We start from the raw sequence: 144,179 nt of genomic DNA on the forward strand, positions 1-144,179 counted from the left end.
AAACATCTGCATTTTGACCAAAGGAACCAAGCGTAATCAGAAGGATGACATGTGTAATGACGCCCTCTGAGATATGGATGGTAAACACTTGACACCATGTTGATAAGGATGAAAATGTGTTGAGCGATAATAAGCTGAGAAAATACAAGTTTGAATAGAGCAAACAAATACAGACACAGATTTTAAGCTTATAGACACTGCCTAATTAATTTTGACAAAATAAAAAGAAAAATAAATGCATAAAGTAGTAAAATAAAATCTGGTCCTTATGCATATTCTCATAGAGGTTTTAGCCAGTTTTAAGGCATATTGTTTGGAGGGCTGTTCAATTATAACTTTCAGCCATGTATGCCTGGGTTCCCTCATAGCCCATCTTTTTTTTTTTTTGGCCAGTCCTGGGGCTTGAACTCAAGGCCTGAGCACTGTCCTTGGCTTCTTCTTCTTCTTTTTTTTTTTTTGTTCAAGGCTAGCACTCTACCATTTGAGTCACAGAGCCACTTCTGGCTTTTTCTATATTTGTAGTGCTGAGGAATTGAACCCAGGGCGTCATGTATATGAAGTGAGCACTTTACCACTAGGCCATATTCCCAGGCCCCATAGCCCATCTTTTAACTGTCTCTACAACTTCTTTGTTAGACTTTTTTTTAAAGAATTAAATATGCAATTGGATAATTCATTTAATTGAATAAGTGACTCACTTATTCTTTAGGAAGTGCACAAGTACTTTAAATACATGTCCACATAGATCATAATTCCTGTAGTACTTACAATGATGTCTATAACTATTTACTTTTGAGATCTTGAGTAAAGTTATGTCTTAGGAGAAGGCTGTTATAGTGGAAAAATCAGGATAAAGTCATATTATTTTTAAACCCATAATATTTTTTCCAGAAGTTAGTGAAATACACTTGTGAAGTATATCCACAGAATAAAAAATATTCAGTCATTTATATATTATAAAACTTCAAACAATTTAATTTTTACATATGCTTTATAAGTAGGAATATGAGAGGCAGTTGAATTAGTACATAAAGTTTTTATTTAAACTTTTCCCCTTTCAAGCAAGCTTCATTTACACATTCTAATACTGTACAAAATTTACATTTTCTGTGACTTACTGTTCACTTTCTAGTAGTTCGTGTCTTTCTGAAATACAGAAAGCTTTAGTTATAGTTCTCATAAATACTTTATTTCAACTAGAAATAAAAAAGAAAATAAGGAACGTTTCAAGGGAAGCAAATATTTTTGCATAAACTGTGACTTTGGAAGAAACAGTGACAGATGACAATAAAATGTTTTCTTCATGGTATCAGCTGAGATTTTCCCACAAAATCCTGCAACTTTTCTTTCTATATATTCATAAGTTTTCAAAGAAAAAGAAATTAAAGTTGATTGCACTGGATACATATATATATATATGTTCATATACATATATATTTACAACGGATCCTTTGGATCTGAACATACAAATAAACACAAAAACAATGAAGATTGCACTTTATTGTAGAAACGGCACTGGACTCCAGGATTCCTTTCCATCTTGACATCCTTTATGATGTTGAAGGCTCATAACCAAGGCATTATTTAATATGTGGCTTCCTCTTATTGTGGTCTTGAACATGACATTTGTTGAAGCATCAACTGCTTTGGGTGATTACAAGCATTTTAGGCTTTTGCATACTCCTAAGAGTTGTTGGTCAAGCTCTGAAGAGCCAGAAAGTCAAATTCATGTTCCTGCCAGTTCTGCTCTTCTGATTGGCCACACCAAAACTATGTCATGCTGTCCTAACCTTCTGCTCCTAAATTCCTCATGCTCCTTGAAGACATGTAGCAATTGCTCATTTAACTAATTTCAGGCTTTTCTGGTGATATTGAATCAAATGGGATGATCTGGGAAATAACAAAGGTTAAGTCCATGTCTAGAGCTAGCCAATGGTCAGGAAGAGGAGAAATGATTTGTTAGGTGCTTTACAACTTTGCAAAGTTATATAGTTTTAGGAACAGAGTGGCATCTGGGATTGTACTTAAAAGTAATTATTTTTTTCTTTGCTAAAATCTTGAAAGTAATCTTTCCATTTTCATTATGGTTAAGTTTGGGCTGGGTATGCACCAGATTTTCTGAAATATTCCAACTGAGTTGGTCAGTCCTGTCTTTTAAGGCAGAGAAGTATCATCAGTACTTAAATGCTGCAAAAAAAAAAAAAATGAGAAAACCTAAGTTCCTGTGAACCGAGGAATGTATTGCGTTTGAATTTTTCAGACATAACTGAGGACGCAAAAGTTAGGATTCAGGCTTGCTTAGAATTATCTATAGGGCAAAAAGCAATTGCTACAAGACTTAGCAATTTATTCTTCTCTGACCCATGAGATGCTGTAAACACAGAAGGTATATCAAATAAGATTATATCGAAACAAAAAAAATCTTTAATATGACTTTCAACAATTAATATATTGTCTTTAGTGTTTGTGAGGAAGCCAAAGGTGAAGAATACAGAATTTAAGTGGCAATTGCTGGAATGCAGTATATTTTGGTGGGTCAAAATTTGAATCATTCCTATACACAGTATCCCCCAAACTTCAACATCAATCACATGCAGGTAGACTACAATGCACAATACTGATCTTAAGTCTCTCTGGGGTTAGTCTTCTGTATTTTGTCTTCCTCCTTTTGAAAGTGAAGATCCATCTGGATGAGGAGTTTCTGTAAAGCTGGGACAAGGTAAAACCCATCAGAAGCGAGGAGTCTGTCACCACAGGAAGTTGGTGTGATCTGAGTTACAGACACCGTATCTCCTCAAGGACAGGTCTCTTTCTTTTTGTAGTTATTTGTAAGTCATCAGAAACCAAAGGTAAGTTTTGGCAGTTGTACCATGAAAATGCACGGTTCCTCTAGAACAGCAACATCACCTGTCACTGCTTCCCAGGCCGTGATACTGTTCATTCCAGGGGTTCCTTGTGTTATTTGTTGTAGGGTACACAGGCAGGTAGGATAACTGTTGCACAGGCAGGACCTGCCAAGGGTTCGGCTACATCTCCTTCAAGTTCTGTCCAGCTTCCTTTCTCGGGACAGTAGCATATTGTTGATGACTTATAGGCTCCCTGTAACAGCAGAGCAGAGTAATAAGAAAGGATGTTCCGGGAAGGTCACTGGCAATGTGATTTATCACACTTTCTTTGGAAAGTAAAGATCTATTCTCTGTTCTTGCTAAAAAATAAAAAAATAAAAGTTCCAGATGAAGGCAGTGGTCTTTAAACTGACTTAATCCAAGGGAAATTTTGAAATTGACATATCGAAATCTTTTTGTTTGATGACTTCCAATAACAAATAAATAATTAGAACATCCTAGATGCTCAAAAGATAGTTTAAAATAATTGACCCAAACTGGAAGTTATCCATCTAAAAGAAACAAAGACAAATTTAAATAGATGGATTTTAGATTATTCTCCCAGTTCTTTTGTTGTTGTTACTGTGGAAAACCAGAGCTAGAACTGTAAACAAGTTTAAAGTGGAATGGGAATAAAGGCTTTCCAACTTCATCACATATTGATTTATTTATTTTCAAGAGGTCACATGAGAAATAAACAATGATTTTAATTTTGTTTCTTTTGTCAACTTGAGGGGCTAGTGCTTGTATAAAATTTTCTTTCTCCAAACAAAACAGCTTAAAAAAATCAAAGACAGCAAATACATCACCCAACCAACCCACAAATCATTTAATAGCTAACAATTTTCATGGTGAACATGAGCAAATAGTTACATACATCAATTTATACTTGTTTCTATATAGTTAACTCCCCAAATCTCCCTTAAACCTTATGCCTGTCTTATTTAATGAAAAATAAATCTAATATCATTTAAAATATATTTTTCACTACTTTAAGTAGTTGTTACACAGTAGTTGCCACTTGACAAAAGTGGTTTATGAGAACAATGCATCTTGAGTGATGCTACCCCTTCCAACATTCCCACCCATTCTTCTCAACCCCCCCTTTCCCTAACTTCTCTTAATTTTATAGGATAAAAATTAAATTTTGATTGCATTCTCCCTTTCTCTTCATTTGTCTACCCCCTCCCCTTGACCACATCCCACCCCTTTCAAAACTAATATAATCCAAACTCCAAATAGATAATGTAAAATTAACCCAGATAAATAAGAAACCTGGTCTTTTTTTATAGATTATTAGACCTTCTATGTCTCCTCATGTGATGTAATTTGAACTACAAAATCATTTCCTCAAAAAGACATTGGCCAAAAAGACAAGGATAAAAGAAGAGAAGAAAAAAGAAGTGGATGAGAAGAAAGTGAAATTGTATAAAGTTTAGACAGAGTTAATTCCTATTTCTAATTGGAGATGAGCAACTATTGTCCACGATAGCATAGGAAATCATTAGCCAATTCCAATATAGGCTATTCCATATGGTATCTGACCGTGTTTTTGTCAAGTTAATGGCTTGGAAATAAAAGGGCACAGGTAATGTTCTAGATTGCAAGAGATCTATAGGACATAATCAAACAGGAGTGAGTCTAATATCCTTATGGGAATGTGCATTAGTGCATGTTGATCTGAAAATGACCTCTTTTTTTCTCTAAGAGAGAAAATTTGAATATGAAATGGAAATAAGAGAATTACTGTTATTTTTGGTGGGTGTGAAGAAATGAGTATCTATTTACGGAAGTGAATTTTTAAAAATACTGTGAAATTTAGAATGATATAATATGAAGTCTGAAAACTGCTTTCAATTGCTTCAGCCAGTGTGTGTGTGTGTGTGTGTGTGTGTGTGTGTGTGTGTGAACTGTGTTACCTACACTTTAAAAAATTCTACAGATCTATAATTCTCTAGAGGAAAAAAGATACTGGAGATATGAAATATAGTCCTCTACTAAAAACCAAAAGAAATACAAGAAAAAAGATAAAGAGATACCTAAAATGGGAAAAGAGGCTATATCAAATGAGAGTTTTAAGTTATTTCTGTGCAACTGGCAACATTACACAGACAAAATTTTTAAGAACAAAGTAAGTATGACAAAATGTTGGTGGATGTTGATGCTGGAGATTGGGCAAATGAGGGCTCATTGTAATCTCATTTTTCTGTATGTATGTACATGTGTGGATGACACCACATTTGGGAGCAAATAAACAGAAAAGGCAAATGCACACACAAAGGAGGAGACTGAGATAAACACGGACACATACCATACTCCAGCTGTAGCCTCCCACGAGGTAAATGCTGTCATCAAGCACGGCACAGCCAGGACCACTTCGACCCTCCAAAATGGGAGTTTGAAGGATATTCCACTGGTCACCTTTTGGGTCATAACATTCCACAAGCATGACATCAAGGTGTGAGAAGCCTAGTGACAGAGCAAAATGGACCCATGAAAAGCAGAGCTCCCAGAGACCACACCTGTTAGCCATGGAGAAGACTGTTGTTTTTGACATAGTTCCATGGTCACTGGTGAGACTGGGAGACACATCAGAAAGACATGAAGAAACCACACACAGTACTCTGGGCATTTGGATTCATTAAAGCAAGAATAGTGCCTGAGCAGATGTCACTAGGAAAGGCCGATTATTTGGAGGCAGAGCTTATTTTAAACCTGGTTTAGAAAAGGCTTATTTTTTAATGGTTTAAGATAACAATAGTGAACACTTTTTTTTTTTTTTTTTTTGCCAGTCCTGGGCTTAGACTTAGGGCCTGAGCACTGTCCCTGGCTTCTTTTTGCTCAAGGCTAGCACTCTGCCACTTGAGCCACAGCGCCACTTCTGGCCGTTTTCTATATATGTGGTGCTGGGGAATCGAACTCAGGGCTTCATGTATGCGAGGCAAGCACTCTTGCCACTAGGCCATATTACCAGCCCCAGTGAACACATTTTTTAAGAGTGCTTTATGTTGTTTTGTTTTCCAAAGACTTGTAGGAAATAGCTGGTACTACTGTTATCACTTTATAGGTGAGGAAACAGAAAGTCAGTGACTGGAGTAAATCACACGCAGGTTAAGTAGATGAACTGAGTTTTGAACCCAGGTGAACAGGGTTTAGTGTTTACACTCATACAGACTAATGCATACTGCTTTTCTTAAATGAATACTTAAAAATCTCAAAGTATTTCAGTTAAAACTTATTATTCAACATCTTTTAAACTGTTAAAAATCAGACTATGTTTATAAACAACACTGATAATGTCAATGGATTCCAATATGTCCTAAGGACCAAAGTTTAGAGCAGGGGACTAAGTACACTTCTACCAAGGGACCTCCTCTCCTCTCCTCTCCTCTCCTCTCCTCTCCTCTCCTCTCCTCTCCTCTCCTCTCCTCTCCTCTCCTCTCCTCTCCTCTCCTCTCCTCTCCTCTCCTCTCCTTTCCTCTCCTCTCCTCTCCTCCCCTCCTCTCCTTCATTCTTTCTCCTCTCCCTTCCCTCTTTCCCTCCCTCCCCTCCTTTCACTCTTTCTTTCCCTTTCTCTTTCCTTTTCTTCCATCCTTCCCTCTTTCTCCTCTCCCTTCTCTCTCTCCCTCCTTCCCTCTCGCTCACACTGATTCTTTCTTCCCTCTTCTTTCTTTCCCTTACTCTTTTCCTTTCTTCCATCCTTCCCTCTGTCTCCTCTCCCCTCCCTCTCTCCCTCCCTCCCTTCTTCCCTCTCTTCTCCTCGACTCCTTCTCTTCTCCTCTCCATTAAAAAAAATTGAGCTGGATCTTTCTATATAGCTCAGGTTATCTCAAACTCTACACCCTCCTACTTCAGCCTTCTGTGTGCTGGGATTAGAGGCATGTGCCACCCTCCACTTGTGATAAAGTGGTTAGTGCAATAAGCAAATTGCTGAGAACAATACTCAGGCTTGTGGATTTTTCTAGACCCCTGCCTTTAAGGTAGGGGGTAAAATAGTTCTAGTGGGAACCTCATTGTCACTAAACAAACAAAATAACTTTTTTCTTTAGTTAAATGTGTGCTTTGAATATTTGCATGTCTTTCAGACATGAGATGATGATGATGATGATGATGATTATTATTATTATTTTTGCCAGTCCTGGGCCTTGGACTTAGGGCCTGAGCACTGTCCCTGGCTTCTCTTTGCTCAAGGCTAGCACTCTGCCACTTGAGCCACAGCGCCACTTCTGGCCATTCTCTGTATATGTGGTGTTGAGGAATCAAACCCAGGGCTTATGTATATGAGTCAAGCACTCTTGCCACTAGGCCATATTCTCAGCCCCGACATGAGATTATTTTAAGTAACCTACCAGTTTTTCAGTTTTTCACATAAGAAAACTGAGGCCTCAAATAGGTAAAAAACATTTTATTTCTCAATATCACAGCTAACACAGCTTTCTTACGAAATTCAACACTATACTGCCCATAAAATTGTAAATATGCACATTAAGTAGAAACAATTGCAGCTATATACATATGTTGTATAATATATAGAGAAATAAAGGAGTCAAAATATGGTTCTGAAAATGCTGTTGTCTAAATTTTGTGTACAGTATTATAAAAGCAGTTGTATATGAGAATCATAGGTGGCTGGATATTCAGCACTTAGAAGAAATAATTCTAATTTAGATACAAAATTCTGCTAACTATTTAAGAAAAGTGCATGGTGTCTTTGTGCAGTTGTGAGTAAAAATCTTTATGATTATTGCAAAGACAATTTTCCAGAAAAAAATTCATTACTACAACTTTGATGATAAGGAATAATTTATTTCACTAGATTCATTGTGACAGCAAATTGTTTGTGCTTTTCCGTTATTAATGCTTCCTTTTTTTGTTTTCTGTAGACATCATTATTCATTTCTTTAGTGTGTATGGTAACCTAAAAATAATCCTCTCTGCAGAAGAGGCAGAATCAACGCTTGCTTAAGGGTACTGCTAATTTACACAGAGTAGATTATATTTGGTCAACATGTTTTTTACTTGGTTAACTATGATTATCTAACGAGAAAGCCCCTCAGCAAGAAACATGAGATGCAAATGTTATTGTGATTAGAAGAAGAAAAAGACCTTTTAAATGGTTTCCTCCAATTGCATACAAGCGATCATTCATTACAGCCAAAGTGTGGATGGCACGTTTCGTGTTCATATCTTGTTTTCGAGCCCAGACATCCATAACAGGGTCATAGCAATATAGCCATGGGACATATTCTCCATTGTGTACACCCCCTGTGAATGATACACATGCACAAGTCAAGCAAGAGCCTCAGAACTCAACTTGGTAACAGAAAGTGGAGGAGTGACTTGCCTGAAATGTATATCTTCCCATTGTGCACTGCTCCTGCGTGAGCTGCCAGGGGCTGAGGCAAAGAGGACACATAGCGCCATTCATTTGTGTCCAAGTTGTAACACTCCACGCTGGACAAGTAGCCCGTTTCATTCCGTCCACCGATAACGTATAAATGCTTGTCCAACCGACATGCATAGAAACTGGCTCTTCTACAATGAAAACAATCACCCGCAGTAAATCATAAAAGGAGCTGTGAAATAGTACTTTTGAAATAGGATAAGGACTACTTAGGCTGGGGAAGGAGGAACATCCTGCTTTAGAAAGTGCCCCAAACCTTTCAGCTTCACACACCTTTCTTTCAAACCCAAGACACTACTTAGTGGTCCTCTCCATTGCCCCCATTCTGGTGAATATTTTTTTTTTTTTTTTTTTTTTTTTTTTTTTTTTTTGGCCAGTCGTGGGCCTTGGACTCAGGGCCTGAGCACTGTCCCTGGCTTCTTCCCGCTCAAGGCTAGCACTCTGCCACTTGAGCCACAGCGCCGCTTCTGGCCGTTTTCTGTATATGTGGTGCTGGGGAATCGAACCTAGGGCCTCGTGTATCCGAGGCAGGCACTCTTGCCACTAGGCTATATCCCCAGCCCCCTGGTGAATATTTTTGATGTGAGGGTAATAGTAGAGGATAAATTTACCAACTACTTGTTTCAGCTGTCTTGTTCTTGCTTTTTATTCACTGTTAAAATGTTCCTTAATGTTTGGATATTTGCTACCTTGTAAGGCTATCACAGCTCAGTAAGACACAGTGAAAAATGAGGTAGATAATGTAGCAATAATAAATTATCTTGACATTCACTTTCTTTATGGTCCTTCAAGGGTCATTGTTCCCAATTTATAAGAGAACTACATCATCAAAATTTTTCTTCAATTATCATTTTTTCTCCCCCCCCCATGGTAGTATTGCAAGTAGAATAACTTTTGTGAACTTCATATGATGCTTAAATTCTGCTCTTCTATAACCAATTACAGAAATTGTATCTGTCACTTGTGGTATTGATTTTTGGCATTGATATTTTTGAAGTTTTTTTTAAAGACAGTGACTGATCCTGAGGTAGATCATAATTTTGGAACAAAGTGTTGAGGACCTGAATTTAGAATTTTAGTAGAAGAAATAATAAGGAATAGTGCAAAAACTATGCTAAAGAAAGAAGATGTGAGGCTTGTAAATAATAAGGTGTGCGGAGTGAGGGAGAATAAAGATTAAAGCAGACTGAAATATGTGGAGTTATAATGACTGGCTGAAAGTTGGAGCAAGTCTTCAACATTTTGCTTCTGTTTTCCATTGATGCTAGTGGAAAAACATATTTCATGAGGATCGCATGTGGTTCAATATTAGATAAGTACAATGATAAGTATCAAGCTTTTCAAGGACACAATATATGTCAGAGGAATTAAATAGTGTCTGTAAAAATCAATGCCAAGTTTCTTGTGAAGTGTTAATTTTGAGGTGAAGAGTACCGAAAGTTTCTATCAGGTAAGTCTGTACTTTTGACTAGGTTGTGTTTACCAAGTGCTAAAACATGTGGAGGCAGTAGATAGCATCCTGATTAACTGATTTCTGGAGTGAGGTGACCTGGCTACATGATTTAATAGGCGTGTAGCCTCCCATATGTCACTTCACCTCTTTCAGCCTCAGATTGCTCATCAGTAACGTGAGGATAGTAATGCTACATTGCCCACAGGATATTTGTGAACATGTGCAAGGGCTTGTCATTGTGTCCAGCATTTGGTCCATTCTCAAGAGCTGTCAGTTGAGATTACCTGGATAAAATTGGCTATTGCAACCTAAACTCTTCTGAACAAAGAATGACTATTTGATATTAAGAATATTTTTCTATATATATCAAGATACCTTGAGGATGATATCCATGTTTCATGAACTAAACGGGAAATATATTTCTTTATACCCTTAGCCTATAAAGCAAGCTAATGCTAGACTTTAGGAATCTTGTATTTTAGCTCTGTCTCATCACCTGAGATATAGGATTTTCCTCTTAGAGTGTTGGGTCCACCAAGTTTCAGATGAGAGATGCTCAACTTGCAATACTTAACTAGTGATCAGGTTCTGTAATGTTTGTTTAGATAATTTAGTATTCTGCAAGTATGGTATTTGTTGTAAATGTTCGTTGTGATGATTTGGGCATGAAGTGCACCCCCCCTCACCCCACCACTGGCCTCCTGTTTGGTACCCAGCTCATTGTATTCTTGATAGGTGATTAGATTATGAGGGCTGTAACTTCAATAGATGAATTTGTTGATGAATTCTAGGTAATGGGCAGTTAAGAGGTAGGGTCTAGTTGGAAGAAGTGTAACTTGGAGCATGCTTTTGACAAACATATGTCATGTCTGGACTCTTCCTCATCTTTCTCTCCTTTCTGGTTGACATAAGGTGAGAAGTTTTCCTTTCTCATATCCTTCTACCCTAAGCTCAGGAACATAGGTTCAACTGATCATGAGCCAAAATAAATCCTTCTACCCTCAATTTAGTTATCTTAGGTATTTTGTTATAGTGATGGAAAAAGAAAACCAGTGAAATGTTCAGGTTTTTTTGATAGTCTTAGAATTGTCCTAATAACTATCCATGGCAGTTGTAGAGTAATATTTTGTCTATCTTTGTTTTTCTTTCTATATTTTATTCATGATTCTGGAAAAAAGTGTGTGCTACAGGTTATTTGGAAGGTTAGCAATGAAGACAAATAGGAAGATAAAAAGGGAAAATGAGTCACATTTCAGAAAGTAAGCATCAGTAGCCTTGGTCCATGTCTTCTGAAAGGTTTATGAAACTCTGAAATAATAATAAAATCATATAGATATGCTTTTGTATATGTTCATTTTGGGGGTGATGTCTCACAGATACTTACCACACTATAAAAGGGTTTCTGGTCTTTAAAAGAACTGGGATTTTTTGATATAGGGTAATAAAATCTCATCTAAATATGAAATTAAGTATAAAGACAGCAAAATGAGAGATGTACAGATAAATCACTGACATCTTCTATTTCTCTACCCAGATTTCCTTGAATATAATATATTGAAATTATTGAAATATTATTTAAAAGGTTTGTAACATTTTATTTTGAGAGGGTAAAGAATGAGTTATATGCATAAAACCCTGTCTTTTAACACCTATTTCATGTAGAGTAAAACAGGATAGATCAGTATAATTGTTCCATATGATTCTATAGGTTTTTGGGGTCTCTGAAAGAATAAATGAACTGATTTCACTAATGGATCTTCTGCAAATAATTAAGACTATGGCTTGTTAGATGGAGAAGGTGAGTATGAAGCATTAATTTAGAAGATGCCAATTAGTCGTGGCCAAGTATGAAAACTGAGTTTAGATTGGAAATATTATGAGAAAGATCTCTTTTGGTAGTGTGAACTCTTTTGATCTAGTCTAATTCTGATTTGCTCACTTTTCTGATCTGTTTCTTCTTCCCTGTTTCAGTGAGTCAGTCTGTCAGATAATGGTTCTCTTTCTTAGCCAGTGTTAAGTGATGATCCAGTGTACTCCTGGCTTTATCCACACAGTGTCACTGTTAGGATCTGAATGAGAAAGAATCAGTAGGTTTCACTTCCTGATGGAAAGTGCATCTGTATGCAGAAATTCTAGTAATGAAGACTTTGACTTATTCCATTGCATACCCAAAGTAAGAGTTCCTGACATACATTCTAGGAAAGGCAGGTTGATAATGGTCTGTCAGCAGCTGTGAACATGTGATCGAGGTTAAATTCTACCATATCTAGTCCCTTTGGGGAGTGTTCCTTCTCTTCCTCCCCAGATGAGGGATATTCTTGGGCTAGCCTACTTTATTTTCATTGGAAAATTTAATTCCAGATTACTAAAGATTCCTCAGTGTGATTACACTGTAGTTCAAATTGTTCACTTCTTCCTCCCTCTCTCCTTGCCCTTACTGTTGGAAGCAATATTCAGAATTTCTGAGATAAGTTAGATATGGAGACTAACAAATAGCTTTTACAGATATACTGTAAATCCTGATTCATTTACAGATCTTTACAGATCCTTTCTGACAATGAAGATGGCCAGTTTTGATCCTAAAGCAGATGACTTACTATTACCTTAGCCCTGTTTAAGCAGCTAATTTCACCAATAGGTTAAAAAATTACAGATTTTTAAAAACAGAATACTTATTATATCTTCCATGTGGTTTTGTAAGACAGAAGCATAATATTTAAATCTGGAAACATTTATGATATATTAACTCCTAGTCTTTCACTTACTCTGTAAAACACAGACTTTGTTGTTACTCTCCAAATTGTTATTTAGGTTCCCCCCCCATCTTGTTCTAGCTAGGATGTTAAAAAAAACCCTCCATAAAATAATACTTAGAGCATCTATTTTATGGAAACATTAGCATTATGAGAGCATGTCTAATGATCCAAGTTTTCCATTTGGCCTGTTCCTACTGCAGATTCAAATCCTAAATCTAAGGGAAAAAAAAACCCATATCAGCATTACACTTAAAGTTATATTTTCATTCGGTCATTTGCCAGTAAATTCTGAGCTTGTAGATAGGTGTCCAGTTGTGAGCTGGTTCAGTTAGCTAAGCCTAGAGGCTGTGTGCCCATTCACCGTGAACAGGAAGGTTACTCAGCAGTTTTATTATACCTCTTTGGAGCTCTAATTAGGTAAGCTCTCCTGGAAATCTGTCCAGCCAGTTCTGTGTCCATCAGTTCCCCTGGAGGTACCTTACAATGTCTTTCTGTTCCTTCAGTTAATGGAAGAGGTAGGTGGAGGACTTCTGGTTTGATGCGTGATCTACGTATTGTAAAATTAATTAACTGTTTCAGCAAACATTTCTGATCTGAAGAGCATCTCATCTATTTTAGGCCTTTGCTTCGTCTAGTATCACTACCAATTAAGCCACTGATGGTCCTTGCTGTTTTGAATGGATGCCTGGCAGTGACAGAAGCATTTCAGTTGAAGTTATGGATTGCTGCTGACTGGGTCAACCAAACCCATAGGAGAGATGGAGCTAAAGATTGACGGGGCATGTGTGAGAGCTGCCGTTTCCCACTCCGTTCTGTAAGGAGCTCTTTATTTGGTCTATCGAGTTGATTGTTCTAAATCTAAAAAAAAAAAAAATCAAAAAAACTTCTTTTACTAGGGACCTGACATGATATACCATAATGACTTGGAAAGAAACGTTCAACAGTCCATCCTGTCAACGGTGGCTGCCGGGCGTCGACAGACCATGGCAGGTCTTTTCGTCAGGTCAATGAGCTGCTAAAAATTGGCTAAGTTGGACCCTGCCATGATAGGCCATCGTGCCTCAGAGGAAGTCATTATAGACTATCAAGTAAACAATACACATTTAAAAAAATTACTAATTAGGTTTTGCAGCAATACTTCCCATCCTTAGGGGCTCTACAGTGAGATAATTGACCGCGACGTGAGTTATGCCTCCCTAGCCCAAGGCGTGAAGGTTAATTATCGTAGTGCTCGGCCCCCAGCAAAAGAGACCGTGGTGATGACATGACATTTCAAACATGGATTGATAGAGTTTCTCTAAATATAACTTTTTTGAATGGTGTTGATTAAGAACAAAGGGATGCAGTGACAATAGCACTTCCAGGAAGAGAGAAACAGTAACCCCTGAAGAGAGAAACAAGGTACTCTGGAGAAAGTTGTCAGGAAGCTCTGGTTCATGAAGTTTGTCAAGATGTTTGTTAATTGATTAGGATTATTTCTTGAGGTACGTTGCAAGTAGGCATCCCCCAAATTGTCTGTGATCCTTCATGTGTCATTTCTCATCCTCTGTAATCTCTTCAAAGAGTGGTAGTATATGTTTGCATGGAATAGATATTGAGTTTCTTTAGAACACAGATTTATACTGTCTAGATGTAGGGACTTTGCAATATATGGTACTTTCTGAAAATTCAGTTTAACTTGGAAATTGATAAGTAAGTAGATCTTCTTATAATCTACTTGAATGTGAAAAGAGATCTTAAGGAGATTGGGTATGAAGGATAGGAAATAAACAGAATACTGCTGAATTGCTTCTTAACTTATTGGAGAAGAGGAAATAGCTTGCAGTTAATTGTCACTATAATTTTGGAGAGTTTTCTCAAGAGTCTGTATACTATTTTAAAAGAACCAAGTATTCAAAATCTCCCATGTACATATAAAAGCATAATATCATTACTTCATAACAGGCAGGAAAGACAAAATATATATGTATGTAAATATACTAGCCATCTTAGCATTTCTTAGCTAGGAGTATTCAGAGGAGTAAACATGGCAAAAAAAAAAAAAAAGCAGATGACACTTAAAAAAAACACTATTGTGTTTAAATCTAATAAATGATCTGTTCTTAAAGACACTTGGTAAGTCAAATGTATATGATTTGCATTAATGAAATTTAAAATGTACGATTGAAATACTAAGTTTAAATATGTTTATACATCAAATATTTGAACGTGAAGCTTTAATATTGTACATTAAACTTGACATTAAATAATTCAAAGTTTAAAGAAATTTCTTCATTTAAATGCATTTCATTGTGAAAATTTTGTTTTTTTATTTTGACTTTTGGGATTTTAAAAACTGCTCAGAAGCTTGATACCTCTGGTCATAAGGGAAATAAAAATCAAAGAGCACTGACATTTCATTCTCACTCAAATAAGAATGGCCCCATCATCAAGAATACAGACAACTGGTAGGAATAGAGGGAGAGGGGAACACTATTATAATGTTGGTGGGAATGTAAAATATTGCAACCACTATGGAAGATAGCTTGGAGATTCTTCAGAAAACTAAATATAGAACCACTCTATAATCCAGTAGTACCAAGCATGGGCATTTATCCAAAGAGTGTAAGTCAGGATTCAATAAAGTCAGTTGCAAAACTATGTTAGTTGCTGTACTATTCATCATAGCCAGGTTATGGAAACAATTCAGATGCCTATAATGGATGAGTGAATCAAGAAAATGTGGCATATATATTTATATATATGTATATGTGTGTACGTATATACATATATACACACAATTTCACTTATATGTCAGGATAAATATGTCATTTGCAGGGAAATGGATGAATTTCAAGAAAATTATGTTAATGGAAGTAAGTCAGGCTTAGAAAGACAAAGGATACATGTTTTCTCTCATACATAAAAGATCTACACTATAAACATCTGTGAAAAGATATACAGTCATATTCAGATATACATAAACAAATTGACCAGAGTATTGTGCATGGAAGGGAAAAGTCAATGGTGTAGCTCTTACGAAAAACAAACTTACAATTTGACAAAATGAATACTAGGAAGCTTGAATGTGTGTTGGAGGCGAGACAAGAGAGGGAAGAAAATCGAGAGAGGAAGGCTGGGAAAAACCATCGTATATCCAATGTATGTAAGTGAAACTGAAATCAGGACACTTAAGAGCTTGGAGGGGCAGTTAGAAGAGATGAGGAAGAATGATGGAAGGGATGATATTATGATATACTGTACTCATAAACTGACATGTAGAATTGAAACTCTTAGGTATAACTACTTAAAGATGGGAAAACAATTGCTAAGAAGAGTTGTAAAATAAGTAAAAACCTACAGCTGAGTTCACAATATACCAATCAATCAATGTAACAGAAGAAGATAAGACAGATTTTTTTTCTATGTAGGTTAACTTATTCAATAATTTTTCTCTATTGCGTTAGCAAGGCAGGTAATCTATATTGGCCATGCCAAGTTTCTTATTTTGCCTCAGATGTCTTTGCTTGACTCTGTGTAGCACTTTTAATCATGGATCATCAGGTACCCATGATTCCATAGTGCAACCCCAAATATTCAGACACTACAAACAAACACTTACCTTTCTTGCATGGGTGGAAGTTGAATCCAGCTATTAAAGCGGGGATCATATCGGCTGACAAAATTTGTACTGTGCTTTCCTGTAAAAATACATTAAAGACACTTAAAACCTGATTTTTTTGTTGATTTTCACATTTATCTATTTTGAAACTAAGGTCTCACTCTTTTCAGATCTAGTGAACAGATGAATCATGGAGAAAAATTAAGAAAGAGTGAGAACTATAGGTCAGAGGAATGAATGCAACCCCTCAACTGTTGTCCTTCTCTTTCCTTTTGTTTGTTGAATGAGTTAGGATAAAAATCAACTATATTGAAAGGAAGTTTTCTTAATTAACTTGTTTTTGTCATGACATTAATGTCATCTTTTGGTCAGTTTGGGTATTTTTATGTTTTAAAAACAAGAAGCTATTGTCTATAAACTATCAGTTCTAGAGATGCTTTGTATGATATCTCTGGTTAAAGTCCTTTTTTTTTTTTTAAAGGACTCGATCTATGTACCTATCTATGTATCTTTGTGCCAGTCCTGGAGCTTGAAGTCAAGGCCTGGGTGCTGTCCCTGAGCTTTTTTCTCAAGACAAATACTCTATCACAGCTCCACTTCTGGCCTTTTTTTTTTCTGTCTTAAGAAAATTGGAGATATGTGTCTCATAGATTTTCTTGCCTAGGCTGGTTTGGAACCAGAATCCTTGGGTCTCAGTCTCCTAAGTAGTTAGGGTCACAGGTGTGAACCACCAGTGCCTAGATTACTTATTTACTTTTGAGAGAAGTAAAGTTCACAGAAAACTGAGAAGAAAGTGAAAATATTTCCTGTATGCCTCTGTCCTGAATCCTGACTGGTTCAGCACCCCCATTATTTGATCCATAAAGAACTCTGCTGTGGCAGGCTTTTATTCCGCATGGAAATGATCCTAATCGCTATGATCGGTTTTGCACCATGTATGTCCTGGATGTTCTGTGTGCATGAAGCACAGGTGCTCTGCTGTCTGTATGTTGCTGAGAAGAGCACGAGTCTTCCGAGCTGCTTACCCAGCTTATCCTCTTTGTTGAGCCTAAGAAGCACATTAATGCCTCCAAGGCATTAATCTTATTTTGCATACATATTGACATTAAAGCAAGAAATGGAAGCAAAGGAGGGTATTACATTTTCTGTGTAGTTCCAGAGATGGCAATCATCTTAAGCACCTGGGGCCTTAACTTTAAAAGGCTGCCTTTGGTTGTATACTAGTAACCAAGCATGGTGTGTGTGTGTGTGTGTGTGTGTGTGTGTGTGTGTGTGTGTTGGACTTCACACAGGAATTAACAGATAGAGGTGTGGGAGTACACATATATGTGTACATACGCATTTGCACTTATGTATATGCAAATGTGTGCACACTCAAGCAGGAATGCACATATAACCCAATCATTCATTGCAAAAATGTATATGAGTACCTACTCTGTGACTTCCGTGTTTTAGAGTCCGGGAAAATAGTAAGGTAAGAGAAAGTTATGGTTTCTGTTGGTGTGAATAAATAAGCCTTCCTCTATGATCCTCGGTCCTGGAGCTAGAACTCAGGGCCTGTGTTCTGTCTCTAAGCTTTTGTACTCAAGGTCCATGCTCTAACCATTTGAGCCACAGCTCCTCTTCCAAATTTTTATTTTTTTATTTTTTGGTGGTTATCTGGGGATAAGAGTTTCAAGGGTTTCCCTGCCTATGATGGCTTCAGACCTCAACCTTTGGATCTCAGACTCCTGGTTAGCTAGGATTACAGGTATGAGCCATCAGTACCCAGCTAATAAAATTTAAATCAAGATGAATATTATACCGAACAATAAAGCCAGGATAGACAGAGGAAAGGCCAGTTAAAGAAGATGGTCACCTGCTTCCACCATGCTTATAGATGTAAACTATAAGCACTGAAAGCCTTGCAGGCAGTGGGTAGACAAGCATAACATCAGTGGGTTGGTGATGAGTGCAGAAGCTGCAAGAATGTTGGGGGAATGGGAGGAAATCAGGAAGGTCTAGGTCCAGAACACAGTGTTTCCTATCAACCAGTGTAGAATTTTGTACTTTTGCTTTAAGAATGAACAGCAGAAAGCCAATGAAGATTCTGGGCAAGTGAAGAATCTAATCCAATTTATCAGCCTGGCTGCTGTATGAGGTGAAAGAGAGTGTATAAAAGGACTTCAGTGCAAGCAGGAAGACTGCAGGAAGCCATTGCAATGTTCAAGGAAAGAGATGAGGACAGTTGGAATGAAGTGTGGGCAGTGACTTATGGTCAGGTCTGAAATCTATCATATCAGTATACACAAATACAACTACTAGAGGGATTAGATAATGGTATAAGAACAAGTGAGATATTAAGGATGGCAGTCAGCTTTTATAGCCTAATAATTGGAAGGCAGATCATAAAATTTACTGGATTGAGTAAAACCAAATAGAAGAAGGCTAGGAGAAATTTTGAGCTCTGCTTGATATTTAAGCTTGATAGACCTATAGGATATTGAGCAAACAAGAGGAACTGAGGGATAGACTAGACTGGTGCAGAAGTAGTAACAGGAGAAAAATGGGATATATGGTGGTAGAGTGAATCTGAATTTTCCCCTAAAGACTCATATATTGAAGACTTAGTCACCAGATGGTGGCACTATTGAGAGGTGATTGTTTCATAATGAGTTCAGAGCTGAGTGTTCTATTAAGAGTTGGGGAATTGCTGGGCACTGGTGGTTTATGTCTGTAATCCTTGCTACTCCTAGCTACTCAGGAGGCTGAGATCAGAGGATTGCTGTTTCAAGGCAGCTGGGTCAGGAAAGTCTTTGAGACTCTTATCTCCAATAATCTACTCTGAAAAGCTGGAAGTAGTGCTGTGGCTGAAGTGGTAGAGAGAAAAGCTTTGAGAAAAAGAATCTCAGAGACAGCAACCAGACCTTAAGTTCAAGTCCCAGGACTACACACACACACACACACACACACACACACACACACACACACACACACACACAAGTTGGGGGATAGTTGGAGGAAGTGGGTCACTGGGGCCACACCATTGAAGGGTATATCTCTGTCCCATTTCCCTTCTTCACTGTCTTTCTTGTCTACCATGAAGTAAACAGTTTTACTCCAATGTTTTCTTCCATTCATGATGTTCTGCCTCACTGTAGGCCTAAAATTAACAGTCATGCAAGTGAGGACCTACACCTCAGAAGCAATGAGCCAAAATGTAACTTTGCTCATGAAAACTGATTGTCACAGGTATTCTGTCAGAGAGATGGAATCTGACTGATAGAGCTAGCAAGAGAAAGAAGTGAATCCATTTGAAGATAGCAAGATGAAGAATTTGTCTTCTCATTGTGTTTAGTCTTATTACACTAAGAAGCATGGCCATTGACAGTGGGGATTTAGGAGGAGGAAGTATGTGAGGAGAGAGAAATGTTAAATAGTTGTCTTGGCACAGCCAGCTGTAATAACCATAGAAACATAGCGGTGCTGGCTAATAGCTGGTGTGACCATGTGGTTTTCTTCTCTGTATTTAGTTGTTTGCAAGCAAGGGAGATGTGAAAGAGAGTTGAGTTTAACCAGGACTGATAATACTAGGCATGTAGAACAGAAGTAAACATAAAGAGATACACAAAGATGTCAGGTGTATTCACTAGAGTGATGGCAAGGATTTCAGCACAGTTGAGGGGCAACTATGAATGCAAGGGAGTGATAGATAGTGAAGAAATAACATGGGAGAGTGAAGAAGGCAGCATTACTAGGAAAATTGGGTAATACTCCATGAAGGGGCAGGGCAGCATGGGGAGTAATCTGAAGATACCCTGTAAAAGCACCTGAGGCTTTAGGAATAGCAATTGAGGAGAATGGAGAAGAGCTGCCTGCCTCCAGTACTGTAAAGTACAGAGGGGGGAAATAAGCAACCCAAATGTGCAGAAAAAGAGTGGCCAGGTAATAATATTCACAGAAGATATTCTGGTTTTGAGTAGAAAGGAAGCTGAAAAGAAATGGTTCCATGAAGAGATAAACGATTGTTGGGATTTTGGTAATATCAGATGAGGAATTTCTGTCATGTTGGAAAGCTGATGACTGGGCTGGCAGTTAAGCTGAGTGTCACCTGATGATGTAAACAGAGATGTGAGAGCCAAGAGGTATGGATGATCCAGACATTCGAATTTCCAAGAAGGATACAACTCAAGAAAGGATTATGTCTAGACAGGGTTTGTGTTTACAAGTGAGTTTTGGTGGAACTTGTGATAATGTTCCTATAAGAAAAAATACTCTTGGCTGGGGATATGGCCTAGTGGCAAGAGTGCCTGCCTCATATACATGAGGCCCTGGGTTCGATTCCCCAGCACCACATATACAGAAAATGGCCAGAAGTGGCGCTGTGGCTCAAGTGGCAGAATGCTAGCCTTGAGCAAAAAGAAGCCAGGGACAGTGCTCAGGCCCTGAGTCCAAGCCCCAGGACTGGCCAAAAAAAAAAAAAGAAAAATACTCTTAATACCCAACTTCCAAAGTTAATTCCCCAATGCATCTGAAGATTATTAATGTCTATGAAAATGTAGAACCTATCTACTCCACCCTGTATAAGAATGTTTCTCTCTATAAAATTTGGCTTAGAATTTCCATTTGAAAGAAAATATCCACAGTGAAGCAGAGAATGCCTTCATATGCTGAGCAGTATTGGGAGAAGCTAGCAACGTTCATTTCTGGTTATTATTTTAGCGGCTAAGACTTGGATAAAGTACTCAGCAGGACCTAGCTTGACATTAATGTGAGATGACAGACTTTCCAAACGGGAGACTAGTGTAAAAGAGGGAAAGAGATGGAGGCCTGGGAAGATGAAAGTAAGAAAGATGATTTTCTAGTGGTATGGAAGGAAGACCAGAGGGGGAAATGTCTTTACTACTTAGTGTATTTCCTGACTACAAATCTTGGTCTGATAATCAAGATCATCAGTGAGTTAAATTATATTTGTGTTCAATGAATTTGTGTTGCAACTTATAATGTTGCATTTCATTCAAAGTCGAATAGTAAGCAGCTGCAGGTTTTATTTTTAAGCTTAAATCTAGGGATCAGATTTTATGAGTTGCTGATTAAGACAAGACTTAGACTGGGGATGTGGTTCATTGGCAGAGTCTTGCCTATCATAAGCCAAACACAAAGTGTGGTCCCCAGAACTGTGAATAAGCAGATAGATAAATAAATAAGGAAACTGCAGGGTGCAGTGGCATACTCCTTTAAATGTAGTACTCAAGAAGCTGAGGTGGGAGGACTGAGAGAGAAGGGGATAGAATGATGTAGGGGGTGACTCAAATCAAGATGCATTGTATTCATGAACTGATTTGTTGAATGAGTAACTCCTTTGTATAACTACTTAATGATAGTAAAATATATATTTTAAAAAATCACTATGAGTTGTGGTACTGAGACCATGATGTTAACCGAGGCCTTTTCCATCTCTGGGTGTAAAGAGAGAACTCTGTAGTCTGAAATAGGACTACCCTACATTTTTCTCATCGTGTTTTAGTTTTAATCTGTTTCTCCAAAAGAATGTTGAGCAAATTCTTAGCTTAGATAAGTCCAAAGTCACTGTTTATGTACAAACACTCTGTACAACTCTAAGGAAGGAAAAGTTAAATAGAAAAAGGGATAGGGAGAGGTTTACAGTAGATTGCCTTACAAAGGTAAGCTAGGGAAGGGTTGTTAAATATCATTCCCACTCCTATTCCAAATCTGTTTCTCACAGGACAAAGGGTCTCCTTTCCATACTGGAATATGAGATGTAACAAAACTGTTAGTCTTGAGAAAGAATCTCTCCCTCTTTCTTAAAAGAAATGTTTTTGGTGGGCGGTCTGGGTTGTTTTCCTTTAAGACTTTCTAGAATGAACAGATGTTGCTGTTTTTATCCATAATTTGCCTTGATGCAGATGCTGAAAGAGAGCATTCACAATAAAATAGATGCAGTATATGTAATTTCAGCTGGATGTTCTGAGGTTTTAGAGTAAAAATGTGTACCTGCAAGCTGTTTTATGGTTTCTCAGTCATAATGATTTCTGTTACACAGAAGGCTACAACCGCATCTTGGCCTTCTTGTGCACACTTGCCACAAATAACTTGATAATTTTGCGTATTCTGCAAGGCATAATGCCTTGTGTTTGGCGAAGGAAGTGACAGTCAAAAGGTTTAATTTTTCTTTGTGTACATTTATAAAGCAATCATAGCAATGAGGAAGGTGATGGATACACCTATGGAAGAAGCACTTACAAAAGGTACAATGACTGGCATGGACTTTAGTCATATGGTTAGCAAAATAGCATCACCTAGAGCTGTGGATGGCATGACTGGGATAATGCTTCCTTATTACAATTGCACTATTGTGTTGACAAAATGGGAGGGAAGTGGTGAGGAGGGTGAGGGGATTCTTAACAGCTGCAGCTGATCACCTTCCTCTGGGAAGTTTGTTCTGATGCTTGTGGCTTTCCTTGGGGGATGGGGAAGGGGAGGGGCCTGGGGATCCCTGTGAAGCCAAATTCCCAGAGAGGCAGGGAATGAATGCTCACAATGTAAGTCCTCAGTGGGTTCCACCATTGACTCTCCCTTTCATTGTCAGCCCAACTTCCTAACTACTCCATCTGTCTTTGTTGCACAGAAACCTATTTTCAACAGTAATTACAAAATCACAGTGTCCTTTAGTACAGCATACTTTTTTCAGTGCTTACATGGTTTGAATGAGTGTCCATAAAGGACCATGTACTGAAGGCTTGGTTCCCAGGGTGATGCTATAGGGAGGTAGTGAAATCTTTAAGATATGGATTATTTGGGGGAAGTTCATAGTTTGTTGAGGTGATGGCCACAGAAGGGACTGTGGGACTCCTTGCTTGCTTCTCCATCCCCAATCATAATATCACAATTAGCACAATACTCTGACTTGCCCTTCTGTTGTGATGCAATGCAATGACCTCACCAGAACTAAAATAATGCATGTTCATGCTTTTTTCTTCCAAAAATGCTAATCAAAATGAACCCCAAGATATGGAAACAAGAGGTTTTCCTTTGTTGTTGTTGTTGTTTTTAAACAGCCAAGATATGGAAACAAGAGGTTTTCCTTTGTTGTTGTTGTTGTTTTTAAACAGACTGTGCGAAGTTATTTTTTTTCCTTTATTCCCCCCCCCCTTTGATTTGTCCCCTGTTATCACTGTATTTGATTTGGTACCCTGTGTCTTGTATAGATGTTTATCTGATTTGGGGATTGGAAAGGGAACAACAAAATGGTGAGACAAAGGATAAAGGGTGAACCAACGCAACAGTGATACTCACAAGACAATATATATGTAGGAAATGAACGTTACAAGTTGGAGGGGATTGGAGGGGAGGGAAAGTGGGAGAAAAACAAGGCAGTGGGTAACAATGTTTAACAAAAATGTATTCATTACCTTACATATGTAATTGTAGCCCCTCTGTACATCACCTTGATAATAAAATTAAATTAACAAAGAAGAAACCCACTAAACGCTGCTTGAAAATGGGGGTCAGGTATGAGAGAGGTTAAAAGAGGTAGTGATCTTGCTCAAGGTACATTGTACACATCTATTGAAATATCACACTGAAAGCCCCATATACACCTGATATATACTAAAAATTATTAATAATTTAAAAAACTGTGAGCTAAATACATATTTTCTCATTAAAATTAGTTGCCTCAAGTATCTCATGATGGTCACACGAAGCTGATTAATAGAAGCTTGCTTAATAGTTACCATTTGGATTCCATTGGTCCTCTCCACCCAACACGAACAAGAAGTTTTCTACTTCTACAACGCAGTGGTGGGCACTGTTGTATGGCATAACTGGAATTGAAGGGGAGAAAAAGATGCATAAAATTTCCATCTTAGCACTTGATACCTCAGCACACCAGCTATTTGCTTCACCGAGGTGTATAAAATGTGAAACTCAATCAGCAGAAGAAGACGGCAAAGGCAGTAGAGTGGCTACCCCCAAATCCTCTGGTCCCCATCCACTGTTCAGCCGTGTGTTCCCAGCAGTTTCAATCCCAACCTCTTCTGATTCGTTTTACATAATGTTATTCCACAAATTAGTCAAGAACAACCTGCCATGCTGCTTTCCATTCTTAAGTTCTCCTCACCTGCCTGATGATAGGAATGACATTCTAAAACAGCTACTGACACTCCCAAACGACCAAGGCTGGAAGTAGCTGAAAGAAATAACTCTTGAATATACTTGGAGCCATTAACAGGCTCTGCCCAACTTGGTTTGCTGGCAATCTTTCCACAAACTGACTCAGAGTGGTTCGTAGCTTTCTATTCCACAGCAATGAGCAAGCTGAATTTCCATACAGTTTTAAGTTTTTAAATTAAGGTCCTGCTGATTTAATGCCTTCTCAAGATGTATATGCTTAATTTCCGTGCCATTAGCAGCACCATCACATATTTTCTATCTGCATAGGAGCTCTTCTGTCACAAAGATGAAAGCTGTCAGGAACACCACAAAAACTGATTCTCCGTGTTTCTTGCAGTGTCCTTGCCCAAATGTGGTGGTGGCTGTGTGGAGGGGACATGACTTGGAAACCCACTAAAGGCAGTTTTCTCTGTATTTACTGTCGTTTGCATCTCCTTTGGGGAGTGACAATGTACAGCGTGGACACGACTGTCACATTTGGTGCAGTGCAGTGCCAGTCATCTCTGCCATTTTAATCTCCTAGAGTGAATGTAAATGTACACATGCAGTGTTAGTGATCATGCTACATGCAGAGGTGTGGGCCACCCAGGGACACCAGTAGGAGAAATGATGTCCTTGTTGAGCTCATCATATGGGCACCTTAAATCTAGGTGAGGACAAATGGGGAGGTGATGTGCATGTTCAGGCGGGGAACTTATTGCTTGACACGGATCAACAGAGCACTTAAGAAACCAGTGCAGTGGGAAATCAATATGAGTCCCGGCCAACTCTTATTCTGTGCTCTTTTGCCAATGCAGAGAAAGGAGGTGGGGAGGACAGCTCATGCCCAACTTATTTGTGGTGATATATATCACTCATTTCAATTTCATTCTTATTATCTTTTATTTTTCTCAGAAATCACTTATACTAGCTACGATATGTACATAAAAAGTACTAAGAAACTGGCATGACAGAGATTGATAACTCAGAGTATTTCTAAAATAGCAAATCAGATCATTTAGTTTTTGTATCATAAGTCTATGAGTTCTGATTAATTAATTAACGTTAAGTAAGAATTTTCCTCTTTTTCTGAAATTATGGTTTGCAGAGTCCATTAATTAGATCAACACATTTCAGGAATGTCCATAGTCCTCAGTTTATCTTTTTCGAAAATGCTTTTGGCTGCTTAAATTCTGAGGGCTTCATTATTCAGAGTTTATTACATAACTAAGGCTGAATATGTCTTGAAGTTTTTAAAAAAATAATTTGTTATTTTATGAATTATAATGCTGTTTCCAAACCACCAAAAACAAAAGTAGCTGGACAGTGGTGGCTGAAACCTGTTGTCCTAGCTACTCAAGCGGAAGAGGTTTGAGGACTGCAGTTCAAAGCTAGCCCAGGAAGAAAAGCTGGTGAAACTATCTCCAATTAGCCATTAAAAATCTGGAAATGGAGTGATGCCTCAAATGGTAGAGCACCAGTCTTGAGGAACAGTGGGACCTAAGGAACAGTGCCCAGACTCTGAGTTCAAGCCTAGTACCAACACACACACACACACACACACACACACACACACACACACACAGAAATAAAAAACTAGGTATCTTCATGTTACTTTATCAATAGCCTGCTTATGGTAGTTTATCAACCAGTGAAAATGTGTGTACAGTATTAATTTTTCCCTGTGAGAGTTAATTTCATGAGATGTATTGCAAGAATAGGGACTAGCAACCACAATCCACTTGTGCTTATTTTATACACTTGGTCAGTTTAATGCATAAATACCTGAAAATAATTTAAAATTGCGATTTTGTTCTCTTTCACCACAAGCTAACCAGCTACATAATCAAACACAGTTTCTGAAAATATAACAACATTTGTGTTTTGTTCTTGCTTTTCATTTGCTCCCACCCAGGCAAACAGAAATTAAATGAAGGAAATAATACATGATTTATTTTTAAGCCTCTTTCTCATTTGATTACCCCTATTGTTATGCTTTATGCAAACAAATGAAATGATTGCACTAAGTTACTTATTGAACTCCTCAAAATAAGAGAAAAACAAGTCTTTGAAGTCCTAATATAAAGGACTTCAAGTTATAGTTGGTCATTTATTTGCATATTTTTACTTTCATTTAGAAATATTGTATGCTGTATTTCCTGGTTGAATATTTCCATATTCTCATTCCTGAATTGTGTTTTCTGAGTTATTGCTATGAATATTTGTGTAAAGTACAATAAAACCTCTGTGCAATTATTTTGAATGTAACACAGGCCCTAATTTATTACAGGAGAAAAATAACACTGTATTCCAACAGTTTGATTTTTTTGTAAAAGCAGTCATTTCTCTGACTTCTGATTAAACCTAAAGGAAAGCAAAATGAATAGTGCAGTGAGCAGCAGCCAACAATCTGTTTAAAACAGCATTGGTTCCTGTACTTATTGATTCCCTTTTAAATAACACCGAACACACCCTGCTTCTTTGCAGGCTTCTTGGGAGCTGGACCCCTGCCTTGGCCTCACATGCAGGTGGGGAAGGAGGGTCGTACTACGCAGTCACATACAGCCCACTGTGAGTTTTTAGCGTGTCAGTCAGTGAGTTAGAGGGAAAGGGGAAAGAGAAGCTAATCAGGATGAAATGAGATTAAAGGCTGTCTAATTTTACAGCAACTGTGATCCATCAGCCACTGTGAAAGTGACAGTGGAAATGAATGATGGAGACAGACAGGTGGGGCTGTACATTTCACTGATTTATCCTCAAATGCACTGGGCCTTATTTTATTGAGTGAACATGACCGCATTTATCATGTCTGTCATCTAAAGCCACTTCCCTCCATTTAAAAAGGTCACTTTACTCAGAGAGAGTCGGAGAGAGGCACTTTCAAATCAGATAATAACACATGTTTATAAGGCTCTTTGTGAGAATTCTCAACTTTATTACCCAAACTAGTAGTGCTAGAAGGAAAGGGGGAAAATGCCAGAAAATTTAAAAAGAGAAAGGTTTGGTCATCTCAGGGAACCCTTTCAATAAATCTCTAAATTAGAATCAGTTTGTTTCAATCCTGCATCTGAGTACTTTAAATTCGAATTAAAAAATTAGACATAATATTTTTAATTAAGAAAGCAGGAAGTTGGAGAAGGTCAGTCAGAGTGTCTCCTCTGCAGAATGACTAATTATCACAGACAAAATACATGGTAGCAATTGTGAGGGGCAGAATCTCTTGTACAATTGACTTCTATTGTTTTCTCATAATTTTAAGGTCATATAAATATCAGTCTACAATGACTTTTTCCCTGCCCTCTACCAGTACAGTAAAATGTCTGACAAAGCCGGGCACTGGTGACTCATACACACACCTGTAATCCTACCTACTCAGGAGGCTGAGACCTGAGGATTATGGCTCAAAGCCAGCCTGAGCAGGAAAGTCCATGAGAGATTTTTGTCTCCAATTAACTACCAAAAAAGCCATAAGTGGAGTTGTCACTGTAGTGGTAGAGCACTAGCCTTGAGTGAAAAAGCTCAGGCCCTATGTTCAAGCCCCAGGACCAGTGCATGGCATGCACACACACACACACACACACACACACACACACACACACACACACACACACACACACATCTAGGATAATCCTAGCAGAAGGTCACAATAGCTCAATAGCTACGTACATATGAACACATGAGATGATGCTAAGGGTAATGAACTCTAAGTTATGGAAAGAAGTGCTTTATCGTTGTTGTTATTTTGAACATACCATGTGAAAGTATGCCTTTTTTTTGTGTCTTTCTTCCCCATGATTTTACCCCTGATGTCACTGTTATTGATTTCAGTACCCTGGGTATTGTATATATGCTTATCAAAACTAGGGAAGGGAAGGGGAACATCAAAATGTAGAGACAAATGGTAAAAGGTGAACCAATGCAACAACAATACTTAGAAGACAATATGCTGTAAACCAATTGTACAACCTAGAGTGGGTGGGAGGAAGGAAGGTGGGAGAAAATTAAGGGAGGAGGTAACAAGTTTGATAAGAAACGCACTTACTGCCTTACATATGAAACATCACTTTGACAATAAATAAATTAACAAAAAAAGAAAGCAATTTCACCTACATATGGCAATAGGATTTACATGATACAATACGGATGTTCTGTTTGATTATTTCAAATGTCCTACATATGAAAAATGGTACAAAACATCTTAAGATCACTTTATTGTTGTGAGATACTGTATTATAATAAAACAAATGTTTGAGGCACATAAATTATAATTTCAATCTAGCACCCTTATTACTTGACTTCAAGTGTTTAAAAGTAACAATAGTACAAATTTTAAAAAGTACAAATAAAATCCAGGTAAACTGAGGGGATGAATGAGGTTTGAAAAGATGGAAGAGAATGATGCAAGTGGTAACACTAAACAAGATGCATTGTACATACATTGAGCTAAAACTCCCTTGTACAACTATTTAAAAATAATAAAAAGAATAATAAAATGAATAAAAGCAATTAGTACAAAATACCTTGCAAGGTTATACATACATTGTTCTTTGTGCATGTAAAATGGAGAATTCAAAATCCTCAGAAAATTATGTGCTGCTTTTTCACAATAATAGCCACCACTTAACAAAAATTTGCCACGTGCCACATAGATGTAAATTAAATGTACAATTTCATTTCCATATTAACTGGTGTAATATCTCTGAACATATAACACCACCTGTGTCATCTTCTAGAAGATATTCATTTGCCTCCATTTAAGTAATTGAAAATGAAGCTGATGGAATAATTTATGACATTACACTATATGAGAAGATGCGTGGTAAAGTTACTGATGCTATGCCTACCTATATACCTATATTTACTTACATCTTTCATTTAATACAAAGAACTATAAAGTAGGAATTACATATCCATTTTAATTCTGGAAGAAATACTGAGGCCTTGAGAATGTAAGTTACCTGATGAAGGTCAGAGTCACCTAATGAATACTAGAGATGGAATCCAAACAGGAGACTCTCTGGCCCCGCCCCACGCTCCTATCCATTTCACTCTACTGATTTTCAATAGGTATGCTCATCCAACCAGCAAGTAATTACTGAGTACCTCAGTGTTCGGTGATGGTGTTCTTGAAATTTCTATATAATTTTATACCGAATCATATTTTAAGTGTGGCTATTAGTTCAATATCGAAAGGAATCCTTATTTTAAAAAAAACAAGTGGATCTTCCTGTAAAATTCTTTCTTTGAATATGGACATTCAAATAGTTGTTTTACTTAAAATAGGATGTGTTGGTTGATGGAGTCAGAAAGACACTGAACAAATCAGTTATGTATAAGAGTCCATTAGGAGTTTACTGTTGTTATTTTTTTAAACCTAGAGTGCCTATTCAAACTTGCAAGTAGATTCTTGAGGTCATGGGCATGGAGGGCCCTTTTCTTTATCTAGAACTTTCAGGGTGCTTATTTATATTTCAGATGACCTTATTCTATGGCAGACTTATACTATTTGCTCCTCCCACATTTCATGTCCCCAAAATACAAATTTCTTCCAGCAGAAAATGTAGAAATCTTTCACAAAACCTACAAATTTTCATGAACAGCCAATAAGAACTTGCATGGAGCTATGCAGAGTTAAAAGTGCAAATTAACTTGTTTCTGAGTGCATCATCTAATTTAAATGTAGCAGATATGAAGACCTTGTTGTCCTTTTGACCTTTAACACATAAATTTGCAAACCTGTCCATTTTTTGGAAAAAAATGTAAGTATATACCATGGTAAATGCACACATTTTTAGTATTATTTTTGTCTTGCAAGGTTTCATGAGATGAATAATCTTCCTTCTTATCCCTAAATCCTAACCTGTCAGTTTCTTATGTCACTGTGTTTCTTCCAGAAAGATGACATACGTGGGCAGTCACTTTAACACAAATGGCAAACACATACTGTAGATACACCATTTAGTACAGTACACAAACAATGCATCCATTTATTTCTGAAAATTCAAACATTTGTTCTTTGCCTACCCCATGCCAGGCAGGGGCTACAACTGCTGGAAAGATCTGTGAACCTGGGAGACACCTATTCAGGGTATGCACCTGATACACATGTACAGAAACAAGCAGGCCCTTCCATTTCAAATGACCAGTGCAACAAAGACAGATAAATGGGGCTCTCGATGAGAGAGTAACAACAGTGTTGAGGAATACCTTTTAGAGCTTTCAAAAAGGGAAAGGGCTGAGGTGAGGGAGGGAGCCAGGGCGGGAAGCAGATGTAGGAATAACAAGTACCAAAGACTGAGGAATTGGCAGGGAGGGTCATCAGACTGTAAGAAACCAGGAATAGAGAGATCCATGGGGATGTTTAGGATGGAAAGAATAGGCAGAGTGTCATGGTGTAGGGATGAGTGGTCAGAGGGTCACACTTAGACTCTCTTTCATTGCATTATTTTAAGTGGTATCACAGTGTTTCACTTTATTCTGTGTCTTTATGGATGGCAATTTATATGTTCAATAAACATTTGTTAAAGACACATGCAGACACATTTTCTGGTTGATAAAAATGTATTGGCGGGAGGGGCAGAAGGAGAGAAGAGAGAACATAAACAGATAATGATGAGGAGTACACCCAGGTGATGAAAAGAGAAACAATACAGGACATGATGAAAAGTGTAAGGGCTGGTTATTGCTACAGAAATCAGGGGTCAAGGAGTGTCTTTCTAGGGAATGATATTTAAAGTAGAATTTGAAAGGTGCAAGAATATATCTGTTTAGATATAGCGATAAAAGACTCATGTAGAGATACAGAAATGAGGATGAATTAGTCATGTCTGAGGAATAGACTATGTGGGGAACATCAAGAATCAAGGCCTATCAGGCAAGGGATGAAATCAAAGGGCATCAAAGGTTGGCACATGGATCTTTGTGATGCAGGGGGAGTTGTGTAGATAGTATACAAATTTGTATTCTATATATGATAGGAAGGCATTGGAGGAGCCTAGGAAACAGGATGATATGATCTGATGGATGTTTAAAAAACAAACAAATATCACCCTTGTCTACTGCCGGTGCTGAAGGAATAAATGAGAGAAACCTCTCAGGTCTAGCTGAGAGTAGATGGAGGTTTTCATCAGGAGAGAGCATTCTGGGCTGGAAGAGAGGCACATTCTGACAATGACTGCAATTGCTATAGTGCTATAGTGAGGGTCATGAGTCTTCACAGATAAACCACATACCCATGGGAGTTCATCTATGAGAACAATTCTTCCAAGTGAAAACTCCCAAGCCCAGGAGTGAATGTATTCTAAATGTTGATTAACCTTGTGACATTTTACCCCATTTCTCCATTTATATATTTACCAAGATGGTAGATGAACAATTGGTATCTCTTCAAAATTTAAACCTGTGTTTGTTTACTTTTATGAAAAGATTTTCTTTTCATAATTTAAAATTCATTTATATTCTATACATTTTATGTTGTATTGTGATTGCTTAATGTAATTTATTTTATATATTACCACATGATTTCTTCTGTTTTAAAGAGTTTTTTCCTAGAGAGTTATCTAAACAGGAAAATAAATGATATTTTTGAAGCACAGTCCTGCTAGAATATATATTTGTGAAATATTTATTCATTGGAGCAAATTCAAATAGCAATTACATGCTGCTGAAAACAAATAGAACCTGAGAGATACTTTCACTTTAATAATATTGAATGAATATTTCTTGCCATGAGATCCTGGAGGGATTTTTTAAAAATACAATTTCTTTAGTTTTATAGTAAACACAATTGAAAAACATAAATGTTTAAAATTGTACTAGTTTAAACCTGCCATTCAATCTTTCTGCAAACATCTAGCAAGTCTGCCAGTGAATTCCTGGAGACGGAATGCACATAGTCAAACACCTTACACATTGGGTACTTGATAGATACTATTAAAAAGGCTTTGCTACTCCTTTCTATCCTATTTTAGATGTACTGTATCTGAAAAGTAGAAATCATTGAAAACATTTTGTATACTTGGGGACGGATGGTTTGCTAATTATTATGAACAGTTGAGAAAAATGAAACTCTCTAAGAGATTACTGTGGTCTTAATCTAGGAATGAATTCATGGATACTCTGAATTGACACAAAGTTAGAAATAGTTTTTTTCTTCACCCTTAATTTTTCTGTTCAAATGAATCTGTACTAGAGACAATTTTTTGAGAGAGGTCATGGTGCTTGAACTCTGGGTTTGGGTGCTGTCCCTGAGCTCTTCAGCTCAAGGCCAGTGCTCTACCACTTGAGCCACTGTGTCACTTCTGGTTTTCTGGTGGTTAATTGGAAATAAGAGACTCACAGACTTTCCTGCATGGGCTGGTTTTGAACCACAATCCTTAGATCTCAGCCTCCTGAGTAGCTAGGATTGAAAGACTATGGAATGTATTTCTTAGGGAGGTATAAAGATGTGCTGGACCCATTTATGCTAAAAGCCCTGGAAAAACTGGGATTCCAGGGAACATTCCTGAATATAATCAAGGCAGTTTATGACAAACCAACAGCAAGCATAACTCTAAATGGTGAAAAAATAAAGCCATTCCCTTTAAAATCAGGAACAAGGCAGGGATGTCCACTCTCTCCCCTGCTCTTCAACATAGTACTAGAATTCCTAGCCAGAGCAATCAGGCAAGAAGAAAATATAAAGGGGATCCAAGTAGGTAAAGATGAAGTTAAACTCTCTCTCTTCGCAGATGACATGATCCTATACCTAAAGAATCCCATAGACTCTACCCCCAAACTACTAGAGCTGATCCAAAACTTTGGCAAAGTTGCAGGATATAAAATAAACCCTCAAAAATCAATGCCCTTTCTGTATGCTAACGACCCGAAGACCGAGGCTGATATCAGGAAAGCAACCCCCTTTGCAATAGCCTCCAAAAACATAAAATACCTAGGAATAACCTTAACCAAAGAAGTGAAAGACCTCTTTGAGAAGAACTTTAAAACCTTGAAAAACGAAATTAAGTCAGAACTAAGGAAACGGAAAAACCTCCCATGCTCCTGGATTGGGAGGATTAATATAATCAAAATGGCAATATTGCCAAAGGCTATCTACAAATTCAATGCAATACCCATTAATATCCCAACACCATTCTTTGATGAAATAGAGGAAGCAATCCAGAAATTCATATGGAATAATAAAAGACCTAGAATAGCAAAAACAATCCTAAGCAGAAAGAACAGTGCTGGAGGAATTGTAATACCCAACTTCAATCTGTATTATAAAGCTATAGTAATAAAAACAGCTTGGTATTGGCACCGGAACAGGCCAGAAGACCAATGGAACAGAATTGAAGACCCGGGAATGAACCCACAGAACTACGCCTACTTAATCTTTGATAAAGGGGCTAAAACAATAGTTTGGAAGAAAGATAGCCTCTTTAACAAATTGTGCTGGAAAAACTGGCTCAACACATGCAACAAACTAAAACTAGATCCTTATATATCACCCTGCACCAAAATCAATTCCAAATGGATTAAAGACCTCAAAATCAAAACAGACACCCTGAAAACACTAAAGGAAGAAGTAGGAGAAACACTTGGGCTCCTTGGCGCAGGACGGAACTTCCTGAACAAAGAGCCAGAAAGGCTACAAATCAAAGAAAGGCTGGACAAATGGGACTGCATCAAACTGCAGAGCTTCTGCATGGCAAAGGACATAGCTTGCAAGATAAAAAGAAAGCCCACAGACTGGGAGAAGATCTTTACTGGCCATTCAACGGACAAAGGCCTCATATCTAAAATATATGCAGAACCAAAAAAATTACCTTCCTCCAAAACAAAACCACAAAGAACTAATAGCCCACTCATCAAGTGGGCTAAAGACCTACAAAGAGACTTCTCTGATGAGGAAATGAGAATGGCCAAGAGACATATGAAAAAGTGCTCTACATCACTGGCCATAAAGGAAATGCAAATCAAAACAACATTGAGATTCCATCTCACCCCAGTAAGAATGTCATATATCAAGAAAACTAACAATAACAGTTGTTGGAGGGGATGTGGCCAAAAGGGAACCCTACTTCATTGTTGGTGGGAATGTAAACTGGTTCAGCCACTCTGGCAAGCAGTATGGAGAGTCCTCAGAAGGGTAAATGTAGAACTCCCCTATGACCCAGCAACCCCACTTTTGGGTATTTATCCAAAAAACCACAAACAAAATCACAGTAAAGCCACCAGCACAACAATGTTCATTGCAGCGCAATTTGTCATAGAGAGAATCTGGAACCAACCCAGATGCCCCTCTGTAGACGAATGGATCAGGAAAATGTGGTACATATACACAATGGAATTTTATGCCTCTATCAGAAAGAATGACATTGCCCCATTTGTAAGGAAATGGAAGGACTTGGAAAAAATTATACTAAGTGAAGTGAGCCAGACCCAAAGAAACATGGACTCTATGGTCTCCCTTATTGGGAATAATTAGCACAGGTTTAGGCAAGTCACAGCAGATGATCACAAGAGCCCAATAGTTATACCCTTATGATCACATAAGATGATGCTAAGTGAAATGAACTCCATTTTATGGAAATGATTGTTATATCACAGTTGTAACTACTTTCAACATCCCATGTGTATCTGTAGTTTCTACTATTGATGATGTTTGTGTATCACCTTCTTGTGATTGTATCTACACTATCTCTGTAATCTTATCTGAGTGTATGGGAAACAGTGTGTACTGGTATTAGAATTAGGAAATTGAAAGGGAATACCAAAATTGAGAGACAAAGGGTAAAATAAGAGAAACAACAACAAAAGCAATACTTGCAAAACTGTTTGGTATACGTGAACTGAACACCGCAGGGGGGGGAAAGGGGGAGGGGGGAGGGGGGTATGAGGGACAAGGTAACAAACAGTACAAGAAATGTATCCAATGCCTAACGTATGAAACTGTAACCTCTCTGTACATCAGTTTGATAATAAAAACTTAAAAAAAAATAAAAAAAAAAGATGTGCTAGATCTCAGAGAATGCAAAGGAGAGAGGAAGGGAAGAAAGAAAAGAGCAAGAAGGGAGCAAGATGTGTCCTAGGTCAGCATCCCATAGCTTCTAGAAAAGACATCATCTATGGAGTGGGTGGAATACAAATATCAGCTTTAACCAAAAGAGGTTTTAAAGCTTTTATGCTCCAAGAAAAGGAAACAAGAGACATTTTTAAATTGCCGTTGTTGCTGTTTTTGTTTTCTTTTCCTTTTGTCTTGTTTGTTAGTTTGCATTTGGGAGGGTAAAGGAAGGCACAAAAAGTAGAATGCAAGGTAAAGAAATACAAGAGTAGTACTCAGTAGACACTGTGTGGAAGATAAATTATACATCCTGTAGGTGGGGACAGGAGGAAGAAACTGGGAGAGAGCAATGAAAGGGGAGACATGGCTCAAAAAGAATTGTTCTCATTACCTGATTCATGTGGCTGTAACCCCTTTCTCTATCAACTCTACAGTAACACTAGATAAATAGATAAATAAATAAGCCTTTAAGTATTAGACAAACATTTTTTTCAAGGACAGATTGTGTTAAAGTCAAAGACTTGCATTACAATTCTTGTTGACGTATAGTTGTATCTGTAAGCATTTGACTTGGAGTAATTCTAAGAACTAGCTAAGCTACAGTCAGTTAAAACAGAACTTCTATGAGCTATTTAAGCAGAACTGATGCTAGAAGTTTTAAGATTTTCATTAATATGCTCCCAAATTATAATTGTTCTAGTACAATATCAACTATTTTACTTTGCATACATCCTGGCAAAAAAGTTTTATTTTTATTTTTGGAAAGTATAATATTTTTTTTGAAATAAAGCTTTCAAATATAAGTTTTGTGTTTCTTCTGCTTCATAAAACAGAATGGATCTCTTGTAAGATTTTTTCAAGACACGTTGAAAACACACTAGTATCTGAATGACTGTCTTTTCCCCATGTCAGTACAATGTATTACTGACCACAACTCCCTGGAGGAATCAGAAAGAGCAATTCTATTTTTCTACATTTAAAAAGAATCATTGAAGAATAATATATTAAATAAACAATAAGTAGCAGATCCACACACTACATAAAGATTTGAAAATAAAACCCTTGACAAATGTCATGAGAGCTCGAGTTACTCTGACTGTGGAAAACATGATGACAGGTTAGTAAAAGTGACTACTGAATTATTAAAATTCTTTTAGATGATGGCCTAGGAGATGCAGTAAATTGTTGCGAGCAGAGAGAATGAAGGGGTGTGGCTTCTGGTTTCTGACACTATACACGGATTCCCAATATGTGAAAGTGAATGAGCTCATTTAGGAATGACTCATTTATCATCTGCCTTCCTTCATTTTACTCAAATTATGTGTTGAGTAACTTTTAGTTATTGTACTAAACTGTGAATATATAATTGTTAATTAGACACCATTGTACTCTAGTGCAACAGTGGACACAAAAACAGAGGGGAGGTGGGGGAAGGGAGAGAAAGGAGATATTTAAACAGATGAGCAAGATATAGAGTTCTGTAGGTGAAGAACAATTAATCATTTGATGCTTGAGGAAGTAATAAAGAAATATCTAGGGAGTAAGTAAGACTTAAGACAAATCAGAAGACTAAAGGAAGATTTTTTTCTAGGTTGTTACAAAAGTCAGTACTAGTAAAAGCAGCATTGCTTCAACAAATATTAATTGAGCTTCTACTATACACCAGGCTTTGGGCTAGGCTGTATGATATTATTTTAATTTCTGAAATCCTCTCATAATATGATTATATATTTATAGTATACCAACTTTTTGTTTTGGTTAGTCGTGGGACTTGAACTCTGGGCCGGAGCACTGTCCCTAAGCTCTTCAGTTCAAGGCTAGTGCTCTATCACTTGAGCCACAGTGCCACTTCCAGTTCTTGTGTGGTTAACTGGAGATGAGTCGCACAGTCTTTCCTGCCCAGGTTGGCTTTGAACTGGGATCCTTAGATCTCAGCCTCCTAGGTAGCTAGGATTATAGGTGTGAGCCACCAGCATCCAGCTTCAACTTTATTTTTTACAATAAAGAATCTCTTGTTTCCATTTCTTGGAGTTCATTTCAATAAGCATTTAATAGGATCATATGCACATAGCAATTTATTGAGGCTTGAGAAAATGTTTTTAGAAAAAGGGGAGCAAATGAAAGAAATAGACTATTATCTTCACTTTTAAGAGTTACACTATTTCTCTACTCAAGTTCCCTTTTGGATTATGTCCTTAGCTAATCAAGAAGTCCTGGTATCTGTCTGCGCTAACTCAGTTTCTCATGATGGATGGACTGTTTCATCATTCTGCAAGCAGTTGAGATGCCAGCGTCATCAGAACTGCGAACTCTACTTCTCTTCCTTTTAGATCATCTCTCCTTGCATTTGCTTGTGCTGATTCAGCATCTTATTGCTGGGATTTTTGTGTTTATTTTGCTTTAAAGAAGATGTCACTACAAAGATTCGTTTTTGTTTTGAATGTACTATGTGAAGTTATTTCTTTTTCCTTTCCTTTCCCCCTCTCCCCTTTGGCTTATCCCCTGTTGTCACTGTTTTTTATTTTGGTCGTCTGTGCCTTGTATATATATTTATCTAATTTGGGGAAGGGAAGGAGATTCACAAAGGTGAACCAATCCAGCAATGATACTCACAAGACACTATGTTGGAAATGAACTTTACAACTTGTGGGAGGAGATGGGGGCAAGAAAAGTGGGAGAGAAAAATGAGGGAGGGGGTAACAATGTTCAACAAGAAATGTACTCATTACCTTATTGATGTAGCTGTAACCCCTCTGTACATCACCTTTACAATAAAATTAAATTAAAATACAATCCAAAAAAATTCAGAAGAATTTTATATACAATCTTGTGGTGTACACTTGTGCTGGTGTTAAGTCCAGTTAGCACCAGAGTATTTGGGCCCGAGATTAAGACAATACTTAGTCAACCACACAAGGGAGATGAAAATTTAGTCTGTGATCTCAGGAGATGAGCTCAAGTAGTTTCCGTGGCTACAATGAGCCACCTATTTATAAAGAGCAGCCTTTTGAGGTAGTTCCATAGTCTCTATTGTTGATGGAAAGGGAAGAATGAAAGCTGTACATATAAGAGAGAAACATGGACAGCAAATGGTGAATCTTTGTTCTCCTTTTTTCTTTGGCACTGTCTTTTACTGGCAAAGCTAGAAAACCACTGAATATTAAGTAACATTTTTATGAATATATTTATGAATCTGTATGAATAACTGGCACTTATGCTACATCTGAATTTAGGGGAATCTTATTGTTGAAACTCATCTGTGAATATATACCAGGCTATTTATGCAGAACTTGCTGAAAGTGACTCCTAAGATGGTTCCAGCTGATTCTATAGGTGGTGTGTATGTTTGTATATATGTACATATTCATACACATATACTTTCAAGTTATATATATATACATATATATATAATACTGTGAAAGACAATTAGTGACTCAGCCTTATAATTATATTTTTAAAGCCTAGGGAAAAGGTTTATTCTATTGTTAGTAGCAGGTTAAAAAGGGACTATAGTTACAGGATGTCCTGAAATTTTGGCATCAAGGTTTTTCTGCCTTCAGGGGCCAAGTACAGAAGAACTAGCATGCAGTACATATGACATTTCAATTAACAGTAAATGGAACATATGATAGTGGTACGATAAGATTGTGTTAGTTGTGTGACTACATGCTACGATGTTTGAAGTATGAAGACATGTACTAACAATGTAGTTCTCAGACTGTATTCCATGTTAGGTAATGCACGACTCTGTAGCTGCCTAGAGGTAGACTTGAAGGGGAGTGCTAGAGGTGCTAGGGATTGCCTAGTGCTCTCTCCCATCTACTTGTTACTCTTGGTGCTTGTGTATTCATGGCTGACCCTAGTCCTTCCAGAAGTTCCTGCAGAACCTCCCTCTTGGCTTTAGTGCTTGGCATCAGTCCTAATGCCTGTAACAGATGAAGTTTGGTGCGGGCTAAGAGAAAAAGGCAAAATCCAGGACCACATTCTGCAGTAGAAAGCCTTATGGTTTGTTGTTGTTTAAAAGAGAATGGTTTTGTGAAGCTGTAGGAAACATATACTTTCTTACTTTTCCACAAGTGAAAAAAGAGAATGCTTCTTCCACCCTCCATCCTAAAGACAAAACAGAGAAGAATTCTTGGGTTCCATGTTGCCAGGCCTCCTGGAGCTTGGCAAGTACAAAGAGAGTTCTGGAAAAAAGAAGCCGGTGGCATCAGGTTGTGGTGGGAGTGCAATGGACGAAGTGGCTTGCATGTCTGGAGTCCACAGAGTCATGGTATTCAGGTGCTTCTTGTGAGTAGAGCTTGCCTCCTGGTAGCTTGCTCACTTGAGCTGTCTCGAAAGGACTTTCCACTTTCTTACACACAAACATCAACTGCCAGATCAAAGGTCATCTAAAAAGAAGCTATGTTGCAGGTATCCCACAATGCAGTGGGAAGTCTCATTACCAGCTAAATTTGGTTTGATGGCATTTGATTCTTGAAGAACAGGACAAGCCAAGGTCTACAACCATCAAACAAATAAGAGCCTTTGTTTCTCTGCTTCCGTCCTTGATGTAACCAGATTATTCAGGATGGCTGAAGTCATTGAGGGCAGGTAAGCCTTGCTCTAAACCTTCATGTCGACATAGATATGTTGGAAAGGATTAGCAGACCTAGGCTGCCTGCCTAGAAAGGGCTGCTGGCAGAGTTGAGCTTGGACTGGACATCCAAGAACTTAAATTTCAGGAGTGATCTCTTACCTTAACTGATAGGATAAGTTTCTCTGAATCTGAATTGATTTAAGCTGCAAGGTTTGGTATAGCTTGGGAGAAGCCTGCTTAATCAGTCCTCAATAAAAATCCTAGGCCTGAGTCTCAAATGGGCTTCTCCGGTAGATAGAATTTTGCATTTTGTCCCAGTTGGATGCTGGAGGAGGAGGAAAGGGTGCTTTGTGACTCCATGATGTCAGGGCTTGTGGAAGCTTTGGTCTTTTACTGTGGCTGATTTTGTTCTGTATCCTATTACATAATAAAGCATAGCTGTCAATATGATTATGTGGCGATCTCTCAGTCTCCCTGGAAGACTATGGATTTAGGAATAAAATTATGAGGTGACAGTCTCAACATAGTGGGGTATTTTCTGAAGTCTGTCTCACAGGGAGAAAGGAGACAAGCAACAGAGAATATGGAAAATTAGTGGTTGCAAAAAATCACATTGTTGCCAGGCACTGACTGGGAAATCACATTTATAATCCTAGCTACTCAGAAGACAGATCCTAGGAGAATCCCAATTTGAGATGAGCCATGGTAAAAAGTTCATGAGACCCTCTACCCTATCTTAAACATGGAGGTACATAGCTGTTATTCCAGCTATGTGGGAAGTACACTTAGGAGGGTTGTGGTCCAGGTAAGTAGGGGAAAAACATAAGACCCTATCTTAAAAAAATAGAACAAAAAGGCTAGAGGCCTAGCTTAAGCAGAAGAATGGCTACCTAGCAATTGTGAGGCCCTGAGTTTATACACTAATACAACCATTCCCCCTAAAAAAGTACTGAATCCTATTGGCTCTAGGTGAAGCTTGTTCAATGAATTGGATTACCCATCTGTCTATGGATTAGATGGATTTCTGGGTAAGCTGCTTCTGAACTTCCAAGGAAATTCCTAGCTGGAAAGCAAGGTTCCAAAGGTACTCTGGTTCAAATCAATGTAAACATCTCCCCTGTAAACTTATTAATGCCTCCATATTGACCTGTCAGAGATGATAGACATCTTTGTCAAAGAATCTGTAGCAAAGGGGAAGTCCTTTGGCCTTGGTGCTGTATCGATGTGTTGCTCTTCAATCCATCCTTGGTCATTCCATATTTCTACCACCTTCACAGTGTCTTTTTTATTAATTTAAGTTAATATAATTGTCCAGGTGATATACAGAGAGGTTACAGTTCTTCACAGGTTCTGAAAGATGCAATCATCTTCCATCCTGCTGACCTTTCTAGCTACCATTGAAGCAATCCATTACCTGGCCCCAAAGCCTGGCCCATATATAGTAGACTCTGGCATATGATTGGTCTAGAGATGGTGTCATCCATGACCCAGTTGGGCACTTCCAAGGGATTCTCATATCTGAGATGAAAGGAGGCCCTTTCTGTTCTGTGCCAAGATCCTGAAACTGCTTGTGACAGTGAAATAGCAGTTCTGAGCAAAGGATTTCATATTGTGAGAAGAAGTAAGACCTAACTCAGAGAACCTTAGTGGGATTTCAAAACTATCTCTTATACATTCTAAGTCCCATGCTCTCCCGACTCTTCTTTTGGCTGATTCTTCATGAGGTACTTAGAATGGTATAAAAATCTTAGGTGATGACATTCACTTCTATTCAGTCCTTGCCTTATTCCTCATTACTTTAGGAAGATCTTTTAAAGTTTTCAGAATGGCTTGCAAGGATCATAAGGCCTCCTCAGGATCTTTCCAGCCTCCTCAGTACCACTGTCTCCTGGCCAATGACATCCCAGTGATGATAGGTTCTCTGTCCTCTCCATACACTTCCTGCTTTAAAGACTTGAATCCCCAGTGGCTACAAGCATGACTTTTACTTAGGAAGTTCCCAGTCAGTATTTGCTAAATTAGTGATAAATAGCTTACGTTAGATTGAACTGGAATCTTGTTATTTGAAACAATATTTAAAAATTACAAACAGAAAAAGTAAGGCAACTTGGTTAAGGTGAAATAGTAATTTAGTAAGTATGTATCTGTAGCCATTTGGTTTACTATTTGAGATTTATGTACAACTTATTTTTTTTTCTAATGTAAGATTTTCTTTATTTGTATGCAGGGTGATTGAACCTAGGGCCTTAAACCTAAGCATTTCTCTACTATACATCTACAACTTGGACACAGATTAAAGTTTAATATTGTGTGAGTTTAGATGTCTTGATTGTCTTCATCAGTAAAACTCAGCTTTTATATCTATCTCAAAGGGTGATGTGAGGATTCTATTAAATTGGTTATATTATGTAAAACACAAGCTTATTACAAACTATGAAAAAGGTAGTTCGTGTCTCTTTCTCTAGATCCTCCACCAAATATTGTTTAAGGTTTTTGTTTGTTTGTTTGTTTGTTTTCCAGCCCTGGGGCCTGGACTCAGGGCCTGAGCACTCTCCCTGGCTTCTTTTTGCTCAAGGCTAGCACTCTACCACTTGAGCTACATTGCCACTTCCAGCTTTTTCTGTATATGCAGTGCTAAGGAATCGAACCCAGGGCTTCATGTATGCTAGGCAAGCACTCTACCACTAGGTCACATTCCCAGCCCCTCTTCTATTGTTTAATCTTACAAAGGACAACACATCTCTAAAACAAGAAAAGTTCTTTTACTTAAGATATTAACTACTTAATAAAAGTATGGATCATTTAGATGCAGATTTGATACGAACTGAATAAAATGAAATCAACTTACTGGGGTAGGATGTGGGGAGGATGAGCAAATAGAACACAAACCCCCACATTTCAATAGCTTATGTCAATGGCATTTAAAGTAGTTTAACTCACAGTCCCTACAAACCTGGAGAAATGTATTCAACTATGTTTATAAGCCAGGGCTCATGGCTCATTCACATGGTCCACCCCATCTTTATAAAGTTTTGTTTGTCCACAGTCACACCTTGCAGGATATGTAGTTCATCGCTGCTTTTCTGTGACAACAGTGGAGATGAATGATTGGCTATGGAGATCTAAGCCTACCACGTTCAATTAAAGGAAAGGAATAAAATATTATTTCCTTATCCCTTGCAGTGAGACTTAGCTCTTTTGCTCAGGGCTGGCACTCTATCACAGCTCTACTTCTAGCCTTTTGTTGATTAATTGGAGATAATAATCTCTTGGACTTTCCTGCCATGGCTGGTTTCAAATTATGATTCTCAGATCTCATTCTGAGGAGTACAAATATGAGTCACCAGTGCCAAGCTAAAGAGCGTTGCTCTTTTATTTAAAAAAAATTGCTCACTTCATGATTATTGTACACTATGTTCTCTTTTCCTAGTTCTCTAACATCTGATCCCCAACTTACTTTTAGCTGATAACTTTGTTCTCTGCTTCTCTGAAGAAAATAGAAACATTGAGAAAAGAGCTCCTACAGTTCTCAGAGAGATCTACAAAATGACCTGTGTGAATATGCACGTGTTACTTCTCCTTTGGTTATTGGGGATCAACTGTGCATGCTTATTTCTAAAGCCAAGCCTTCCCTTGTGTTCTCAATCCCATTTCTTCTCAACTACTCAAGGATATTTTTCCAGTCATTTTATCATGTTTCGCATCATTAAAGTTTCCCTCTTTATCAGCTCTTTCTAATCAGCCAAGAGACACCTTACCAAACAGGATGGTGCTTGAATCCATCTTTTTGTCCTATACCTATCTCATCTCTCTTCTTTTCTGTTACATAAATAATTCAAAGTTTCCCATTTCTTTCCTTCCATTTTCATTCCTACTTTTCCAATTAGGCTCTTAGCTTCTTTATTCCACTGAAACAGCTGTTGTTAAATTAACCTGCAGGTTGTTATATCTAGTGTTATTTCTTAGTGTTCATTTCACATGACCTGAAACATGAACTATTGTTAAATTCTGCCTTCAAATGCACACATTCAGGGGAACACCTTCCTTGGATTCTCTTTCTACCTGACCAGGTGTTTCTTGCTCATACTCTTTGTCAGTTGTTCCCCATTCCCTTAATTAATTAATTAATTAATTAATTTTTTCAGATTGTTATTATCAAACTGATGTACAGAGAGGTTACAGTTTCATACGTTAGGCATTGGATACATTTCTTGTACTGTTTGTTACCTTGTCCCTCATACCCCCCTCCCCCCTCCCCCTTACCCTTTCCCCCCCGAGGTGTTCAGTTCACTTACACCAGTTTTGCAAGTATTGCTTTTGTAGTTGTTTCTCTTTTTTTACCCTGTGTCTCTCAATTTTGGTATTCCCTTTCAATTTCCTAGTTCCAATACCAGTATACACTGTTTCCAATATACTCAGATAAGATTACAGAGATAGTGTAGGTACAACCACAGGAAGGTGATACAAGGACATCATCAATAATAGAAGCTACAGATACACATGGGATGTTGAAAGTAGTTACAACTGTGATATAACAATTGTCTCCATAACATGGAGTTCATTTCACTTAGCATCATCTTAGGTGTTCATAAGGGTATAGCTATTGGGCCTTGTGATGCTCTGCTATGACTTGCCTAAACCTGTACTAATTATTCCCAATAAGGGAGACCATAGAGTCCATGTTTCTTTGGGTCTGGCTCACTTCACTTAGTATAATTTTTTCCAAGTCCTTCCATTTCCTTACAAATGGGACAATGTCATTCCATTCCCTTAATTTATATACGTTGGTTTGCCCTTAAATATATTTTTCACCTCTAACCATGATCAAGTGTTTGATGATCTTCAAGGCACATGAACTCAAAGTGATCAATATAGATCCAGTTGTGTATCAGATGTGTTTCTACAACTTCATTCCCCAAACACTCCTGGCATTTCCCTTGGATGATCTCTTTTACTTCTAAGTCAAGGTCAGCTTTATCCTTCCACTTAGTCAAGGCAAAAAACATTGGGATCATCCTTTGCCTGGCTCTGTCTTTTGTAATAAACTTGATCAAATAACGATTTCTTTTTCTTAAGATAAAAGGTGTCCTTTTGGACATTTTCTTTGTGTATTCTCAAATATATTAAATGGTAAAATGGGTTATGGCAGATGCCTTGTATAATCTGTTTTTCCCCTGTGAATATATGATGAGCTTTTTCCACTTTAATAGTTTTGAGTGTTACTTGGGATTTGGCAGGGGGGTATGGTTAAAAGAATATTATTCAACAACCTCTAGTAGTGAAACCCCCCTTTTTTTTTGCCTATCCCGAGGCTTGAACTCAGGGCCTGGGTGCTGTCTCTGAGCTTCTTCTACTCAAGACTAGTGCTCTACGACTTTGAGCCACAGTACTACTTCTGACCTTTTCCTAGTAATTTATTAGAGCTAAGACTTTACTTCCCGGGCTGGCTTTGAACCGTGATCTTCAGATCTCAGGCTCTGGAGTAGTTAGGATTACAGGTGTGAGCCACTGACACCTGACTTTAGTGAACTTTTTTTTTGTTAGAAACAACCCTGTTAAAAATAGCTTTGAACTTGTGAATACTCATTTTCTTACAATAAATTGCTCAAAGTGGGAATGTGGAAATCAAGACCACTGTAGTGCTTACAAATCTACTTTTGAGATAATTGATATAAATACGCATAAATAAAGATTGATATAAATACACATAAATAAAGAACATTTTTCACCTTCCTAAGTGACAATGATGTACCAATATTCACTGATGAAGAATAATTTAGTAATGCCTTTTCACTGGTCTTAATTGAAAGTGGTATGGTCACAGTGTATGGAGAAGTTACTCTACTTCATTTTCTGAGAATGTGCTCTGTGTTTCTGTGTTCAAGCACCTTCTTGGCATAGCTCCATGGCTCTGCAGGAGTTTACTTGCAACCACAGCTTTGATGATGATGACTTAAAGAAGCAATTCACATAATGAAAAGTCACAAATGGAACCAAAGTTTTGCTTTGATCCAAGTTGCTCATTTCATGATGTAACAAAATATCACAGCAGTAATATTAATTCTGTTATAAGCAGGTAAGTAAAAAGTTCTCACTAAAAGTCATGGTGATGGTAGATAAGTAGTTGAGATAAAGTGAGGGTTTTAACCATGATTTATTTAAATTAACTGCCTATAAATTGAGTATTTTATAGGATATGAGGGCTTTCCTCCTGGAATTTGTTGCAAGTGTCACAGCATTACTCAGGGACTGGGAAAAAAGCTGAAGGATGGTTAATTGCTAGGGCCACAGGCAGCCATGGCTCCTTCTAGTTAAAACTCACTTCTTTGCTGCAATTTTGCTTTGTACCACGAGATGGCGGGCACTGTTCTTTGCTAGCCCCCAAGAGAAGGCATCAGAGGTTGTCCAAATATGGGCTCCAAGGCCAATTAAAAACAGAGGAAAAATAGACCTGTAAGGCAAAAATTAGGAGGCTCTCTTTGAAAACTCTAGTTTTAGTTTATTTGTTGATACAGATTGCATTGTTGGAGAATAACATCATTTTTTAACTCTTCCTAAATAATTCCAAATATTAGAAAAGAACCCAAAAATCATCTCTCTTTTCTGGCCATTCACAACAACCTATGTTTGAATTTCATATTATAGTCATGAAGGTAACATAAGATAGTAAAATTTTCTTTTTCAAAACTCAGACACAGAGGCTCGGAATATGGCCTAGTGGCAAGAGTGCTTGCCTCATATGCATGAAGCCCTGGATTTGATTCCCCAGCACCACATATATAGAAAACGGCCAGAAGGGGCGCTGTGGCTCAAGTGGCAGAGTGCTTGCCTTGAGCAAAAAGAGGCCAGGGACAGTGCTCAGGCCGTGAGTCCAACGCCCAGGACTGGCACACACACACACACACACACACACACACACACACACACACACACACACACACACACTAAAAAAAAAACTCAGACACATTCTTAGCAGAGATATCTTTGGCTAACATTTGTAAAGGTTGTCCACTGCTTGTCCACTGTCTTGAGAGATCTGTAGACAAGTCCTGTGACATGTATGTGACAGAGATGTAGCAAGTTAGAATTTGCTGCTGTCCTTTAGGCTACAGAAACTTTCTTTCTTTCTTTCTCTTTCTTTCTTTCTTTCTTTCTCTTTCTTTCTTTCTTTCTTTCTTTCTTTCTTTCTTTCTTTCTTTCTTTCTTTCTTTCTTTCTTTCTTTCTTTCTTTCTTTCTTTCTTTCTTTCTTTCATTTCTTTTCCTTTTCCCCCTTTGGTCAGTCGTGGGGCTTGAACTCTGGGCCTGGGTACTGTCCCTGAGTTCTTTAGCTCAAGGCTAGTGCTCTACCACTTGAGCCACAGCACCACTTCTGGTTTTCTGGTGATTAATGGTAGTTAAGAGTTTCATGGACTTTCCTGCTTGGGCTGGCTTTGAACTGTTATCCTCAGATCTCAGCCTCCTGAGTAGTTAGGATTACGGGTGAGAGCCACTGGCGCCCAGCAGTCTATAAGATCTTGGACCCACGTTTGAATGTAACTTTGTGTTGTGTCTATTGCATGCATGTGGCTGAAACTATTTTTTTTCTTTGCTTTGTAGGGAATAATGCCATGTGATGGTCAGATATCACAAAACTCAGTTTTTAAAGTGCCAGACTTCTTTACATTAACAAACATTTTAGGGAAGAAGTTGATCTTAAAGTTTCTTTAAAGTGGTGTCTCATGTCTTTATAAATACATGGACATTTTATGATTTGTGATGTGTTCTTAGTAACTTCTGCTTGCTATAGAATTCACTTTGTCTTGTAATAAATTAGGTAAAGAAATAAATGTGTTAATATTGTTGGGGAGATAAGGTCTTCACTACATTTAAATATGATCTTTACAAAAATAGTTTCAACATGGACTCCACTCTTATCATGCTAACATACTCTTTTATGAATATGGCTTCTCATCTTCAGCAGCAGCTAACTTTCTGAATTGGTAATAGCCCTAGATGATGCTAGCAAATCCATGTGCATGCCTTTTCTGAGGAAAATAGTATTCAAGACAATCAAGGTCTTTGAGCTGACGAGAGATGCTCAAAGTCCAATTTCACCATACAGTGATGATGAGATGAGATGAGATGAGATGAGAAATAAAAGGCCTACAGGTGCATCTTCAGTTGGAAAATCTAAAAAGTCAGTGAAATTACTAAAAGGTTTTAATGGTGCTTCTGAAAACAGACACTAATTTTATGTTCTCATAGTTTGAATTACATTAATTTGACATTTAGAAGTAATTTTAAGGAGAAAATTCTTATTAACTGAGAAACAAGATTTCTTGTATCCTAATGATAAATAATGACTGTGTTTTTAAAATATAGTCAACTCATGATAATTCATGAGTGGTTTGGTTAATATATTCTCCTAGCGTTATTATGTCTTCTGTTACCTCCTTTTGTCTGTCCTTTGGTGATTTAATTCTTTAAAGAGTGGACAAATTTGATGGTAAATGCAGATGAAAAAAATCTTTAAATTTTGTATGGTGGGGGAATACAATAATTAAGATTTAAAATGTTACAATTTTAGCTTGTATGACTTTATCTCTTTCCTTATATACCCTTAAAAGTTGGTATTCATTAACAGATTATTATTTATTGACTACAGTCTATGTCAGTCATTGGACACACACAATCCTGTTTTCTTAGTGTTGAGTTCTTCAGGCTTCTTCTTGCTCCATTCCTTCTACTTTACAAATCTCAGTCGTGCTATCTGTTTATGTGATGATTTCTGAAGTTTCATTTCTAGCCTGTTTTCTTCTATCATACAGAGATTTTTTTGGTCCTTTCTGAATAACTTCCTTTGAATATCTTATTCTGTAGTTCTTCCTTTATTGATACACTCATCATGGAACATCTACACTGAATCTGGCAGAAGGCTAGATATATAGATGCCTCAATTTGTTCATAACTACATTCATTCTAGCCTATTCTAAATATGGATCTTCCTGGTTTTCTCTTTTGATCAAACTGCATCGCTTCAGTTTGGCTAAAAGCCAGACTGTTTCTTCCATTGTTTCTGCCCAGCAGTTCACAAATGATATTTAATTCTCTCATATTAGTTTTATATTCTCCATTCTTTCATTGTTTCCATAGCTATCAGTATAAATTGGTCCCTTATTATCCTCTACCTGGGTTATGTAATAAATGATGTCCCTGGCTCTAATCTCTTTTGTTCGAATGCACTCTAATTGCCTCTTAAAACATAGATTTAATTATGTTATTTTTTTGCACAAAGATATTTGGTGATGCCCCAGTGGCTACCAAATAAGATCCAAATTGTTTCCACATAATCCCTTACACCGGATCTCAACTTACCTCTCATCAGTACTCAACTCTGTCCTCTTCTAAATTTAAAATGCAACATCACATTTTACCTCTTCCTAGGTTATTTGCTCTTTTCCTGGCACTGGAAGAATGTGCCACACATGTATGTTGATTTCCAGTTTACAAGGGCTTTGCTATGTACCTTTTTGCCCCTCCCCCCAATTTAAAGCTAAAAGAAGCAAGAATCTTACTTAGGATTAGCAAGAAAGCCCAGATACTAAATATCAGTGGGAAGCATCACTAGAATAGATTTGAATGAGGTATAGTATTTTTCTGGATAAAACGGATTTGGAATACAGGTCTTCATAGATATTTGGTATCATATATTTTAATCTAAACGCTTCTTTTATTGAAGAAGGCCAATTTTTAAACTCCATATAACCTTATTTTTTATTTTATATATTCTTTTATGGGCTTTTGTTTTTATTTATTTATTTTTTGCAGTCCTGGCTTGAACTCAGGGTCTGAGCACCATCCTTCAGCTTGTTTGACTCAAGGCTTCTGCTCCACCCACTTGAGGTACAGCTGGCGGGGGTGGGGGTGGGGGCTGTGTATGGAGTGGATGGTGATCAATTAGAAATAAGAATCTCATGGACCTTCCTGCCTGGGCTAGCTTCAAATCATGATCTTTAGATCTTAACTTCTAGAGTAGTTAGGATTATAGGCATGAGCCACAAATGCCTGACTCTTTTGTGATCTCCAACTAGATTTACAAGGAGGTTTTAATTTAACATGTCAGTTTATGAGTACATTACATCTTGTCAATGTCACTCCTTCCATCATTCTATCCCCTCTTCCATCTATCCCAACCCCACCCACTCACTCAAGTTACCTGGTTTCATTTTCCCAGATTTATATTGAATATTTTGACTCTACTCACCCAAAATTTCTCCATTCTTCTGGTCTCCTCTGACATGTTTAAGCTCTCTGGTATTCATTTTGTTAAACTGTCAGTTAACTGTTCAAAGGACTTATACCATAGGAATTCATTCCTGTGTATGACATATTTTATCCAGTTTGACTTTGTATATGCATATGTCTCTGAATATTTTAATATATACTTACAGTTCTGATCTAACTTTCACAATGAAAGAAAATATGTACCTTTTGTACTTTTAAATTTGGATTACTTTACCTATTTTTCCCCTCTGGTCCATCTACTTCCCTGAAAATGACATAATACTATTCTTCCTGATGATTGAATAAATTTTATTGTCCACAATGAATGAATGAATATATATTTGTGTGTATATAATATGTATATATGAATGAATGAATGAATACACACACATACACACATATCCATTGTAGGGTGTGTCTGGGCTGTTTCCATAATTCAGCTATGGTGAGAAGTACAGCGATGAATATAGAGATGCAAGTGTCTTCCTTGTACCCTGACTTGTAATCTTTCAGAAGGATGTCCAAGAGTGGTATTGCTGAACCACAGAGCAAGTAGATTTTTAATTTTAAAAGAATCTCCAAATTGCCTTCCCTAGTCATTACACTAGGAAGTGGAGCTGTGGCTCAAGTGGTAGAGTGCTAGCTTTGAGCACAGAGAGGCTCAGGGACAGAGCCCAGGCCCTGCCTGAGTTTGAGCCCCAGGATCAACAAAACGAACCATACAATATCTGTTCTTTGTTAGTTTTTGAAGAAGAACCTGCCCAGTGTCTATAACTAGGAATCCTCCATGGAGTGTGTATATGTTGATGGGAGACAAAAATCTCTTTCCCTGTAGAAGCTAAGGAATCCATATACACACTCTTAAAGTTAGAAATCAGGCATGTGAACCAGTCATTTACAAGCCAAACATTTTAAAAAATATTTTTTGCTGTTTTTAAGTATTTTCTCTTCTACACGAATTTCTGTATCCATTTTATATTGTGTTAAGAGAAAAACAAAGTTCTTAAGAAAGTGAAAAAGAATCTGCATATTACAATCGCACTTGTATTTGTCCAAATCCATGGGATATATAACTGAAAGTATAAACCCTGATGTCAACATGGAAAAAAAAGAAAGAAAAAAGAAAGAAAATGAAAAAGAGACATAGTCATTACACTAATTTACATTCCTGCCAGAGTTTCAAAAATGATTTTGACGTTTCATAAGCTCCTATAACAAACTCCATCCTCTTTTTTAATGTATCTTTATAGTGTTATAACTACTTTCAAAATATGTTTCCACCATCTGGGTTTTATACATTTTGTAAAACTGGTACCTATCAGTATTGTAAGTGTGCATAGACAGTGCTACCATTTGATCAATGTACACTTTCAACAGGTAATTAGCTAATGTCTGCCTTGTGCAATGATGACAAGCTCTTAATACTATAGTTCTGAGGAAAAAATGCACTTTTAGAAGAATACAGACAAGTTTTGAACTTGAAGTATAAATATTGTCTAAATCTTGTAATCTACTTCTGAGCCAAAGATGTGGATGAATTGATAAGTGGATATTTATCTCATTGCAAACAGCATTTTGAGGCCTCACTAATCTTCTCAATATAATCAATGATATGTTGGACCACTCATCCAAATTTATCACTGTATAAGTAAATGTGAAGGTAAACTGACTTTGATGTCTGTTTATTGATTGTTAGGGTCACCAAAGTATATTTATTGATAAGGGAATATTTACTCATTTCTTCAATAATTGCAGAATGGATATAAAGAGGGGAAAAAGGCAAATAAATAATTTGTGCAGACTAATTGGGATCTACACTGTGGAAGACATGGGCTGTTAGACTCAGTAAACAAAATGGTGAGACAAAGGAAAAATGGCGAACCAATGCAACAGCGATACTCACAAGACAATATACTGGAAATTAACTTACAACTGGGTGGTGAGGGGAGGGAAGGTGGGAGAAAAATGGGGAAGGGGATAACAATGTTCAACAAGTTATACACTCATTATCTTACATATGTAATTAAAACCCCTCTGTATATCACCTTGACAATAAAATTAAAGTTAAAAAAATAAATGCACATTCTGATAAAAGAGAAGCAAATAATCATTTGCACTCCAGAGTTATTATGTGTGCAGAACACATGCTGCTCTAAAATAACATATTTACTTCATAGAAATTATAATGGAGGAAAAAATAAGTGCGAGTGGTCATTCCTATCATGGAGGATGGGCCTAGAATGACACTGGATGCCCCTTTATTCACAAACATTCACTTGTGCAGAAATACATCATTGACCCTCTGCCACCTGCCTCCACTATACAATTCTTTTGCTTACTACTAGCCCAAATACAAAATCTATAGTAGACTTCAAGGAGTTTGGGTAAGCCAAACTAATTATAGTAATTCCCAAGAACTAAACATGTATCTATATTTTGAAATGTTCAATAATTGATTTTGGTCTCTGGTAAAGGCATTAATCACAGAGAATGTATGCCTTCTAGTTGTACTGATCAATCAGGCTCCAAGCCGTAGACCTGCTCTGAGTTCAAGGCACCACCAATACTGACCATGTTTAGGATCCCTCTAGCTTCTAGTTTCTGATTAGCTATACTTTAAAAAGAGTAAGTGAGGTAGGAAGGGGGAAATTACAAGGTATTTGTTTCCATAGCCTACTTTTTCTGGCCTGTTTTTCTCACTTAAATGAAGGTCCTCTTCATTGGCCCTATCAACAGTCTTCTCTGTCTGTCTCTGGTTCTGACAATGTCTCCCTTGCCGTTCAGGCCTAAAGTATTTAACAGGACTCTATAGTTACTAGCTATGTGTGGGATCACAGCTCTTGCTTCTTCTTATAATAACAAGTAGCACTCTTATTATTACAGGATGCTGTGTGTTTCCTGCTGGAACCCTGTGCTGTATACTACCTGTGTGCCTCAACTTCAATCATCCTTAATGTAGCACTTCATGTAGAAACTTTAAAAAGTGCATTTTATTTGCCATTTACAATGGGTAAAATAATTTTTAAGCTTCTGGGACACACACACACATATATACACACATATATGTGCACACACACACACACACATATATATATATACACACACATCTTTTCTAAATAATCCGGTTGGAAGAAAAATAATGTGTTATAAAGAGATCAAATTATGTCAGTTACAGGTCAAAGAACTCCTAATAAGGTTTCATAGAACATGGCTTAATAGGAAGAACGCTGAACTAAATTAAGTCAGAAGCCAAGAGTTTGAGTCACAGATTCATCAATTACTGTGTGACCTTGGCAATTCACTTAACTCTTCTGAACTTGAGTTTCCTCATATGTCAAATAAGGATAATAAATGGTGACCCATTTGTCTCACAGGGTTATTAGAGGTGCCCAGTGAATAATAGCCTTGAAAATGCTCTGCAACAGCAATGATTACAAAGGTGTAGCTTTATCCAATAAGTAAATATGTGAGCCTCTACTATCCTAGACAGCCCTCAGTACGTGCCTACTCCCAGCTTTAAAATCGTAGTTGCAAAAAACAAAGCAATATAGTACTGGCTTGGGGCAGGCTCTGAAGCTGCTTCAGGGTTACATTTTATAGCTTCACCATGAACCAGCTGTAGATGACACATCATTTGAGTTTGATTTCCTTACCAGTAAAATAGGGGCATTTCATTGACATTGACTGTATATGTAATTAAGGCCTAAAGCACAATGTGTTATACACAGCAGTTCTTCATCTATGTTTGTCTTAGGCCACTGGAAGTATAAAGACATCAGCAAAAGGAGTATAACTAAATGGCTAAGTATCTGGTTTCAGCATTCAAATATCATGTCTTAGGATGTGAACTCCCTGTGGTTACTAATTGTGTGACTACTACTAATTGTGTGACTACAAGTAATTGACTTTTCTATCCTAGTTCTTTGGTATCCTCATCAAGGTAGTTATATCTGCCTATGAATGCCAAATAAAATGATGTTTGTAATGACTGGTAAGACTGTACACAAGATAGGTGCTCAACTACAATATTCATTACCATTTCGATGTGGCTAAAATAAGAGTTTCCTTTACTTTAGCATAACTATTGTTCAAATAGGTTTAATTTACACAATAGATATTTGCAAGTTAAAATACATAATGAAGATCAGTAGAAAAAAGCTATACAGCTGGGCACTGGTCCTCAAACCTGTAATCCTAAGCTACTTAGAAGGTTGAGACCTGAGAATCACAGCTCCAAGCCAGCCCAGGCAGGAAAGTCATTGAGGCTCTTATCTCTAAGTAACCAACCAAAAACTGGAAGTGGAGCTGTGGCTCAAGGTGGGAGAGAACTAGTCTTGAGCAAAAGATCTCAGGGATAATGCCCAGGCCATGAAGACACACACACACACACACACACACACACACACACACACACACACACACACACACACACACACACACAACGACAAAGAAGTAGGCCCACAAGATGGGCAAAAGGAAAGGAAAAAGAAAACACCATGCATGTTGAAAAGTCCGACACTTAGGTCGTGTTCAAATCTCATGTCTAATCAACTAATATTCTCCTCTTTTTGTACTGTCTTGTTGCTCTTGTAAGGCATGAACATCATTGCCCACTGTCTATAGTGTATGTTCTATAAGCTAGGAGTGAGGGGGTAGGCTTATCTACTTAAGGCAGACAGATGATTGGTTTTCATGTTGTTGACGGAGAAGTTTTATGTTTAAAACAGCAACAGCTCCTGAATTTAAAGATGGAGGTTATAAATAAGTCACTCTGGAATACTATCCAGGCTCAGATCATGCTTCTGACTCACGGAGTTGACAAATTACATAGATTCCATTATTATAAAATAGGAATCATCAAATGTGCATCATAAGGTTAATATGAGGGAAATAAATTATCAGAAAAGGCTTAGGCAATCTAACAGATACTACTTATTGTATTACCATAAGCATTGTTTCACTATCTAGTAATATGCCTTGTGAGTAAAATAGATTTGTCCTTAGCGTAGAGGGTAATAGTTGTCCAATTAGAGATCACTGGCCCAATCCAGCCATCAGATAATGTTTTATTAGAACACAAGTGTGCTTAGTAATTTGTATACTGTTTATGGCTGCTTTGGTGCTATATCAATAGAAACATATAGTTTTGACACAGATCTGTAGCTGCAAAGCCTCAAATATTTACTATGTGACTCTTCATAGAAAAAGGTTGCTGACGCTTGGATAATACTACTACTACTGACATTATTTTTCAAGAGCAAAAGCTAGCATTAAGATGCTTTATTCTGGGGTATATGTTTGTACTCATGCATTTGCATTGTTTCCAGTGTCATATTATACTCTGCAAACACAATTTCAAATGATACTGCAATGTGTTCTCTCTGACCCCATCAGTTCTGCTTAAGGAATCAGCATGCACATGGATGATGCTACTAACCCACTTTCAACAAAATAAATGCCCTGTTGTTTTCCTGTAGTGCTAATGAGTTTGTACCATCCTGTCCCTTCTTTCAGCAGATTTCTGTTATCAAAAACTATGTATGCTTATGCAGAGCTGGTTGCAGGGGGGCAGCTGGTAGTGTGGAAGAAGAATTTCTCTTTACAGAAATCCAGATGAGTTGTAAGGGAAAATTAACTCTCATTCTTGGTATTGTGCATTCCATGATAGAATCAAGCATGGGCTATCATGTTTGTGAATAACCAAGTATTATTCAGTAAAAAGATCAAAAGCCACATCTTAAAAAGATGTATGTATTCATTGAGTTCTGGTTGGTCACAACTTTAGTCCTAGGTACTCAGGAGGTTCAGATCTAGGGGATCATTGTTTGATGCCAACTCAGGTAGAAAATTCTGGTAGACACCATTTCCCAAAATAAAATTAACAAAAACAATAAGAGCAGTAAAACAATAAACACTCCAGCAAAACGTAGCATGAGAGTCATGGCTCAAGTGAACTAGGAATAGAAGGCATATAGGATGCATGTTACTTAACATAACAAAGTCAATATAGACTAAATCTCTTGTCAACATCTTAGTAAATGGGAAAACAATAAAACCATTTCCCCTAAAAAACAGGAAAAAACACAACTTTGTTCATTCTTTCTACTCTTTTTCAACTTAGTTCTGAAATATCCTGGGATTTCTAGATAAAGCAATAAGACAGGGAAAAAAAAAGAATCCCAAAGAAATACAAATATCTCTATTTGCAGATGATGTGATCCTATACCTGAAAGACCCTAAAGACTCTATGTCAAACTCCTAATGCTGATAAAGGCCTCAGCAATGTGTCAAGAAACAAAACTAACACAAAAATTAGTTGCTTTTTGTTCACCAACAACAAATGGGATGAGGAGGAAATTAGAAAAACAACTGCATACATAATAGTTTCAACAACAACAAAATATCTAGAAGTAAACCTAAGCAAAGAGATGAAGGGCCACTATAATGAAACCAGAACACAGAAGAAATCAATCTAAGAAGACATCAAAAGAAGAAAAGATCTCCCATGTTCTTGTACTAACCAAATTAATATAAAAATACCCACACTACCAAGGACAATCTACAAACTCAATGTAATGCCCATAGAAATCCCAATGCCATTGTTTGCAGAAGTAAAAAATAAAGCCATCCTAAAATTGATACATAAACACAAAAAAACACCAAATGGACAAAACATTCTGGAGGAAAAACTACTGAAGTATCATAATATTAGACTTCAAGTTATAGGAAAAAGCCATAGTAACAAAAACAGCTTGGTACAGGCACAACAAACAGTATCAAAGACCAATGGAGCAGATTAGAGGACTCAGAAACAAATCTAGGCATCTACAGTTTATTGAATTTTGACAAAAGAGCCCAAAATATTCACTGGGGAAAAGATAGTCTTATTAAATTGAAGAACTTGATGTTCACACTCAGAAGACCACTACCTACACTGTTACTTTTGTCAATTCCAAGTGGATCAAAGAGACTAATGCAAGACCTGAAACCTCTACAGAACAGAATGGGCAAAACACTAGACCTAATTTGCATAGGAAGTAACTTCCTGGGCAGAACATCAGGAGCTCAGAAAACAGAGGCAAGGATGGACAAATGGGATTGCATGAAGCTAAAAAGCTTCTGTTGTTACTGTATTTGTTTCAATTCTCTGGGTATTTATACACATTTATCTGAATAAGGGAAGGGAAAAGGAATATCAAAATGGTGAGACAAAGAATGAAGGTTGAACCAACGTAATAGCAATACTCACAGGACAATATGTTGGAAGTCTATCTAAATAAATAAGCACACTCATATATGCATGCATACATACATATGCAAGCACATATGTATATCTATGTCTGTATATGCACACATTTATGCATAGATATACATACATAAACATACATATGTGCATAGGAATTGTATTATATATCCATCAGGAAAAGTAATACCCTGTCATTTTCAGGAAAATGAATGGATCTGGAAGAAAAATCATATTGAGCGACCAAGCCAGCCACACAAAGACACATGTGGATCACATGTGGATGTTAGACTTAAAAGATCAATATATACGTAAATGCCTATAAGGTTATATGGATATGTAAATGGTCAAATTCACCAAAGTATGGTATAAAAAGGATTAAGATTACATGCTATAACCCAATGAACAATTAAAAGAGAGTTTAATAAATTTAATATCAGGAAGTGGAAACAAATCTTGACTGCAGGAAATGGAGGCAAAAAAAGAGGAGGTGGATGAACGGAAAGAGGAATGGTAGGTGAATACACTCATAAGACTCAATGTACATGAAAATAGAAGTAGGAAATATTATGAGATTGATGGGGAAAGTAGTAGGTAGGAGGGGAGAAAATGGTGGAAAGATGATTTTGATCAAGATGCATTGTACACATAAATGGAAATGTTAAACTATAAGCCTTTTTGTGCAACTATAAGCAAAACATGATTCGAGATGTGGCTGAAGTGGTAGTATGACAGTCAAGAAAGAATAAGGCTCTGCCTTTAAGACACAATATTGAATAAATAAATAAATAAATATATTTAAGTTTTTTTCACAGAGTGTAGGAAACTTCAATGTTTTGTACAAGTCAAGAATATTAATCAGGGCTGGGAATATGGCCTAGTGGTAGAGTGCTTGCCTCATATACATGAAGCCCTGGGTTCAATTCCCTAGCACCACATATACAAAAACAGCCAGAAGTGGTGCTGTGGCTCAAGTGGCAGAGTGCTAGCCTTGAGTAAAAAGAAACCAGGGACAGTGCTCAGGCCATGAGTTCAAGCCCCAGGACTGGCAATATATATATATATATATATATATATATATATATATATATATATATATATATTAATCATTCTGTCTAGCAAAGGTGGTTGGTAATGTCAGCTTCCTCAAGCTGTACTATACCCATAGTCTTCTCGAGTTTTTCAGTTCAGAACTCAAATTAACTGGAGAAAGTATTAGGAAAATATTGTGCTGAGATTAAGCACATGAGCTGGATATCAGTGCTATAAATCAATTATGAAAAATATGGCACATTAAAAATAACAACATTCCTATGTTTGTACCTACACTATCTCTGTAATCTTATCTGAGTATATTGGAAACCGTGTTTACTGGTATTGGAAGTAGGAAATTCAAAGGGAATACCAAATTCGAGAGACACAGGGTAAAAAAAGAGAAATAACTACAAAAGCAATACTTGCAAAACTGTTTGTTGTAAGTGAACTGAACACCTGGGGGGGTAGGGAAAGGGGGGGAGGGAGGGGGGCATGAGGGACAAGGCAACAAACAGTACAAGAAATGTATCCAATGCCCAACGTATGATACTGTAACCTCTCTGTACATCAGTTTGATAATAAAAATTTGAGAAAAAAAATAAATAAATAAAGTAAATAAAAAAAATAACAACAATGATAAACCACTTATTTCCATTATTTGGGAGTTCATTTTGCTTAGCATCATCTTATGTTATCATATATACATAACTATGGAGCTATTTTGTTCATCTATTAGGACTATCCTATACATATACTAATTATTACCAATGAGGGAAACCATGGAGCCTATTTCTTTAGGTCTGGCTCACTTCACTTATTATGATTTTTCTAAGTCTTTCCATTTCCTTATGAATGGGGCTAAGTCATTCTTTCTGATAGAAGTATAGATTTCCATTGTATATATATATACCACAATTTCTTGATCCATTCATCTACTGAAAGGCATCTGGGTTGGTTCCATATTTTAGCTATGGTAAATAGTGCTGCAATGGATATGGTTGTGCTGGTACCTTTAGTATGGCCTTGCTTGTGATCCTTTGGGTAAATGCCCAAAAGTGGGTTTGCTGGGTCATAGGGGAGTGAGCCTTCTGAGGAACCTCCACACTGCTTTCCAGATTGGTTGAACAAGTTTACACTCTCATCAACAATGTAGTAGGGTTCACTTTTGGCCACATCCCCAATAGCACCCGTTGTTATTAGTTTTCTTGATAATGGCCATTCTTACTGGGGTTTTCTTTTGTTTATTGTCCCTATGGTTTAGCCCCTGTTGTCACTGTATTTGATTTTGGTACCCTGGGTATTGTATATATGTTTATGTGAATTAGGGAAAGGAAGGGGCACATCAAAATGCTGAGACAAAGGATAAAAGGTGAACCAATGCAACTGCGATACTCACAACTCAATACATTGTTAAACTAAATTGTATCGCTCTGGGAAGGAGTGTGCAATCAAGGAGGGGGAAAGGTAGGAGAAAAATGAGGGAGTAGGTAACAAGGTTAACAACCTTAAGTATGTAACTTTAACCCCTCTGTACATCACCTTGACAATAAAAATAACATTAAAAAAACCATCATGGATTGCTTCCCAAATCAGATCTAGAAACCTATATCTATGTATTCATGACAATATAGTATATGGAAGCACTGCAAATTTAATGCTAAAATTGAGAGCAAATAATCATTACAGATCCCTTTAATCACGCATATGCGTGAACACACACAAATACACATTTTGATTTCTAATTGAGAAAAATTATTTAGGTTTTTGGTAAAAATAAAGGCACAAAGAAGGCTTTATTATTATTAACTTTTTTTTTTGCTTTTCCGAGTAGTTTATTGGAGATAGGAGTCTCTTGGGGACTTTTCTGCCTGGGGTTCAGCCTCTGAGTAGCTAGGATTACAGCTTACTTTTTATCTTTTCTTTTTTCTTTTTTTTGGTTGGTCATGGGGCTTGAACTCAGGGCCTGGGTGCTCAGATTGCAGTTTTTAAATACCAAACATTACTTTGCAAACAAAACAATCCTTTCCCCCCTCCAAACCGACCCCCCAGTCTAAATGACACTTGTTTCCAAAATATGAGGGAAGCAGATCTGAACATGGGTAAGGAAGAAGGGGAGAGATGAGAGAGAATCCTCATTCTATTCCAACAAGCTTGGACTCCAGCTGTACCCTGGCTTGCACCCTGGCAAGAAGGAAGGCCTTGTTATTTTTTAAGTTGAAAAAAGTCTACAGTGGGAGAAGTAATCGAATCCCATGAAATATTAATGCACACAAAGGACAGCTCCTGAAATTGTGAAGTTAATGATTATAGTAATGAAAAACTTCAAACAATTTATGAATGAGCAGGCATCAGATCTTGTTACAGACAGGAATACTTTTATGTCACTAGTTACAGCCCGAGACAGCAGGAAACATAAATGCATAGCTTTATTTATTTATTTACTTGCTTATTTACACATATATATATATATATTTTTATCTTTTCTTTTTTTGGTTGACCCTGGGGAATGAACTCAGGGCCTGAATGCTGTCCCTGAGCTTTTGTGCTCAAAGATAGTATTCTATCACTTGAGCCCCAGCTCCACTTGCAGCTTTTTGGTGGTTCATTGGAAATGAGAGTCTCATAGACTTTCCTGCCTGCACTGGCTTAGAACCATTATCCTCAGACCTTAGACTCCTGAGCAGCTAGAGTTACAAGTGGGAGCCACAAGTACCCAGCCATTTTCCTTCAAATATCATAGAGTTCACAGTTAATTTTTCAGGGAACAGGTTCACACAGAAAGCAGTTGGAAGAGCAGAGATCATTTATGCTAAAACACTTTTCTTCAGAAAATACTATATTCTTTCTTCAATTTCCAAGTAAAAAAGGAGATATTGGAGGATTAAGCATACAAGTATGCTTATGTACAAAATTAGTAATTCTACTTGCATAGAGCACATGCAATTTTCTCCTGCATAAAATGCTAAAGTCGCTTATCAAGCCTTGCTTTGCCTCTAACTCTTCTTACAACATGCACTCTGCTATTACTAGAGTAATGAGAAGCAGGAAAATGTGGGCACTAGAGCTTTATTTGACATCCATTGTGGCTCAGTCATTTACCATCTGTGTGACCTTGCGCAAATGACTTCATGTCTCTGTGCTTCCATTTGTACAACAGAAGAAGGAGTAATAATAATGTGTATTGTAGAGCGCTATTGTGCGAACTGAATGAGCAAATGTAAATGAAGTGCCTAGAACTTTACAATTTATTTTCTCCTTATACTTTAGGTGTACTAATTTGACTGAATCTCCAAGAAAAAGAAGGTCAAATCCATACCCTCTAGTATCTGTAAATGTGACTTTGTTTGAAATAGGATCTTTGCCGTTAAAGATTTTATACTGAACTAGGGTAGGCCCTACAAATCAAGAAAGAAGCAGTAAAGGATGTAGATAAGAGAGTGACATAACAAATAAATCTATGTGAAGATAGAGACAGAGAGAGATTGGAATGATGGGTGTGTAACCCATGGAACACCAAAAATTGCTAAGAGCCAGCAGAAGCTAGAAAGAGGTAAAGAAGAATTTTCCCCTCCCGTTGGAGAGAATATTATGGTGCTGACAACTTGCAGTCCTCTAGTTTCCAGAACAGTGAGAAAATATGTCTTGATTGTTTTAACCCATCTAATTTGTGGTACATTTTTATGCCATTCTTGGGAAATAAGTCCATCAGGTCAATAGGAGAGCTCCTAGAAGAAAGAACAAGAAACCAAAAGGTACAAGTCTCATAGTCAGGACAAGCCTCATGTGTGATTCATTTTAAACTCTTTTAAGTTAGCATATTTCATGAGGGCCACTTATTTGTTCTTAACTTGCCTCTAAGGAAAAAGGTTTGGCCCAGTTGAAGCAGTATGCGTCCTACTAACAGCCATGCTGTTGATACAGAAGCTACTTGCCATAGTGGAAGATTTAAAATCAAACTCTGTAAAGCGACATGAAATTAAAAATTCAGTTTCTCAATCATCTTAGCCTCTTGTAAAGTGTTCAATAGCTACATGTGGATACTATATTGAAATGCACAGATAAGAGAACATTTCTGTTACCATATGAAGTGCTATTCAAGAGTGCTACATGGTATTTTTACTCTAATAGGAAGAAGGAGGCAAGTGAAGCAAGCTAACAGGGTATGTGGAAGGAAGGAAGGTGCAATACTCTTGTGATACAGGTAAGCAATTCTACACATCTGTGTGTGTGTGAGTGTTAGTAGTGGGGTTTGAAATCAGGGCCTCTTTCTTGGTTATGTTTCTTTTTTTTTTTTTTATCAAGGCTGGTTCTCTACCACTTGAGCCACACTTCCACACCCTGCTTTTTGCTAGTTAATGAGAGATGCGAGACTCTGTGATTGTTTGACTGCCCTGGCTTTGAACTGGGATTCCCGGATCTCTGCCTCCTGAGCAGACAAGATTACAGAAACCTGCCTTAGAATTCTGTTAAATTCACTGAAGCTTTGGCAGCTGCTCACAGGTGGGTTTCACTTGTTTAATAGCTTACTACTTTTTTCTTAAAGTCATATATGTGACTGCATTTCTGTAAATTGTACAAGGGATATTTACTATATATAATTCTTTTTACATCCCTACAGTTGCAAACTATATCTAAGGCCAAGTATCACATGGAAAAAGAATAGCATTTTTCTTTTTTAAAAATCTATATGCCTGAGGGAAATTTATCTGGTACAGCATTGGTTAATATTTTGGTCTCTTAACAGTGTGAAGGAGGTAAATGCTACAGAGCAACAAATGAGATCAAGAAATCCATGAGCTACGATCTCTCTCCTCCTCTTCAAATCTAATCATACAGATGAATAAATTGCTATAAAAATACCAAAAATAAAACTAAAAACAATGACTGACTCATTTTTTTAAAATCTCATGTACTCTGTGTTCAAGGTAGCAAGAAATTTAATTCCAGTCGGACCAGTCTCCTGTGATTTTTTTTCCTTTCATCTAAGATATTTTTAATGCTCAGAGGCATTATAATAGAAAAGCATGTATTTTTGCCTGGTTTATACCCATCATCTTTACCATTACAACAAGACAAAAGCATTAAAGTAAAATTAATCATGTCAAAAGATTTTAGCAAAAACAAGTGAGACCATGCATAAAGCATCGCTTTGTCTAGTGTGAAGTCACGCTCTGATTAAAAACATATAATGAAAGTGAAAGTGATACATCATTGCCTTACCAGTAGGGTTTTTCTGAAAGTGCTTTGCTGTGCTCCACATAAAAAGATGGGAACATTTTAGTCTTTAAAGCTCACAATGATGATTGTTCTAGCTAACTAACTGGAATTCAGTTTTCATTTTCTTTCCTTTAATAAATTAAGACTTAATAACAAAACAAGGCATGCCAGTTGGATTGATAATCAGAACACACTAAAAGGAGCCAAATTGTCTTGACATCCAGGGACAGAGAGAAGGAAGTATGTACTTGTCCTCCACAAAGGAAACCTTAATGCTAGCTTGATATGGTCAGGGCCCCGATGAACATGGCGGTGTGGTTATGTGAAAACCCATTCCCAAGAAACAGAGGCATTTATGTCTGCTACACAAAGCTCCAAATTCTAACATGCTGAATGTTCACCAAAGGTAGCTTCAGTTAATGATATCACCCTAAGACATCTCATCTCATGGGTAGTTTACCTCTTTGAACTTTGCTATAATTATCTCGTTTTCAATAAAGATATTGAAGTAAAATAACCACTCACCAAAACTAGCTTCTTATTTCTTTTTTGTTATCATTTTGAAAATCATTTCCTTGTGTGTGTTTATTTTTCTTTCCTGGTACCCGGTTGGCCTTGAACTGCAGTCCTCAGATCTCAGGATTATAGGTGTGATTATAGGAGCTACAAGTATTGATGTGACCCACCTGGGCCCAGCTCATTCTTTTTTATAATGAACAATGAAAACTATGTCTTTGTTGATAAATGCAATTTGGTTTTTATAATAGTTAAATAGATCTGTATAATTTATGTCCAGTTGTGTTTGTGTGTGTGACTATATATACATATATGTACATATAACATATATATACACACATATATAATACCTCTTTTTTCTCTCACTTAAAGTAAAAACCCAAGTTATGAGCTAACCACAGAACTCTTACATGACTAGTTCCTGATAAGATCTTTAATCACATATCTTCTCTCCTACCTCACTATGAGTTTAGCCATGCAGCTTTCTTTCTTTTCTTTTTTTGGCAGTCTTTGCACTTATTGTTAACTAACTTGGAGCTATCTTATATCATATCTTCACCTGAGCCTCTGCCTAATTCCTATTCTTCCTTTAATTCTCAGCTGAAAAACCATATTTTTGGTGATATTCTAAGCTAAACTCCTAAGCTAGCTCAGTCCTCTCCATTTCTAGATCGTCTATATTTTCTACCTTTCCTTCAGAGCACTGCCACATTTCATTGTTATTACTTATTGATTAATGCTGGTTTTCTCCATGAAATTCTAACTCACTGGGGACATAGACTAGAAAAAAAAAAGATACCAAGTATATTTGCTGAGTGAATGAAATTAGTACCCTAAATGAGAACACTGGAGAAGGAGATCATTCTTTCAGGATTTACATTTAAGGATTTGCCAGATATAGTCTGTTGTCTGACTTTCGGAATGATATAGATCAAATTTAAGCAGTCCTTAAGACTGCCTAAGTCTTCCTTTAGGCCACATTCAGTAGCAAATACCAAGAATTGTACATAAAAGAGGCACTGGGATTATTTGCATACGTACTATCCTCTGTAAAAGAAACAATTACTATATAGTCAAGGGAAGTATCAACTGGAGGTAAATAGCTAAATGAAGTCAAATGCTTTTTTTCTGGGCACCCACGTTAGTTGACATACAGTACTTGGAATGACCACCACATATAATTTTTTTAAAAAATCTATGAAAAATCCACTATTGCAGTGGTGCATGAATACTCAGTAGCAAATAATTCAAGATATATAGCAATGTGCAGCCATGTATTTCAAATTAGAATTGAGCTCATTGAAGGTAAAATTAGATGCTAACGTATTTAAAGTCAAGACACAATTCTTCCTTCTTTTTGCCCAAAGTCATAGAAACAATTGCTCCATGAACTGAAATAAAAGGTTCCAGGCTAAAAGACAGCAACTGTTATGCTATTGCATAAAATCTTTAGGTCACTATGTTTTCACTAACACCAAAAACAAAAATTAGAGGGATATCCCCACTCAAAATTCTTTTTCCTCCCTCCCTCCCTCCCTCCTTCTCCCTCCCGCCCTCCCTCCCTTCTTTTCTTCCTTCCTTCCTTCTTCTTTCTTTCCATTTTCTTATTTCTGTTCCCTTTCTTGCTAGGTAAATTTCTGCTACTAAGATACATCCTGTAGACTTAAATTCCAAATTCCTGAAACATGCCTGACAATGTCTTGAAATGATCTGCGTGTGCTGTGTTGTGGTCCTTGGATAATTGTCTACTCCATCACTTATTATCCCAACCTTACACTCTCCTAAAGATGCAAAATTTATGTCAATTTCAGAGGGACTCTATATTCTCTTGCTTTTTTTACATGTTTGAAAGCAAGACTTTAATTTTTTTTAGTAAATGTTTCACTTTGGGGTTTTCCCATCTGTCCCATAGCTCCCATCTTATGGTTGTGTTTTTACCTTATTGACAGGAGAGATGATTATTCATGTTAAGATGAACATCCAGCAGAGAGTGGGTTTTTACTCATTGCCTGCTACTGGGGGCATAAAGACTATAAGTAAATCCAAATTCTTTCCAGGCCTTTTTAGAAGCATTCCAGAAGTACCTCATTGTTTCTCAGGCTGTTCTGCAATGTGGAATGTACTATCTACCAACTTCACCTGCCTGTCATGAAATTAAATTACATTAAATATTTTGTGGGTTCCAATCCTTGATAATAAAGTTACTATAAATCAAGAAAACCACTTTTGGAACACCCTTGATTCAACTTATCTTTTCTTTCCTCAACAACAAATAACCATAAAAATGCTTAATAGCTTTTTAATAACTTAATTTTTCTCCCAATATGTTTTCAAAGAACAGTTTACAGGGTGAAATCAACAGACAGAAAGCCAAGGCAAGAATTCCAATCTAATGTGCTAGTGCAGAGGTTGATTATTTCTTGAATAACCAGCAATTATATCATCTTCTCTTCCCCAGATATTGCATATAGTCCAATTTACATTTGTCTGTAGAAAATGAAATTCAATGTCTTTTGGTTTTCTCATGGCCATTATTGTAACATTTATGCAAAAAATTTTCAAAGAGGGGCTGGGGATATGGCCTAGTGGCAAGAGTGCTTGCCTCGTATACATGAGGCCCTAGGTTCGATTCCCCAGCACCACATATACAGAAAATGGCCAGAAGTGGCGCTGTGGCTCAAGTGGCAGAGTGCTAGCCTTGAGCAAGAAGAAGCCAGGGACAGTGCTCAGACCCTGAGTCCAAGCCCCAGGACTGCCCCCCCCCCCCAATTTTTTTTTCAAAGACATGAGAGGAAACTTTACTGGCTTTCTGATCTTTGTGACCCTTGAAAAGAAATAAAAAATGAAATTAGGTCATTTGGGGGGATGGGGTGGGGCTAAGACAGATCAGGGAGAATTATGGAAGGGATGCTACTGGCCAAAATGCATTGTACTTATACATTGACAGGTTGAATTGAGACTTCTTTGTATAACTGCTTAACCTAAGGTAAGAAAAAAACAAAAACTAAACGAAATGAATACCAACCAATGCCAGGGCTCTTTCTACATAACAGGATCAAGTTAAGTGCCCTCAACTGGCAGTGGCAACCTGGGAAACCACTATCCAGTGGTTCCTTTCATTTTCTGTTATTGAGAAATTGAGGTTTACATTACAAAGTAGAAAGAGTTTTTGCCAATGATATGGACGAGGAAGGAAAAACAGTGTACTGCCTCTAGGAAATGAACTTCAAGTGGTCAAAAGAAAAGACAAACCCATCTAGCTAAGCAATGCCATTTTCACCTACTGTTACTAAGGTGACAGGATCATTGGCACATGTAAAAGTCTGAAAGTCTTGGTCAGTCATTGATCAAAGAAATCAACAGAGAAGCACCTGATAAATAGGGTCACTTACGTGAAATACAGGAAAAAAGAAGCTGCTAGTGTCTGAAAATACCTTCACCTACCAGTGAAGAAGCTGACTACTACAATGAGCTCTTCAGTGCTGTTCCAGGGCCAAGAAAGTAAGGCGCTTCCATACATAGACCTCATAAAAACTTGGATATATGTGGAATCTGTTACTAAAAGTAACAGCAAAATTGTAAGTAGCAAAATTGTTTAATCTTGTGTTGAGTATTCAGGTACTTAAAAAAATGCATTGGCCATTTTAGTATTCATGTCACCTGTACTGCTTTCTTTTTTTTTTCAAATATTAAAATTTCAGTGTTTCATGATCTGTATGAATTCTACTATGTATTTTCTTTTTTAAAAAGTTTTATTGTTATTGTAAAGGTGATGGACAAAAGGGTTACAGTTATCTAAGTGAGATAATGAGTATATTTCTTTTTTAACAGTGTTACCTCTTCCTTCATTTTCTCCCAGTTTTTCCCACCCTTTCCTTGTCCCCCCAGAAATTTATAGTCCATTACCAACAGTGGCTAGTGAGTATCACTGCTAAATTTGTTAATCCTTTGTTCCATCATTTCTGTGCTCTCCTTCTCCTTCTCCAAAACAGATACACTTACATATAAGACACTTACTTGTAAGACAGTGATGAAGGAGGAAAAAGAATGAAACAAAATAACAGAATACCTTTTGTTCCCATTTCTTGGCATTCATTTTGATAAATGTAATTTTATATGATCGTATTTCCATAGCTACTAAACCTTTGTGGTCCTCTGCTAAGAATATCCTCCTTTGGTCTCACTGGTGAATGTCTAAACAAGGCCACATTAAAGCTAGCAGCACTGCGATGTTCATTGCAGCACTGTTTACCATAGCCGAGATATGGAATCAACCCAGATGCCCCTCAGCAAATGAATGGATCAAGAAAATGTGGTATACATACACGATGGAATTCTATGCGTCTCTCAGAAAGAATAACACTGTGCCATTCATAGTAAAGTGGAAAGTCTTGGAAAAATTATATTAAGCAAAGTAAGCCAGGCCCAAAGAAACATAGGATGTCTGGTTTCCTTCATTTGTTGTAACTAGAAAGTGCCTATAAATCTACTAGATGGTAAAAGACAAAAAAAAAATACACCTGGAATAGATAGGCATCTTATACTGCTTTCTAGTAAGTTAAGAATGAAACAGGAGACTAGGTGCAAGATTGAGAAATAATTCCCAATTCTTCCAAAATTATTCTTCCAAAAAGGAAAGTACAATGAAGAGGGTAAGAGGGAGGAAAAGCTATCAAGAATTCACGAAATTTAGTAGACTGAGGGAAGGCGTGGATTGGGGAGGGATGGGTGAGAATGTTGAAAGGAGTAATATCAACCAGGATTCATTGTATTCATAAACTGCTCTATTAAATGGCAACTCCTTTGTGCAACTACTTAAAGATAATTTGAAATTATGAAGTCTGAGCTACCAAAATAGCCTTTTCAGCCACCGTAATTGTTTCCTTTGTTGGTTGGGTGAATCCAGCTACTGGTTGGTTGACTATGTGTGTGTTGGAGATCCAACCTGGAGCCTGTGCTTACTTGGTAAGCACTTTGCTACTGAGCTATGGTCTCAACCCTTCAGTTTTTCTTATTAAAATTATATAGACATAGTTACCCTCCCTCTCACTATACTCAAAATATTATTTCTTTTTTTCCTCCGTGTACAGTCTCTATTTCAAATATTTATTGTAACACCATTCTTTTTTTTTTTTTTTTTTTTGGCCAGTCCTGGGCCTTGGACTCAGGGCCTGAGCACTGTCCCTGGCTTCTTCCCGCTCAAGGCTAGCACTCTGCCACTTGAGCCACAGCGCCGCTTCTGGCCGTTTTCTGCATATGTGGTGCTGGGGAATCGAACCTAGGGCCTCGTGTATCCGAGGCAGGCACTCTTGCCACTAGGCTATATCCCCAGCCCCATGTAACACCATTCTTAATCCTTTAGAACTTGAGCAAAGGTCATCTCCTTGCAGAAACATTACAACTGTACGTGTACTCCTTGTGGAGTGCTTCCAAAATCCTTTTCCTTTGTTATATAATGTGTGTAAATAGTGTAATCCTTCTAGGAGGGGAACCCATATGCTTCTGCCTATAGAATACTATCTTTGGGATAGATGTATATCTATTATACACCTTGAGAGACATTTGCTCTCAATAAGTGGTTTAAGGTTCAGCATAACCTATCTCAGTTGTTAGGAGATTGCTAGTGAATGTTTGCATGAAAACAGTCATTCAAAAAATAAGCAAGCTAGGAAGACTGTCTCTTCTTCCATTGACTGTCATTTTTCCCTCCTGGTCAAATTAGTTTAGCACTTCTGGAGCAAAAGCAGCAGTGAAAAGTTCTGGAATCCCTAGAGTTTTACTGGATTTGGAGACAAACTGTGTGTGTGTGTGTGTGTGTGTGTGTGTGTGTGTGTGTGTGTGTGAATTTTGATGAGAAACAGCTTCATTTTATGAGTATGTGGCCCAAACAGTAGAGAAGTCTTTCAGTTACCTGATTTATTTATTCAAATTTAGCTAAATGAGATACAGTAATAAAAAAAATAAAAACAACAGAAATTGCCCAGATTAAACTGTTGACATATCTTCAACAAGCATGAAAAATATGCCCTTACTTGGGGGGTGGGGGTTATGTCATCACAGACAAGCAGGAAATAAACTCCATTTTTTTTAAAGTACCAACTCCTAGTGAAATGAAGAGTGTGTGTAGGGTAGACATTTGTTTCAAAGCTTTAAGTATATCTGAGTATAGAAGGTTCAAATTTTTTGTTTCTATTAGAACCTTCTATGTTGGTGTGCACATTTCTTATGCCTTGCATTTCAAATCTGGTGGTTGAGTCCACAAGTATGCATTTATCTTTACTTCATGATGTGTAGATTACATTTGACATATTAAGGCTATAGGAAATTGGTGCTAGAGTCTGGAGAAGTTGAAATGTCCTATCTAGGATGGTAATTTTTTCCCTTCCCCTTTGCCCAAAGATTTTGTGTTGTGTGACGCTTCTAGGGCAGAAAGGCACAATCTTTATGATAATATAGGCAGCAGTGTTAGGCTATTAGTAATAGTGCTTGCAATTTATTGACTGTATGCTGTAACTTACATGATGCAGTGGTGTTTGAGAGAGAGAGAAAGAGAGAAAGAGAGAGAAGAGACAGAGACAGACAGAGAGAGAGTGTATACTGGGGCTTGAACACTGGACCTGAGAGAGAGAGAGAGAGAGAGAGAGAGAGAGAGAGAGAGTGTGTACTGGGGCTTGAACACTGGACCTGAGTGCTGTACTTTAGCTGTTTTGTTCAAGGCTACTGCTCTACCATTTGAGCCACAGTTCCATGTCTGGTTTTTTGGTGGTTCATTAGAGATAGGGGTCTCAAGGACTTTCCTGGCAGGGCTAGTTTTGGACTGGTTCCCCAGATCTTAGTCTCCTGAGTAGCTAGGATAATAGGTGAGAGCAGTTTCAAAAATACTCAAATGACTCTGACAAATAAGAAACTATGACTCAGAATATTTATATAACTTGGAGGACCTATGTTTGAACCCAGGATTTAAGGGTCACACTTTCTTACTCTATCTTGCCAAGGAAAAATTCAAGTCAGACAAAATGTAAAAACTTGTTAGGTGACTGTGTGTTCTAATCTATAACTAGTCCCCTAGCATTACTAGCATGCCCCAAAGTAGTTCAATCTGGGTGATAAATTTTATGGTTAACCTCTCTCTAAGTAAGGTTTAAAATGAGCACAAGACTTTCTAGGGTTATTGTTCATCACGCTTTAATTAGTCTTTTGGCCTTTACTGTAGGATTTCAAATAAATAGCTAATTGGTTGCAACATTAGGAATTTGGAAAAGTAGGCAGATTTGTCAATGGCTACTGTTTATTAGTGTGTCTATGATCTCCCTGTTTCTTAGGATTTCCTACTTTTCTCTTGGAGAATCTTTTGTCCTCTTTCCTTTCTTCCATGGATCACTCTGTGTAGGCTTTCCCAACTGATCAGGTATCAAATAATTGATTCTTTGGTTTTGTTTTAGCTCTAGTTTCTGATAAATCTTTAATATACAACTTGGTCATTCACTCAGATATATAAATCACTACAGAAGATATTTTTATTAGAGAATAAAATGTGTTTTTAGACATTGTTAACTTGTTTTCATTCCATCGTCCTTTTCCTTAAACTCACTGTGTCTATTTCTCCTCTCCTTCACCACAAGCGTGGATAGTGGCACCCAGGGAGTCTTCTCGATGCAGTGCCTGGACATTGCTACTGCAGGTTTCGCTGGGCTAAGCCAGCTCCTAAATGTATTATTTCAAGCACCACCTCACAAGTCTTTGTTCCTCTTCCACTCTCATGTACAAACTCTTGTCCTGTTTCCATTATTTTAAAGAGATTTCAGGAAAAGCATTTTTTTAAAAAAGAACAACAATCTGGCAAAATACATAACTGCTTAAAAGACACATGCAGTGGGAATAAATATCTAACTTTCAACTCTTGTCGGTTTTCTATATATGGCTTTGATTTATGGATCAAAATTGCTCATTTATTATTTTATCTATACAGCTCTGGGCCATTTTGACAGTTAAAATTTAGTTTTATTGACCAGTGCAGCCACTGTGCCCACGAGGGGACTGGTGCACATAGCTTGCTGCACTTAGGAAACGATGATTTTTGACTCCATGACTGAATCAGATTGGGAATCATAACCGATAAAACAATAAGTTCCAAATCTTAGTGCCCAAGGCAAGAGGTTTGCTGTAAAACACAATCACCCTTTAAGGGGAGAAGGGGAGGAGGAAAATCTTAGCTGAAAGTTTTGCAAGCACAATTTAATGCAGCTGGGACAGACCACAAATATATCCATCCGAGCTGTGGAGTAGTCTAAGGGGTCAGTTCCCCAAGAACCCAATCCTTTCCAGACTGTAGATTAAAGAAGAAAAATGCCTAAATATGAAAATAATGTTAATTACAGGCTAAGTGAACAATACAAGCATTTTAATGTGAGAAAACTCAACAGTGTTAGTAAACAACCCTTCACTTTCCTATCAACAACCTCAAAAAAACTTAGTGAAGAATTTTTAGGGGACGATCTCTCCCTCTCCTGTCTACCTTATCTATTCCAATACATTCAGAAACATAAACCAGCACACTGATTTTTAGACCAGATTTATTAAGCCCATTTAACTACCAAACTGGCCAGTTTGGTCTTTCACTCTAAATGTCCCATGATGCATAAACAAAACTCCAAAAGATAGCACATCAATAAAATGTCTAATTTGATTAGCCATATAATCAAATTCATCAAGAGAGCTAGCTGGTAGCTGAGATAAGTAGAAAATTAAATAAACAGTTGCACCTACTTGTGAGTATTTTCCATGTCTTCTTTTCGTCGTCATAATATTGAACCAGATTGCTGGGTAGCCGGTCCGGTCCAGGAGGTAACCCTCCAACCAATAAGAGCATTTTCTTGTTAGAGCGAATTCTTCACCCAAAACAAAAGAGGAGATGAATAACCACATTATTGGAGAGCCTTTTTAGTGGCAACAAAATCATAACCATCAAAAAGAATGTTCCTTGCTTGCAGATTTCTATTTCATTTTTTCCCTGTTTTTTCTCCCAATCGTGTCTAACATTTTTTTTTTGAGCCAAGCAGAAAAATGATTAGAAGAGCTGCATATCCCTATACTGGTGGAATAATAAGCTCCTTTTATGCAATTTGTTAGAGGTTCATTCTAGAACGACCTTTTTCTTATATTATCCCTTTAAATCATCACTCTTTACAGCTGAGTACACATGAAATGCTCTGGAGTTGTACTAAGGTTAAGCATTAAAGTTGCATGTCAAAAATCGTATTAGTCAAAATCATTATTATAAGCCATTCGCCACTCAAAGAACCTTGAAAAAATTAAGGTTAGGCAGAGAGTTTGTGAACCAACTCTTTAATCACCCAGGGAACTTCCAAGACCAGTTTGGTACAATTAGTAGCATGGGGCTAACTGGGGTGGGTTAACCAAATTGAATATGAATTTTTAGTTTGTTGAATTTAGCTTTGACTTCTGCCTCTCTCCATCCACACCCCCTCCAACTGCTCCCCACTCACCCTCCCCTCTGCTCTCCCCCTGTGCACCACTGGCGATACAGCAGCACCAATTGGTAAAAATGAGACTGCGATGTTGTTGTGAGCCTCCCCAGAGTGGAGCCCTGCCAATGCCTGCCACTGATCCAGCGGCATGAACCTGCTCAACTGTGCAAAGTCACTCTAATTCCCTCCCTCTGTTTTTCTACCTTCTCCCCCAGGGGGCAACCACTGAAAGGAGTGACTACCCACCCATCAAGAGCTGGCAATTCGCTGCTATTAACCGTGACTGTGATTCCCAGTCTGCCTGGCAGTTCCTGAGAACAGGCCCGCAATGTCTCATATGCAGTAAAAAGCTATAAGATGCACCCTGGCCTGCACAGGCGACCTGATGGATGTACAATCCTCAGGAACAGTAATGGATTGAGCGCACTTGCCATTGAAGCAGGAAGAGGAGGCTCAGACCCCCACAAGGGGCCTGCTGGTTTAACAGTCACTTTACATATAATTGAACTTTTCATTTACCTGAAAGGCTTAAGGTAGCGGTAGAAGAAACGGAACAACTGTAATTGAAGGAAGGAAAAGCCAGTAAATATGAAAGGGTTTCTCTTAAATATGATCACAACCCATAGTAGAGCTCTAAATCTATGCCTGTTTTGACTCAAGGATGCTTGGCAAAATAGGCCCCATGGAGAAACATTATTTGTTGGTTAAGAACTTAACATTCAGAGAGTTAACTTAATACAGCTAATGACACTTCCATATGAAGGAAGGGAACAGGAGGATTCTTTTAATGAAATGCTGGTGTCATTGACTGAATTGTGTATGTCTCGGGAGGAAATGTATCTTCTGGAGAAACCAAGTTACAGATCTATCAATAGAGGAAGCTGTACTTATAGGGGAGTGACTAATGAAATAGCAGCTTGCAACATTAATTTGGCCATCCTGAGGATGTATAGTTGAGTGGAAAAAGGACAACCCCAACTCTTTAAATTTAATGGATTCTTGACCTGTGTCCATATGTCTTAGAGACTACTCATTGGCAAGCAAAAACAAAATATAACAAAGATCTCTGTACATGGAGGATTTCAGTAAATGGGCTGGATTTTTGAGATGGTAAGGAAAATCAGTGAGGAAGCACTTCTTTTTTATTTACATGGAGTATCCATATAATTCATGGGCCATATAGTTTTGTAAATGTGTAGTCACAGAACTGATATACAGGGTTCTTTTTACTGTGCTTTTTTTTTTTAGCACAAATAACCAAATACTCTATTTGTACAGAAGAAATCAAGATGAAAGCAGATTGTCCTTTCAGTTGGCCATAAGTTAACACTTGTAGACAGAGTTGCTCAAAATGAAAGATATGATCCTGTGGTTACCCTTGCATCTGTACTGTCAAACTGCAAAGAGAGGAAAGTGGATCAATTTTGATGAAATAAATGCAGAGGAAAGGATTTACTGAGATAGTGCTTGTGAGAAAAGCACTAATAAGACTGTTTTAATAAATACATAGGCTGCTTAAAAACATGTTTCATGAATGGCAAAAGAATACAAGTGAATGGCTCAGATATATTTGTAAAGCCATTTCATTCGCTGATAAAACCAACTGCCTTGGATCAATCCCACTGGCGGTTTTCCACACTGAGTTAGATAGACCATCTCTGTGGGTAAGTAAAGGATCTCACTGCGCTCTCTGTCCAAAGAGCCAGCCATTTCCATCTGTCCTCTAAGAACTGGACTGAGATTTTCAATACATGAGCCACTGAACAGTTGGCAAATGGTTTCAGCCTCCACCCGTGCCAACAATGACATGATTCAGGGCCAGCACTGTAAAACTTCACATAACTAAGACTAATCCCTAAACCATGCACAGGCTCCATAGAAGAGGGAAATCTACCCACTCGCACTGGAATGCATTTTCTACTGAGGAACAGTGCTTTGAATATGTTATGTGTGGTCCTCTTAGTCGGTGAAGACACATTTCCTATCTTTTTCATTGTTAATTTATGTCATTATTCATTCAACTTTTTATGGCACTTTATTTGTAATGTTTTGTTCACTAAAGATTGTGTTAATCAATTTCCTAGTCCAGCACCAATATTACTTAATTCTAAATAAGGTTTAAATTTCTATTTTGTGAAGGTCAACCATTTAGAAGACAAAATTAGGATAAAGCTCTTGAGAAGCTGCATGACACAGAGAAATGACACATAAAATAGCTAAATGTATTTGAGTGTGATTCTCACTGATTTTGAGAGGGTTGTCTACCTCTGCATTTTATAAAGGGGTGAGAAACTAAACAGATACACCTGTAAGTAAGAAACATTCAGGATTCAAATGAAGGGATCTAAGAGAGATTACTCTACATTTCTTATTGCTTAAGAATAATACAAATGAGCTGGGAATATGGCCTAGTGGTAGAGTGCTTGCCTCGTATACATGAAGCCCTGGGTTCAATTCCTCAGCACCACATACATAGAAAAAGCCATAAGTGGTGCTGTGGCTCAAGTGGTAGAGTGCTAACCTTGAGCAAAAAGAAACCAGGGACAGTGATCAGTCCCTGAGTTCAAGCTCCAGGACTGGCAAAACAAAACAAAGCAAAACAAACAAACAAGAATAATACAAATGAGAAAAACCATCCCATATTTTACTATGATAAAAATGCAGTGTCAACTATTCAATTACTCCTACAAAGTAATACATGTGAATAATTCCAAAGGAAAAGCTTTCATTCTTTTCACAATGTGCAATTATAATAGCAACAATGACATTAATGACAAATAAAAATGAATGTGCATTGGGTATTGAGCCCCTGATTATCATGCTATTTATTTGATGTATGTGAACCTCAATTTGCAAACTCCAGGAATTAAAAGAAAAATATGAATTGGAAAAATAAAATTAAGACAATCTGAACTAACTGTTCTGAAGGAGGTTTCAATTATTCTTTTCCAAATAATTCCAGCAGACCTTTACAGGTTTTATTTTAGATTAGGTAAAATCTAAATATATAGTCTCTTTGCAGTAATTAGAGTGCCTTTATTGGTGCAGTGTTTTGTTGTTTTTTCAGATACTCTTTGCAAAAGAAACCAATTTAGTCAAAGGTAAAATATTCACTTCACAACTTTTATTCTTTAACAGTTACTCCATTTGTTCTTCCACTTAACTCCAGTAGAACAAAGTAATGCATTTAAAACTGAGAAAAATGAAACAAAAGCAGAGTGTGCCATTGGACTTCTTGGAGTCTTACATCCCTCAAACCTTTTTAATCTTATGGGTTAAAAAGGCAATGGAATTTGAAGGTCTCCTTTGTTCCAGCTCAGTAGTTGCCCAACATTTACCATGTGTCACATTTGGGTGTGCGTGCCTGTGCTAACATGCATACCTACTCTGGTTCCTGGGATGAATGATTGAAGGATGGCCTAAAACCTGGGGCTGTAAACAAATTTGTCTTCATACTGGTGTTCTAAGTATGGTAAAGTCTCATTTATTTTTATTTCAGTGGTCTGGAACTTGCATAATTGGGAAACAGGCCAGATAAAGTTTATCCTTTCCATGACACATGAAAAAAGTTTTTGTTCACTAGGCTGAAAGAAGAGTTTTAATCTATTTAGGAAATCAGTAGGTTTGTAGGCACAGTAAGGCTACCTATGTGCATTGGACAAAATATGTGCAAATTAAACAACTGTGCATACAAGTTTATCTAAGTATACAAATCTAGGATAGATATGTAAATTTAGACAAAATATATACAAAATTCAGTATAATTATTAATAGTTTTTATTTATTTTTATTAAAAAGGTATTCTGCAATGCTCTAAGAAATATTAAACCCTAACATTTGAAGGAAACTTTAAGGCAATCTAGTTTAGCAATTCCCAAGCCTACAAGTTACAGGTTTGTCTGAGGGGATTTTAAGAATTAGATTCTTAATAGAAATTGTCACTTCTCAACTCTCAGAGATGATGACTTTATGGGGATGATGGGCCTTAAAAGTCAGTTCTGTTTCACTCTCTGCATTGATCCTAACACGGAGCACCTTCAGGCCACTGACTCGGTTGAGCAATTCTCTTTATAATCATGGAAAAATATTTTTAGCATTTTAATAAGTAATTATCATTTTTATTTATTCATATTAACAATATTAATGTTATTTACTTCTTTATTAATATTAATAATGAAATGGACCTCACTTTTCCAAACTCATTCATTAGATATATTTTTCTCTTCATGCTGAGCTGAGCAACCAATCTAAACCTTCTGAGGAAAAAGCCTTTGTTGTGTGCACAAATTCAAATCTTGGAGAGAATTGCCAAATAACTTCTCTTTTCCATATTGGAAATTGCTATTTCTTTCCAGAAGAGCTTCCATTTTCTTTCCCATTCTAGTTACCTCTTTTGAATATTCTCTTGGTCATCACAGTTCCCTTTAACTTGTGAATGTCAAAATTGTATACAATGTAAGAAGTATGATATGATAAACAACAAACATGCCTTTTTAAAAGCCTTCTAAAGGGCTAGTGGAATAGCTCACGTGGTAAGAGTACCTGTGTGGAAATGTGAGTCCTTGAGTTCAAACCCCAGTGTTATACTTCCCATAAAAGCCTTCTAAAATAACAAGACTTTTTTTTTTTTTTGGCCAGTCCTGGGGCTTGGACTCAGGGCCTGAGCACTTCTTTGTGCTCAAGGCTAGCACTCTGCCACTTGAGCCACAGCACCACTTCTGGCCATTTTCTATATATGTGGTGCTGGGGAATTGAACCCAGGGCCTCATGTATATGAGACAAGCACTCTTGCCACTAGGCCATATCCCCAGCCCCAATAACAAGACTTTTAACAGTCATAATTCAGTACTGAGTTTCTACTCAGATTTTAGCTGAAAACAAATACAGATTTTTATTTTTAAAGCAAATATTGTCAGGCATCAGTGGCTCACTGGCTCACTCCTTTCATTTTATCTCCTCAGGAGATTGAGATCTGAAGGATCCTACTTCAAAACCAGCTCAGGCAGAAAAATCTGTGAGACATCATCTCCAATTCACTAGCAAAATGCCAAGCTATGGGTATACCCCAAGTGGTAGGGCACCAACCAAGAGTATAAAAGTCGAGGGTGCTAGGTCCTAAGTTCATGCCTTGGTACAGGTAAATTAAAAAAAAATAAAGAAATAAGAATTTTCAAGCCAAGGTTTTCCAACTCCATACCTGTCCAAATTAAAATATTACCCATTGCTTGTTGATGGCTTTTTTAAAGGTTTTATGTCTGCTTTTGAATTAAACATTTTGTTGCAATTCATTCTAAGGACTAGTGGGTGGCATAAGGAAGACATTCTCTGTTCTGAATGGTTCTGTATTCTATCCACTTGGGTACATCACCCCATTCTTCATGATTCCTAACTAAAGCAGAAGGCTTAGTTCCTTAGGGTGTAGGCCTGGTAGCTGCTGTGAGAAGAAGCCTGTTTCCTTCTTCTGCAATGATGTTATGCAAGTCATTTAATCCCTCTTTAACCTCGCTTATAAAATAGAAACAGCAATAGACTGATGATACATACATTAAAGAAGCTTCTTTAATTTTTTAGGATCAAATGAAACAATATATATTAAACATTTAAAATAGTGCTAAATAAATGTTAGCTCCCATTGTTATCAACAGTCGTCACCATCAGTGCAGCCATTCTATTTTTATTACTTGAAAATATTAAAGAGTTGTGTTTCTATTGTTTAGATTCTTAATTACTCTAATATCTTCTTTCTGAAATGATACTAAATCAATGAGATATTTTTTACTCTGTGTTTCCTTACAAATATCTTTAACAATGATCTATGGATGTAATTTTGAAACCAAGTTTTAAGGGTAAAACAAAGTTTTAAAGAAGGGAGGTAGAGCTGTGTAGGCATTCTTCAAAATCAAGTTAAATTTAAGCCAGGAGTCAATCATAGTTTGCTTTAAATCTTCTTCCTACCAGTTGTTATCTTTGTTCTGGAGTTGAGTCTTTGTCTCAGTTGCCTCATCTGTAAAGTAGGAATAATTGTCACTTTTTACAACGAAGTTTCAAAATGAAAGTGAAGTCATCAAAGTATAGTTGGAAAGTATACAGTTTCTACTTGCAACCACAAATCACCTCTTCCAACTAGACATGCACTACTGGCAATAAAAGATGCTTTCTGCTACAGAGACCATGTACAGTGTCTCTAGTTCATGGAGAGAGAAAAGAAATGTATGTTTTCAGCATAATTCTGTAGAGAGAGGCTGGAGACAATTGGAAGTTGGCACTTTCCTATGACTTTCCAGTCTCAGTGGACTTGATGTCCATGTGTTTTATAAAAAGGAGTTTCACCTCTGGTAGGATAGCATCCATGTGTGAACGTAGCCTGGAGGATAGACAAGGACAGGAAAACACAAGTGCCTGGACATTTCCAGACACGAGAATGGCTCTTCAATCTAACTAGGAGACTAGAACAACAGCATCACAGACTGGTTGGCTTAACCAATTTATCCCAGTGTTGGAGTTTGGACAGGACAAGATTAGGGTGCTTGACAACTTATTTCCTGCTTAGGGCCAGCTTTAGGTTTATGTTCTCACATGGTGGGAGAGATTAGGAGAGGAAAAATCAAGATCTTTCCTGTCCCTTCTTATGAGGACACTAATCTCATGGCAAGGGCTCATCTTTGTGACCTAATTATCTTCCATAGACTCCATTATTTATTTGCTTATTTATTTAATTCTTTTAATTGTTATTATAAAAGTGATATACAGAGGGGTTACAGCTACATAGTCAGGTAAAGAGTACATTTCTTTTTGGACAATGTCACCCCTTCCCTCACTTTCCTTCAGTTTTTCCCTTCCATCCCCACCTACAACTTGTATAGTTCATATTCACCATAGTGCATAGACTATTTTTAAAGCAACTCTAGGGTTTCACATTTGAATTTTTGATGGGTTGGTGATGCATTTAGTCTAAAGCAATGGTTTTGGATTTTTATAGGCCATATGATTGGAAAGGCTTATAGCAATTTTACCAGATCTTTAGCAGATCTGGAAAGCACCTGGCTGATATCTGGGTTGTGTATGAAAAATATTGTGTAGTTCCCATAATAATTAATTGATAAATGATAGTAATTCTTATTATGAAGAATTATTAACCTTGTAAAGCACTCACTTGAAAACAATCTTTGGGGTGTTAGATTTTTTTTGCTTAGATGCCTTTCAGTTATATATGTTACCATATGTTATAAATAGAATGTTTACTAAGTAAGCAAGTTAAAACAAACCTAAAAAACCATTGAGCTAAAACTAAAAATCCAATGGTATTGACCCAGAGTTCATTCATAAATTGAATCTACTCACCCTCTTTGCTGTCAATTCTCTTCATGAAGATGGTTAATCACCAAAGTCCCTCAATCCTATTCTTATGAACTATAAAATACATATTCCCCATATTATGATCTGCATTTTCTTTTCCTCTTATGCAGATAAAGCGTACCTTGTTTGAAATTTATTTCACCTATAAAACCGTCAAGATATTGTTTTTTAAAAATGTTTTTGTTTGTTTTGCTTTGTTTTAAAAGAAGAGCTTGAGATGGAAATTGCTCAGAAATTGGGGGGCAAGTCCATAAAGGAAGATCAGACTTCTTGGTCAAGAGGAGGCTACCATAGTCATCTAGCCTTCCTGAAACTTCCAGCCATCATGGTATCCACAGCTCCCCAAAGGAAAGCTGCTACCCTTTTCTTAAAATTTTCCAGAGAAGTAAACTCCCTTGAGAATTTGTTCCAGCTGATTTGCTGTTGTATTTAGGTTTCTTTATCATAGCTGTTCTTGGTAATTACACAGCAGCTTTCATGGGAAGAGCCTTTAAATAGACCTGATAATGCCTCTCTGAGGTAGATAAACACAAAGTATCATTATCCCCATTTAACAGATGAAAGACTAGAGGAAAAGGGGGCTTGGGCACCTTTTCCAATGCCTCAGGATGAGTTTTATTTTCTCCGTTTCACACAGGAAGATGTCTAGGATTTTTTTTTCACAGGACTGTACGGTGACTCTCAGATATGGCTCAGGTGTTAGAGTCATCATCTTCCTCTCTTATGATTCTGGCTATGTGGAAAATGATGGCTGATAAGCAGTATCTAGTTTCCTTAAGATGGCAGTCACTCTAAAATGTATTTGATTATATCACACTGGCAAACTTTCTGATCTCACAAAAGTGGCTTTGTACACAATAGGTACTCAAAAGGGCTTGCTGTATGAACAAAACAATGATATAGAGAAGAACAAACAAGTGACAAGGGCAATAGTCACTAGCAACTTCACTTTTGGGGAGTATGTCACAGATTGTATCTCTTTTTTCTCTGCTTGTTTTAATAGCAAGTGGATGGGAATGGGTGAAGGAGATTGCATGGGAGAAAAGGAAAACCACAGAGCTGAAGCCAAAGAAGATGAGCTGGGAAAAGGAGCAGTCATTGTTACAGCTTGGATCTGGAACATCAGCCAATGGCCATGTAAAAGACGTAGACCTCAGCTTGATACTATTGGAAGGTTGTAGGTCTCTTTAAGAGGTGAAGTCTAATGAAGAATTTTAGGTCACTGGAGTTTACCCTCAAAGGGCATTGTGGGATGCTGGCCCTTTCTTCTCTTTCACGAACTGCTATGAGGTGAATGATTTCCTGATCAGGATGTACTGCTTTACCACAGGACCCTAGGGCCAACTGATCACAGCCTCCAAAATGGTGACCTGAAGTGTGTTTCCCTAATTCCAAATGGAACCTGTTACCTTTATGATTCACTGCCCCCAGTGACTGCATTTTTTTTTTGGTGTGTTTCTACTTGAACATGTCCAAATAATTAGCTTTGTATTTATCACATCTCTGCTTTTCTCTTTGTCTGTGCCTATCAACAGAATAGAGCTGCCCATGATGGGAGGAAATGTTCAGTAAACCGGAGTCACTAACAAAGCACAGACCTTCAGGACTTTTACATGAAGGTCTCTACATGCTATGGTATTGTTCATATCATGTTTTATTTAAAATCTCACACTTGAACAGTGCTTTTAAAACATGATAGCTCATCTTTATTCTTCTACTTCTGCCTCCTTAGTAGCTAAGATTATAGATATCTACTACTAAGCCATACTAAATGGTCTCTTATTTTTAACCAGTGTTCAATTGTGTTAATAAACAATCTAACTAGTAAAATACATTTTAAATGGTTTCTCAGGAGGCACATAAAATTAATCTCACATCTTACCAGCAGTAGGTCATCCTTTTTTGGGGACACAGTCCAACTCTGCCACTCCTGTATATGTGACCATGGGAGGGCTGACATATTCGGGTTTGGTTGATTATTATTATATTAATATTATTATTAATTACTTTGTTTGTGTGAAGATCAGGCCTGATGACATAGCTCAGGCTAACCTCAAAATTGTGGTCTTTCTGCTTCAACCTCCATAGTGCTGCAATTACAGGTATGACCACCCATACCTGGCAAAGATCAACATCTTTTCTGGCTGTGTCTTTACACATTGCAAGTGTGACTGACCATCTTCATGTCCTTCAACTCCTTATTTAAGCTGTTGTAGCTCACAGAGGTCTCTTTCCTAACACATAGTTGTTCCAGAATATGACCAAGTCCTCCAGCATACAGATGAGGCAGTTTGCTTGAGCTCCTGCTACATTCTTCTTCCAGACTCTAAATTTGTCAACTAGTTAATGACATCAGAGGCATATATGACAAGGAATCCTTTTGGTTTAAGACTATAAAATATACTGCTTAGCCAACCAAAATCACAAATCATAAACTCAAGAGCCAGGATGGTCTAGATTATGATTGGCTGTGACATTTTACTGGACTCTATTTATTTATTTTTGATCCTGTGCCTCATGTGGGACAATGGCTCAGCCAACTTCATACTCATTGCATTTGCCTTCTCTCTTACTTCCTAGATAAAAGTTTCATTTTGTAACTAGAAGCAGTTGCACATCATCCTTACTAGATTATCTATATAATCTCTAATTCTAATACCTAACACTTAGCACCTCTTTTTTCTTTTCTGAAGAGCATCAATTGCAGTAGAAATAGCATCTCTTTTATCCTCTCCCCACTCCTGGGAGGAAATCTGGTGGTGAGTATCACCTCTCAGACCAATCCTCCCATCTAGAAGAGGGAGGCACAGTCTTACTGCTCACTAGTACACACACTTGCTACTGACTAGCTGATAGAAACAACCAAGATCTGTGTGATAGGAAAACGGTCTCCTCCTTCACAAAAGAGCCATTAAGCTCCATGTAGCTTCATGGCCAAAGGAGATAAAGCATTGTTCTTACCCTAGTGAAGGACACATAGGCACTATTGCATTTAAGCCCCTAACAAAACCCAGTATCAAGAGGTGTGTCCCCTTGAAAACCAATTGCATAACTGAGACTTCTCTCTGCCTCTTTCCCTCTCATCTGGCTGGCTTTTGGAAGAGATTAGTGACTTCCCAACCTGAAGAAACATTCATATCTGTTGCACAAGAAAAAAAAAAGACATTTCAGACCCAGGATCATAGACTAACAATGAAAATTCAAGTTCAGATGGATAAAGCATATCCCATTAAAATGAATCTTCGGAAGGACAGTCAAAGTTAATCTTTGAACAAAATAACATTCCTAAGAAAGAAATTCAGCAGTTCAAGATGGTGCTGAAAGAGACAACTATCAGGTCCCACCTACAGCCTAGGTTTATCCAGGACTCTAAATCCAAGAAGAGATTCCTCTTGGAGAAACAGAAGCTGGCTTAGAGGAACCTGGAGCCAGCCTTTGGCCAAAAAGCCTCTTTTCAGTTGGAGAATCACTGCAGAATCACCACACAGAGAGAGAACCAAGAAAGGTGGTAAATAACCAGATATATTCCATTTTTTTCCCGGAATATCCTAGCAACAAATGACTGTCTACCTGCAAGGAAAGGAATTCCCCAGACCTTTGGTGTAGGGGAGGACTAATTCTATGATATTACCTTGAGGCTAAAGTAGAGAAAGGAGCATTTCTTATGTTGGGGTGATCTCCAGCCAGGGATTAAGGCAGGCAGAGGCCCCAGGTTATGTGCTGAGCAGACAATGAGGTGCAGCTTCTGGGATCAAACTTATGGACACCCTACTGCGAAGGGAGAAATAGGAATCTCTTAACTTCCCCTTTCTTCCCTTTCCTTCCCAGTAGGGAGCCAGTTCTTTCTGTTCTTTGCTGCTTTGCCAACCCTGACAGGGTGATAGTGCCAAAGAGAACCCTCACTCCTGGCCTCTGATATTTAGGGGTCTTTCCCACATCCCCCTCTGAAAGTACATTCAGAATCCTCTGAGACAGTCATCATGGCAATATGCTTTCAATCCTCAGACCTCTGACATGCAGTAACAAATTATCCTGGGAAAGTTTACTACATTTTCTAAAGAGGAACTAGAGCTAAGGTACCTGTTTCTCCTAATGTAGATTTGTAACAAACTTTCCCTGAATTTATCCATCAATAAATTACTCTTAGTAGTTTTTCTTCTCTTCTATACATATGTAGCAAATGAAAACAAATCATTAGTTCTGTGATTTTAAGTATAGTCCAAAATTCACTGGTAATAAAATTTCCTGGGATTTTTATGCAGGTTCTTAGCATCTCATTCCAGATCAATGTATTTAGATGGGGCTGAGGAAGATACATTATATAAAAATAATGCCCTTTGATTTATTGGCAAGAGAATTGCTGGTTTGTGTAATATTGCCTGTAATTGAAGAAAAAAAATCTGTATTTGTTTTCCATTTCTGATTTACACATTACTAGAAGAGATACTAATATCTTATTGATTTGGTCAGTTGCTCATCTGCCTATCTGACTGTGCTGGTATAGAGCCTGTTTAAAAAAATAACACTTCACTCACTACCCCTAGCTTGTTTCTTAGTTCCCTGTCTACTATTCTTAGCTATTGTGGTAAGATTCATTGTGATGGGTAGTGTATGTACCTTAAAGAGGCATTAAGGTTAAATGAAGGCAAAAGAGTTGTGGAATAAACCAGCAGCGCTGATGTCCTCCTAGGAAGAGGGAGAGATGTGACATGTGTTTCTCTACAAACCCAGTGGGGGAAAATCATATGAGCATACAGTGAGAAGACTTGAAAGCTGGGGAAAGACTGCTCCTGAATCCAGCACTGTCAGCATGTTGGTTGTGAACTTGCAGCCTCCAATCACCCAGTTAGTGATGTTCTGTTGTGGCATCCCAGGTAGACTAACATAGCTCTCTGTATTACAACCATCTAGCCAATAAGAATGTAGGACTGAGAAGGACCAATGAGTAACACACTTAGGGACCTGATATTCCAGAAGGAGCCATTAGGGTGAAACATATATGATTGCCTTGAGAAAGATCATTTTATCATACAATGGCTGTGCTTTGTTGCCCCCTATCAACTGCACTCTGGATGGTGAATCTGGAATGTTTAGAGGCAGGCTCTTTACTTACTCTCCTCTCCTCTTTAGTGTTCAGGGCATGTTGCCTATGCAGTCAGTAAATGTTAATGGACAATGATGTTGCAGAGGAGGAAAGCAGAGCTAGGAGGCATAAGAATAGACAGTGATTGCCATGAGTCTTTGTGACACTCATGAAGTAGACCATTTTATAATGCTACTGACATGAATTTCTTTAGACCTTCAAACTTCTTTAAACAGCATTCTCTAGAAGAAAAATTCTTCCTAGAATAAGGTTATCCTTTCTAGGTCACAGAGACTGTGGCTTTCTAGAACTTGGACTATTTGTTTGATTGTGTTGTTTGAAGGCTTCAAGGCCTTCTGTCTATGGGGAGGATGCCCCCTTTCTAGGGATCAGTTGCTACCTAGACTACTTACTACCAGCCCACTTGGTTTCTCTCTAACTTGGGAGAAATGCCAAACCTTGAACTTACTTGAATGTATTGAAGGTGGTATTTATATATTACAGTTTTGTACTCTCTGCTTTCCCTTTCTCTACATTTCAAATGAGAATGCCTAGGGACCTTTGAAATTTATCAGGATTCTAGGAATTTTACTGCTAGAATTAGAGGCCTTCTCCATATGTCTAAGACTCCTGGCAAGGAAAGAAGATGTCTTCCACCAAAAAGCCCACAAAATAAGAATAACCAAATCTGAGTACTTTTAAGAGATTAACTGTTCTCTTAGCATCTATTGGCATTGTACTCTTAAAACTAAAAGTTCTTTTCTTTTGTTTTACATCTTGTCTCTTTGAATATACAGATAAAGAAATCCTCATTAAAATTCCTACCACTTAGCACTGGGAGCTGGGATGGTGGCTCTGAGAGCTATTTTTGTTATATAATAGTGATATAAATCTTTTCATAGGAAGTGAAATTTGTTTCCTAGTAATTCAGTATCAAAATACACATGTTCTGTCCAGAGCATCACTATGAGGCCTTGGAACTGATCTGTTCCTTGTTCTCTACATCCATGTACCCCAAGTCAAAGGAAGAAAAATAACAAAATTTAACCTGCTAAGAGTATCCAGAGTAATTTTTTGTTCAGAGCCTCAGATAGGTTGGGTCTTTGTGGAAAACTAAAAAGACACAATATCACAAGGACAAGATGAGCTGGCACAAGTCTTTCTCATGATGAATTTAGCTTTTTCATGTTAGAATCTGCTTGGTGATATGTTACTAAAATCCTCACTGAATCTCAGCTATGATTGACAATCCTGTACTCTGTTCTTTTCTGCTGATTCCCCCCAACAAACACTTCTTAATCACTACTAAACTATCTGTTTCTGTTTTTACATTTTACTATTGTTCTGTTTTGTCTCATTTTGACATATTTCTTATTCTGCAGTGGTTCTTCTGAGTTCCTATTGTTTTGCCAGTCAAACAATTCCACTTCATTTCCTTAGAATTATTATTATATAGATATTGTTGGAACAAATACTTCTTATGTACTTTTGAGAACATCTAAGTAAACAGGTTGAGTAACATTATTTTTTTAACTATTATTTTGTGTGAAGATCCTAGGGCTTGACCTCTGAGACTGGGTGCTGTTTCTGAGCTTTTCTGCTCAAACTTAGCACTCTACCACTTGAGTCACAGCTCCAATTCTGGATTTTTAGTAGTTAATTGGAGGCAAGCATTTCACAGACTTTCATGCCCATGATTTTCAGATCTCAGCCTCCTCAGTACCTAGGATTGCAAGCATGAGCCACCTAATAAAATAATTTTGTGCAAACAGATTTATTTGTCCAAGTTCAAACTAACTTTTGAAAAATGTAATGTCCACATCAACTAAGCCAAAATAATCATGCAAAGAAAAACAACATAAATGCCAATCATAAATATTTTTCTCTGTCACATCCAACTTCAAGATTTTTGTTAGCCCTGTGCCTCCTGTAAAGTTACCTAGAAAAACCTCCACTATATATTTGCATGCATTTCCTATTTCTTGTTATCAAAAAGAGCACTCAGGGTCGGGGAATATGGCCTAGTGGCAAGAGAGCTTGCCTCGTATACATGAAGCCACATATATAGAAAAGGCCAGAAGTGGCGCTGTGGCTCAAATGGCAGAGTGCTAGCCTTGAGCAAAAAGAAGCCAGAAGCAGTGCTCAAGCCCTGAGTTCAAGCTCTGACTGGCAAAACAAAACAAAAAAAATTAGCAGAGCACTCAGTTCCTGCAGAATACAGCCTCAGCTATAACTTAGAAACAATAAGCACCCTTACTAAAAGTACTTAAGAAATCTTACAACTCAAATATTAATATATAAAAACAGAGGATGTAAATGGAAATATAGTGCAATTGGTAGAGTACCAGACAGTAAGTAAAAGTGTAAGGTATTAGAGTTTGAGTCCCAGTTTCAGACAAAAAAGAAAAGAAACCAAATTACACAACTAAATAAAATAGCATGTTAATAGACATATCTATCTATCATCTATCTTAATCAGCACATGAAAAGATGCTCAGAAAGATCAACAAGAAGGAAACTGAAAAAATATGAGAAGATAGGAAAGACTTCTCACACAATAAAATGGTTATAATGAAAAAAAAACAACACAGGTTGGTGAGGTTGGAGCAAGTGGAACCTCATCCACCTCTGGTGGAAATGCAAAATGGCGCATCTGCTTTGAAAAACCATCTGGCAGTTCCTGCAAAAGTTAACCATTTGTTCAGTGCTAACTGAATTACCATCTGAGGCAGCAATTCTATTCATAGGTGTGTATACTCAAGAGAATGAAAACATATGTCCAGAAGAAAATTAGGACATGGATGCCCATAACAGCATACGTCATAACAGAAAAAAGTAGAAATAACCCAAATGTCCATGGATTATGGGTAAATAAAATTTGGTGTGAGAGGGAAAGAGAGGGGGAGGGGGAAAATCAGGGAGGAGGTAACAAATTGTACAAGAAATGTACCCACTGTCTTATGTACAAAACTGCAACCCCTCTGTACATCACTTTGACAATAAATAATTATTTTTAAAAAATTGGTGTGTTCACATAATGATTATTATTGTGACAAGAAAAGGAATGAAATAGTGTTTTATGCTATTACATGGATGAAACTTTAAATATTATGTTACATGATGGAGGCAAATTAAAAATGATGGCATATTGTATGGTTATTGCAAAAAAAAATAGGCAAATCCAGGAAAGAGAACATGATTAGTGTCTAGAGCTGGAGAGAGGAGATGATACTGATGGTGGGGAAATTAGACTGCTTACACTATTTGGGGGAGCGGGGTGATAGATGATTAAAATGTCCTAAATTTAATTACAGTGATTGCTACTTTATATAATAAAACCATTGAATTACATATTTTAAATAGGCAAGTTGTATAGTGTATAAATTACAATTCAATAAATCTGTTAAATGTGAATCTACCATAAGTTTTCTAACTTTTCTGATTACTGACATCACTCCAGAACTAGCTAGGATTCTGTAGATGACTTAAAGGTAGAGTATATGAATGTAACATAAGCAATTATACTGGACAATATGGAAAATTGTAGCAGAAGCATTATCGCTGTCAGTATAGCACTAGGACTTGGGCTCTGGGAACCGAGTCTAGAAAGTCAAATTAAATGGGATTAGGAACCCTACCTTCCAAATGAAAGGAGCAGCAAATTAGGCCAAAATACAAGTATCCTTATAAACATAAAAGCCATTGATTAATAACAATTCTCAGCCAGACTTTAAAAGAAGTGCTGTACCTAACTATTTGAACTTTAACAACTGCAGAGGTGGGTACTGTTATGTGCATTTTGTAAGCTGGGTGTCTGAAAATAGGTTAAGTAAATTACCTAAAGAGACAGCTTGTAAGTAGTCGAGGTGGAATTTCACCCGACATCTGTCTGGCATTTCAGTCTTAATAACTACACAATAGAACTGTTTAAGGTATTTGCATTATAGCCTTGATTTTTTTTTATTTTTACCTCTAATTACATTGCTCTGTTTTCCCTTCTTGTCATGTTGGAGTGAATGCTTGTGAAAGCCTTAAGAGAGGGAGATTATAGAAACTGCCACTGACAGTGATGGTACAGTTGCTATAGTAACCATCCCACCAAATTGGTCTGTGCTGCTAGGCATACATTTCAGCCTCTCTGCTACACCCAGCCTGACTGGGGTGCCTCACAGTACCAATGAACCCCGGTTAATGCACACCAAATAGGAAGTGCTGAGGGCTCAGTGTATACCTTACAGCATGACTTTTCCTTCTAAGTTTCCCACTCAGACTCACAGATTTTACATTCCCTCTTTCATTCTCTTCCTTTGCACAGGATGCTCTGGCGTGCAGAGTTTTTAAGATGCTAAACATTAGGGTCCAGATAGCTGCATAGCTTTGTTCTAATCAGGGTTTATACATACGACTATTTTCTTTTTGCCAGTCTAGGAAGTGATGATCATCCCAAACCACAAGCACAATAGGCCTTGATCTGCTAAGAGTGCATGTCTCTGAAGTTACTGTACACTAATTAGAAGCTAGTAACCAACAATACATAGTTTTTAGGTATACACATAACACACACACACACACACACACACACACACACGCATCCAACTATCCACATTTTTCTACAATGCCTCTGGGTTTTAAATGACTCCTTCTTTCAGATATTGATGCGTTCTCTCTTCCCCCTTCTCTCCATTTCACTGGCCTCGCCTGTCTTCAGAGGCACCTGAAGGCACATAAGGCAGGGAAGTGAAACCGACTGTAATTCTTCAGTTCACTTCTCTGCAGCCTCCAGTGAGCCAGACTCCATACGGTGGCCCAGCTGAGCTGAGAAGTTCAGAGTCCCTGTGCAGGTGCAATTCAACAGCCCTGCTCACAGGCTCTTTGGGACCCAAGAAGCCAGGCATTTGTATCTGGAAGGTTCTTGAGAGTAGAAGCCTCCCATCCCAAAGAGCTTGATTGTATTGATTGGAAAAGGAATGATCCTTTTCCATGAAATGAAGAAATGTAAGGCTTTTATATATAAAAAGTAACATTTTCTCTTGAAGAATTAAATATAAGTTGCAGAAAGCCCTTCACAATTCTAACTTCCCACTTTTTCCTAATGCCCTTGGTTTCACCTTCAGGTGCATTCCTTAGGTCTTAGAGATGTCTGACTAGTTTTGTGTCTATAGAGCAACTTCAGATATATCCTAGAATTTTCCCAGTAGGAAAGTGACTACCAGACTGTATAATTTATCTCTGTGGTGCTTGAACCTCTGCAGGGCAGAGAGCTTGTGTATTCGGAGTGCCCCTTCTGCACACTCCCCCTTTTTTAGTTCCTGGAAAGTGTTGATCTCCTTCCCTTTCTCTTTCCACTGCCTCTTCCCTTTCCCTTCCTCTTTCTCTCCTCCTCTTCCTCCTTCTCTCCTCTCTCTTTTTCCCTCCCTCCATCCCTCCCTCCTTTTATTTCTTCTTTCTCTCTCTTTTTCTTTCTTTAAATCTCCAACTGTACCTCAGAATCCAGCCCAGGCCAGAGCTTGTGAATTGCTTCTGGTCAATACAAATTTGAGGAAAATTCCAGAGCATAGCTGGTGTTTTCTGGGGAGGCTGGGTGGGGTGGAGGTTGATGTTGGTTCTGGGGCTTGCATTCAGCATTTTGTTCTTCTAGCAAACTTTTACTAGTAAACCATACCCCCTTCCCTTTTATGCACTGTTTCTGAGATAGGGATTCATGTTTTGTCCAGGCCAGGGCCTGGACCACAATCAACCTATTTTAAGCTTCCCTCATAGATTTGGATGATAGATGTGCAGCACCACGCCCAGCTTCTTAAATTGTTAAGTAGCATCATCCACTTTCTGCTCTGGCTGGCCTGAAATGGCAATCCTCTGGATATTGGATCTTATCCTCCCATATAATTGAGATAAAAGGCTTTTTTTTTGGCTGGGGATGTCTCCTGTGTATGCCTGGGCTGTCCTTAATCTGAGATCCTTCAGATCCCAGTCTTCTAAATAGCACAGCATAACTTTTTATTAATGGCAAACTACAAATTTTCACTGTGGTATAACATAATCCAGGGCACTAGGTTAGAAAACCCATATGAGGGGCTGGGAATGTGGCTTAGTGGTAGTGCTTGCCTAGCAAGCATAAAGCCCTGGGTTCGATTCCTCAGCACCACATAAACAGAAAAAGCCAGAAGCAGCACTGTGGCTCAAGTGGTACAGAGTGCTAGCTCGGAGCAAAAGGAAGCCAAGGACAGTGCTCAGGCCCAGAGTTCAAGTCCCAGGACTGGCAAAAAAAAAAAAAAAAAAGAAAAGAAAAGAAAAGAAAAGAAAAGAAAAAAGGAAGGAAGGAAAGAAAGAAAACCTGTATGAGGTTGGGAATGTCTCCTTGCTTCTTAGATGTGCTGCCTGCTCAGATTGCATGCAAGTGAAGACAGTTTTTTACAGTTATATTTTTATTTTTATATTCATGGCTAAACAGGCTGAAGCTTTTGGATACTTCTGAAATTCCTGCATTACATTGCACAAGTTTAAAAAAATCATATTAACTCAAATTACACATCTATAATTATTGAGCTGAATAGAATTATACTACATACCATAATTTACCTTTCTTTGAAATATTGTTTTCTTTCCCCTCCCTCCCTCCCTTCCCCGCCCCCCCCCCCCTCATATTCTTTCTTTCTGTTTGTTCTGGTTCTGGGGCCTGAACTCAGAACTTTGGTGCTATCCCTGAGCTTTTCTTTCTTTTTTTTTTTTTTCTTCTGCTCAAAGCCAGTGCTCTACCACTTGAGCCACAGCTTCATTTCTGGCTTTTGTGGTGCTTGAGATAAGAGTCTCACAAACTTTCCTTCCCTGACTGGCTTCAAATTGGGATCCACAGATCTCAGCCTCCTGAGGAGCTAGGATTCCAAGTATGAATCATTGATGCCTACTTAGTCTTTTATTTTTTTTATTTTTTATTTTTTTGGCCAGTCCTGGGCCGTGAACTCAGGGCCTGAGCACTGTCCCTGGCTTCTTTTTTGCTCAAGGCTAGCACTCTGCCACTTGAGCCACAGCGCCACTTCTGGCCATTTTCTGTATATGTGGTGCTGAGGAATCGAACCCAGGGCCTCATGTGTACGAGGCAAGCACTCTTGCCACTAGGCCATATTCCCAGCCCTTAGTCTTTTATTTTGATGACTGAGTTTTTCTTCTTTTTAATGGATGCTAATTCTAAATTATGTATGGTTGAAGTTATACCAATTTAAATACTTTTTGACTTCTCTTATCTGTTCAACAAACATTGAACTCCTAATTTTTAACCTCTGGAATTCCCTTGTCTATTTATTCTTCTACTGCTAGTTCTCTTCAACTCTTAATAATTTCCATATTTTTTTGGGTTTGGCTCACTGCTTTTTTCTTTTTTTTTCACATTCCTATGATTTATCTTCTCTCTTTTAATTTCCTCACTATTATCATCTTTTTTAGTAGTACCACTCTGCTTTGCTTTCACTGTTGAGACTAGTTCCAGCCCTATTTCCATTAATACCATTCATGAACAAATAAACCTTTCTGATAAATATAGCAAAATGAACATACTGCATTAAAACCAATGTTCTAACTTTTGCCTGCATTAGAATACTACTTTCTTTATTCTTCCTTTCTGTTTTATTTTTTTTCCAAAAAGATTGTTAGTGGTAATTCATTCACCACAACATATTTGGTAGCTAATGGAAAGACCATAGAAAATAAATTTACTTTTTCAAATTGTAGATGAATATATCAGAAACATTCATGCAGTGACAACTGTTAAAAATAATTTTCTTGAAACAAAATCAACCAAATACATTTCCAATGAAAGAAATCTTATATTACTAAAATATACAGGTGTTTTGTAGTTCTGATTGTTGTATAATGTGAAAGTACCTCCAAAATGAATAGTGCATTGTTGTCACAGAAACAAGCTAATAGCCCACCATAATCCAGGGAAAATGACTTCAGTTCAAATTCAAACCTTAAGCTTTGGTTGGTTGTTTTCTCCAAAGTTAAACTAAAGTTTTGTTACTTATTTATTTAAATATTTAAAATAGATTGGTTTGTTCTGGTTCTAAGCAATCACACTGTTCAACCCTCTAAGTAAGAAATGAATGATTGAAGGTAGAAACTTGAATCATTTTTGTGGTACAGTAGAATAAATATTTTGAAGGTAGAAACTTGAATCACTTCTGTGGTACAGTAGAATAAATATGCAGAAAGTATAAATTAGAGTTACACTCACAATGAGTGGATATTTTCCAGGCAATAAAGATTGTTAATACAACACCATTTGGATGATTGCAAACTACATATCATCCATGAGCCTCAGTTTTCTAATCCTTAAAAAGGCTAAAAGAGTTCTGAACAATAATAAACAATATAAGCGATATTTCAAGCTTTGAATAGGTATAAAGCTAGTGGTAGCTCTTATTATTGTGGAAAATAATAGGTATGTTTTTGAATATAATCATCATTAAAATTACCTCTACTTTTTTACTTTTAAATTTGTTGTGAGGTTTTTGTTTTGTTTGCTTTTGTGCTGGTAGTAAGGCTTGAACTTAGTGCCTCAAACTCTCTCGATTTGTTTTGTGAAAGACTAGCACCCTACCGCTTGAGCTATGCCTTCACTTTTTAAAAATTGCTGTGTTAATTCAAATCTTAAGGGCCCATTCCAATTACACCTATAAATAATGATTCATATTGAGCTCACATTTTGGGATCAAAGCTAGGCACTGAATTAAATGCTTTGGCAACAAATACTCAGAGAAGACTCTGTCTAGTAGGGAGACACACACACACACACACACACACACACACACACACACACACACACACACACACCAAATCTCCAATGGACTGAGTGCTTCTCCAGGGTTATTTACCTCAGTAAGAAGGATCTGAAGACACACTCAATGTAATCTCAACTTAATGGATTAATTCTGATATCAGGAATCCTACATCTGCCTTTTGATCAATGCGATTAGAATACAGGATAGCAATACTCCAGAATATATATACATATATAAAAATAAAGAAACATGGACTCTATGGTCTCCCTTATAGGGAATAATTAGCACAGGTTTAGGCAAGTCACAGCAGAGGATCACAGGAGCCCAACAGCTATACTCTTATGAACACATAAGATAATGCTAAGTGAAATGAACTCCATGTTATGGAAACGATTATTATATCACAGTTGTAACTACTTTCAATGTGCCATATGTAACTGTAGCCTCTATTATTGATGATCTTCTTGTAATACCTTCCTGTGGTGGTATCCACACTTTCTCTGTATCTTACCTGAGTATATTGGAAACCGGGTATATTAGTATTAGAACTAGAAGATTGGAAGCGAATACCAAAATCGAGAGGCACAGGGTAAAAAAAGACAACTACTAAAGCAATACTTGCAAAACTGTTTGGAGTAAATGAACTGAACAACTCATGGGGATGGGGAAGGGAAAGGGGGAGGGGGGAGGGGGGAATGAGGGATGAGGTAACAAGCAGCACAAGAAATGTATCCAATGCCTAATGTATGAAACTGTAACCTCTCTGTAATTCAGTTTGATAATAAAAATATATAAAATAAATTAAAATAATGTATTTATATAAGCTATATAAATATGTATTCTAGTGGGTATATATATTCATATAAATGCGTGTGTGTTAAAATGATGATATGTACCAATCTCAAAAAGCAATGAATTAAATATACTTGGTGACTAGGTTTCCCTAATGGAAAATATTAGGATATAATGGTTAATCATTAATGATATTTAAGCTACTCTTGATTAGTGACCATTCTACATTAGAAGCCTTTAGATCCATGTATGGTTGCAAAAATGAGTAATTCTCTCGTTATTTTAATTTCATGTTACTATTTAGCTTTCTGGGATCACTTAAGTCTTCAGTCTTATTCTGGAATTTTGATTTGTAACATGGCATTGTAGAATTGGTTAGACTTGAATTTGCTCCATATGGAAGAAAGAAGAGTAATGCAGATTCTTTCCATTAGAATCATGTTAACATTTTTGTTTGGTGTCTCTTTTGTTCACAAATACATCCCAAGTACTTGAAACAGTGGTTAGAAAACCATGGCTTGCTGAAGAAATCCAGCCATATTCTTATTTTTGCACAGCTCCAAAAGTTAAGAATGGGGGCTGGGGATATGGCCTAGTGGCAAGAGTGCTTGCCCCATATACATGAGGCCCTGGGTTCAATTCCCCAGCACCACATATATAGAAAATGGCCAGAAGTGGCGCTGTGACTCAAATGGCAGAGTGCTAGCCTTGAGCAAAAAGAAGCCAGGGACAGTGCTCAGGCCCTGAGTCCAAGCCCCAGGACTGGCCAAAAAAAAAAAAAAAAAAAAAAAAAAAAGTTAAGAATGGATCTTAAGCTTTTAGGTGGTTGTAAATATGAAACAGAATAATAATATTTCATAACACGTGAACATTATATGAAATCTTATTGTCTAAAAATGCAGTTTTATTGTAACACATGTGTGTTCATCCACTGACCTACTATCCATGGCTGTTTTTGCATGACAAGTGAAGAATGGAGTAATTGCAAAAAAGACCTGTGATCACAAAACCAGAAGTAATTACTACTTGGTCTCTTTATAGAAAAAAACAAACAAACTGCTGATCTCTGGAACAAAACTTCTTTCATTCTTTTGAAACTTTCAGCCTTTTTTATTTCCCCCAAAAGGGAAGCCTTAATTTTACATATAAATCTAAGGTCAGTTACCACAGAGAGCTTGACATAGTAGAAGGTAACATACTGTATGACAACATTGACCCAGGTGCTACTCTGCCTGGACTCAGCTTTATAATCATGGGCACGGTGCTTTTCAATGCTTCTGTGCATCTATAAGATGATGCTAATGATGAAGGCATAAAAACAATCATGATTGTAAAGTGCTTAGACTATCACCTGGCATAAATAGCTCTTGTAAATGAGGCAATATTTGTGAGTTTGTTTTTAAGAAAATTCGGATACTCTAGAAATTAGTGAATAATTGAATCTCAACATAAGTAGGAAAAATAAATACAAGCATGAAATAAAATTTGAAAATGCCCACTTGTCAGTCCTCTATGCCAACAAGATGAATTAATATCAACTTTAATTGCCTTTTGATTGCAGGATAAACTGTTTGGCTTCCATACATGTGATATAATTTTGTAATCAATGGTCTTGTTTTAGATAATAAACAAATTGTATTCTGAATGGTTGAGTAACTTCTGATACAAAAGCTAAGTATCTAACAACTTCTAATCTGAGGGTATCAAATTGATATAAATGGAAATAACAATTTGGAGATTGCATGGATACAAGATAGGTTTGCTTTGTTTAGATTGTCATTCAGTTTTCAAGAAGAGAACCAATAAGAAACATTGTCATACATTTAAAGAGATACTTTCTAAGAACCCAATCCAGGAGCTGTGTATTAGGAAAGCCAATGGCGTGTGTGTGTGTGTGTGTGTGTGTGTGTGTGGTGTGTGTTTTGGTGTTGGGGCTTGAACTCAGGGCCTAGGCACCTTCAGCTTACTTGGTCAAGGCTAGTGCTCTACCATTTGAGCCACAGCTCCACTTCTGACTTTCTGGAGATTAATTGAATGTAAAGTTTCTGGGACTGTCCTTCCTGGATTCACTTCCAACCTAGACCATCAGATCTCAGCCTCCTGAATAGCTAGGATTACAGATGTGAACCACCAGCACCTAGCTCTAATGACTCTTTAAATATGTAGTTAGTAAATAAACTATGGTCCATAGAAAGTAGAATCTTTGTAGGGTAGCCTCCTCTTATGTATAAAATATTATTTCTTGACATTGAAATTTAATATGGGACTATATAAAACATTTACTAACTGGAAGTTAAATCTTTAAAGAGTACAATAATTTTTATCAGTATTTTTCTCTCACAGGTGTTTTTCTGGAGAAGGGCCAATGGGCTTTGTCATGTGCAACAGCAGCATAGATTGTATAAATCACTGATGAAGCTTGACACTTAGCATTTTGTATTTTGTAATCATAATTTATTCAGCTTACAGTAAGTTTTCTTTTCACTTACTTTGGATGGTTTGTAATAACAATGTAAAGCAAGCAAACAAACAAAATGTTAGCTACCCTTAGTCTGTTCAATTTGAGAGGGTCTCTTAATTATGCATTAAAAACTAAAAATACAGATAAAAAACTTCTGGATTTGATAAGCTAACTTAGACTGTAAGTCTCCTGAACTAAAAGTTATAAACTGTCTACAGTGTATAAAACTATGACTTAGATCACAAGACTTTAGATGTTTACTTTTTAATTTACTAACCATGAGATATCAAGTGAGCATATTAAACTAAATTTCCATGTTTTTTAAAACTCAAACAAGAGACTTTTCCAGGAACCTCTCTAAGAACTTAGCTCATTTTTTTTTTCAAATTCAGAGTTTCATAATGTTACAATTAAACAAAAATGAAATGAAATAAGAAGAATAAACATTCAAAATAAATTACTTGAAAATATTTTGTTTTCACCTTTTTAAAAATTAATAAAAATAGCTTATAATTATAATTCTTATAATTTTTTGTTTGATTTGATGGTTTGATACATTCATAGATTGCAGGAAAATTAAACAAAACTAAGTAATATGTGGATCTGCTCACCTAATGATCACTTTTTTTTTGTGGTGAGTGTGTTTCAAAATCTAAAACCTTCCAGGAATTTTGAGATATGTGTTATATTAGTAATGATGGTTACCATACTGGGTAACAGATCGTGAAAATGTATCCCTCCTAACTAAAAGCTTATATCCTCTACCAAGTTTTGTCATTCTACATTACTTAAGACTTAAAATTTGAATAAAAGTTTACAAGTTTAGAGTTTTACCATATCATTCTAATGTTTACTTTGCTAAAATAGTATATGAATCGGAGTACAAATAGCATACTTGGAAAAATTAAGCAACTGGAGAAAAAATTTAGGTTGATTTTTGAGTATTTCTACTAAAACTTTATGCTTTGAATGCTTATCATTTTAAACAATAAACATTCAAAGGACTTGATTTGTGTTTAAATTATCATTATTTTATTAATAGCCCCATCTTTTCTAGATAACATATATTCTTAAACAAATGTATTATCTTAGAGTTATTCCTGATGATATTTAGGACACATTCCAACATGCTAATCAGTTTTTATTATGCTGTCTCCCTTTCTGGATTTGAGAAATACTTTTATATCTAGACTCTAAAAATTACAAGTGGATAAAAAGTAATAAACAGAATGTTCTTCAATTCAATTATCTTCAAAGGAAGTGATCCAAACACCACAACAATAGATTAAGACATGTATGCCCCTGTTGAACTTCATGTAAGTTGGAGAAGACATTTTGCTGATGTTATAATAAATGGGTTCAATGAATACTACTGGGTTGCAACTAACAGCATTTTTGTTTTATATTAAAGTTAAGATTGATCATACTGGTTAGTTTTGCATTCTTCCAGTGAATTAAAATTAGAGTAAGGTGATTTGCTCCTTCAATTTAAACTGCTATAGTTTTGCTAGGCATGGAACAAATCTAAATGATATTACCCTGATGCCAACAATAGGTTCACAGGATCTCTGTTTCTTTTCTCTCTCTCTCTCTCTCTCTCTCTCTCTCTCTGTTTTCCTCTTTTAAGGGAAAATATAGTTTCCTTCTCACCACAGAAGTATCAGATTCTTACAGCATCCATGACACTTGTAAGCATTCAGTGGTCAGACACCACTACATATCCTTCAAATGATGTGACCCAGTGAAGCTGGGAGGTGTCGTCACGGAGCAAGGCAGCCTGGTATCTTAGACATCCACCCGGACAGAGCCAGCAGGCCCTAGCTCATGAGCTGAATCCAGAGGAGGTGGGAAATAGATTTTGCAAGCCAACTCTCTTAACACTGAGTCCTCGGACATACTTACATACGAAAGTGTGTTCAAAGCTCCAGTGATTATTTATTAGATCGAATCTATCAAGCTTGTCTGGCAAAATTACTCTTAGGACAAAGTTAAAGCTGATTTCTGTCATCTCCCTGGCTTTCTGAATTTATTCTAGATTCTGTATATATATGTCAGTCCTGAGGCCTGAACTCAGGGCCTAGGTGCTGTCCCTGAGTCTCTTTGTGCTCAAGGGTAGCGCTCTACCACTTGAGCCAGAGCCATTTCTGTAGATTCTGTATATATTTTTTAAAAGACAAAAATATGTTACATTTACAATTGCTAGCTGTGCAGTGTGAATCTTTAACTGATGTGCCATGTGAAATAATATCCATGTCATTTAAATATGATAAAAATAAAAATCAATCAGAGTGTTAATTACAATTCCCATTGGTATCATCACATTTGCTCATCACACTGAGCGTCTTATTTTGATCTTCAGATCCATGAAAGAAAACTCTTACAAATTAAAAACACATTTCCTGTGTTGTTGTTCCTTGGACTCCTGGGCTCTGGGTTCGAGCGGGGGGTGGGGGGACGGAGTCTTACTTCTGTTATTGCTGTATTGTCTTTTGATACCATAATACTTTAGCTTATCTCCTACAGATGTTAGAGGGGGAAAATCAGCTTATACAATTCCATGTTCAAGATTGCTATGCTTCCCTATTGACCTCACTTTAGTGCTACCTAAACAACTGGGGAGACTATCATCCATTCTTAAAATATGAACTATCTAGTTCTGGGAGATACATGGCATTTGACTCCACAAGGCTGAATTCCATTCTTTCAACATCATTCTGCATGGGAATTGGCATGGGCAGATTTTCAGATTGTCCACTTTTCCTAATGAAACACTTTGGTGGCTTAGACTAGAGTAGCCTGGCATCTGGAATCATGATGTTTTATCATGAGAAACAGAGAAGATATTGCTTCCCTTTTCTAAAAAGAGACTGAAATCCTTTGCTAGGGCTCATTTTTTTTTTTTTTTAGAAAAAACACTTTAAAAATGTAGCCAATAAAATAGGATTGTCAATTCCCACAGCTTTCTTATTTGAGTAGCATTTTTAAAGGCATCATTTTTTCTTTCCCTTTGGACTGAAATCCATAGCAGAACCAGCACCAGCAGCTTTCTAACTTCTTCATAGACAGGCAAACACACCCACTGGAGTTACACGACTGTATGCCCTCTCCTTCCCAGCTCCCAATTTCCAACCACACTCTTCCCTGAGATGAAAGTGACTAGGCATATCCACCCCATCACCCTGAAACCATTTGCTTTGCTCTTTTATTTTTTTAAGTTTAAAGAAAAGGCACACCGAAAAAAAGTTTAGTTGGCCACACATGACAACAGCATTTCCAACAACTACCCTAATGGGCAATTCATTTTGGAGTTCAAATGTTGGGGGTGGGGGTGGGGTTTGATCTCAAGCACAAGAATGAAGACAAAACAAAACAAAAAACCCAACTTGAACATAAGCTATGAGAGCTCCTCTCTGTTGGCAGTGTCTGGACACTTCGGCCAGCCCAGGGCAGTCCAGGAGGGGGTGGGGTCTTGTCACCAAATCCTGGATCTGGAGCTACCCCCTCTTTGGAGGTTGGAAGGAGGGCTAACACAGAGAGGCATCAAAACTGCACTTCTAACTGTCCTGGCCTTTGGCCCCACCTGCCTGTCAGTTTCAGCCTGAGTCCACAATCCTTAGGTTTCTCTACTCTGGAGATTTGGAGAACTTGGGCATTTAAGCTAGCAGGGATGCTATTAGGCCAGCTCCTGATTGACCTTCCAGGGACTCTTGAGATCAACTTTGTCCACCTCCTCTGGATTGTTTGTATTTGTTTTCAGTCTGCTGAAGCCTCCCACCCAGCCTAACCTTTGCTCCCCTTTCCTCCCCCCATCCCCTCCCTCCAGCCTCCCCAGCTTCTCTCCCCCCCCCCCCCCCACCTCCGCCCTCCTCTTTGTTGTCTCCTACCTGCTGGCCAGGCTCTGCCTGCAGTGCTGCCTGAAGGGCATCAGGTGGTAGTTCATGGCGTCCAGCAGCAGCTTCTGGCAGACCGGGTCGGTGCGCATGAAATCCACCGACTGGACCCGCTCCACCAGCTCGGGGGCCGGGATGAGGGCGAAGCGGAGGCGCTTCATGAGGTCGGGCGCGTACTGCATGCGGGTCTCGCGGTCGTGCTCCAGCCACAGCACGGACATCTGGAAGAGCGCCAGCTCCGACTCCACGGGGGGCGGCAGCGAGTCCAGCAGGGCGCGCATCTCCTCGAAGTTGAGCAGCAGCACATCCTCCACCAGGTACTTGTTGGCCAGCTTCTTGGTCTCCTCCAGGCCGTGCAGCGCGGCGATCTTACACACCTGCTTGTAGTTCTGCACCGAGATCTGGTCGTTGAGGAACTGCACGCAGAGCTTGGTGACCTGGGGGATGTGCAGGATCTTGCTGACCGACAGCACCTCCTCCACCGTGTCCAGCGAGAGGGTCACGTTGGCCGTGTACAGGTACTCGAGGACCAGGCGCAGCCCGATGGACGAGCAGCCCTGGAGCACCAGGTTGTTGATGGCTCGGGGGCTGGTCAGCAGCTTGTCGTCGGGGGAGGAGGAAGGAGTCCCGGGTTCTTCCTGGGGCTGCGGTGGCTGCTGCTGCTGCTGCGACGCGGGCTGCTGTGCAGGCGGCTGCTGCTGCGGGTCCTTGGGGGCCCCCAGGCCGTCCTGGCCGCCCACCCCTCCCCCAAGAGGGGGGTGGCTGGAGAAGAGCGATCGGAAGTACTGGGAGCAGGAGGCCAGCACGGCCTTGTGGCAGTGGAACTGCTGGCCTTGGGCCGTCAGGGTCACGTCGCAAAACAGCTGCTTTCTCCACAGCAGGTTGAGGCCATGCAGCAGGTTGTCGCTGTGGCTGGGGTCGAAGGTGGACGTCCTGTCTCCGGATCTGGACATGGCGAGCTGACTCGGCGCACCTGGCTTTAAACCCTCCTCCAACCTGGCAGACAGGGGTGGGGGGTGGGGGGAGCGGGGGGAGTGGAGGGGGTGGGGTGTGGTAGGGGTGGGGAAGGGTGTGGAGGGGAGGGCAGGGCAGAGAACAACAATCGAGGTTCAGCTTGACTCTTTCTCGGAGCTTGGAGGGACCCCCGACCCCAAGGGATAGGTTGGAAGGCGCCACCAGAAGGGCCCCGTCTGTGGGGGGGGGGGCGGTCCGGGCGTCTGTGTTGCGCCCCGCCACCTCTTAGACACTTCGCCCCTCACTTTCTGGAAAGCACCCCGGCTCGGCTGTTGGCTGCGACAGCGGTGGCCGCTGCGACAACAAAGTGGCAGCTGTGGTCGAGATACCTCGTGGGCTCGTGTCCATGCCGGGCTAGCTGGAGGGGAAGGCCCGGAAGTAGGGAGTCGGGGATGCCCCGGGAGCGCAGAGGCGACCGACGGCGATGGCTGCAGGTCAACTCGGGCTCCAGTCCTGGCTCGGGGTAGTTGGCCCAGTTCAGGGGCGGGGTAGGGGAAGGGGCAGGGAAGAGAGGGCCGACGGGCGTGCGGGTGGGCGCTGCTTAGCTCTCCCAATGCGGAGGTCCCTTCGAGGATCGGAGCTGCCCCGAGAAACTCCTAGGCTAATCGTCTGAGGGAGGAGATAAAGCCCTTTCTTCTCCCGGGAAAGTGCAGCGGAGCGCGGTGAGGACCAGCTCGGAGCGCCGGCAGAGGCGGGAGCTGTCCTTATCAATTCGAGCTCGCTTCCCTCACCCGGCCCTGCCCGCTTCCCCGCTTCGCGAACTCCGGGCTTCCTCGCCACCCCTCAGCTGCGCTCCTTTACCAGAGACGTCTTTAAACCTGCCGGGGGATCCTTCCACCATCACCCCCCTTCCCCCCGCAAACGGTCCCGAGCCCCCGTCTCCCTCCCGCCTTGGCATTTCAGAGCACGGAAGTTCAGACACCCATCTCTCCTTCCAGCGCGGGGCGGCCCCGAGGCAGAGGAGGGAGAAAGCGGGGGTGTGGGGGGGGGTGTCTTCCAGGGTGGGGTTAAAGCAAAAGCTGGGGGGCTGGGAGGGGCTCCCGAGACGGCTCTCCCTCCTCGGCAGCAAGCCCGGGCGCGTGAACTCCTCTAACTAGAAGTTCAAGTTAGGAGGCAGGGGCTGGGGGAGGGGTGGGGGCTCCCCAGCCAGGGATGGGGGGGCGGGTCGCAGTCCTTCACGGAGTCTCCGCTCCCCACCCTCCGTGGTCCCGGGCGGTCGTAGTTTCCTTCTGAACCCCATGGGCACAACCCCTAGAGGTTCCCCCAAATCGGACACCCCCCCACCCCCCACTCCGCCGGCCCCGGAACTACTTCTGGAAAAAAAAAGTCTGAGCTACCCGCAGCTAAGCTAAAGGGGGTGGGTGGGGGAGGCGAGGCGAAATCCAGACGCCCGGTCCTTAACCTGTAATTGCACCTTCCAGGGGTGAGCAGAAAGGGACCCTCGGTTCGCATCCCGCCCGCGCGCCCGCTGGGGAGAGCCGCCGCCGCCGCCGCCGCCGCCGCCCGGCTCCGAGGGATCCCGCCGGACCGGCCCCGTCCTCTGCGGCTCACTCTGCCCTGCCTGGCGCCGGTCCCGGATCGCCGGCTCCCCATGGCTTCCAGCCGCCGCTCGTCTGCACTCACTTTCCCATCCCGTTCCAGGTGCACCCTAACCTCCCCCGCGCGCCCTCCCCTCGCAGCACCCCCACCCCCGCCCCCAAAGCTCGGGCTTGCGGGGAACATCTGAGAGTCTTCTCCTCCAAGTGGCCCCGGTCACATACCTCTCTCTCTCTTTCCCTCTCTGTGGCTCTCTCTCTCCCCGCTTCGTTGTTTCGCCACCCCCCCCCCCCCAGTCTTTTCCCCATTCCTCTTCCTTCTTGTTCTCCTATGCGCCCCCCCCCCATTTGCTTATCTCTTGCAATAGTTTGATTCTTTAGGAGCGTTTGCAACACAACTACCCCCCCCCCACCCCTCTGAAAGACTCCCTACCCCCTCCAACAACCCCAAAGACAACGACAACACACACAAGGCCAGAAACTTACCTACTGTCAACCAGCTGCAAAGTCAAGGCTCACTTAAGCTCCCCCCAAAAATCAATTGTCCTTCCTTTTTAAAGGTTTGCTGTCTCCTTGGGAGGGGAGCACACCTTCTGATCCCCAACTCCAGGCAGTCACTCTTTACAATTTATTTTGTCGTACATCATTTGATCACCGTGAATTAGCAACAGCCAGAAAATGTAGGAGAGGGAGAAAAGAGAGAAAGAGAGAGGGAGAGAGAGGGAGAGTGAGAGAGTGAGAGAGAGGGAGCAGAGCTTTCTGCAAGAGAAGAAGAAGAAAAAATGTACGTGTGACAAATTATGCTACCAAGAAACAACACATCATTATCCTTGGGCCTGGGGCTCAGTGAGTCGTAACGAGAGTAATAGGAAATCCACGGTTGGGGAGAGAAACGGTCGTGCTTGGTCAGTAGAGAGAGACCATACAGGGGGATGGATGCTGGAGAGACTCGCAAAATTATGGCTCAAGGCTATTGTAAAAATTGTCGAGCGTAAATGACTGCGATTTCAAACATCTTTGGAAGAAAGAAGGGGAAAAAGCGAGCCCCCCTCCCTCCCTCTCCCTCTCTCTCCCTCTCTCTTCTCTTCTCTCTATAAAGAACCGTCAAGTTTTAGTGCGCATTGCTAATTAGTCAATTTCTCTCTGCCTTCACAGGCTGGCGACTTCGCTGCTGAGCTGAAACTGCTAATTTCTGTGACCAGCTTTTTTCTTAGCTGTGATCTGGATGAATGAGTAGCTGTCTCACAGAGATGACAAAAATAAACTCTAATCCCCCCAAAAATTTCCACTACATCTTTCTCATGCATAGATTTATGATCTTCAAGTGCTCTCTGCAATATGCAAACTTTTTTGTGTCTGTATATATGCTGTTGTTTTCAGCTTTCACTACATTGGTATGCTTCTTTTCTCTTCCACCCTACCATCCCCCCTCACACACATACACACACACACACACACACACACACACACACAATGAAATGCAGAAACTGACTGGTCTGAAAGTATGCTAAGATGTCACTTTATCCTGTCTTGGGATTTAGGGCTTACTTGGAAGACACTAGCCCTTGACTAAGAGTCTCCTCTCTCTCGTGGCTGAACATACAAACTGGGGGATGGAGGAAGGCTAGCTGATAGAGTAGAGGATAGCCCCTTTGCTTTACATTTGTTTGCCTGCACCACTCAAGATTTATGCTCTTGTTTGGAAACCTATTTTTTCTATCATTTTGTCTGATGAAACAGTCACCTTTGAAGTTCTCTGTCAGCCTCTCAGCAGTAAAATGTTCAGAAATGACATTTTTTATTAGAATATTATTGGATTGTCAGATTTGTATTTCAATTAGGAGTCTTGTGAAAGAGCAAGAACCAAGTGGTAAGAACCCCAGCTGAAATTTCACAAATGGAACCTTTCAAATTGGGATTCATTGAGAGATGAGGGTGATCACATAGCCCTCACATATTTGACCCTGCTTAGCATGTGAAATGAACCTCAACATGTTTCTGGAATTTCAGCCTTACCAGAGATTCATGTGCATTTTGGTAGAGGACATGCTCTGGAGACTTACCTCATGATGTATAGTGCCCTTACATTTATAGCCCTGCATTTTGATTGTCAATGGGGGCTGGAGGTGTCCAAGAAACAGGGAAGGGCGGGGTGGGGGGGAGGGGAGATAAAGGAAGCAAAAAAAGAAAGGCATGCCCTTGAATAGGGGGGAGAAGCTGCACATAAGTTTGAGTTTTGTCAATAAACATGGAATATTATTCATTTTAAATTATTTGTGCTGTAAAGTTACTAAAAAACACATAGGAACACACCCTCCCAAAGCCTTTTTTTTTTTTTTACATTCCCCCTTGACTAGTGAGTGATAGAAAACATTTGCTTAAAGAAGGAAGAAAACTGACCATTCTGAGATTCAAAAATAGGAAACTCCTTCCTTATCTAGAATGAAAAGATGAACCTGTATGTGGGATATTTTGACCAGTACATGGAGAATGACCAAACGGAAACCCTCACAATGGCCCATTTCTATCAACATTTCAGATTATCGGAGAGGAAGATCCTGCTGAGGCCTTAGTTTCCCTCTTCATGTTATGATCTAAAAGTCAAACTCACAGCAAAATAATAGAAAGAACTTTGTTTTTGCTGTTATTATTATTATTAACAGCAAGGGAGATAAAAAGAACAGATTAGTCTCTTGCCCCTACTTCTTTCTTCTTTCTTCTATATTTCCCTTATTTGGATCTCAAGGAAGAATGTCTGAAGGTGAAATGGTGTCTTCTTAGGGCTCTTTGTTATTAGCAGCTAAAGGTATCAAGTATATGGAATGTTAACAAATTCTTATCTATTTAAAGTACGATTTTTATATTATAATTTTTGTGTTGCTCTTTTATAAACTTCCAATGAAGTATTGGGAACTAAACTTAAAGATGAATAATGGTCTTGATCACTTAAAGTGCCACCATCTAATTTTATTGTAAAGGAATTCAAACATATTTGGTAGGGCTCAACCAAGTTTTGTTTTAGATTTCTTTCTTTTCTTTTGACTGATAGGATGTATTGATCACTAATTGCAATGAGTATAGTCAAACTTTATATTGCTCCTAAGCAATATGAAAGGTGTATAACAGGTGTTGAAATAAATGTTTTAAAGTTACCCTATAGCATCTAAAATTTTAGAAAATTTTCATAATTATATATATTTTGTAAGCAATTTAAAAATAACAAAAAGTCCTTTCATAATCTGTGTACAAATCAGCATATTTATCACATAAATCTCATGCCTCCAATATCTTGTACTGGCTTTGACTGAAATTATTGTAGAACTCACAAATGGTATGACACTATTTACAATAAATCCCGTTATGAAAGATTCAATTTGAAGCAATCAGATGCTAGCTACGAAGCAATTGTAAGTATTTGAATTTTATCCTACTTCACTGTTCAACGTACAGAAATTGCATCTGTGTGTTTGATCTGTCCTGCTGAGTCCTATCAGCAGCTTGCATCTCTGCCACTATTGTTTTTAAAATGGCTGGAAGGACGTGACTAGTCAAGAGCACTCAGCAGGATAGATTTCACATGGCACCAGAGAAGCCAGCATTGTCTTTGGGAAAGAAAAAAAAATTATAATCATGTAGTCATCTAATTCAAGCAGTCTTCATACTTCGACAGAATTATCAAAATTATTCATCAGTGCATCTGCATTTAAACTATGCACAGTGGAAAGATTCTGAAGCATTGCTACTGAGCAGTCTACTAGAGCTTGCATGGGCTCTAAGCGGTCTGGTCAGCCTTCGAGGTGGCAGAGATCCAGGCATATCAGAGGCTCCAGTTGCTCATGACCATCGCGCTGGACTGGATGAACTGAAGATTATCTGTAGAGCAGTTCTAGAAGTGTTTTGCAGACTAACACGAAGGGGCAGCCACGCTGAAACTTTATTTTCCTCCCTCTTGACTTTTCTAATTCAGATTTATGAGTTATTACCAGATTGTATACATCAGAGCCTGGCTTCCCATGTGTTTCTTTTAGTTAGTAAATACTTACTTCTCCGAGACCTGACCTTCAAGATTATAGTCTTTGTGGAATGGACAAATAAAAGGAGAAAGAGTCCATCTTACAGATGGAATAAAATCAAGTAAGGAAGACCCTCAGTGCTCTCTCAGAATTAGGGAATAGAGAAACGTAGACACAGCTCATAGTTTTCTACTTATTTTAAATCTTGGGTCGGTATGGCCAGACATGTCACAAAATGCTCAGCATCAAGAGGTTTAATAGGAAGCAAAACCACCTTAAAATAACAGTGCAAGACAAGAAATGGTGCTGCTGGTTAGCATCTAGTCAAAAGCCAATTGTTTCCTATTACTGTAGGTTTAATCCTGACCCTGGAACATTCCACTGTCCAGGGAACAAGTCCTGACTCCTCTGGGAAGCCTGTTCAATTAGGGTCTCTGAACATGTTCTACTTATGCACCAAAGAACTAATTAACTATGAACTATGAAAGAGTATGGTAGAAGGCAATGGTGGCCCCAACCCACTGTCTTTTCAGGTATATACAGCTTATTATACTGTGGCTTTACTGCTTGCCCATCAAAATTGAAATCTATTTCTCCATCCCTTGAATATGAATTCCCTAGTTACTTGGTTGGACCAAAAGAATGAGGCAGAAGTAACAGGTGATAATTCTGAGTCTCTGGCCCCAAGGGAACTTGTATACTTCAATTCTCCCCAGTGCTACTCTTGGAATCCTACAAACAGTCATGTGAAAAAGCCCAGGTTAGCTTGGTGGAAGATGAGATGTTATATGGACTAAGCATTCTCCAGCTTACCTGGCAGCAGAACTTAGATTCATGGGTGCTCCAGATGTGAAAGGAGACTGAGCATAGTCCTCATAGCTTATCCATAAAACCCTGAGCTAAATAAATGCTGGTTGTTTTAAGGTTGGGAGGCATGATTTGTTCCCTAGTAAAATTAGTTGGTAGTATGTTATTAGTTGATTAGTATTGTTCCTAATTGCAAAATGAAGTACAGAGAAATCAGACACAGTTTTCAGAATCACACAACTTTTCCAAGGTAGTGCTGAGATTCAAACCAACACAACCTGGCTCCAGAGATTAGCCATTTTGCTACACTATTTGTCATGGACATTCATTCAGTGTATATTCAACATGTATTAGATACTAAACAACAATCTAAATATTGAGGATACGATGATGAACAAAACTGTATCTTTGCCCACTAGAGGCTAACATTCTAATGGAGGAGACTGGAAGGCAATAAGTAAATAATTAGATACTATAAAGAAATAATTACAATTGATAATCACTCTAATAAAGGTAGGTATGCAGAACTATTGTAGCAGAACAAAGAAGGTCTGTAAGTTCCTCATAGTACTTATTATCTGTGGATATTATTTTGACATTTGTTATTTACTGCTTTGGTAGTTGCTTATTTAGAGAAATCTATTGTTGCAAGTGATTTTCTAGGGAGAAATAGCAGTTCGCTTGAAAAAAGCAAAAAAGTATCCCCCCATCAACTTCTATATGCACAGAAATTAGCTTTCTAATATAATAAGGTAGCTTTCTTACATAACAAGGTAGCTTTCTACCTTGCCCATAGTAATGATTCAATAAACATGTTACTGGAGTGCTAAAGCCAAAATTTCAAATTTATCAAGAAAACAGCAGCAAGAATTGAGATCATTTCACACACAGAGATTATTTGGAGCCTTTGATCAAAGTGGTGCTAGTCAGTCTCCTGATTGTCAATTGATCCACTACCTTAAACTAAGAGAAAACCTTAGCAAATATTTCCTCAAATCTTTCACCTATGGTAATCATCAGCCAGCAAAGCTCTCACTAAATGTAGGGAATAGTTACTTTTATGGAAATATTAATTAAATTGCTAGGCAAAGGTAGTATAAGGCTGTCATTCTGAGCATGGATTCTATAAGTGGATACTCAGGGTTTGAATCCTGGCTGTGTACCTCATCAGGGAATAAGATAATTATAGTACCTACCTCGAAGGGTTTTATAAGGTCAATGTTTTGTAAGTAGGTGTAAAGTACCAAGAAAAGAGGCACATAGTGAGTGCTATATCAGTGTTCACTGAATACAAACCTACCAGGTGTGGTGGTATGTACTTGTAATTTCAGTTATGAGGGAGGCATAGCCAGGAGAATTGTGGTCAAGGCTAGCCCAGGAAAAAGGAAAAACATACTTGAAAAAAATAAGGGGCAAAGGGATAAGATAGGATGCATGTGGTAAAGTGCATGCGTAGCAAGGGCAAGGCTATGAGTATGTGTGTGTTTGCGGCTCTGTGTGTGTCTGCATCTGTATCCTACGTCTCTTGGAGTTACATTGCTTTATAATTCTAATCTAAGGATGACTAATTTGCCTTATTGGAAGCACTACCAGGTCAAACTTTGCTCTTTACACATTGTATGCTCTATTTTGTTCCCATTAGAATCATTATTCCTTTTACCTTTGAGGACATTAATATGAGATATGTATATCTTTGGTAATAAAGATATTTTTAAAAAGTGAAGGCCATTTATTATTAACCATAGGCAACTGAATATATTTCTGATTATAAAAAGTAGTTGCCAGTTCCTCTTTTGTTAATGATTGAGATGGAAGAGGTATCCAATTGTTCTTTGGTGTCTTTCCCTGACATTATCTGTGACTCTTAGTTTTCCTGTATTTGGAGAGAGATACATTTCATTTAACTACTGTATAAAGGGTGCATTGAAAAGAAATGACTGGAATGAATGTTCTTAAGTGTACAATTGGTAATTTTCCCAGGGACTATAGGAAAAGCTCGAGGTTTAGATGATAGAAGAAGGAAAAATATATTCTTTTCTTTCTGAAACTAGCCAACAGAGGCAGAGCCAGAGATACTTAGCCAGTCATCTTTGTGGAATTAGGTCAGATAGAAACAGCAACACAAGATGGTGGAATTATTTTGAGCACACAGACAGAAATCATATATTCAGAAATTATGTGTATCCAAAGTTTTCAAAAATTAGTTTGTGGGAGAATATTTATCTTACTGTAGGAATGTCATATTTTGAATGCTCATTAATGAAAGCCATGAGACTCCTTTGCTATAGGCAAGGCTATGCATCTTTATCATAAAGAGTTATCATCTAAATTTGCAAATTATTCTAATCACTTTCTCCACCCTCAAATTTTTCTTCTATTGGTGGTAATCTTTTTTTTAAATTTTCTTTCCCAAACTGATTCATAAAAATGAAGGTTATTTCTGTGATGTGACTTTCATCTTTTTTTTAACATATGATTTTTTTTTAAGTTACTGGAAAGTCAAGATGTAAGTTCATTAATTGGATAGCTATATGACTATAATCAAATGCCATTATATCGTTACAAGGCTATGGCCTTGACTAAGGGAATACATTCCCACACAGGTGACCTGTATATTCCTTGAGATATTTATTTGCTTTTCAATACTCTGTTCAGCCTGTTTAATATTAACACAAAACTTTTCCACTTTTCATTTTAAGTAATCTTTCTCTGTTGCTTTCTTTTATCCTTATTACCATTTTTCCCTTAATCTCTATTACACTCAGTATACACTGTTTTACTTCTGCTTCTGTCTACATTTCATAAGGCCATATTTTATAAATTTCAGTAAATACAAGTTAATATTGTCATGATGATGGAGCATTGTTTGAAAGTCTGGGTAAATTTTAGGTAGTTGGTTGGTTGAGGTGATAGAATTTTGATGAGTACTTCATTTTATTTAAAAAAGACAATATACTCTCTATAGGATACATCTTCTCAAAATTCAACAGTAATATTCAAGTGTGGTTAATACAACATGACAAATTTGAAATGGAATGTTTTCATTTTTATCTTTGCATTTTTGGTGCTTGAAATGGAGTGAATTATGGGTCAGGCTAAGGACTGATTTAAGTTCCCTGTGGGGATTTAAATTCTACTTTTTCAGAATATTTGGCCTTACTTTATTCTGTTTTATGTCTATTCATTTCTTTGGCTTTCCAACAATAGTCAAAAGAAAGCAAATGCTTTCAGAGGGAATATCAAGAACATTTACTATATAAGATGCAGATCCTTAGAGTTCTCATCTTTAAGACATGCTTCTAGTTGTTACTGGCTTCATAAACGTGAAGTATGTATACCAGTGACAAAGAAATTCACCTGGTGGATAAAGTTCATCAGTTGAATCTTGTCTGTAAATGTGTATTTTTACATTTAGTGAATGTGTGCCTTGTATGTTTGAGGGTAAAATTCACATATAATTTTAGGTCATATGAACAGTATTTAGTTTGGAAGGGAAATTTATATGTGTGTATGCACATTGTTGACATTGTTGCTCAAAATTAGTATTTCTCAACATAGATGGCTCTCCGCAATTATTTCCTGGGGAGTGCTGATCCTGACCTTGAACTCAGGGTCTGGTCGCTGTCCCTGAGCTTTTCTTGCGCAAGGCTAACACTCTACCATTTGGGCGACAGCTTCATTTCTAGATTTTTGGTGGTTAATTGGACTCATGGACTTTCCTGCTTGGGGTGGCTTCAAACTGTAGTTCTCAGCTTTCTATGTAGTTAAGTCACAAACCACTGGTGCCCAGCAAGTTTATTTTTTCAAACTGTGATTAATAAAAATATTAGACTTTTTTCCTAAGATGTTGAATATATTTTAAATAAACTTATAAAACTTCAGAACAGACTTAGGTCTGCAGAAAAAAATTGAGAAGATAGTACAGAGATTTCTCATGTACCAAAAGTCCAGCATGACTATGAGCATGTCCCATTATTATGATGCACTTGTTGCAATTAATGAACAACACTGGTAAATGATTAGTTTTATATGTATTGCACTTTTTATGACTCAAGTTATCCTTGTCATTGTTTTTCTGTATGTATAGCCTTCCAGATTGCCCTTATTTTTGGAGGACTTTTGATGATTTTCAGTGTCGATCATGTCACTTGTAGTCTGCCTCTAAGTTGTAGTTGCCTGATGCTTTTCTAGTCATTAGACTGGAGTTATGGATTTTGGTGACAAGGGCTGTGGCAGGAAAGTCCCATTTTCACGTGACAGGATCAGAGTATATGTGACCAACATGGCATACCATCATAGATGTTCAACCTGATCACTTGGCTGAGGTAATGTTTGTCAGATTTCTCTATAAGAGAAATACTTCTTTTCCTTAAAACAAAACAAAACAAAAACAACTTTCAGTTAGGCGCCAGTGGCTCATGCCTGTAATCCTACCTATTCAGGAGGCAGAGATATGAGGATCAAGGTTCAAAGTCACCCAGAATAGGGAAGTACATGAGACTCTCATATCCAATTAAACCAGAAAACCTGAAGTGGCTCTGTGGCTCAATTGGTAGAGCACTAGCCTTGAGCTACAGAGCTCAGGGGCAGTGTTCAGGACCAGAGTTCAAACCCTATGACATAAAAAAAAAAAAAAAAAAAAAAGCTCCATATTTGGCTTCTTGCAAATAGGTTCCTATGCTGTTGAGAGAAGAGCTATGCTTTAGTTTCTTAGAGGGAGGGAGGATACTGACATAAATAATTTAGAACTTGTTACCAAAGGAAATTTGTCTATTTTATTTCATGCATGTATGTATGTATGCTTTAACCATTTATTTATGCCCATTTGGAATAGGAAGTACTTAGTTTACACTTTAGGTAATAATCCACATAATTTACATTCCTTTATAAACTATTCCAAATTTGACAATTGTAAGCTTTTATGGTTTTATATTCTTTTGACATCTTCCTTTCTCATGGCTTTCTGCATCTTTCCTCCCCTTCTTTGTCTCTCTTTCCTTACTTTCTGGCACAAGATTCTGTAGGCTCATCTTTTTTTTTTTTTTTTTTTTTTGGCCAGTCCTGGGCCTTGGACTCAGGGCCTGAGCACTGTCCCTGGCTTCCTTTTGCTCAAGGCTAGCACTCTGCCACTTGAGCCACAGCGCCGCTTCTGGCCGTTTTCTGTATATGTGGTGCTGGGGAATCGAACCTAGGGCCTCGTGTATCCGAGGCAGGCATTCTTGCCACTAGGCTATATCCCCAGCCCTCATCTTTTATATTTCATGTCCCAGTTTGAGATTCACCATTTCTCAAAGAAACATTGCCTACTTTTATTTTTTATTAGAAAATGGTATTGGAAATGACATCTGGTGTTGGGTGTGCTCGTTACTTCTGAAATCTTGATCTTTTAGACCACACTGAAAAAAAATAAGGAAATACATGCAAGTATAGTAATTCTGTATGTATACATATTCACACACACTTATATAACATCTATATTTATATAACTTGAAGTAAACTTGAGTTTATGGCCCAAAATGCAATTCTAACCAACTTTATGCTAACTCAACAGATTTAAGTCTCCTGATACTATGACCTGAAGAAGGGAAAGTTAAAAAATTGTGTGAGATAAAGTAAGATGGTTAACTTCATTGAGATTCATTTTTCTCATGGGTAGATTGTAGTTCATTTATTCTATGAGCTATTGCTTCTGTGAGGATTTGATGAGAGAATGCTTCATAGGTGGAAAACACCCAAGGTTAGTTTGGTGAACCACAGATATTAAATTCAAAACAAAACTGACAAATCTGTCCCCATGTTAACTTCCTTAGCATAATTTCCTTTGGTTGAATTCGATAATCCAAAGTGGATAAAAAGGGTGATTATATGGGTTATATGTTTAGGTTCCTACTCTGATTCTTTATTTTATTGAAATAATGACTAGTTTGTGGAAATAAACTCCCAGTTTATAATACAGGACCCAGCTTTGATTCTCTTGAGATACACTGAGGGATTGCTCATCTAGTTGAACTAGGAGGGAACATAGACAAACTCCATTCCAACTGAGTGATGGGAGGGGTCTGGCTATTCTGCAGGTCCTCCATTCATGTGCAAGTCTCCCAGGCATCTAGAAATGGCCCTAGAATTATGTCAGATTTGTAAATAAAAGACATTTGACTGCAATCAGTTAAGATTGCTCAGTATTCTCACCTTATCTTCAGGGTAGATGGTATTGGAGAGACTGGGAATATTTTTGAGATGTGGCAATAGTGAAATTGACTTAGGAATTTAGTGTGCATTGGTGTTACAGGATGTATTCATGTGCTCATATAATCACAGTAACTATGACTACATGAGGTTACTGCCTGCTTCTCTGGTGGAATATGTGACTACTGCAAAGATTCTGACTTCTACCCTTGGTGGTGTAGGCAGCATCAAGACAAAGAAGTTTAGGACAGGAAGCTGGTATTGTCACACAATTGTGTACCATTGCAAGTCCTTAAGAATATGAAGTTATTTATGATAATCCCTGCATAAGACAACTTGGAAAATTATAGTTCATACAGAAAGAAATGTAGACATGTTTTTCCAAAATACATCACATTACTGGTTAGTTGAAAAGGAAAAAGTTGTTCCAAGCTAGTAATGATAAAACTCAAAACTATGATTTTTTTGTGTTTTCTTTTTTCCTGTATGGAGCATTGAACTTAGGCCTTTGCTCTTGCTATGCAGCTCTCTACCCATTTTGGCTTTTGTCTTATTTTCCAGATAGAGCCAGACTAGATCTACAATCCACTCTATGTAGCTGGGGTTGTAGGTGTGTGCCATGATGCCCGGTCCCAAATTTGGTAATTTGCTTTAGAAGCAAAACAAATCAATCACTTTTTCTCCTTGAAAATGGAATTACAAAATATTTGTTCACTATTGAGACGCGTTGTCAAATTTCAAGGAAAGGAGTATTATGGACTCATTCTAAGCAGTTAGTTAACATTATATTCTCTTGGATTTTGTAATACTTGTGGTAATGCTAGGTTTTTAAAAAATCTTTAATGTGAGACATCAGAAAATGCATATCTACCCATGTGTCTATTTCACATTTGCTTCCTTGCGAATCCTGCCAAGTCTGTAACAAGTAGCCATGGAAGTGGATTTGCTGATGCATAAAGGTATAGTACTGAATAGAGATTTTTCTCTTAGGTTTGCAGGAATCTCTTCTTGTGAACCAAAGATCTGAAGCTCTTAGAGGCATGCTGCCAGAGATCCCTTTCTAAGGGTTCCAGGCTCTGATACCTACTTCCTTTCACTCAGGTAGCTCCGTCCCCTTCCGGCCTGGAAGAAACCCAGGTTCCCTGGAGATAAGAGTCTTAGATTTGCTTGTTTCAGTTGTGCTGATCTAGAATGTTCCCTTGCCATTCATTGCTCATCGGAAATATTTAATTTTATGTGTCAAATGACTTCTGTGTTCATAGATTGAGTCCTTGAACAAATGCTCTGCTGTGTGTGTAGTAGAAGACCAGAGAGTGCTAGAAACCACTACCATTACTCCTCACCTAGCTTTTCTTAAAAGCCTATAGATTCATGATGACAGAAGAGCCCCTCGTCTCCAAATTATCATATTCCAATGGTCACATTACCACTCAGATGGGGGGGGGAGGGATGGGTGGATCCTGAGCATGACATGAATTTCCTAACAAGAAAATGGAATTTATCAAAGCAATGTAAAATTTCCCCAACTGTTTTGAAATATATCACTAATCAGAACATCTGCACAGTAATTGAGGCTCTCAATTATTTTTCAATTCTGGTATAGACATGATGATTTTTTTCTTTAGAATATATATATATGCATATATATACGTGCAGGAATGTACATATGTACACATGTTCACATAACATATGTAATTACCCACAAATGTAATTATGCATATGTAATTCATGAGTAGATGCAATCTATAAATCTTATACTTAGAAAATAACAGCAGTTAATGAAAAGAACCAATAGCCCCCTCAACAAGTGGGCTAAAGACTTAAAAAATTTGAGCCTTCTCTGATGAGGAAATGAGAATGGCCAAGAGACATGTGAAAACGTACTCTACATCACTGGCCATCAAAGAAATGCAAATCAAAACAACATTGAGGCTGGGGATATAGCCTAGTGGCAAGAGTGCCTGCCTCGGATACACGAGGCCTTAGGTTCGATTCCCCAGCACCACATATACAGAAAACGGCCAGAAGCGGCGCTGTGGCTCAAGTGGCAGAGTTCTAGCCTTGAGCGGGAAGAAGCCAGGGACAGTGCTCAGGCCCTGAGTCCAAGGCCCAGGACTGGCCAAAAAAAAAAAAAAAAAAAACATTGAGATTCCATCTCACCCCAGTAAGAATGTCCTATATCAAGAAAACTAACAATAACAAATGTTGGAGGGGATGTGGCCAAAAGGGAACCCTACTTCATTGTTGGTGGGAATGTAAACTGGTTCAGCCACTCTGGCAAGCAGTATGGAGATTCCGCAGAAGGCTAAACATAGAACTCCCCTATGACCCAGCAGCCCCACATTTGGGCATCTACCCAAAAGACCACAAACAAGAACACACTAAACCCACCAGCACAACAATGTTCATCGCAGTACATATGGAACCAACCCAGATGCCCCTCAGTAGACGAATGGATCAGGAAAATGTGGTACATATACACAATGGAATTTTATGCCTCTATCAGAAAGAATGACATTGCCCCATTCATAAGGAAATGGAAGGACTTGGAAAAAATTATACTAAGTGAAGTGAGCCAGACCCAAAGAAACATGGACTCTATGGTCTCTCTCATAGGGAATAATTAGCACAGGTTTAGGCTAGTCACAGCAGAGGATCACAAGAGCCCACTAGCTATACCCTTATGAACACCTAAGATGATGCTAAGTGAAATGAACTCCAGGTTATGGAAATGATTGTTATATCACTGTTGTAACTACTTTCAGCGTGCTATGTGTAACCGTAGCTTCTATTATTGATGATATTCTTGTATCCCCTTCCTGTGGTTGTACCTGCACTATCACTGTATCTTATCTGAGTACATTGGAAACCATGTATACTAGAACTAGGAAACTGAAAGGGAATACTAAAATCGAGAGACACAGGGTAAAAAAGACAAACGACTACAAAAGCAATACTTGCAAAACTGTTTGGTGTAAATGAACTGAACATCTCTTGGAGGGGGAATTGAGGGAGGAGGTAACAAACAGTAAAAGAAATGTATCCAATGCCTAACGTTTGAAACTGTAACCTCTCTGTACATCAGTGTGAACATTAAAAAAAGAAAATAACAGCAGTTAAAACATTGATTTTGTTTGTTTGTTTTCTTTTGGTGTTAGTGCTACAGTTTGAAGTCTGAGCCTTCCTCTTTCGCTTGGCTTTTTCACTCATGGCTGACACTCAGCCAGGTGAGCTGCATCTCAGCTCTGGCTTTTTGATTTTCTTTCCAATTTGTCTGCCCTGGATGGCTTCAAATCACCATGATTCTCAGGCCTCAGCCTTCTGAGTAGCAAGGATTATTGGCATTAGCTACTGGAGTCCCACTAAAGTATTATTTTATCAGAAAAGAAAAAAAAGTCTTAGAATCCATATAACAGCTCTCATGAAATTGAAAAGTGTACCCATTTCCTAACTGTCCTACTTAAGAAAGTATGTGCATAATTACTCATTGATTTTGCATAATTTGAAAGAAGATGGCAGCAAGTGGTAGATGCCAACTTTAAGCAACTAAAAATGTGTTGTCATTCCCTTCACATATTCCAAAAGTAGCAGCATAAATACTCAGAATCACAATTCTTACTTTACTGTGCTCCAAAGTGAAGAGACCATAGAGACAATTTGCTTTAGGAGCCTATCTGGGACCCAAACAGCAAAGCCAGTTACAGTGTAGTGGACAATTCAACCCACTAACAATTGCAGAAAACACCAGCTTATTATCATAATAGCTCAATCATAAATGAAGTGGAAGCTGTGTGTGCCCATTTTCCAGTATCCTCTGAATATCAAGGTATCCTTGCTCTTCCATACCCCACTGAGAAGACACAGTATAAAGGCCTAAGGGGAGCTTAAACAATTTCTGAGGTTATAGCTTATTGTAGGCTTTCATGCACTTACTCTGTTGAAGAAAAAGAATTTACTACAGAGAATCACATTCTTTCAAAATATATCTCTGTTTCTACAACCTGCAGATATATAACCAGCAAAAGAGTACTTATAGACATTGATCTATTAAGCCATTTTCCTAAAATACCTATAGTCTTTTCATATGAAACAGAAAAAAATATCATTAGAGCTATGGTTTGCCAGACAATTACTTTGTCAAATCTCAAAATATTACATAATAAATTGTGTACATGCATCAAACATGAACAGCAGAGGACTGTAACAAGCTATGCATTTCCAGTCCAATTGTTCCCTCACCCAAACAGTAGCTTTTGTTTTCAAGAAAAAAAAATCCTATATCCTTTCTGAAGGCATTCATAAAATATGGCTATACATTTATCTATCAAACTTAGTAGAAATAATTGAAACACTTAATATGCACAGTAATAAGGAAACGCACGAATAACTTCATTATTAATGGCTATTGATTATTTATGTTTTCAAATAGGCAAGTGTAGCTGCTAGTATTCTTATCATGTAAATCTATATGTGTGTTTTTGTTTTACCTGTTTATTGGCAAATTTACAGTCTACATTATGGGCATTTTTATTGTTCTACGCTCTTATTTAATATGTGAATAACCAAGGTCAGTTTGCAAACTGACTGGTATTTACTCAATTTGATTACTATGTTACATTTCTGAGCTTATGCCCCCCCACTTTGGAAAATTAACTGTACAAGGAAGCCTAGTAAATCTTTACTTAAAAATTCCAAACTTTAGATTGATTTCAGCAGTGAGTTTGTATTGATCCCCAAAGCTTTGCGTTCCTAACTAAAAACTAATCTTTATTTCACCCTTTAGTGACTGCAGTCATAAATATGCTCACTCCTACCAGTGTGGAGTGGATTAATGGTTATTGGAGATTGGAGCTTCCAACTGAGCCTGGGAGCCCTAACCTTTGGAGGACAACACGAAGGCATTTACCCCTGGTCAGCTATAATCCCTCGCTCCATTTTTGACATTTACCTGAGTGTTAAAGAGGAAGCAGAGCAGGGGCTGGGAAATAAAGCTCTCGAGATTCCACTTGGCTATTAATCACTCACTTTTAGATTGACTGTGGTGCCTGACCCTGGCTGCTTCTGGACATTGGAAGTCACTGGAAGGCATGGCACAGCTTCTACACTGTGGAACACAGGTTAACTCCTCCAGGGGATGCTCTCTTCAGCTCGCCTTCAAGGAAGGAGTTACTGCATTTCTAAAATCCATCCATCATTATTGGTCTGACTTAGCTTGTATAGATGAAACAAGCCTTTGGGGAAGCATCCCACACATTTGCAAGATCTAATTATGGGGAATAAAAGTGTATAAAAGAACAGAACAGGATTTGGTATCAAGGGGGATCAATAACATGTCAGACATCAGCAGACAGATGGCTGACAAATGGTCATAAATAGGTAAGGTAGTCCTTCCCAAAGTGTGGAACTCGGAACCTATTGAGGACTAAATTAGAATCTCCGGGTTATCAGGACTTGGAATTTAAGTTTCTCAAAGAATGAGACCCACAGTGTAATGCTGGTTTATTTTGAAGTACAGCCACCTTTAGAGACTTCCTATGGTGGCAAGGAAGTAATTTTTTGAGTCCGATAGCAGAAATTAATCTTCACTTACCCTATAGCCATATTCTTTTTTTCTTAATAATAGGACCATATTGTTTTAACCTGTATTTCTTACTTCCTGGTTCACATTTACCAAAATTTCTCAGAGCTGAACTCAAGAAGAGATTCCTATGGAAAACTAAAGAAGTCTTCCTTGAAGGATGAGAGCATGCCCTTTTTCTTCCTTTCCTGGAATCTGCTGCTTAGGGTATGCGCATATCTGCACATACCACAGACCAAGAAGATAGGGAAGGATGCTTTGAATTGGTGGGGGCCTAGGCTTCTAAGGGTCTCATGAAAGTGTCACACTAGCTGGGGGCTCAAGTTTGTAATCTTAGGTATTGAGAAGGCTGAGATATGAAAATCACGGTTGGAAGCCAGCCCAGGCAGGAAAGTCTGTGAGACTCTTACCTCCAATAAGTCACAGAAAAATCTGGAAATGCTGCTATGGCTCAAGAGGTAGAGTTGCTATCCTTGAGCAAAAGGAGCTCAGGGGCAGCAGTCAGGCCCAGAGCTCAAGCTCCAGGCGGGGTAAAAAATAAGGGGTCACACTGGTTCTGGACTGCTGGTGACACTTACCTAAAAAAACATGGAACTTTGTATGTTTTGCTCCTTGTTAGAGATCATAAGTGGACACTGTAATTTATAGTTGAATGAGATTAGTAATATGTAGAGAGCCAATTTAGAATAATATGTTTTATTTTAGAATAAATGCTCTGATTTTAGATGATGCCATTTTTTTTAAAAATACTGACAGTGAGGGTAAGAGTTCAATGAGTTCTAGTTGTACTTGTCTTAGGTTTTTGTGGGCTTAGGTGTCAAACAGTCAGTTCAATTTCAGAAAGATATGTCATACATTTCCGATGGCCAGCTGGCCAATGGGAATGTGTGTTGCAGGGTTGCAGGTGGTGGGTAGCAGCTCCAAGGACATCTGTGCAAAGAATCTAGATTGCCTGTTCTAGCAATTGATCATTTAGTAGTGCCTTCCATGCTCCATGAAGTTAACCTTTATCAGACTTAAGACTAGGTCTGTTACATATGGATGAAGTATGGTGTTTTAAAGATGTTGGAAACTTACATAAAGTGTTCCTTTTGCCTTGGGAAAGAAAAGATCGTATTTCTTTAATTGTATTAGTATTTTATTTCTTTTGTATTGAAATCTGGTGCCATCAAGTCATTGCCTTTGTGAAGGGATAGTGCTTCTAATCCTTACTTCTGTGACTTAAAATGATGTATAAATAGAGCCAGGAAAGCCAGAGTCTCTATTTCTTTCTCTCATGCTTGCTCAGTTATTGAAGTCATTTATTAATCATTTCTCTTTTTTTTTCCTCCTTCATTCAGCTAAAAGTGCAATTACAACCTTTAACACAATTGCATTTACTAATACATGGATTAAAAGGTTGGCAGCACATACTCTTGCATGCATCAATAGTTTTGAAATTTCGTATCCTATTCCCTAGTATGGTCATGGTTATGCCAGATTTCATGGCAATCATTAATGGTATCATCTAGGAACAATTTCTCAGAATGCAAATTCTTGGACTCCACCCCAGACTTATACCCAATGAGAATCTCTAGAGATAAAGCTAAACAATTTGTAATTTTTACAAAATTTCTAGGTGATTCTGATAAATATGGTTATATCGTCACATCAATTCACTAAGAATGCTGAAGTTAATACTTAAATATTTTAGTGATAAAACAGAGTGACTTCCAAATGTGGACAATTGAACATTTAATTATTTTATTTTTATCTCAGCCATCTTCTGTCTACAGGTATTTGGGTTAGGCAATATCATGACTCAATCTTAGCATTAAAAGTTATAGCTTAAATTGCATAGCATTTTAATTCTTTGAAGTATTGCACCTATCACATTTCATTTGATCACACAATAATTTCAAATACCTGAGCCAATACAATTTAATTTTAATTTTAATAATAAGAAGAAATGTTTGCAGGGAGGCATGTCCTACTGTTTATCCCTATGTCTTCTTATTTTCCATTAAACACTATACTTAAATATTACTGAATGAAGGAATACTTAAGTAACTATCATTTAAGTGTATTTACTAATGAGTTAAGGGATAAAATCTATGAAAGCTTTAAGCCAACTAATTTGTATAGAGAGGAGACATTAGGAAAAATGTTTCAATTTTCTAACTATAAATTAAATACATTTGACTAAGGTTAATACTCATTGACTTATAGATACACTGCAAAGATTACTTATAGTCTTCATTTTAATAGCACACGTGAACCTCGATAGCTACTGGGTGACATTTGTGAGGTCAATATACTTTCTGAGTTATTATTAAATACTCTCAGATGAGCGAACATTTTTCAAAATACATTAATAATATTTAGAAATTGATTGTAAAAGTTCTTTAAATACATCTTTACTATAACTATAATATGAACTGAGATATTATATTCCACTAGTTTATTAAGTAGGGTTTAAATGGTCTTTTCAGATATTCATAGTAAGAGTAAAACATCAATAGTCTTGGAAGGGGGGTAGGGACAGAATAAAGACCACTGAGAAAACCTAGCACCTAGCTTAATTCTCAGTTTATTAAAGATATTAACCAAGTTCCTTTCCAGGATTGTCATTCTAACCAAATCTTTCAGGGTTTGATAATATTCTCTAACTCTGAGACTCTTAAAAAATAACATCAATCCTAAAACCCTTAATCTTTTCTTAAGCTTTCCAAAAACAGCAAATCCCAAACCACAATGTTTTGAAGCAAACTTCTGATAAAGAATTTGGAGTATTTTCAATAAGAATAACACAAAATTAAATTTCCAAGAGTGTGATTCAGTGGAAAAGATTCAAGCTCAGAAGTTAGAATAATGGAGCAGAAGTTCTACTTCTGCTATTTACTACCGAGAAGGCCAAGTTATTTATTTCCCCAAACCTCAGTTTTCTCATCTGCAAATTGGGAGGGATGGCACTTTGTGGCAGAGTTTTTGATAACATCTAAACAACTAAGTGTGTTGATTTTCTACCCTACTGAATGGCAAATTGAAAGTCCTCTCTACATAATAGTTCTTAAAAAAAAAAAGATATAGGGCTGGGGATATAGCCTAGTGGCAAGAGGGCTTGCCTCGTATACTTGAAGCCCTGGGTTCGATTCCCCAGCACCACATATACAGAAAATGGCCAGGAGTGGTGCTGTGACTCAAGTGTCAGAGTGCTAGCCTTGAGCAAAAAGAAGCCAGGGACAGTGCTCAGGCCCTGAGTCAAAGGCCCAGGACTGGCAAAAAAAAAAAAAAGATATATTTATTGTCAAAGTGATGTACAGAGAGGTTACAGTTTCATATGTAAGGCAGTGAGTACATTTCTTATCAAACTTGTTACCTCCTCCTTACAATAGTTCTTATTATTATGAAAGAATGGTGGAATGCAAAAATAACATTTAAAACCCGAAAAGAGCCAGTGACAGAGGCTTATGCCTATATTGCTAGCTACTCCAGAGGTTGGTATCTGAGGATCGCTGTTTGAAGCCAGCCCTTGGAAGAAAAGTCCCTGTGAGACTCTTGTCTTCAATTAACCTCTCAAAAAACCAGAAGTGGTGTTGTGGCTCAACTGGTAGAGTGCTAACCTTGAGCACAAAGAGGTTCAGGTCCAGAGTTCAAGCCCCACAAAAAAAAAAAAAAAAAAACACAGAAAAGAGCCCTTAAATACTAGTTGACAGTTTAGCTTTTGCCTAAAACAAAGGAAGAAAATTGTAGGTGAGGGATTATTCTAAATACGCAATTGAACCAATTCAACTCAGTTTGGTCACTTTAATTTGTTCAGTTCACTTGTTAGAGTCATAAAATCTGTGGAATAATGTATGTCTACCAATTAATATAAAGGAAAACCCTAGTGATTCAAAGAAATTGAATCACTGCTCTTTAATTCTGGTATATTAATGTTCTATCATGTAGACAGGCACATTCATACAGCCTACATATCACTTCATAATATGAGTATGGCAATGAGTTTTTAAAAAGAAAAATAAATTTGACAATGAAAATGAATGATGCCCACTAACAACGGTATCTTAAACACTTAGATATATTTCCACACTATTCATCTACTATTTTCCCTAAAGAGTCAATAATGATAGCAGAATCAAGATAAATTTTGGAACTTCATCTGTTAGAGCACACGTTTTGGAAAGACAACTATTCTATTTATTTTATTGAACCTCAACTTGTCCTATACTAAGTAAGTCTCCTATACTAAGATTTTGATGAGTTAGGCCCCTTATTTGCTCTGGGAGGGGAAAAAACTCAATAAGGTAGAATATAAGAGATTATGTGATATACATACTTGTGTGTATACATACATATGTGTATATATACATATGTATGTATACACACTCATATATGTGTGCACATAACCAAATAACTGTTGGATACAGAACTAAAATCAAGCAAATGAAAGTAAGCAGCAGACACAGCACTAACTAAAAGACACTCACCTTGAGGGACTTCCCTGAGAACAGACACAGACTACACATTTTATAAATAACACTACAGAAAAACCAGTGACAGAATATCTAAAGGCAAGTGTTCAGAGTTCTGATGCTCTAAGGTCCTAAGTTCATTGGCAATTCCATCAGTATGAGATTATTCACACACAGCTGTGGTTCTTAACATGTAGTCTATAGACACTCTACAGGTGTCTGAAATCCTTTTAAGGGATTCATAGTGAAAACAACAACAACTTTTAGAACAGTGAAAAGGTTTTATTTCCCTTATTATTGTATTGAAATTTGTGTTAATGGTTGAAAGCAAGGATCAGTATTTCTGTTGGTGACTCAATAAAAATTAGAGTCATGGCACCATTCTTAAACATTGCACTTGTCAATAGAAAGAAAATTTCATTTTCCCTTACAATAAGTTTTTAAATGGAGTAATGAAAGTACTAGTGTTCTTAAATATTATTTTTGAATACATAGCTGTTTAACTATTCTGCATGATAAAAAGATGTTTGCATTCTGAAATATAATAGTTGTCTTGAAGAAAACATTTGTGCAATTGTTTGAGTTGCAAGGTAAACTAGCCATTTTTTTCCAATGGAACATTATTTTATTTTAAAGAATGACTGACAGGTATTATTTAGACTTTGTATATAGTAGGATTTTTTTTCACAATGAATGTGTGGACTTTTTGCTCTAAATAATAATACTCCTTTTTTTTGGCCATTGATTAAAAATTTAAACTTTTCTGTTGAAAAATAGAATTTTAGAAAGCTTGGAATCTACCATGAACATAACATAAATACTTTGCAATTGGGATTGATGGCATTAGAATTGGATAAAATGTTTTTGATATTATTAAGTGCTTTGTCAAAATTTAGAAAATTTGCATAGTTCTGTGAGTAGTATTTTCTAAACATTGATTCTTGATGATAGAAAATCATACAAAAGCAAAGAGTTCATTAAGAATGCAAGATAAACCAATGGAGAAACTACCATCATTGAGTTTTCATGCAGTATCAACAGAGATATCCAAAATCATCTGAAATGCCAGGAGCTGATGGCTCACATCTGTAATCCTAGCTACTAAGGAGGCTGAGATCTGAGGATCATTGTTCAAAGTCAGCCCTGGAAGGAATGACCATGAAACTCTTACCTCCAATTAAACCAGAAGTGGAATTGTGGCTCAAGTGGTAGAGCGCTAGCCTGAAGAGCTCAGGGACATTGCCCAGGCCCAGAGTTCAAGCCCCACTACCCACTAAAAAAAATCATCTGAAATGACTTCTAAAATGGGCATCGTTTTTGTAACTACATGCTGTTAGTATGAATTTCCTTCATTTGCTTCTATCACAGCAAACTACTACCACAAATTGAAAATAGAAACAAAAATACAAGTCCAGTTATCTAGTCAGCCAAAAAATCAAGCCCAATGTTTGTCACAAATAAAACAACAATGTCACAATTCAAACTACATTTTTGTTTTTGTTAATATAGCTATATCTATGATTTATTTTATTATGTTAAGTGAATAATAAGAACCTTTTTAAGTCTGTTTTTCATTCCTAGAAAGGTAAATCTAAATTTATATAATCCACATATATAGCTGTTTTGGAATACTCAATATTATTTGAATGTACAACTTTTTGAAGCAAAAAGTGTGAATATCACTAGTGTGGAGTATAAGAGAATGACTATTGTCAACATTTTGGTTTCTTAGTCACTGTCCCTTCGAAAAAACATTTACAGTTTTAAGTAAGCCTCAGAAGGCAAAGTTAAAAATCACTATGTCAAACACCATCACGGATTCCTCTGGGGTGTTGGGGGAAATCACTGAGGAACTTCTGTAGATCCACAGAAATCGACTCTTCTTTATAAGCCTCTGGTAAACTCCTCAGGCCATTCATTTTCTGAAGGCCAAAATACTTCCAGCACTGGAGCATAAGGTACTTTGATTTTGTGATACCCCAGGATGTAAAAACTTAGCTTATTATTAAAAAGTTTCAGTAAGGTTTATAAGCATTGAGGTTATGATTGCTTATTTGAAGTGTGTGTGTGTGTGTGTGTGTGTGTGTGTGTGAGAGAGAGAGAGAGAGAGAGAGAGAGAGAAAGAGGGTGGGGCATGGTATTTAAATTTTACTAGCTGAAGGGTATAGACTTCATGGCAGTAAAAGGCCTCTTATGGCTGTAGGTTCGATAATTATATGTGAATTTATACAGTAATTACTGGAGTTCACCTGTTACACTTATTCTTTAATTCGAGCCACTTCATTCTTTTGTTTTTCCTCTTCCTTCTCAGTGAGGTTCTAGCTCAGTACCTTTATTGTAATTGACTCCCCCAGGCTCTGTCCATTTTTATTAAGCACCAAAATGTCAGCTAGTTAGCCAAAGATGTTGCTGAACTCTGCATGGTGCACTGCACACACATATTTAAAGGCACATGTGCACAAGGGAGGTCTCAGGCAGAGCCTCAAGGAGCAGGAAAGCATTTCTTCCCATCTTTTCCACCAACTGCCAAAGTTTCATCTTCAAACACTATCTCTTGGTTTTAAGGTTGAAAACAAGTTCCCCTCATGAAAAATCCAAACACCTATAATGTTGAAATAGAGCATTTGTACCTTGTGGTGAAGGAAACCAACCAGGATCTTAGTAAGGATCTGGAAGAAGAAGTTGAAGACAGCAACTTCAAGGAGGCTCAGGAGCAGAGGTGTGGCCACTTCTGTATAGAAGGAATGTTGAAGGATGTGAAACACCAACATTAATTTCCCCAGGAACCAGGAGTAAGAGGGTTGGTGGCAGCTAGACCCAAGTTTGAATCCCCATTCTCTTGAATCCCTATTCACTTGCCAGCTGGGTGACTTGAGGCAATCTGACTAATCTCATTGAACATCAACCTCCTCATGTAGCAAATGAGGACAATCATCTCTACCTTTCAGGGCTGAGTGAAGATTCAATGAGAGCTAGCGTGTGACAAGCCTGAACACAGTAGGTGTCCAATAAATGTCTATTTCTGTTTTCTATGTCAGAAGTTTTCACAAATAGTTTTGGCAGTATTCAAATGGGCAGTATTCGAATGGGCATTTCCAGCCCCTGTCCCCCCAGAAATAACTGGTTTCTTCTCAGTACTTTAATCAGTTTTGGCAGTATTCGAATGGGCAGTATTCGAATGGGCATTTCCAGCCCCTGTCCCCCCAGAAATAACTGGTCTCTTCTCTGTACTTTAATCAGTTCACCTGCTTTAATATTTGTTTTAGTATTTAATATGGAACACTATTAAAAGTTTTCTTACAAATGATAAATTAAAAGACTAGAATGTTCAGTTCCATTCTCGTGGTCTCCACGGTCAGTTGTGTCTTCCAGAAATTCCAAGAAGTTAGTGATGCTTGACTTTCCTCCTTTCTTTTCTTTTTGTAAAGTATGCCAGCAATCTTTATGCATGCTGTGGTTTTTCTAAATGCCACCCAGGTTAGCTTCTGACACACAAATAAAGTTTAACTCACAGACACATAAATATTGGACCCCGAGTTTCCAGAGTCCTTGGAAACATGATTAATTTTCTACAATTACCTGTCGATATTCTCTTTCTATTTTCATATTCATTTCTACAAAAGAAACATTTCCTTTAGTTGTCAGTTTTAATAAAAATTCAGGCCTAATTACAGTATATTTCTTTCTGGAGCTTACTGTTTGTTGGAGTGATTAACATTCAAATGCTTTTTTTTCTCTTAGAAGGAAAAGTAGAAATACAAACAAGACTGAGTTATTTTACTAGTGGCTTATAGGTCACCTAGATTTCACCTGTTAAAAACAAGTTTGATAAACCACATTTATTACTTTAAATGAGAAGCTTTAGAAGGAAAGAAAAGTAGTAAAAGAGAAAGTATGCTAAAAGGAGTTAGAACTAAAAATGTAAGATGCTCTAATTATTAATAGAGATTGCACTGTTGAACTAATACATGTTGAAAATTAGCCATCCAGTGACTTTTGATGGGAGATGAGGGTAATTAAGAAAGTTGAGCCTGAGACAAATGCAAATGGACAAGGCAAAGGCAAAAATATCAGGCGGTCAACAGAAAGTCAAGCAGAAGGAATTTCACTGGAAATATGAGTAAAGGCAAAGCACACATCGGAGTTTATATATTTTTGCAGAAAATGTACTTTTCTAGGCCTGCTTTGACCTGGCCATAAGGGCACATGAATGAAGACAGGCAAGACAGTTAAAAGGAGTAGTCTCAGGCTGACCATATTGCAAAAGTGAGGTGCCAAATACATGTAACAACAATCTCAAAGATGTACAGGAAGCAAGAAATGGCAAAGGTATCACTTTAATGAGCTCTCTACTTTGAATTGTATTCTTTCCCTGTTTTGTCAAATAACATATGGTCTTTTTACCTTCTATTTTAGGTTTCTGCCTTAGAGATATAATTTCTCAAATCTCTAGTTAATGCAGTGGAAATCTTCCTTAAACATTTCTTGCCCCATATCTTCCCCTTCTCTTCAGAGGTTACATGCTTCCTTCACCCTGCAAGAAATAGGTCTGGCAACTTGGAGGTGGGTGGCTTAAGTATACTAGGAATGTCTTCTGTTATATGTTCCTCCAACCTGACCAATGTGCTGTCTGCAAAATGTACTACAAATAACCATCCATTGCCTCTCATCCATAGTCTCATTTGTACCACTTGGTTTCTTCTTCTTTAGGTAAGTGAAAATGATGAGCTGGCTGAGATCATCATCAGAGTTGATCAGTATTTAGCCTCCTTCAAAGGGCACAGGCCAACACACAGGCCTGGTAAGATAATACAGGGCAAATATCAGATGTAGTGCCCTCCCCTATCACCTCTCAGCAGCGAAAAACTTAATAACTTGGTATTGTTCAGCAAGTCATTCAAGCAAGTGGAGTGGAATTCTACCTGTTTCTCAAGGTAGGGTATCTGCTAAGTTGCTGCACTCAGCGCTCTTGCTACATGTAGAGTTTGTGATTAGGAGACCAAGCTGAATGCAAATGTGGAGTAAAAGCTTTGTAACTTCCTGTGTTTGTCTGAAATCATGCACACAAATCAAGTCAATGTGCAAAACAGAGCTCAACAAATATATTCCTCTTCTGTAGTGGCATATCTTAATGTCATCCTTGTTACTTTAAATTTATTTATTTTTTAGCCAGAGGTACATGCCCTGGAAACAGATCAGAAACCAAAAGAACTGAAACCTTTACAGTGATCAAGTCACATAGTTTTATAACTGATAACATACAGGTTTTTTTTTAAACATTGGTTGTAATTTCTACTAGGTGTCATAATTCAGTGAACCATTAAAAGTGAACCGGCTCACTGAACCGAACTGAACTGAACAGATGGAATTCCACCCTTGCTACGCTTGAAAGGCTCCATGAACAATACAAGTCTTCTTTTAAGCCCCCTCCTCTGAGCTGCCTACCTCACTCATGCACACATGTGGGGACTCGGGATTCATTGTGGCCCCTCTGATCTTTGTTCGGTGCTAAGGTATTTGTTTTCAGGCACGGGGGAAGGTAGATCATGTTAAAAATCCTCAGGGCCAAACTCATTTACAAAGTGCCAGTATTCTTTTGTATTTGTTCCAGAATATATGTTAGAAGTAGAATATTTTGTTCCATTTCAATTTTTTCTTGAGTTGTAATTTGCTTTACTATATCCAAATATATCTTGATTTTTTTTTGTAAGAAATTCTGTGAAACATGGGTGACTATTGGTTTCTTTGTCTATTTTTAAAAATTCACATTCCTTTCCTTTCAGAAAGTTTAGAGCTGGCATTTTCGGTCCTTTCCTGACTTGTAGAATCTGGAGGGTAAAGTCTCATGGAAGGTTACAGGTATGTACTATTTCTCTGCTTATGGAAATGCTAGCAATAATCCTAAAAGGACTAGGAGGTAAGAAGACTACACAGAAGGTCAATGCATTAAACATTAGTCCATTTATTTATTCATCCAATAGGTGTTGATGAGTGTCAAGGAGTAACAAGCTCTGAATTAGACATTGTTTGGCATCCAAAATGGAGTTCAAGTTTCCATTTTCAAAGAGATTACAAATCAGTAAGAGAGATGAGCTAGACCTACATGATTATGTCTTCAAAAATGCATGCCATTTCAGTGGCTGCTGATATCTGCACTCCTTCCTGCTTACCTTCCTCTTGATTCATGGTATGATCTGTTGACATGAAATCATCATAGTAATAGTTTCAAAATATTGCACATAGTTTTCAAGGGCCATCTGTTATAAAGCTTCAAAGGCCTTTGAACATTGTCATTTCTTTAAAAGCATATTTTAACAGAGCCTGGGAGACAGCCTAGCAGAGATAAAGCTAGAGCACTGGGAGTTTGTTGGTTAGGCACAAAAGCTATTGGCAAGTGGGTCATTGATTAATTCTAGAAAAGCCATCTTACAGAAAGATTAGCAAGTAAGAATTCCAGAATCCAAAGACAAGCATCAGGGATCTGATATGGGGTTATGATACCAGAACACACAAGGTCAGGGGGTGAACGAGAGGCTTTTTGCTACATGGGGTCATGAGTTCAGGTCAAACCCCCTCAACCACAAGAGATTAAGAGTCATTCAAAAGGTTTGTATAGAATATAAACAGAAAGCATGATCTTGATGTCAAGTGGGGTCCTGTGTCACTTGCCTTTCACATAGCTCAGAGCTAAGCCTCTAGCTGGGTCTGAGTCTATCTGTCTCAGTTCATAAGTGAATTTTTTTGGATTAGATCATTAGTAGGAGAGCGAAGTATACATTTTGTGAGGATGTGAAAAAAAAAGGAAGATATCTACCTTCCTTCATTTCAGAGTGTGAATAGTCCTTAGAGATCCTCTTATTATAAGGCAACAAAATATAACCCTGAATCCCAGTTTCTACTACATCTTAAGATATTAGTTTCCCAACTTATCAAACATATGGTTTCTTCAAATGTACAATGAAGTAGACAAGAACTGGTTCAAAGTGTAAAATATTCAACATTTAAAAATAATAGATACACTATTATGTCCTATAGAGTTATCATTATAATTGCAAACATTTTAAAATTTGTATGCAAGAAATTAATCCAAAAATTCATTCAGAATGCAAATAGTATCTTTTATAAAGTTAGTACTTGCCTATTCTCATTGATTTCATTTTTTTGAAACCTGTTCAATCATCTCATTTTTTTTTTGCTTATTTTTCTGATTAGTCCCCAATGGCAGCAAAATCATCAGCTCATGAGAAAATAAGCATCCTATAGAAAATATTCCTAAACTTATTCTCAAGTGTATCTGTTCATCTAGTTACCCACATTGAAACACTGTAATACTAAATGTTTATAAATAGCATATTTAAATCTTTATGTATCACTACCCTTAATCCCTTTAAAAATAGGTATTTTATCTGACTCAACTTCCTATATAGACGTCAAGTTAATAACATATTTTTGTGCACATTGGAACAGCATATGTGGTTGTATGCTGAAGTGTAGAATAGTCCAGAATTAATTTTAACTTAATTCCTATTATGACTACTCTCCCGTGTTACTACTAAAAATCAGCTATAAGATCAAGACAGAAACTGATAGATGCCTTTACAAAAAAAAAACAAAACAAAAAACCCAACAACTACAGTTTTTTCCCGCCTTTCTTTAGTCTTCCACAATAGTTTATTGAAAATTCAAAAATAATATCAAATAAAGGGCAAATTCTTATTTTGTTGCCTAGACCCAAGCCTGGATTACTATAGAGACCCCTGAAAAATGCTTCTAAATGGATTTTTCCCTTTTTATATTATACAGTTCTGTTCTGATTCCTGTTCCCATTGTCTAAACTTCAATAGCATTATTCACATCTCATTCATTTGTTGTCTATATGTTCGAGTGACTTAAAATATGAGAATCAACCTGGGTGCTAGGAGAAAAAGAGGCCACAGACCTAAAATCTACCATCGTTCTGTGACTGACAGTGATTAAAGAAAATTCTTTTCATCTATGCATTGTCTGAGATTGTCTCAGAATTTAAAATATAAGCACGGGATATTGGAGTTACACTGATCTGGTCATATAAGCAATCCCTCACTGATGGATGTGAAGGTGTCAATAATTTTGCTGTTGAATATTTTCTGTACCCCATGGGCTTAATGTAGGAATGCAAGAGGGGTGAGAAATCTCATGTCTATATTCAGTTTCAGGACAGCCACTAAGAAGCCGAAGATAGGAGGAGTTAATTTTATGATGGTCAAGCCACATAGTTACATTGCATTCCTTCCCAAATGCTTCTTAGAGATTAGATTTATAGGATTTGTGCCCCCCCCCCCAGATCCCTCATTTTGTCTTACAAGTTTATATACTTTTTCCTTTAGAATACTTTTTCACACACTCATTTGCTCCAGCTCTGAACAATTTTAGCTGCTCATTTCTCTGTTCTTCCATAGCAGTTAGTTATGAATCTTTCTCCTTCATTCATCCGTGAACCTCTTCACAGGAGGTTCTATCTAATCTTATTCATCTTTTGAAGGCAGAGTAAGTTAGTGGTTAAGAATATGGACTCTGGAGTTAGGAAGCTTGGGTAAAATTTCTGCTTCTTCTACTCACAAGTTGTACAATCTTGGGAAAAGATGCTTAATCACTCTGAGCAATAGTACTTTTTTCATGTCTGATCTGGTGCCTAGTTATTTTTTATGGGTTCCTTTGAGAATTAAAAGAAAAATTTACTCAAAATAATGGAGACATTGTAAGCCCTCCCCAATAACTATGAGCCCTGGTTGGTTACGTTGTTTTCTGCATTAGTGCCTCTCATAGTGTCTGGGCCTAATAGAGCCTCAGCATGTTTTGTTTCACTAAACTGTTATCCTTAAATCACTTGGGGGAGCACATACAGGTGTGCATGTGTGTGTGTATGTGTGTGTGTATCTATCTATCTATCTATCTATCTATCTATCTATCTATCTATCTGTCATCTGCCTTTTATCTGTATCTTCAACCTCAGGATGGGAGAAATAGGACAGAACTCTTCTATGAAAGACAATGGAAGGAAAGAGATGGTAACTGCATCCCTGAAACCTGAATTCATATTTAATATTGCCAAGAATTTTAGTAAGATAAAGAGATTAGGGAGTTGGAGATCCTCACTTCAAACTTCTAGATAGCTTCTCATTTGCTATTCAGAATCTGGAAGCATACTCCTCTCTTTCTGTTTTTGTTGTTGTTTCTTCTGGTAGTTCAGTTTCAGTGTATGTAAAATAGACATTACGTTAATGTCTCATTAGATGTGAAGAAAACAGCTCCGGTCAGATCCCTTCTGCTTTTACAGCAGGGAAACTGAGATTCTAGTCTGGGGACTTGATCAAGGTCACAGTGAGTGGCAGAACCAAATTAAAATTCATGTTCCCAGAGTCCTTTCCATGCCATTGCTTCACCTACTGACCCATGTTGCTCTACCAAGAAGTACTTCTGATTAGGTGAACTTTCAGGTTTCAATAACACAAAACCTTGGCAAGGACTTTAGGTAACAATCTTGTATCATATACTTCAGTTACTTTTTTGGCAAGAACCAGCTGTCTCACCTATATGTTGACTTAATTGCCCAGTACAGGCTGCCATTAATGAAAACAGTGTAGTTTCCACATCAAACCAAAAATACAAGATAAATCAATAGTCTCTTTGAAAACTAGGGAAAGCAAAAGGCACTGGGGACAGCTAGTATCCTTGTGGACTGTAGAGTCCATTATTAGGGGTTCTGATTCTATTTCTTTTCTGTTTTGGTCTCTGAGTCCAACACATTATCTGGACATGGCATATATTCAATTATTGTTAATAGATGAGTGAATGCATGGAAGTCTAAATATTTCTGTATCTTGATGTAGTATTTTTTTTTAACATTGACATGTGGGTTGTTGCCTTCCAGTGTTTGTTTTTCTTTTAGATATATGCATTTATAATAGGATCTTATGGATTTAAGCTTTGAGCAAGGTTTCATAATGCAACAGAGGTTGCACTCCAAAGTGAGTTTCTACAGTAAGAGACACACTTTTGAAGCTGGGGCTATTTTCACAACTCTGGTACCCAGCACTAGAATGCTGATCAAAAGGGAGGACCTAAAAGTATTAAGAGAGTGGGAAAAGGAGGGCATTTTGGAGGACCAATTCTCTGGGAAAGCTGCATTGGAACTCTTCTCTTTTCTTTAAAGAAGGAGGAAAGAAAAACCTTACTCAGATTAGGGAGAACTTCAAAGATAGGTTTGAGATCTGGTTCTGTGCCCAGAGTAGATGGATCCAAATTCAACCCAGGAAATCCAAGAGTCCAGACATGTGTTGGAAAGCTGGTTTGGCAGCTCAGCAGAGGTGAGTCATTGCAACATCTAGAAAGTAACTGTTCTCCCTTGCTGGCCCTCCAAAGACACAAAACTCGAGGGAACAGAGAGGAATCTGGAGTAATGTAGGTTCTAGCCTACATTGTTTTCTAGTGAAGAAGCTGGCCTCGATGAAACAGTAATGCATAGTTTATGCAGAATGGACCATCTGAGAACTGAGAGGGCAGGCAGGGGTGGGGTGAAAGAGAGTGCCAGGTTAAGGAGAAGCTCAGGCTAGAAGTGTAGTCAGAGGGGGCAATGTAGGGAATCATCAGATATAGTCACATATAAACTTCATGAAAAGATTCATTTAAAAATATCTTTAAGCCAGAGAACATAAAGCCAGCTATTGCAATTAGAATTTATGCAATAGGCTTTTCCACCCTCCCTTCTGCTTCTAGTCTTTATGCTATATTATAAGAGTATCTGCTAGAAACCCTCTTGTTAGGTAGCAAAGCAAAAGGTGTAGAAGAGCAAGGCAAAGAAAAATGCCTTTCCTGTGGAGGGCAGCTGTCTGAAAAGTGGCTCAGCTGATAGACAAGAGAGGGTTTAACTCTAGCCACTAGGCCATATTCCCAGCCCCGAGGGTTTAACTCTAAATCAATCATCTTGAATTAAATTGTCCCCAGACACATCAATTACTAAGAAGTAAAGGGACCTATTGAAGGGTTTGTATCATGGCAGAGGGAAAAATTTTTCACTGAGTATATGCTAAGAGAAAGGCCAAATATAATTACATTGTGATGATACATCATAAGACAAGCTTGATCAAACAAGTGGCTGTACAGGGTTATTTCAATTTTATTGTATATGTCATTTTGTAAGCCTAGATAGACGTCTTGAAAGTAAAATGTGTAACTTTGGCAGCACTGGATAATCACTTCTGTGCCTCCCCCCATGTGTCTATAGATATGGTGCCTATCATCTAGCAAGTGCAACCTGAGAAATGTGCCATGATTTTGTAGGTTCTCTTCCATGAACCCTGTTTTGTAAGAGCATGTCAGTCTGGCTAGAATCTGAAGAAAGACCTTAGAAGAGATTTAGTAATCATTTAGTCTTACCCCTTCAACATATGCATTTTCTCCCTTACACAGAGAGAAAGTTGTGGGTCCACTGAGGATCTGCCAAACTTCTTCCATGTGTTATAGCTTCAGTCAGGCTGGATAGATCAGTGTTTGCTGATTGCAAAACCAAACCAAACCAAAACAAAAAACTAAACTACATTCAGTACAAATTTCCTGTTGTATTGGCCCAACATATCTAAAGTGTGTTATTTACTCTCCCATCTTCCCCATGGTTCTACTGAACATTAAGAATTAAGAATTGATCTGGCAATGAGGGTAGTATTATCTTGCTCTAAGATAGAAAATGAGAAAGGAGATATAGTATTTTATAGGCCATTGACCATGGAAAGGGGAAGGTATGAAGGAGATAGAAGATGTTGTTTACTGAACACCGACTTCATTCTATACACCATGTAGATGCTTTTAATAGACAGATATGACATCATGTGACAATTCCTCTATTAAAGTAAGCATTCCTGTACCTTTGCATAAAAAAAGGCACTGAGAAAAGTAGTCTGTTTGGAGCTTGGCACCCAGGCCAGTCAGACTTCCAAACCCCTCCACTTTCTGTAATTTCATATTGCTTCTTTAAAAAGTATATTTTAAATACACTTTTGAAGCTTGCTATGCATTTGCTCATTCTTTTTAATTTCTAGAATTGAATTCCATATGAAAGCTGATAGTATTTTTAAATAAGGAAATTGGTTTTGATTTCTATTACTACATTTTTATGAGACGGCATTGACTTCCCTTATTAGAATTGAATTTCAAGATCATGAGTGTTGTATGTTCTCTCTCAGCACTGTGTACCTTTCCATTATAGTGCACAAAAAGTTGATTTCAATCAACTTTTTTAAAAACTCATTCCACATTTCCAATATTTTTTATACTTCTATTACCATTCACAAATATTCTCAGAAGTGTGTTCCAATCTGGTGATATTATGATAACTTTCCCTTAGGGGTTTATTAGCTTCCATGTTACTGTATTCATTTCACCTACTTTCATTTCCTTGGACTAAGTCCAGAATAGCTCCTGGTCCTGTTGATTGTTTCACAAGCTGTGTGAGGAAATGCTTTTGCAATGGACTCAGAGACAAGCACCCATCTGATTCCATTCCTGTGGCCCATCAGTCATTGTCAGGGGATTTAAATTGCATCACATTGACTTCCTTTTATTTTTTGAATGCTGCTGTTATTTTTGTTCTGTTCATTGCCTAATTTTCTGTCATAGGCAAACATACCTCTTCACATTAATATTTTTCTAATATGCATGGGGTTATTTTCAGAAAGTTTTCTCTATAGCTTGGTTTAAAAAAAATGAAACAGGGTCTAGTTCTAGTTTGAGTCCTTATTGCTTTAGTCAACATTCGTCCATATCCAGAGGTAGAGTAGTGAGATGGAAAGATATTGCCTTCAAGGACAAAGCAAGATTTTAATAATTATATGTCATTGGAGGTTCAAGGGAGAAAGGAAACTTTCAAATGAGAGGGGAGATTCTGGGTGTGACATGAAACATACAGTAGGCTAGTTACTAGGAGTTAAATGAGTCCTGTGGATGAGGGCCAGAGAAAGAGGCCAAGTACAAGCTGGGCAATGTCTCCGTTTGTGAGGGATAATAATACAGCGCAGCACTGACAACAGTGACTATGGTGTTGATGACCATAGGAGTGAAGAAATAGGTGGCAGCACTGGAGACAGTACAATAGGAAGAGTTGGCAGTGGTGGCACCATCATTGTTCAGTGTCTCTGGTGCCCATTCAGAGCCCTCAGAATGGAGCACTGGGAGCATTGCCAGGCATATGGGGACGAGCCACAGTGATGACAGAGCTTCTGATGGGCAGGACTGCATCGTGCATAGGTACTGCCTTCTCAGACCTTGGAGAACTTGAGAGAGGCTTAGCTGTCTTGATAGCTGGATAAGGTATAACCTATGACTTCTCCAGTTATTTGGCAGCTGAGAAGAGTTTGACCTTCTTTGAAATTAGATGACAATGGAATCAAAGGAAACTTCTGAGAAAGAGAAATACTGTTTGGGAGCTTTTACAGCCATTTTCTTAGCTGCCTGAGAAATACAAAAAATGAATCACCTCAATTATAACAATAAACATCATGAGCCTGACCCTGTTTGATATCTGCCATTGCTTTTCTGGGGTGATATGATGGTTGGGTCCATTTTATAAGTCATGAAATTTGGGTTCAGGAAGGCAAGTAACTTGTTCAAGGACATACAACTAGTATGAGATGAGTTGTGATGCAAACACCAACAGTTTGGCTTCCTCACATAAATACAAAGTTGGAAGAACTTTTTCTCAATGGCTGGTAATGTTTTATTTTCATTCTATTAAGAAAAAAACACAACCATTCAATGAATTGGAAAAGAGAGATTAACTTAAATAGGAGAAATACTTTTTTTAGCAACTAAAATGTCTGTAGTATAAAAACAAAACTCTTTATTCCCCAGATTTTCCTATTTATCGTTGTCTTCCAATTTTCTTGTATTACTTTTTTGAATTTCTCTTCAGTTTTCTTTTATTGCCATTCTGACTGCCCTAGACCAGACCCTTGATGTATCAGGTCTACACAATTACGATGGTGCCCCAATGAGATGCACTGACAATGGCCTCTTGTTTCTCCAATTCATTTACTCTATTGCACTAGAAAAAATGTTACTAAAAATTAATCACTTGAAACCTGTTTGCAAACATTTGTAACTTGCTTCTTGGTTACAATACATCCAAACATGTTAGCCTAGAATATAATGCTATTCACATTCCCATGTATACAATATTCTTCTCATGTGTTTCCTTATCTCAAAACAGTCATGATCTAAATGCTTTACTGTCCCGCATGGGTGTGAGTACCACGCGGGTGGTACTCATATGCATCTCTGATTCTTTTCATCTGCACAATTACAGTAAATCCCACTAGTTCTCCAAGACTTCATTTAAATTTTAAGCATTCTATGAAATTCTATGGAATCAAAGTGTCCTGACAGTGTATTTGTGTAAAGTGTACAAAGACTTCTCTACTTTAGTCTGGATCAGGCTTGCATTGGATTCGTAATCGTGAACAGAACTGGGCTGGTTTTCAGCTGCTCTGAATCCTTTTAACCTGGGATTTTCCTATGGCATACACATGTTCTTGTGTTTCACTGTTTGTTGGTGAAGTGTTCATCCTGTAACAAATTCCTAACTTAATAATTGCCTCTTCAATTAATCATTGTGCATCAATACATTAGGTATTTCTTGGTTGTATGTCTTAAAGCATTGTTTCTAAACTTGTTTAATCAATATTTTAATGTCTTTACATTTCAGAATGTTCCCTTTTGCAGGAGGGTTGACTTCTTTTTTATAGTTCTCAGAATACAGAATAGAGTGGCTTGCACTGGAGGAAGACAAACAATGTTTGTAGATTTTATTTGAATTGTTTTTATGTAAATAAGCATAGATAATTACAAATGAAGCATAAATTGGTTGTAATTAATGACAAACAATTGTCTGCCCATCATTATCTGGAAAGAATAATGTTTATACCAATACACACACACACACATACACACACAATTTTGATGTCATTTTACTTTGTCTCTACTTAGTTCTGTAAAGATAATGCAGGAAATGTGAATTACGTGTTTGTTGGAACCAGAAAATCTAGCATTTTCTTTTGAGCTGGGCCCTGTAATAAAGCAGGGATAAGTAGGATAGTAGTCATATTGTTATGAAAGCAATATACCAATCAGAGGTAAAGTATGAAAAAAGACAGCTAGAAAACTATTCTTGGAATCACAAAACTTTTGGTATCTTTCTATACCTCCTCCATGACATCATAGTTATATATCTTCCCTTTTATGTATGAGGTCTAAGTGGTCACAGCTTTGGCTATTTCAATTCTAAGAAATAATGCCTATAAAAATAAAAGGAATTATGCCTAGTTACATGTTTTCCTCACTGTGCTCTAGGTGGAAAATTTACAGATAGAAAGAAATGGTTAGAACATTGAAACTAGTTTCTCTTAAATTTTTTTTGGGGGGGGTAGTATTCTTATTTGAACCACTTTTTAAAATCACCTACATCATCTTATCTAGACTTGGAAATAAATACACTATAAAGGTAAAAATACAATATGTTCCAATATGTTCTTATTTTCCTTTTATCATATCAAAGAGATAGACATTGAGAGAGTATAAGTAAAACTATCGGTGTGAAAATGCGGACAGCACTTACATCCCCCAGACATTAAAAAATTCAAAAGCCATTTATAAAAAATATTTAAACAAGTATATTTGAATATTTGCACAAAATTTCAAAATCCTTTTGAGGAATATAACTTAGTAACCTTGATACAAGAAGAAATGGGTAAACCGAAGTGTCTGACTGATTATTAAATCTGAAATGTCTATTTTCACAGACATACCAGAATAAGATAGATAGTTCTTCTAATTGTGAACATTTATAGATCAAATAGAACCAATTTTATTGAAAAATCCTTTTTTAAGTTAAACTTTTTCACAGTTTTTCCTGTAGTAATGATGATTCTAGCTCTTCATGAGACAGATGTTTCTCAAAAGGCTCTTTTCAGGAACTAGGCTACCCTGTGTTTCCAATACCATTTTGTTCTACAGTCCTTTTATTTTTCTGCAAACAGTGGAGCCTTTACTAAAAGAAATGAGAGCAAATTAGTGACAAGCAGAACTTAAAATTATTTCTATGAAATATCACAAAAGCTTAGTACCAAAAAACTTGACAGAATCTTTGTAAGAAAAGACAATTACAAACCCATCTTTTTTGTGATCACAAATGCAAAAAGTTTAAACAAATTACTAGCAATTTATATTTCATGACACTTAGAATAAGGATGCGACCTTAGAAAATCAGTATATGATTGCCATGTAACATTGCTTTCTATTCTTTTTAAACCTTAATAAAATAAATTATCATCTCAACGGATGCAGAAATACAGTCTGATAATTCAACACTACTTAGGACAAAAATGCAGATTAAACCAATAATAAATGTAATATCCGTATTTGGATCAACTTTTAATTTAAAAAACTCACACTAAGTATCACAATTAGGAATTTGATGTTTTCCAGCTGTCTTTGTAACACACACATACTTGTGTCATATATATGCATATATGTGTGCTTGTGTGTGTATGTATATGTGTATGTATCTCCCAAAATATATAAACAATGTCTACAAATTAGTAATAAAAAATAAAATTCAAAGGAATTGGTGCACAAGTATATGAAAATGTGCTTAAGGAAATAAAAGTTGAACCTACTATGACATAACATGGTGTACTCATCAGAAAGATTAAAGTATAAAAAAACGGGGTGTTAGGTCTTAGAGCATGGCTCAACTGGAAAGGTGCCTTCCTTGAAAGTAAGAGGCTCCAAGTTCAAACCCCAATACCACCAAAATAAAAGATGGCTGTGTATTCATTAAACTGCAGCGCATCAGTGATATGATTGTAAAATGGAACAACCTCTTTGGAAGACCATTTTTATGTTACCAATACCATTCCAGCAGAAAATGCTTATATATCTACACCAAGAACTACATATTCAATCACATGCATTTATATATTATACATGGCATATTACATGTATGCAAATACATATGTGCATATACACATATGTGTGTCTATCTAGATATGTCTGATTATTTATTCAGGATAGTTCCAAACTGACAACAATCTAGTGGTTTATCAATAATTGAGTGAATAATTTCTAGTATAGTCATACAACAGAATTTCTTACTACTATAGACAATAGTACTCATAAGTTTCTCAGTGTTGAGTGAGTGTCAAACACAAACATCACTTCATTTATACAGTAAAATGATCAGACAAAACTAACCTATGGTAGTGTTACCACTGGAATGAGGGTTAGGATAAAGGCGGAGACAGAGCCCAGAGAAGATGTCATAGTGATGGTATTTCATTCCTTGTTTGAAAACTAGTTGTAGACAGGTTCATTATGTAAAAATTAATTTAATTACACTACAACTTGCACCCTTTTTCTATGTGTACATAAATAAAATATTTATTTAAAAAGCTTAAAGTAGGGTAGAGTGAGAGGAAAGGTAATGTAGAAATAAATAAAAATATGCTTTCAAAATGTTTATCAGAAGTAGAATTTCTTGATAAAAAATTCAGGAAACTGAGGAATTCCCTATCTACAGTATTAGAGTACGTGTTCAACCACTCTGGAAAGCAGTATGGAGGTTTCTAAAAAGACTAAACATAGAGCTTCTCTATCACCTAGAAATCCCATTTCAGGGTATTTGCCCAGATGACTACAAACCAGCCTACACTAAAGCTACCAGCACAACGATGTTCGTTGCAGCATTATTTACCATAGCTAAGATATGGAATCAACCCATATGCCCCTCAGTGGATGAATGGATCAACAAAATGTGGTACATATACACAATGGATTTATATGCTTCCATCAGAAAGAGTAAAATTGTCCCATTTTTAAGGAAATGGAAAGACTTGGGAAAAATTATATTAAGTGAAGTAAGATAGACTCAAAGAAGCAGAGGCTGCATGATTTCCCTCATTTGTAATAAATAGAATATTCTTATACTTCTGAAAGTTAATTCAATGGATAGTAAAAGACAAATAACTACACTTGAACATGAGTCATTAAGAAGCAGTCTGAATATTCTCACAGTGAGAACAAAGGAGGATATTCTTAGGAGAGGATCACAATGACTCAATAACTATGTGTATATAACCATATAAAATGATGCTTATCAAAATGAACTCAAAGAAATGGAGACAACTGTTTTTCTTACTATACTGTTTGCAGTTATTTTTTCCTTCCTTCTTTCCTTCCTTCCTTTGATTTATTCCTGTTTGTCACATTTTTTTATTTCTGCAACCTTTGTCTTGTATATAAGTTTATCTGATTTGGGAAGGTGAAGGGGAAGTACAGAAATTATGGGATAAAGGGTGAGCCAATTCAACAGTGATGGTCACTGGACACTGTTGGGAATGAACTTTACAACTTGGGGGGAGAGAGGAGTTAGGGGAAGGGAAAGTGGGAGACAACAAGGGAGGGGGTAACATTGTTCAAAAAGGAACATACTCATTACCTTACTTAAGTAACTGTAACCCCTCTGTACATTACCTTTACAATAAAATTTAGATTAAAAATTAAAATAAA

The 144,179-nt window shown here is 37.8% G+C and overlaps 1 protein-coding gene and 1 long non-coding RNA gene across 2 annotated transcripts; one reads left to right on the plus strand and one right to left on the minus strand.

The window, feature by feature from the left end:
- Positions 1–2,088: 2,088 nt before the first annotated feature.
- On the minus strand, positions 2,089–104,605 carry Klhl14 (kelch like family member 14). Its single transcript, XM_048363149.1, has 9 exons — positions 104,427–104,605; positions 101,993–102,994; positions 72,918–73,039; positions 23,836–23,925; positions 16,100–16,178; positions 8,230–8,420; positions 7,992–8,150; positions 5,197–5,354; positions 2,089–3,099 (listed from the first exon to the last, which is right to left on the minus strand). Exons 1-9 carry the CDS (start codon positions 104,603–104,605, stop codon positions 2,959–2,961), a joined length of 2,121 nt encoding a protein of 706 aa, XP_048219106.1. The 3' UTR covers positions 2,089–2,958.
- LOC125363848 lies at positions 103,569–105,834 on the plus strand. Its single transcript, XR_007213363.1, has 3 exons — positions 103,569–103,674; positions 104,434–104,653; positions 105,703–105,834. It is a non-coding gene; the product is annotated as an uncharacterized LOC125363848 (long non-coding RNA).
- Positions 105,835–144,179: the final 38,345 nt, after the last annotated feature.

Source organism: Perognathus longimembris, chromosome 15 (genome assembly GCF_023159225.1).
Source record: "Perognathus longimembris pacificus isolate PPM17 chromosome 15, ASM2315922v1, whole genome shotgun sequence".
In the NCBI taxonomy this organism is placed as follows: domain Eukaryota; kingdom Metazoa; phylum Chordata; class Mammalia; order Rodentia; family Heteromyidae; genus Perognathus; species Perognathus longimembris.

Coding starts and splice junctions, on each gene's coding strand:
- Klhl14 (XM_048363149.1), bottom strand. CDS start 104,605: ATGGGGAGCCGGCGATCCGGGACCGGCGCCAGGCAGGGCAGAGTGAGC. Junction 102,995..104,426: donor TTTCTGCTCACCCCTGGAAG/GTGCAATTACAG, acceptor CCTGTCTGCCAG/GTTGGAGGAGGGTTTAAAGC. Junction 8,421..16,099: donor CTTCCACCCATGCAAGAAAG/GTAAGTGTTTGT, acceptor TTTTCATTGTAG/AAGAGCCAGTTTCTATGCAT.